Below are 112,742 nucleotides of genomic sequence, written 5' to 3'. Positions count from 1 at the left end.
GGTTGGTTGGTGTATTTACATTTACGCAGCTGGATGATTTTACTGGGGCAATTTAGAGTAAGCAGCCTGTTCAACTGTTGTGTAATGTAGCTGGAGCAGGATTCAAACCTGGGTACTTCGAGTATAAGATGGTGTCTGTAATCACTATGCTACCTGGCCTGCAGCATAGCTGGGATCTGGAGTCCATTTTGGGGAGTACATGGTTTATAAAGTGGAGTACAGCCTAGATGGGATTCCAGTCTGTTGCAGGTGTGTAATTGCAATTGTAATTAAAGTTAGGTGAAACAAGGAGGGGATATGACTCCCCCTCAAACTCAAGCAAGACTGTATAACTCCACTGAGTACTGTTGTTAATGCTTTTTGTTTCCCCCAAGACCTGTCCAGTTAACATCACATCAGAAAGGCTTCAGTTAAAGACTAGTTATACTTACACTCCAGTTATAGAGGGAAGATAAACCCTGGATTTGCCATGTGTGACATAGTTTTTGCCAAATGTCAATGCCTTCTTGTGATACAGGTAATTTGGAGCCAACTGTGGAGCTTCCTTATCTTCCCTGGCTGGCTTGCTGATGCAAATGGCCCTTGAGTAGTGTTCAGATATCACCCTGGATCCAACCACTTAACCCTTTGAGAGGAGCAGTGATGTGCCTTTCTAATCCCTGTCAGATGTCTGGGTTGATGAAAAAATATGCAAAGTCTTTTTTATGGCCCAAGCAACTTGCTTCTATGTTGTTTTTATTTTTTATTTTTATTGACTTTAACACAGGGGTTTATTAAAACTCCATTAATAAATCCAAGAAGGGGGCATATGGAGTGGTTATGGAGCAGAAGCAGATCAAGAAAGAGGAGGCAGAAAAACTGAAGATGTCCCATACCAAAACACACAGACTGCTATTTCTAAGTGACATTTATTTATGTATCATTGTTACTTTACTGGCAAAATACTTGTTTCATTTTTATACCTTAATCATTTAATGCAGTTCATACATCTTAAGTGCTATGAATTATAATACTCAGTATTAATGCTATGGTAGAAAAGAGGTAGATAGTGCTTAAGGATGTTTCCTTTTAACCAGATGGTTGCTTGTTCAAATTCTTTGTTAGGAGTGGGGGCAGTGCCCTTGAGTGAGACTCTTAACAGGAACTGCAGGAATTAAGATAATCCAGCTGAATAAAAATGTTAGAAAATGCTCAGCTGTAATAATTTCAAAGTTCTGTAGAGCTTGCAAAGTTAAAGATGTTTGCAGCCACTTGTCTCCTTATAACCATATTTCACAGTGATTATGCAGGGTAATGTGAACTAAATGCAAAGAAAACCCAACAGATCGTCCAAAACTCATGCTGACATTATCAATGCATATAGTGCCAAAAAAAGCCAGTGACCCTGAAAAAAACATCTTTTTTTCCATCTGTGGTAAAATTAAGCTTTAAGTCTTAGCCACACAACTCTCCCCATCCTTACTTGTAAGACTCTGGTGGGATTCACATGGCCTTGGCTTCACAGATGCACTTTCTTTTCCTTCAGCAATCTGTCACAAAAGATGCAACCTGTCAGCAGTATTAATTAAATAATTACACATTTAGCAAAGTGACCTACAGTGTTAAGCTACTTGCAATCAATTATCTATTTGTGTACCACTAGATTTTACTGTATCATTTCAAAGTAAGTACCTTGCTCACAGGTGCTACAGCAGCAGCAGGGAGTTGTACTGGAGTGCAAGGTGGTGGCTCTAATCATTATGCCACTTGCTGTCCCCTGATATCTTCTAATTACATTTCCACAAGATGGTGTATTGATTCTGGCATACAGCTTCAATGTTGCAATAATACTGGTGCAATTTACCCCACCACTGCTATGATTCTTCTTTGTGCAACTAATATATTGTTATGTATTAGTACACACACTCTGGCTGAAACCGCTTGTCCCAAACGGGGTCACGGCAAACCGGAGCCTAACCCAGCAACACAGGGCATAAGGCTGGAGGGGGAGGGGACACACCCAGGATGGGAAATCAGTCTGTCACAAGGCATCCCATGCAGGGCTTGAACCCCAGAGCTGCCAGAGAACAGGACCTGGCAAAACCCACTGCGCCACCGCACCCCCCCCATGTATTAGTATAGAACATATAATTTATCCTATAGCTTATGTTGTATTCTGTATTATATTGACAAATTTTAGTTACTGTACGTATAAGGAAATTGCTGGTTTGGGGATGTGAATCTGGAGTGAGGAGTGCATCTCCCTAAATCACTACATCCCCTCCTGAAGTGTGAGCAGGAAGCTGTGGTTTAAATGCGAGAACTGTACCTCCACGTTGTCTGAAATTGTCCAGTCAGCTTCAATAACCAAGGCTCAGAGAGGGACTTATTGTGAGTGGCTGACAAATCAAATTTTTCTCAAGTAAGTGTTACACCACATGGAGCATATTGTGGATGTAACTGAGGAGGAACTAGGGGGATGCATCCAAGACAGAAAATAGGAGATGACCACTATGGCTCCATCTGCAGGAATGGAAGGTCACAGCAGAATATCAGTTATTTTATTTCCAGGTGAACCTGCAAAAAGCAAGGCTTTCCATCCAATGAGAGAAAACTTCAGTAAAAAACAGAGATGCTGGGATGATAATAGACCAATTCAAGGTCAAGCATGCATAATAATAATAATAATAATAATAATAATAATAATAATAATACATTTACATTTATATAGCAACAATAATAATAATAATAACAGTACTACTAGTAGTATTAATAATTCTCTGGTGATACTGACCTCTTATTTCCCTAGTGCTACTAAGCTGTCAGTACTATTTGTGTTGGCACACAGTCTATGTGCATTCTTTTATACTTGTCTACAGGTCATGTGGGGGCAGGTTTGACTGGTACCTTGCTGTGTGGCGGGTCAGCGGTTCTAGTTCTGCTTGGGTTGTGCAGCAGCCATGTCTTTCTCCCTGTATTTGCCTGCCCCACCATGCAGAGGAAGGACCTGGCAACCCACCTCTGTTCCTCCCTTGACTTGCCTTGGACACCACGCGAGTGGTCGCTATGGGTCGGCTACGACTCGGCATCATGCATGTCATCTATCTATCTATCTATCTATCTATCTATCTATCTAATACCTGTGTGGTACACTACAGTATACTACAACCTTTTATATATGTAAAGAGACTGTTTGTGGATCCCAGTTCAGCTTTCCTGGACTCTTCTCCTGTCATGTTGGGACCCATCATGTAAAGCACAAAAAAACCCCTCAGAGCCTCTCACCCCCCCAGGCACTGCAGACATTGTGGACAATGTAAACCTGAAAGCCTATTTAACCACCCACTCCCTCTGGGTCTGTACACAAATAGTGTACACACACATACACAAATAGTAAAGTCGAGTATCTAAGCTGTGCGCCAGGTGCACAGACAACAACCTCTCGCTGTGCTCGAGCGGTTGGCGGACACACACACCTGTGTCTAAAATGCAACACTAAATAATGCAAACAGAGGCACAATGTCAATGAAGGACAATATGACTCATATTTATGAGCTGAACCTATTGAAAGGGTTGTGAAACCCATAACATAAGCACTTTCCATTGATTTGTAAATTCTTCATTCTTGCTTTATATTTTAAATTGAAAGCATGTAAGCAATTTTAAAATTCTATACGTTATAAATATGTTACATATTATAATGTTTAGAGAATGTTGCTGGGAACGATCCGTGTGACGTCCCTAGAACATGACGTCACACTCTTCGTTAGTAGAACTTCCGAGCGGGCAATAAGGCCCCTCCTACTTTGATAACCCGCTCATAGTAACTGGCATGCAAATAGGCCAGTCATAACAAAGAGCTTAAAAACGTCATTGAGATTGACATTTGTATTATCCAATGGTGTTCCTTCATTTTTGGACGCTGTAATTCCGGAAAGTAGTATAAACTAGTCCTGCCCATGTGAGCTGTAGTAGAGATACTGGGAGCTTGTTTGAATCGTCGCCGCAAGGTACCAGTGATAACGTTCAGTTATTTATTTTTTTTTCCTGCTGGGTTGGGACGAGTTTGTAATTTTTTAAAAATGGCAAAACAAGTACCAATCGCTTAGTAGAGTGGTCTGATTGTTCCTTTTCTTTTATAATTAGCGTTTTATGTAAGAAATTGGGCGTCCTCGGCGTTAGCTTCTGTTGCTAGCGATATGTGAACAATGCCTCATGTCATGATTAATATCTGCAGACCCACCGCGTGCGCTTAATTAACTCGCGCTTCTAGCCACTTTCCTGGGAATCCGTCTAAAAGTATGAAATTACCCTGATGTTCGACGCTTATGGCGGGATCATTTTGAATGCAAGTACACAAGCTATTTTGTTTCCTGTGTAGTTATCCGGCTGACGCGGCCGCGAAGGAACCGGCTGCTCGCGCGAGGGCAGGAAGTTCCGGTTTGTCGCCGCGCTGGCGAGTAGTTAGTGAGGCGGCGACGAAGACCAAGTGTCTTTGGTGAAGCTACTGTTACGGTTGCGTGTAAAAACTGTTTTGTGTCAAGGGACATTTAGTAAATTTATACTAATACTCAGTCAGTCGTCACGTATTTATCGTATTTGAGAAACTACGCCGAAAAGTGGGCTCTTCGGTATCTTAAGTAGTGGTGGGTGATTGGTTGTCATTACTACTACTTACGACCTGTGGCATCTCACAAACCTTATGTTTTCCTGTTCATTCTGCATCCTTTCTGAACCTGTTTCCTTGTACTCTTTCTTCTATCCCCCCCTTTTCACACATCTTCTTAGCTCTCTAGTATATCATGGAGCCATTTATGTCCTTGCACTTCAGATGTGTGGGATGTTATGAGATACTGTGCCAAAAAGTGCTTCCCAGAACTGGGTGGATTGCTGAAGGTTTGGCCCCACTGTGGCTGCAAGACCACTGGTGTGGGTCAGAGTGGAAGGTTAACATGTAGAAGTGCAGTAAACTTCTTAAACCAAAATCTCAACATTTCTTAATTGTCTGGGTCCCAAGAACCAGGATTCATAGTCACGAATGAATACCAAAAAATACTTTATGAACGTTTAACTGTCATAACTTAAGTGGAATCGGTTATAAATGTTCAACTTATACCTATTTGTTTAGCTGGGTGTTTTTATTGTGTCCATTCATGGTAAATACTGTAAATAGTACAGCAGGAGTGGGGTTCTATCCAGCATCTTTTCATTTTAAAGCCACCATTGGTAGTGGCTGTACAACCTTCTGACTTTTATTAGAAGCTCCAGTAACCTGTCAAGTAGTGGTGTGTAGTCAGAGCCTCCCTGTGTTCAGGGGTATTTGGCTGGTGTTAATCAGTGTCTGTCTCTCCCTCCAGCATGGCTGAGAATGATGTTGACAATGAGCTGCTGGACTACGAGGAGGATGAGGAGCCACAGGCAGCCCCAGAGAGTGCAGTCCCTGCGGGGAAGAAAGAGGTGAAGGGCTCCTACGTCTCCATCCACAGCTCTGGCTTCAGAGATTTCCTTCTCAAACCTGAGCTCCTCCGTGCCATTGTGGACTGTGGTTTTGAGCATCCATCTGAAGGTAAGGGAGGATATTGGCACTGCCATGTGGGTGGGGGCTGTATGTTTTATAATAAGATGTGGAGAATATTTTGATTGGAAGTTTTCCTGCAGGAAAATACCAATTTCAGTGTGCTTGGCGTTTGGAAATGCACATCTGTTACCCTTTGATTTTTGTGTGGTTTCTTCCAGTCCAACACGAGTGCATTCCCCAGGCCATCCTAGGAATGGATATCCTGTGTCAGGCTAAGTCTGGCATGGGTAAGACGGCTGTGTTTGTTTTGGCCACCCTGCAGCAGATTGAGCCAGTGGATGGCCAGGTGAGCACTTTGCACATATGTTTTACAATGAGCTCTTCTGTAAAATGTTGTATAGTATTTATTTTGGGGGTGTATGTTTTAATTGTGTGGCATGTTGTAGTTCTATAATTAATTACTGGTGACTTAACCAACTAAAACAGGTCTCTGTTTTGTACTTTGTAATGGACTGAGCAACAAACCTTTTGAATTGCTTATAAATCTTTCTTTTTTTTGGGAAATAGAAAAATGTAAATGCCATCTGCACGTTTTTAATATTCACTTGAAAACATTTGGTCCCACAAGCAAGAGGAATGTTTCAGGGTCCTAGCAATACTGCTGTAGTAGTTAAGCCAAGGCTAGTGATTCATATTCTAAGATTTATTTTAACCTTAAATCAGTTGTGCACTAATAGTGGAAGAAATTGTGGTTTAATGAAAATGGGAGCTGTTAGAGGAGTATCTTAATTTTAATTGTAGAAGTATTTAGAAACTGGGGACAGCTGGTCTTGTAGTGGATGGAACAGCTGCCTTTAGATCTGAAGGTCACAAGTTCAAATCTCACCTCTATCTGTAGTGCCCTTGAGGAAGGTACTGACCTTATTTTGCGTGAGTAAAATTACCCAGCTGTATAAATGGGTAAATAATTCTAGGTACATTAGTTGTAGTAGACCTGTAAGTTTCTTTGGAACAAAGTGTCAGCTCAGTGAATAGATGTCAATATTTACATTACATTTATTCATTTAGCAGATGCTTTTCTCCAAAGCGACATACATCTCGGAGAAGATGTAAATATGTACTTGATTGTCACTTGGCTCTATAATGGCATGGACGCCTAGTTTCAGAGACACACAGTGTGCTCTTTGTGACATACCACCTCTAAACTCTACAGAATATGGTGTTAAATTGCTTACTGGCTACAAATAAAATAAAGTAGCTGAAGGAAACATGTTCAAGAGATGTAATTCTCTGCCTCTGAGTTCTGATTTGGCTTCTCGCAGCATGCTGTTCATGTGACTTATCAGTATGTGCTGAATTAGAATAGTTTCTTATTTTTCTGGAAATTCTGCTTTGTTAATGAAAGGATACCATAATTTCCTGCAGGTTTCCGTGTTGGTGATGTGCCACACACGTGAGCTGGCCTTCCAGATCAGCAAGGAATATGAGCGCTTCTCAAAGTACATGCCCACAGTCAAGGTGGCTGTGTTCTTCGGTGGGCTCTCCATTAAGAAGGATGAGGAGGTTCTGAAGAAAAACTGCCCCCACATCGTGGTGGGAACGCCTGGGCGCATCCTTGCACTCATCCGCAACAAGACCCTTAACCTCAAGAATGTCAAGCACTTTGTCCTGGATGAGTGTGACAAGATGCTTGAACAGCTGGGTCAGTTTGTCCTCGAGGGCTGTTCTCAGTGTATGTGTGACGTTCTTTCCTACACTGCTGTGATATCTTCACCGGCTCCTCTTCACAGACATGAGGCGTGACGTACAGGACATCTTTCGACTGACACCCCATGAGAAGCAATGCATGATGTTCAGTGCCACTCTCAGCAAGGAGATCCGACCAGTGTGCCGCAAGTTCATGCAGGATGTAAGTCTCGTTTAACCACATCTTGCAGGTCTCTACACTGTGTATGTTGTGGGTTTCAGGTGAGAGAAATTTAACTTAAATATCGACTTTTCCTCAGCTGATGAGTAATCTCTCAGCTAATGGAAACTTTTGCTCCTTTGCTGGGCAGCAGGATACATAGCAGTCAGGGCTGTTGCCTTGCAGTCAGAAGGTCCCTGGTTCACGTCTCACTCCTGCTCCTGTACCTTGGTCGAGGTACTTCTGAATTGATGCAGTAATAACCATGCTGTGTAATTGAGGAATTCACTATAAAGTTGTTTTTCTTATATTTTAAGTTGCATTGAATGAAGGAGTCATCTAAATAAAGGCTTTTAATAACACAGTTCCACAAAGGTAATGCTTAATGCCAGTTGTTTTGGTGTTTTTTGTCCTTCAGCCCATGGAGGTCTTTGTGGATGATGAGACTAAGCTGACCCTTCATGGCCTGCAACAGTACTACTGCAAGCTCAAGGACAGTGAGAAGAATCGCAAGCTCTTTGACCTGCTGGATGTTCTGGAGTTCAATCAGGTACCCCGACTGCTGCCTTTGAACTTGCTCTTCGGGATCATAATTAGGTGCAAAATAAAGGCTTGAAAATAGGTTTGAACTTTCAGATTCCAGTGAACAGGTCTGGTTTGCTGTTATGAATTAATGGAGCAAATGAATGATTTTACATTTATTTATTTAGCAGAAAATTTTGTGCATAGCAATGTACATCTGAGAAATATTTGTGCATTACGTTAGGACAAAGCAGCTGTTTTAACCACAGTGCTACCACCTGTCCAGTATAATTAGAATCTTTCCCCATTATGTAGGTAATGTCCTGTTGTGGTTGTATTCAGAGATCCAGCTCAATTTCTGGGCAGCCATGTTTATTCAGGTTTTTGGTCATACCCTTCCCTTAATTGCATTATTGCAGTCTGTGTGATAATGAATTCTTTTGACCTGTTGGCACATAAGCATTACTCTAATGATAGAGAGAACTGGTGCAATATATCCAATTCATTAGGGAAATGAGTGCTCTGCTTAAAAGTAGGATGCATTGATGGCTGGTTTTGCTTGTATTCAGGTGGTCATTTTTGTGAAGTCGGTTCAGAGGTGTGTGGCGCTGTCTCAGTTGCTGGTTGAGCAGAACTTCCCAGCTATTGCCATCCATAGAGGCATGGCTCAGGAGGAGAGGTGAGTTCATGAGGGTCTCTTAATGGGAACATCTGTGGAAAAGGGGTGCTGTAATAGAGCACTTGACTCAATGGGGTTTTGCTTCTCAGGCTGTCCCGGTACCAACAGTTCAAGGATTTCCAACGGCGGATTCTGGTGGCTACCAACTTGTTTGGTCGTGGGATGGATATTGAGAGAGTCAACATAGTCTTCAATTATGACATGCCTGAGGATTCGGACACCTATCTGCATAGGGTGAGACAAGTTGCTTAGAGGGAGGTTTGTGACATGCATGAGAGGGCTGTGGAGGTGCAACTACAAGCCCTTTTGTGTCTGATGGGTATTCGTGACACTGTTCTTTCTGCCCTGGAACAGGTCGCCCGTGCTGGCAGGTTTGGAACGAAGGGCCTGGCCATAACCTTTGTATCAGATGAAACGGATGCCAAGACCTTAAATGACGTCCAAGATCGGTTTGAAGTCAATGTGGCTGAGCTTCCTGAGGAGATTGACATCTCAACCTACAGTAAGTACTATATTTTGGTAACTTTTAAAATCCGTCATGAACAGCATTTGCTTTGGTTCAACTAATTCATTTGACTTTAATTCTGAGGTACCCAAATATATGATCTTTAACAAGGAGTAACCTTTGGCTGAATTTGTCTTTGGCAGCACTTTAGTCAATAACACCAGACTTTGAAGTGATCAAATTATGTGCACTATATCCAGATGTTGTCCCAACAAAGCAATTGGAGGCATGCAGCTTTTACAGCTGGGTATTTACTGAATTAGTGTAAAATAAGTTGCTTGTGTTTTTTTGTGTAACTGATTGGCACTGAATTGTATTGCAGCCTTTTAGTCACAAGGGCGGTTTTGTAACCATGGCACTATTGTCTCTGTAGTTCAGTCATGGTCTTCATGCCTTTCAGTTGATTTTCAATAACTTGTGTGCTGCAAAATGTCGCTATTCTCACGGTGACAAAAATAAACTTGCCTTGATGTTCTACCTCTTAAAATGCAAAGGTGATTTAATTTGAGTGATTAGAATGAACACCTTTGGCCCGTTTGGTTTGTTATTCACTATTACTCATGAAATTGTTAATGAATTTTAATAAATGATAAAGCATTTACAGTGATGTGAAAAAGGACACGTTTCATTTCTGTGGTTTTACAGTTGCATAAATCTGATGTGAGACGATACATCTCATTCATTAAAAAGGTGAACATCCAGAAACAATGTGTGAATTCACCTTCACTGCTTCCGTATCAGTTAAGGTGGCAGTTTAACACAAAGTGATGCTATTCAAGTGCATAGCATCAGCTTATCAGGAAATGTGATCATGTATAACAGAAAAGGAGAAACTGACAGAACTTTGACATTTTGCCAAGGACAAACTATCTCTGATCTCCACAGGCAGTTGCTTCTGTTCATTAGTCTGGACAATTATAAAGCAATTTCCAAACAATATGGAGTCCTTAAATAAAAATTGAACAGGGCATGTGAAAATTGGCAAAAATCTAAAAGTGGAGTACATTCAAGGCAGTTAAAGATCAGTGTATATATTGAGCAATCTTGCATACAGTGTGCAGTGTTTTGCTTTTTGTGTGTGTGCATGCACGTTATATGTAATTTAGTTGTGGCTTGGCAAGACAACACTGAGCTGCTGACCATGTGAACATGTTGCAGCAACATGGTGTCATGACGGACAACTCAATTGTTATTTTTGACATGATCATTTACAATTTAGACTTGCATGTTTCAATGTAGTTTGAATATTTCCTTAGTTTAACAGATGTTATCCATGTTGCGGTTTCAAAAATAGACAATATGCAAGAAATTGTTTAACATGGACTTTTGATTTGTGCACATATCTAATGTATGTAATGACATGGTTTCTCAAGTCGCTTGGCTTTAATTTTACAGTGAATTGACAACTAGGGGCCATGTTTTTGTTTGCATCAGTGTAATTTGTCTTTAGGCTACAGCATGTGCATGTTAACCTGTTTCTTGTATAAAACACTAACATATATTAAACCTAATGAAAGTTTAAATCAATTATCACCAAGTACTTCAGGTATAATGCTTGTTTCAGTGCCACTGAGTCAAATTTAAGTGGAGATGAAAGTAAACATATGCATTATATAGATTAGATTTTTGTATTATGGCAAGACTCAAGACTGTAGGTGCTACATTCAGGGATCTATAGGCCTCTGTCAACATGGTAAATATCAGTGTTCCTGACTCTGCCGTTGGGAAAAATTAACGCATAGGGCTTTCATGGAAGTAAAACCAGTTGAAAACCATTTCTTTCCGAAATGAACCTAGCAGCACTAAGTTTTTCCAAATTGTGCCTGACTGAACTCCCAGACTCCTGGAATGTTGTTTTTTGAACAGCTGATGCCAAAATGGAGATGTTTAGAAACTAAACTCCACATATCAGCTCAACCTTACACCAACTGTCAAGCATGGTGAGGAGTTGATGATTTTTGGGCCGACTGCGAATGCCTCATTCTCTTTGAGTCCATCATGAATTCTCTGTACCATAGTATTCTAGAGGAAATGTTAAGGCTATCTATCTGACAAATCGTGTCATATGGATCATTCAACAGAGCAATGATCCTTAGCACACATGCAAATATGTGATGGAATGGCACGAACAGGAAAGAATCAAGGTTTTGGAACATAAGTCAACATCCACACTTTGAGATGCTGCAGTATAATGAGCTGAAGCAGTTTTCTGAGGAGCTCAGAGTCTAATGATAGTGGTGATAGTCTGAGTCCTTCACTGCTATATAAAAGACTGATGAGCTCATACAGAAAGCAGATTCTACAAACTCCTGAATCATGGGACTCCCTTACCATTTATCTCATGGCTTCTGAATGTGGATTAATTTTTGGTAAGCGGTGAAAAGCAAAGCATTGTCATGTTAGGTTAGTCACATACTCAAGTCTGAGTGACTGGATGAGTGTTAGTTCTGTCCACAGAAATAAAAATGTACAACACAGATTGGGTGCTTTTCACATCACTGTATTAGCATAAATGCACATGAACAGTTTTAATAAAGCAGTTTGTCATTCCTGTGCTTAAATAGGTTTTGTTGGCTTTTTTTTTTTTTGGCTGCTGCTGTATGACTACATGTAGTGTGAAAATAAAATCCTGAACAGTCTGCCAGCTAAGTAGACACCATTTCCTGTGATGAGCTGTCAGTGACTCCACTGTAGAGACCCCCCCCACATCTGAAGGGAAAGAATTTCTGCCACAGTCCTGTGACCTGATGCACTTTTCTCCTGTTTTCTGCAGTTGAACAGTCCAGATAAAGCTCTCCAGACCAGCAGACTGCCCCAGTGACCCCTTCCTTTTTTTTTCTTTTTTTAAAGATCAAGTGGTAATGGTAAAGACCTTAAACTTTATTTTTAAATACCCCACACCTGACATCCTGATCTGTAATTTGTTCATTTTATTGTATCTTACAGGGGTTCCCAGTTTTAATTTTCCTTGTTCATTGTGGATTTTTGGTTAATGGAATTAAAACTTTTTTATACATCAGTTCACTGTATTCTATTTATTGGTGCATGGGAAGTGTTTTACCGGATTTCACTGAATACTAAGACAGGGTTCTCTGACTTCTCTATTAAAACATTCCACATTGCTTGCTGCATGTGGTAGTGTACATGGCTAAGGTTTTGAATTGGGGAAAATCTAGGGTTCTCAGCATAAAGCTTTTCATGCTTTATAAAATTTAAAATCCTGGGATGAAATGTCTTGTTTGGAATCAAAAGGTGAGGGGAAAATCCAGTTCCTGGCAAATACCATAAATAGCCTGAGATCAGCAGTATTGTGAAGCAGTCTCCAGCAGGATTTGAAACATGTTCTAGTTAAACTTGTTGCTGTACAAGTGAGTAAAAATGGATGTCGCTTCAAATAATGTCAGGCAATATGACCAGATGAAGTAGACCAAATGGGGTATGACTTTTGTTGATGACTTTGTATCTTCTTTTTCAAAAATTTTAAAGGGCAAGTCACCGGAATAGTGGCCCAGCAGGAGGCAAAGGACATTTTTTCCCCACTTTGGTGTTCTTTATTAGACACTGCTCAAACTCAGGTTTTACACTTCGTTTGGTACAAGCTGAAACTGTTCAATAGGCTGGAATAAACCCTGATTAAATGTTCATATAAATTCTCTTATCCAATTACTGAACCGCTGTTCCCAGAAGCAGTTTGATGCATAAAGATGCGTAAAGATACAAATAATGCATAGCTGCCAAACCCAGTGCGGTGGAGTGCGAATCCTACTCAAGACTGTCCTAAACAACAGTGCACGGGCTGAACTACAAACCGCTGTGAAATAAGCACAGAGTAAATGGTTGAAAAGTGAACACAAACTTAGAACATTTGTTACAAATGTCAGCTGAATGTGATAAAAAAAAAGGTAGCTCCCAAAAAGAAGCCATAGAAGAAAGTTCATAACTTGCTGCTGCAGCACAGCAAATTTTAAAAGCATAAGACCTGTAAGACTCGTGCAAAAATTATGCATTTTCTAAAACTCGTGTTCCAGAAAAACCGACGGAAGGTAAATGCATAAAGAGGTGGCATTTTCTGCAATCAGCATTTTTCTAAATTGCCACTGTCTACAAGCCACTACAGGCAAATGTTAACACGAACAACCTTACAAAAACAGAACTGTGATGCAGAGCGATTCCAAAATGTCTGCTAAAGGAGGGACTGTGCCTTCATTCCTAGACTGCAGACAAGAACGGGGTGGGACAGGTTTCCCACATCTGCTCGATTTTTACACTGCAGAGGGCCCTTTGCCATTACCTTTGTTTCATGGCCTTCAGCCCCCACAAAAGGCACTAGCATGTCACTAGTGCATCACTACACCAGGCATTGTGTAAGAACCATGAAATGCACCATTCCAAGCTCTAACTCATTTGTCTCCCTGTTGAGGCCAATATTCCACCTCCTCTTAGTGTCCTGAACATCTCCACACCTCACAATACCAGTGGGCTTTTGTCCATATAGACGCTTGGTAGAGTCCCAGTTCACGGTCAGGCCTAAAGAGCGCAAGAGCAAACATGGCCCATCATCGATGGACGAGCGGTTCCTCTTAATCCAACCAGCCCACACGGGTGTGTCTCTTTACTTTTCCATGAGCTTTGTCACGCTCTCCCTTACACTTAGTCCTAATACAGACGAATCCCTTAACGTCTTACTGAGTCTTTAACCGACCACACTTAGTCCTTTGGGTCAGCACGTTGTCCGATTTCCCATGTTCCCGGCCTGCTTCGTATCAGTTTTTTTGCTGCTGTTCAAATCAAAATGACCCTGAGTTCTGAACAGTTCCCTAAAACAGACGTTCTGCTGTCCCATTAGGCTTTAGAACACATGTCCTGTGTACACTGCAGGACTGCAGGTCATTGTCCCGGATACATCGGTCGCTCCCGTCAAACGAAACGAATCCCCGTTTTCACTTTAGCCACATTAACTAAAATGATTCATCTAAGTCTACACAAAACCAGTTCTTTCTTCACGAGCTATGTCAGTTCTAAGGCGGAGGGATCGCTAGTCGATGAACTTGTGCGTGTCGCCGTAGAGCCAGCGCTGGGGCGTGAGGGCAGCCTCGTTGAGATGCCCGCACTCGTCGCCGCACTTGCAGGAGCGCACGAACATGACGGTCCGCTCAAAGCGATCTCCATCGGGGCACACGAAAAGCACCGCCAGGTTGCGCGTGCGCCACGGTGAGCAGCAGCGGCCGTCCACGCACAGTCCGCAGTAGTTGGGCCGGTAGAAGCGGGCGCTGCGACAACCGGCGTAGGACAGGCGCAGCGGCTCGGAGGGCTTGTGGGTGCGAGAGCACTTCTTCCCTTTCTAGAGAGCGAAAGAGAGAGAGAGAGAAGTAGGGGGTAAGATGGGATATTGAACAAGGATGATAAAACTAGGCAAGAGCTACTCAGGAGCCATACAGCGGTTAAGGACACAGACCTGCGACACGCCGATTTCCAGTTCAAGCAGCACTTTCTGCTCCTGCTGTAGTACCCTTGCGAAAGGTTATAGCGCCAAGAAAATACTTTGTAGCTGTATAAATGGATCAAATGCAAGTTTTTTTTGGGGGGGACAAAAGTGTCTGCTGGCCAACGAATCATTAGGACATGGAAACGTAACGTCAGCTCAATGACTAAGAAGCGTGCGGAGACGGTAGTCTTAAGACTGGCGCGCACATTTTACCCCCTGCGTTGCATCCGTTCAATTAGCTGACACCTTTGTCCATCATGACTTGCAATGTTAGGTTTTAATTCCAAGAAATGTACAGCAGGTTACCCCTTTAGAGAGCTGGGTAATTCTTACCATATCACACACACCATCTTAAACCGCTTGTCCCATGCGGAGATGGAGCCTAACCCAGCAACACAGGGCATAAGGCTGGAGGGGGAGGGGACACACCCAGGATGGGACGCCAGTCCACTGCAAGGCACCCCAAGCGGGACTCGAACCCCAGACCCGGTCGAACCCACCGTGCCACCGCACCCCCCCTTACCACATCAGTTCAGGGTAAATACATTGGTCACAGGTACTACAGGTTTGTCCCAAAGGTTTGAACCCCAGTCCTTCGACTCAAGACCCGCTACACCATCTGCTACTTTAAGACGGAAATGCTGATAATGCTGTTAATATCAGGGAAGCACTGGACACTATGGGAAAAATAACAGGGTCACCGGTGATTATAAGAGCCGGAATACTCAGTCCATTAATGATTCATCAAGTCAAGCAGATGAAAGTCAGTGGATCATTATCTGCTGCACATCATCTCTACATGGAGAGAAATTACATAACAAAAAAAAAAAAAAAAAAAAAAAAAAAAAAAAAAAAGACACTGGATTCTTCCTTAAAAAGTTCCCATCAGACACACGGATGTGACGTGGTTATGATTTCCACCTTTTCCCACTCCACCTGCCTGCTCAGTCACACGCTGGGGGGGTCCAGAGCTCATCCACTGTACCTACACTCTATACACCGTACTTAAACATACATCATCTACTCTGAGCACAGCATGGATTCGGGGCCGTTAGGGGTTACGCGCCATACCTCGAGCAGATCCGATAGCGTGGGGCGGGATGGAAGGATCTGTCTATCGCACATCGCGCTGAGCTGAGCTGAGTCCGTGGAAGCAGGGTTAGTTTGGGGTTTAAATGACCAACCTTGAGCGGAAAAGCCACAGAGCTGCAGGGTCGGATGTTGCACAGGCGCGTCTCCTTCACCAGTTTGCACCTGGCGTTGTCGTTGGTCACTCGGGTGGACACGCCCATGCCACAGGTGCGAGAGCACAAGGACCAGTCTGTAGTTTGGACAACGCATTCCCGAGAATCCTGCCTCAGCGCTGGGGGTAAACGGGAAGCAAAGCATTCGGTCAGGATTTACTACATGACAACATTAATAATAATAATAATAATAATAATAATAATAATAATAATAAAGCTGGAGCTTCTGTAAAAAAATGAGCTACATTTTTACCTATTTACAGGAGTTGGACAATTTACCGGAGCTATTCAGGTGAAGTACCTTACTCAAAGGTACCACATTAATGCTACTTGGTGGTGAGATTAACCTCTGTGCTTCCTGTTGACCGCTACCTGATATTATTTGCACGGTTCTAAATGTCAATTTATTCATTTCGCTTTAATCTGTTCCAAACAAACCCAGAGGGCAACTATGGACGGATGCAAAGTGCTCATTAACGCACGTGGCGGATAATCAAGGCACTTTACGGCGAAGGGACAGTGGGTAGCGTAGGGGTTGGAGCTCTTGCCTTCGGACCCCAAGGTTTCAGGTACGATCCCTACCTCCAGCCCTAGTAACCCTGATCAAGGTACTTACCGTAAATTGCTCCAGTAAAATTACCCAGCTGTATAAATGGGTAAATAACAGTAGGTAGACTAACGTTGTAAGTCGCTTTGGAGAAAAGCATCAGCTGAGCGAATCAACGTAAACGTCGTCTTCTTGATAAGGTCTTACCAGCCAAGTGTTTGTGCCCACGCTTCACGTTCCACTTCTTGCCCACTGCCACCAACTCATTGTCCGAGTTCTTATCTGGCTTGTATGGGTAAAGCTGAGGGCCCCAGGGTAATGGGGGCAGAGCCAGAGTCCCTTTGCGGCAGTCAAGTCTGGGGCAACACCGGCCCGGCACTTTGACGAGGCGCGGGACGGGGCACGAGGGGGAGGCAAGCGGGATGTCGGCGGGGCAAAGTGGCGAGCAGCCCACGGCCCCGTCGATGCAGGCGCACTGGTGCTGGCAGCCAGCCTGAAAGCTTTCCCCGTTCTGGTACACCCGCCCGCTGTACTCACACGTGCGACCCTCGAGCCTCGCTGCAAGGAGAGGGAGAGGGAGAGGAAGAGAAGATAAAAATCCCTCCATCTCCTAATCCCACGAACTGGAATTCTGAACCGGTCACCACTTCTGGCGAACACGAAAACAAGACAACAGGAACAACATCCGCGTGTCCTTCCTGAAGGCCAAATCCAGAAATGCCCCAAAATATCACGTGAATGGACTCGGGAATCGTTTCCGCGTCTTTCGAACTCACCAGAATCCAACATCCAGCTGCAGATACAAAGAGGACCAGTTCATGGGCTAGGGGAGGTGGCGTAGTAGTTAAGAACACAGATTTCTAACCTGAAGATGGACGGTTCAAGCCTCGTACTCTGCCACTGTTGCAGGAAGACATGCCCTGAACTCCCATGACAAAATACACAGCTGCACAAATAGGATAAAACACCATGTCCCTTTAATGAAAGCATAAGTTTGTCATCATTTTGTTGCCTATAAACGCCACATACTAGTGCACGGATATTATGATGGAGAGGCATCGGTTTGCGGGAGGAAGTAAGACGAAGGCCCGCTCCAGATCAGGTTTCACCAAGGATGCTCTATTCTGAGCCCCACGGAGGAGTCCTGACTTGCTAAAAATGTTTGTCCATTCCGCTCCTCTTCAAAACAACCCCCTCTTAATTTAGGAACGGTTTCCCGTACGCAAAACACCTTGAGAACACAGAAATGCTCGGCCAGCCATATTTAGTCTCAAGTTAGGCGATGGATGGGTGGGTGGGGGTGTCTTTAGCGTTCAGTAAAAGTACACAATTGGCAACCTATCCACCCGAGTATCCTGCGGTATGCTCTCCTGCAAAAACAACCTTTATTTCAATTCCACATCTCATATACCACCCCCCGCCACATCCCTCGGTCAACGCTCTGCTCCATACCTCTGCAGATGCCCCAGGAGCGAGTGACATCGTTGCCGTAGTTACACTCCAGGCCCTTGTGGTGGTCGCAGGGCCGCATGGCGTGGCAGTCCTGGTTCAGCTGCGCCGCGCAGACCTTGCAGCAGCCGCAGCCGTCCACGACCGCACTGACCCCAGGCGGGCAGGTGGGAGCCCCACCGGGGCACTCGCACACCACTGGGCAGACAGCACTCGCCTGCAGGGTCAAAGGGCATGGCAAAACAATTCTTAGTGGCGCTGAAAACGATCCAAATGACATTTTTAACCAATTGACCGGAAGAGAGTGTTCCGGCTCCGTCGTGGTGGAACGACGTCCCCCTGTCACTCAGAACTGCTGAATCTCTGTCCACATTTAGAAAGGGTTTGAAAAGTCACCTCTCCCAGACTCACTTCGCCCATGAGCTCTCAAGGTGTAAATGTTCATGCACCATAACTTTAAGACGATGCCCGGATAAGCCTTTACACAGCTACTCTTGTAATGTGACGCAAATGTTTACACGCATCTCACAAAAAGTTTTTAATTAATAGGAAGGTGATCAGAAATCGTCGATATCCTGAAAGTTTTATGCAGCTACTTGTGTGATGAACAGCAGCACATATGGTGGAAAGTAACAAACTAAATGCACTTAAGAAGCACACATCCGCAGACATCCGCAGCTATGTCTCTTTTTCCTAATGTAATGAACACACAGTATTTTCTATGAGATGTACATCACTTTGGAGAAAAGCACTTGCTAAATGCATAAATGTACACGCACATCATCTGAAACCGCTTGTCCCACACGGGGTCGCGGGGAGCCGGAGCCTAACCCGGCAACACAGGGCGCAAGGCTGGAGGGGGAGGGGACACATTCAGGATGGGACACCAGTCCATCGAAAGGCACCCCAAGCAGGACTTGAACCCCAGACCCACCGGAGACCAGGACCCGGTCAAGCCCGCTGTGCCACCGCACCCCCGCATAGGAATTACCTCCTGAATATTGTGTGCGCATATACATAGTGCGTACGTCCGTATGCAGGCCAACATTTAGAAGTGAAGCACTGATTAAACACATGGCGCAATACAAATGGGTAAAGCGGTAAGTTTCTTCGGATAAAAGCATCAGCTGAGAAATGATAGCATGTAACCGTCTGGCCTGGAAGACCGAAAGCTTTGGGATACACAGGCTTGTTGTTAAACTTGAGAAACCGGTGTAAACAGGCAGGATCCGGGCCATTCCTGCATTTAATCACATAACACAATTAAGGCCTTCTCCAAGGGTTCGGTCGCACCCCACCCTCTCCGTCTTGTGGTGAAAACTGCAGTGTGGTGTGCAGTGTTGTAATACCTGCAGCATTGCATCACTGCGAGCACACACTGCTCCCCTGTACCCACCCACCCACTCACACACACACACGGCTCAGGACTTTCCCCACAAATCCTAGGATAAAAGTGGGATTTTGCAGATTCGGTTTCAAAAACGCATTATGGCACTTTATTTACTTAATGCCTTTGTCCAAGAAAACTACTGCTATACATTTTATTTATTTATCCGATGCTTTTCTAAAAAGCAACTTACAATTATTTACCCAGCTGGGTAATTTTTACTGGAGCAATTTAGGATAAGTACCTTGCTCAAGGGTACTACCGCTGGAGGTGGGAATCAAACCTGCAACTTTTGGGTCCAAAGGCAGCAGCTCCGTCTTCCTCCATCTACACAGTACCGGTGCAGCCTAAGTACCTCGATCCAGGGTACTTGACCAGCTGAAGGATTCGAACCCAAACCCTTCAGTGCTGAACACACACAACCTGCATTGTTCCATGTTATGCTCCAATAAAATCTCAGACATTCATTTCTAAATTTAGAAATATCTTCCTGTTCATTTTCAGAAAAGCACCATTTATTTGCCAGCAACATCTTTGCCCCTTTTCCCATCATCACGTGGTTGTAAGGAAAACATTAACAGAAGATTATCAGGACATGATGATCATAATGATCATCATATATGATTCAGACAATAATAAAGCACTAAAGAGGCAGAAGGTCGGCACCTTCTGTTCTGATAAGACAGACCATCCCTGCGAACCCACAGCACAGGTATTAACTCTTTATTGCACGTAGTCGAACTTGTAAGGCTGCGCGCAGACAAGACGACCGCGGCGCGAGCGCACGGCTCCGAACGGGCTAGGAGCGCGCACCGCGCCGCCGCGTACCGCGTGAGCGCGCACGTTCACGGCACCGGAGGAGCGCCGCGAGACGAAGGGTCGAGGCGCTCTAAACTTACCAGACTGAATGTCGCTGCTGCGGAAAAAAGGAGCAACGACCACAATTTCTCCATGTTCCCCGCGGCTCCGACAAAATCACAGGAGACAGAGATTTAATCTTCTCTCGTATGTGTTCGGCTATTAGTGGCTGTCAAACTTGGACGCCATTTAACAATAGTCTTTAAACTAAACAAAACAAAAAAAAGACAATACAATTTATTTTAATTTCGGACAAACTACACCGAGTTCTCGCTCGTATCCAGACTAGCTGAGAAGGAATCATTGAACAAGTCGCTTTTCTGCTTGTATTTATACTGCCCTCGTGCTGCTCACTGTAGCTCCACCTCCCGCGCAGGCTCCAGCCAATGAGCAGTCGGGCAGCTGGCCAGGACATTCCACGGGAGCGCAGATGGGCGGGGCTTACAGCTGCTCAAGGAAAAACCTGGACCGTCGTATCGTGATCGAGTATGAATACAGTCATTCATAAAAATCCAGAATTATTGCATTTCCAGAAAGTCTGGCTTTGGTGTTTATTTATTTATGTAGGAATATAAATATTGCCAGTGCTTTAAAGTGGCACTAGCACGCATTCCTCTTTTCAACCGCTGCTCTATGAAGACCAAGATAAATATGCTCAGCTGGCTTGGTGGTGTGTGCCACATCAGTAGTGAAAAAAACGTTAAAAATATCCCCTTTCTTAATGAAAATGCTGAAGGAGTGAGCAATTAAATGCTTATATTCATAGCCGGGGTGGTTAAGACTTAATTGTGTAGACATCTATTGAAAATACCTACAATTGAACTGACTTCACACCCGCTGAACCTCTGAAGGTCTCTGGGCACTTTGCAGAAGGTATCTCTTCTTAAAACTCTATCCAACGTTATTTTGCCTCTCCTTCTTATAACGAGCTTTTCCTTCATCCCAGAGGCCCTCTGCCCGTCCCGCTTTCTCTCCCGTTTCCTGTGTCCACCACACCTCTGTCTGTGAGACAGACCTCCATTGATGGAGGAATGCGTGGAATGGGCACTGAGCGTGTAGGTGAGAACAGTGTGAGCTGCCAGCGTGCGCGCGCGCACACACACACACACATACACACACACACACACACACACACATAGACATAGTGTCCAGCTGCACACTTTCCCACACACTGATATGCATTGTCTGTCCTCCAGAACAAGCGCGGTTTTCAGCAGCAAGCTCTCTTTGATGCACAGATGCAATCCGATGCTGCAGCCGACCCTTTGATATCCAGGCTCTCGCAAGTTCTCCCGCTCGCTCACCTTCATATCTCCCTCCTAAATTCAAATGAAAATGCAGACTGTCTTTTTCTGGGACTGCTGCATCGGGGACGTGACATCAAATCCGATTTCTACAAATAATAATAAAGGCATTTATGCTATAGAATAATGAAAAAGCAATTACTCATAGATGACTATATGTGTGTGTATGTCTGAATGAGAATTACACACACTTGCCCCGAGCGGGGTCGCGCCAAGCTGGAGCCTAACCCGACAACACAGGACGTAAGGCTGGAGGGGGAGGGGACACACCCGGGACAGGACACCAGTCCATCACAAGGCACCCCCAGCGGGACTCAAACCCCAGACCCGTCAGAGAGCAGGACCCAGCCAAACCCGCTGCGCCACCACACCCCCTGAATGAGAGTTTTTTTTTTCTAAATCACCACACTTTCACCATAAAACACAGCACTCAGTCATGTTTCCTTCTTCTGTTTTTGTCCTAGTCTGGAGCGCTATGGAGCCTCTACCTGAAAATCACTGGGGACAACGCTGAAGGGTACACGCTTCACAGGATGTTGGGCCATTGAAAGGTAGTCACACACACTCACACAGTCACACACTAAAGGCAAGTTAGTGTCACCAATTCACCTGCACCGCATGCCTTGGGAATGAGGGAGGAAAAGAGAGCACCAAAATAAAACCCCATGCAGTCACTGGCAAAACATGCAAAGTCCACAGACTGAGCTGGATTCAAACCCAGAAAGTCCAGGTAACCACTGCACTACCTTCATGAATTACAGCATTGGTTGAAATGTGCTTAAACGGGCATATTTAAACAAGTGCAGTGATTTGAGATGAAAATATTATATTATTGTGCACTTATTGCTGAACAAAGGCGTCATCCCAATTATTGACAGCAAAGGTTCAGATACTTTTGCCCTTCACAGATATGTAACATTGGATCATTTTCCTGAATAAATACATTAACAAGTATATTACTTTTGTCTCATTTGTTTAATTGAGTTCTCTTTATCTAGTTTCAGGGCTTGCGTGAAAATCCGATCATGTTTTAGGCTGTATTTATGCAGAAATAAATAAAATTCAGCAAGTAGTGTTGTTGTCTCACAGCGCCTGGGTGGTGCGAGAGGACATGGGTTCAATTCCCGTCTGTGTGGAGTTTCTTCTGGGTGCTCTGGTTTCCTCCCAAAGATATGCTGTTTGCATTCATCCACAGTGTGTGAGTGGCAGTGACATAAGATGTGTGGGCTGGTAACACTACATAGAGTTCACTGGAAGTTGCTTTGGAGAAAAGTGTCTGCTAAGTAAATAAATGTATATTCTAAAGGGTTCACAAACTTTCGAGCACCACTGTACACACATACATGGGATGTAAGAGAGGTTTGCTTGTTTGACATCCTTCAGCATGTCACACAGTGCCTTAGGGTGAAGAAAACAGAGAAGTTTTTTTGAGAGCAATTGCTGTGATTTATGTTGATTTCAGCATTTTAGTTTGTGGACCTATGATTCATCGGTAGAAGCAAGGCCAAGCATGAACTTAGTCCAGTTAACCAGAACCAGCATAGAAAGAGACATGGTAGAAAGAAGAAACATGCACTCGCTCTCTCCCTCACACAAACACACACAAACACACATGCATGACTTAAGCACTGAAAATGGCTAGGACCGTTCTTAACGCCCTCAATTTCCTGTAACTTTCAACAGCAAACAAACTCATAATTATCCATGTCACTTGAGTTCATTTTTAGAAATGTAGCCACTTCAAAGAAGCCCATTTCCAGAGTCACGCAGACATAAACAGCGGAGCGAACATGAGCAGAGCCGGTGGGAGATGATGGGTTGTAGGACGAGCACGTACTGCAGATCAGGCGCTTCCGAACGCATGTTTGCAGCCATAGCGAGACACTGTCGAGAGAAAAGAAGCTGGTGAAAGGTCAAGGCATTAAGAGAAATCGGTTGGTAGAAAGGACGAGTGGAAGAGAAAGAAAGTGAGAGAGAGAGACTGTAATGTGTTTAAGTGTGCCTATGAGATGTGGGGTGTGTTAAAGAGAGACATTCCTTTTCATTTTTAAAGCTCTTTAATTATCAGAACAGTCTTAAAAACAATATTTTAATTAGTAAATGCATTCCTATATATTATGCGAGACATATCGGTTAACAATCGAGCTCTAAATTGGATCAAGCGTCTGCAAGGCGCCCAAAATTCGGACACTCCTCAGCAAGCGAAGTACTTTCTTTACGCACAGCAGGACACGTTCTGCGGAAGAATTTGTGCAGCGGCCACTTCTGATGCCCTGGCTGGCATAAAGCTTCAGTCTGCTGCAGAGCAATGGAAATCTTGCAAGTTACTTCTTCCAAAAAATGAAAACTTCTCCTTAAGTAAAATTAATTCCTTTCAAATCCTATTTCTCTTCTATTTTCATGCTTTTCGATGGCGCTTACTTTCTTCGGAAACTTTTTGGTATCTGACACACTGCTTCCATCTGCCCTAGGTCTTGCGTTGACTTGTTACAGTGAGGAACAAATACAACACTGATATATTTTACTTTCTTTATAATACACTACAGCCTGTTTCAAGTCAATAAGTCCTTGTAGTCACAGTAATACTTGGATTTTCAAAGAAAAAAGGGATTGTACTGGAAACCTTTCTATATATCATCATAGGACTGATATGGTTCCTGTAAAAAAATAAGAAAAAATACCTTTGCAGTATCTGTGTTGAATATTTCTCACAATATTATTTGTTCAAGAACAATTCTAAGCCGTGCCTGGAAATAAAACTTTCAGTTTTTCACAGATGTGAAAGTATCTGGTCTCTAGTGTCCTGGATCCCCCCAGTCCCCTTTCGTACAGATCAAAATTACAGAGCAATGACTCCAGCCTTTAGGGTTTTTACCTTTGGGGACTTTATGTCTCTATGAACTATAAAGACTGCTATTTAGTCTGCATTAATGATATCTCATAGTTTTTTATAGTCTTTGAATAGAGAAGTAAGAGCGAAAAAGGCTGAGGCGGGAACAGATGGCGAGCGGTTAATCGTTTGTTTGGTCAAGGGGAGGAGTGAATTGTTATTTGGTCTGCAGAAAGAAAGCATTAGGGCCGTTACTCACTTGTGTGTATTATATCACATTGTAATACGTACCACAGTATGCAAACACATGCAGAGCGTGGCGCCAGCCAGACCATTGTAACTGACTGGAGGATTGTGACCCGGGCATTACACTGCGCGCACGAACCAAGGGCGAGATCACCCACAAGTAGACTGACACCACAGGGGACCCCTTTACAAATTCAGAAATGTTCCCAAATCATCAGGTCAACAAATTGCCAGAATGAGAGGATGGTTGGGGGCTGAATGGGGGTGGCTGACTGGCAAGGAGAACGCCCTGTTCCTAAACACAGATGAAAAGCAAGAGGAAGCAGGCAGAGAGAGAGGGAATGATGGAGAGAACGGTAGGGGGGAAGGAATTTCAATCCGGTGGTTATTTTTAACTCGGAACAGAAAGTCCGGTGTTGACTTCCCAAACACCGACACATGCGGAGAGCGGTGGGTTCAGGGTTCGATGGGCATGTGCTTCACCGGGTGGCAAAATCCACAGGGTGTATTCTGTTGGGTGTTTAAGTGTATACCGTGTACCCTGCTGTACTGAACGATTAAAGTCTAATAGCGTATAGGGTGTATTCAAAGTCGGCGTGTAAATGTGTACCATCTACTGTACTGAGTGATCAAATGCATAGATTGAAAAGGGGAGCACGAGAGAAGAGAATCTGACACGTATTCAACACACAAATTGTGCCCTTTCCTGCAAGAGACCATTTGTGGCGGGACGACAATCGCATTGATGCGAAGGTGCGAATAAGGCACGGGAACTGTATGTGAGGAAAAGACACGTGTGCAGATATAAGAGCGAAACTGCACACTGAAAGAGGAAGACACACGCTTTTCCTCGTCGCACGTCTTTTCGTATCACACGACCACCTGATCGGTCCTTATCCACACAACGGGACATTTGCAGGAGATCTCTACCAGGATTTGGGATTAACCGTACTGTTTTCCGGCCCCATTCCCCAAACCTCGTCCTACATCTTCCCCCTGCACCTCTCCTGCTCCCCTAAAGCCATGAGGGCCTGTGTACCTTGGGACACAGAGACTCCTTGTTCTCTGTTACCACCACACCACCCCCCCCCCCCCCACCTCCTGGCCTCCAGGACCCCACAAAAATCCCAAATATCCTCACAATTTCTGGTGTTGTATTTTTTTTGCGGGGGGGAAGAGGGACGTTGAAGAGAAACACAAATTTGGTTGTATGATCAACAGAAACAGCGCATGTCAACATCTGGGATGAAAAGCAAAACAAGCCATCAGTCACACACACGGTACCTTATACACGGCGCTCACGCATAGTCCTGCAGGGTGTAGACCACACAACTCTTGCTCAGCTGTGGTAAACACCAGGGCTAATGCTTTCTCTTACTGGGGAGCTCTGAGCTTAAAACTCTGCCTTTAAAAAGAGTGAGTCACAGGATTTATTTCCCTTATTTCCACTGTTGCAATAAGGAAGTGTGTCTTTATCGATAAAAATCTGAACCACTTCCATACTAACACAAAATAATGCACAAAAAATTATGCAATTTGATGTTGTGATGAAAAGAATATGCATCCTAGTGGACCCACCATCCCATCCAGGGTGTTCCTGAAAGTGTTCTGAGTCTATTTTGTAAAAAATTAATAATGATATAATACACACACACTTTCTGAACTGCTTGTCCCATACGGGGTCGCGGGGAACCGGAGCCTAACCCGGCAACTCAGGGCGTAAGGCTGGAGGGGACACACCCAAGACGGGACACCAGTGTGTCGCAAGGCACCCCAAGTGGGACTTGAACCCCAGACCCACTGGAGAGCAGGACCCGGTCCAACCCACTGCGCCCCCCGAAATGATATAATAATATCATTAATATATAATAAATATTAATCATAAATATTCACAACTGATTTTTTTCATATTTTTAGAATCAGAAGAGGTGAAATATTCTGGAGTTAACCAGCAGCGTCCCGAGGATTCGTAGGACTCAAACATGCACCTTATGGTTCAAACCCCACTTTACTACACCAAGTATTTGCAAAAGGACAGAGAACAGTCTCAGTGGTCCCAGGACGTCATTTTCACGTACATAGTAAAGGATTGCACTTGCCATGGCTGGGGAGGGTGATGGTTACATTTTATCCACAGATTTTACCAGCATAGACACTATTGTTCGCTAATGGCATAACGTTCAAGACCAAGATGAGCCAAACTGGTATCCTCCTCCAGTCCATCTAACATCCCCTGCTTTTTTCTATACCTTTTTTTCTCCAACATGTTTCTGTTTGTTAAAACGATCGAGTGCAACAAACCAGTACTAATGTGATCATTTTTGAGTTGTCATCTATTTTTTTTTAGCAAAACGGGGAGGCGGTCAGGGAATCATACAAGCCGTAAGGGCGTAGGGAGGGAAACTAATGGGGAGATAAAGGTGGAGGATGAAGCAAGAAGGTAATTACTGGGGCTAAAGGAACGTCTGAGGTCACAAGAGATGTAAAACCTGTCTGCAACGTAAGAGAGACGTAAAAGAGAGACGTTCCAAGACAAAGAGAGACCGGCTGCTGCTGATGCGGAAGCCAGGGATGGAATGAGCTGCCACCTGCACAGTTTCACTGTACATAACTCGTAGAAACGTTCACATTGTCCTACTGATTGATGAAAAATAATTTTTTTCACCTGTGGCAAAGTACCCTTCATTAAACATATAATAAAACATTGATATATTAATCAAAATACAGTATAAATATATTTTTCTAATACTTCTGCTCAACGTCCAGACTATGGCGCCACGTAGTGCGTACACTTTTGCCAGGACCCGTTTCGAGCTATTCCTTCCTTACACATATCTATACACAGCGGGATTCGAACCCAGCTCAGCGTGTGTGAAGTTTGCGCGGTGTTAGTACCGCGCCAACGCGCACGGAAGAAGACAACGGTGAACCACTTCCGTTTCCTCCCCTCGCGCAGACACGCACATGCGCGGTCGCTATGAATCGGCTTCGTCGCGATAGCGCTTCCATCTATCCAAACATCCCGGCGCTCTTGCGGGAGCTCTGACCGGAAGTGCTCCACAGAATGTGCTCCGGGCGGAAGCACAGCGCGGCGAGTGACTCATAACGGGCAGCGCAGTGCGTTGTAAGAAGGGTAGTGGACGGGAGAGGGAGGAGCTTTGCGCTTTTATTTAATAAATTCACAATTAATTAATAAGTTCATGTTTCCCTTCCCCTCCCTGCAACAAGCCGTAAAGTCACGGAAAAGGCTATTTTTATCGGGTGCGCTGGAGAAATATAAAATGTTGTCTTGTTGTGTAGCCGGCAAAACTAGACTGGACACCGGCAGCCGTCACATTAACTTTCGACACAATAATCATGCAGTAGTTGTAAAATACTGATCTGTAAAAATCCCCTGCTGTGCATGGATTGATCACAGTCGGCTTCATTCTCTAGGATTGTAAATTGCCCTGGACAGAGGTTATAACTATCTAGCGCATCCAATGTGTGCAAATAAGACAGCAACTCTTGTTCTTGAGAAAGTTTTGCAGCCACTGGGGCCACTGCTGGCTAAATACCTTGATCAAGGGTGTTACAGTAGGAGGTGGGATTCAAACCTGGCTCCTTCAGGTGTAATGCAGCAGCTCTAACCACTAGCGCTACGCCTCCTTCTGGTCCAGCACTGCTCCGATGTTCCTCCTTCTCTGTGATGCTTTTCATCCAGACGGCTCCCAAACTGCTCACCTTCGGGGTTTGGGCTGTGACCAATGCGGAGATTTGCACGCCACCAGCGCTGGCGTTTCTGCCCAGCTGCACTGCCATCAACCACCCCCCAGCGCCACCAGCGCCACCCTCAGCTTTCTCGCTGCCACCCTCCCAGCACTTCTCCATCCAGCCAGTTGTTCTCTTGGCTACTGCCATTAGTAAGAAGCAAACACCATACATGTGTGCACACAGGAGAGGAGAGCCTGCAGGCTTCGCAATAATCCCATGTGATGGAGAAGGAAAGTGCACATACACACTGTCTGAAACCGCTTGTCCCATACAGGAGCCAGAGCCTAACCCAGGGTGTAAGGCTGGAGGGGGAGGGGACGCACCCAGGACGGGACGCCAGTCCATCGCAAGGCACCCCAAGTGGGACTCGAACCCCAGACCTACCAGAGAGCAGGACCCGGTCCAACCCATTTCACCATTGCACCACCATGCCCTCCATGGAGAAAAGAAAGTATTATTGATGTATTTGTTATTGAAGCGAAATGTGTGTCATAATATGGTCAGCTGTGAACGTACTTGTGACCCCTTCCAGTTTGCCCTTTGGAAGGTTGTGCGATCCATGCAAACTCCTCAGTTCCAGACTGGAGAAGGCTGTTGCTAAGCAGCAGGGTCGTGTTGACGCTGATGATCACACACTGATCTGGTCTTTGAGTATGTGCTGAGCAAGAGTCAAAGATGACAATGCAGATGTCATTGCTGATGCTGTTTATATCTTTGACATTAAGGTTTATTTGTGGGGTGCGGTGGCACAGTGGGTTGGCCCGGGTCCTGCTCTCCAGTGGGTCTGGGGTTCGAGTCCCGCTTGGGGTGCCTTGCGATGGCCTGGCGTCCCGTCCTGGGTGCGTCCCCTCCCCCTCCAGCCTTTTGCCCTGTGTTGCCGGGTTAGGCTCTGACTCCCCGTGACCCTGAATGGGACAAGCGGTTCATTTGTGTTCATTTTCCATGAATCTCTAGATGTCTGCAGTGATTTCCATGAAGGGAGGTAATGGCTGGATTCCTTCACCGACCAGCTTATTGGACAAGAGTATCAGTAATGTCCTCCACCCGTTTACGCCTCTCGTTTTGACCGAGCCCTGACTTTAGTGCCAGCTGAAGCTTGCGTACCCCTTTCCAACTCGACCTTCTCGTCAGCTGTTTGATCCGCCTTCCTGTGTCCAAGAACATGTACGGCTGTACATTTGTGAGTCTTTCCTGTTTCTTCCAACATACGCTGAGGTTCACGAAACGAAAGCTGTTTAAAGAGCAGTGCACCGTCCCACTGAACTGTATTAAGTGTCTATAAATTGCTGTGGAATTTCACACTCTAGTTTTTTGGGTGTAGACATGTCCTAGTCTACTGTAACACACCGCAGCTGTGTACCGTGTTATGCTGTGCTTTCAAATTGTCTGTCGGTCAGTTCTGTAAAAGGGCTGAAGTCGGGAGGTGTAGAAGCGACCTCCAGTTTGTGGTTCTGTCCACCAGGGGGAGCGCTGGGAAAGTAGAGGGAAACCCCGCTATTCGGACTCCCATTTACAGGACGCACTTTCGGCACAGCGGCCCGAGAGAAGTTGTACCCCTGTTTGGTATACGGACCGACTGTTCTCTGTGTTACAGACTTTTCCCAGATGAAGTAGAAGTCAGGAGCCGACGAGGCACATACTTTCCGACAATGTGTGATTACACACACACGTTGGGTGAAGCCACTTGTCCTGAGTGGGGTCGCGGCAAACCGGATCCTAACCCGGCAACACAGGGCATGGGGGTGGGGACACACCCAGGATGGGACGCCAGTCCATTGCAGGGCACCCCGAGTGGGACTCGAACCCCAGACCCACCAAGACCCGGCCAAACCCGCTGCACCACCGCACCCCCCCACGTGTGATTACCTCTTCTCAATTTTACATTGCTTTTGCAGTTATTTTATCTCCGTTTTCAGAAATGTTGTTTTGTTTTTGGATTTTTCTTTTTTTTTTTTGTTTACGTAGCTCTCTACATTAAAGAGCGGCCTCAAAACTCTCCTCTTTCAAACTCAGTTCTCCCCTGATCTCAGAAGCGCTCAATAAACATGTACATGTTTATGTTTAATAATTTCTAATAACAATTTGTTTAATAATGGAAAAGCATAGGTGCAGCTACTGGTGTAATTTACTTTGGTTTGAGTGGTGCAATGTGACCAATTGACTACTCTAAAATAACGTGTCTGTATCCAGATCTCCTTGTGTTGATATAATGCACTTTTTCTATCGTTCTCTGAGATGTACATCCATTCGGAAAAAAGCACCTGCTAAATGAGTACATGTAAATACATTGTATGTGTCTTTGGTATGTGTATGTGTACTTAGTGCACACTAGTAAACAAAGAAATCTAATAATTTTGTCTCTGTTCATTTCCTTCTTGATTATTTTCAATATCTAATGTTTTAATTACTATTTATTAAGACTGTTTTTCATTGTTTGCAGGGTATTTCGAAATATTTGGGCATGTCTGTAAAGTCCAGGAATGCTTCGTTTTTTTCCCCTTTTAAAATAATGGGGAAATGACCTCCCAATTTACAGACTCTTTGTATCGGGACCATTTTCTGGAACAAATTAGGTCTGTATTTTTTTCCTGTTTGTCTACAGTCGGTTGTATTGCATTTAGTATACTCTTTCTCTGCTACTAGCGAAAATGTATGTTATGCATTGGAAAATTACAGTTTAAGAATTTCTTTTAATAAAACTAATAAAATTAATTAGTTAATTAATTAACTAATTAATTAATATTGATAATTAAGAGGTTTTGCAGTGTCACATTTTTGGTCCCTCAGTTGATGTGGCTGAGGAAATATTTATTGTATAAATTGACTTTATTTAATGCTTATTAAGGCTTTGTTCACCTCTACAATAAACTAGGGCAGTAAAGTGGCACAGCATATAGCACCGGTACTGCGTGCAGTTTGTACATTTCTGTACGTGGGTTTCCTCTGGGTGCTCCGATTTACTCCCACAGTCCAAAGACGTGTTTCGGGTGAACTGGTTACTTATATTGCATTTCGTGTGTGGCTGTTCAGTTAAATGGGTGGGTGCGTGTGTGTGCATGTGTCTCGAGATGGACTGGCGTCCCCTCCATGGTGTTCCCTGCCTTATCCCCTGTGCATCTGGGAAAGATTCTGGACGACTGGGACTGTGAACTGCAGCTGCTGATAAAGGAATAATGGATGGAATAATTCTACGTTTATTTACAGAAAATCAGCTCCCACACAAATCAGGGTAAACGTGCACAACTTGGTTCAGAACACACCTGGGATGGGGAGGTGTTAACTACACAGATGGGTGGATAGAAAAGAGGAAAAAAAGAAGTCTTCTTTCAGAAAAGGGCTGCGTGGTGATGCTGCTGAGACACGTATGGGCTGACGGGGGGGGGGTTACATATCAAGCAGCAGTTTACATTCCAGACAGCGTTTCCTGCCACGCTCCAAATGGATTCATAAAGACTAATCTTCTGGAGTCGTTCGCCTTCTCCTAGCCAGTCGAGAAGCCCCGGTGTTGCGGAAGTGTTCGGAATCTCACTGCTCCATCGTCGACGCTGCCGACCGGGCCTGCTGGAACGCGCTCACGGCCTGCAGCTGACATCCAAACGTTTGCCTGGGCGGTTTTACGGAGGTCTCTTTATCTGTCACCGATGCCATTCGCTCATCTTTCCTAACGCGCAAAGCTAAGCGCCGCTGACCTCCGCAGTTTTCCGTTTCCGTAACCTGCCCAGAAGCTCCATCTGCTTCTGCGAGAGAGGGAGGCAATCGCTTGTGCAACCGAGCAGGCAGCCACTTGCCTGCACGCATTTTCACGAAAGCGTGCGCCGCTCACGCCTTGGCTCACGTTAGGTATCATCTGAAACTAACGTGGCCCCGACTCCTCGTTCTCAGATTACAGACATCCACGTATTTGCTGCGGCGTTTCAGAATGAGTACTTTAGCGAAGGGCACGGGAGCAACAGGTACGTGAGTTAATATCCCCCAAACAGCTGTCTTCCCCAACCGCTTTAATCTACTCATCCTTTCTGTGCGATAAACAAGGAGGTGGGGTAGATGGGTGATGCTGTGGCAGGAAGCCTGGCAGGGAAACGACACCTTTACTGCCAACACAATAGACCACACCCATCCTGTGTCTGTCTCTCTCTCCCCCCCATCCACACACACAATTTTCCCTCGTTTACACTTTGCTACCATATATGGAAGAAATGGCAGGGAAAGACAGTCATGGCACAGAGAACCACGAAAGTTGCAGAATCCCTCATTCCGTGCTGCCCATCCTCTGACTCATTACGCTGGTGTGAGCAGAGCAATCATTGATATCATCATCATTTCAGCGGATTTCACATGAACCCTTCTGCAGTCATGTAGTCTTTACAAGGATCAAATTTTTACGGGGACCGGTTTTCCTTTGTGGGGGTGCGGCGGGTTTGGCCGGGTCTGCTCTCTGGTTGGTCTGAGGTTCGAGTCCTATTTGAGGCGCCTTGTGATGGACTGGCGTCCCGTCCTGGGTGTGTCTCCTCCCCCTCAGCCTTATGCCCTGTGTTGCCGGGTTAGCCTCCGGCTCCCTGCGACCCCACATGGGACAAGCGGCTTCAGGCAGTGTGTGTGTGTGTGTGTGTGAGTTTTCCTTTGTGTAAAGTCTTGAGCTGTCCATGTCGCTCGGGTACTCAGCAGAAATTCACAGCGATCGAGGCTGGAAAGGGCAGAAATTTCTTTAATTCCGGGCTGCATCATACTATTAAATGCATATGTTTGTCGTTCCCTGTATTCAGTCCCTGTTTCATCTGATATCAGTGACGCTCAAATCCAACTAAGGACATGCAACACCAGTTAAGGATGTTTACACAACAAATTAGTCCTCCGTTGGACAAGAGACATTAATACACTCTAAATGGCAGCGCGTGGGGCAAACATATGTGCCGAACCTAAAAAACAGACTCTACGAAGAATTTATATCTGCAAGGCATGAGAATTTGTGTACTTACATCACATCATTGTACAGCAACACGGAGCAGAATTCCATACTAGTGAGAAAGTGGCCTGAAACCCTTTCTGTTCTAATCAGGTACGCTCATCTTTAAGCGCTTTAAAGAGATGCATGTAAGTCAGGGCGTTATTTATTTGTAGATCATACTGTCTCCGTTTCTACTACTGTTGTGCCATAATCGGTGGAAGAGAGTCGAAGACATCGGTGCGTTTATCCAGCCAGTCCGAATCATATCGACATTGCGCAATCCTTCCGACGAGAAAGAAAGAGGTGGAGGGAGGCTGATGCTTATTCCTTCATATTTACCAACCAACTTGGAGAAGGATACTTTCTCACTGCAGTTTTTAACACAGCGCTGGGACAAGGTTTTTATGCAGATTCCCTGCTAAGCGATGAGCATGGAGTAAAAAAATGCCTCTGTGTACCAGTTATGAGTTTCGATGACATATGCGGTATTCATCGGTTATATGCGGGCATGGCTATAAGGAATCTTGGCACACCGTCTGTTTTGAGATTTCGAGGGCAAGAGATGAAAAACTGAGAGCAGCACACTTCGAGAGAGGTATGAGAACTGACCACGATAGCTCCTGGAGATCAGTGGATGGGCTATACCTCTGTAACTATAACTCATCGTAGATTTTTTTCTCCGTTTTCCTGCTCCCACTTCTGCATCTCTTTCCTTTTCTGCCCTATAGATCCACATTCCGCTGAGGATCCTCTCAGGCGTGGAGTCTCCTCTTCATGGGCCCAGCCTCTCTGTTCATGCATGTTCTCTCCCCCATCAACCCTCTACCCTGCCCTGAGCCCCATCCCCCACCTGCCTTCTGTGGAAAAACACTGCTTCCACAGGTACAGACACAGTCCTGCATTCCTCTGCACTTTGAGCTCCTTGCCACCCATCTGCATTCACTCCCTTGCTCTCGCACTCCTTATACCTGCCTGCCCCACCAGTGCTGTTCAATAGCCCCTGTCCTCACAAGGAAACCAACATCAGCCATCACAACATTTATCAGCTCTCATGTAAATAAATAACAAGCTGTTCCCTTTCTCCTGAGAGACTTCCATCCATCCTGGTGCAGAGCCTATCCTGGAAAAGTAGGCATGAGCCATGGTGCATCTTGCATGGGATCGCAGCCAAGGTGACTTACAAAAAAAGAACTCACCAGTGTAGTTTTTGAGAGAAAGAGGCTTGTTTCTTGAATTAGAAGTGAATATAAAGCACATGAACTACAAACATATAACATTGTTATTGCTATATAACACTGAATTAAGTTATTTCTTAAATAAAATTATGTTTATTGCTTTCAGTTTTGTATTTTTGTAGCAATACTCCTTGTGTCTGTGTAGGTTTCCTCCGGGTGCTCTGGTTTCCTCCCACAGTGCAAAGACATGCTGATCAAGTTCCCCCATAGTGTGTGAGTGACAGAGAGAATGTGTTCCAATGATGTATGGATGAGTGAGCCAGTGTAAGTAGTGTATCTAGCAGTGTAAATCACCTTGGTGAATAAGGTGTGTGGGCTGATAACACTACATAGAGTTCATTGGAAGTCGCTTTGGAGAAAAGCGTCTGCTATAATATAAATGTAAATCCAATTGTCATTTTGCCAATTGTCCAAAATGTATTTTCCTCAGTGATTAATGAGCTGCATACGCGTTACAGATACTGGTATTATATTCGTTACTTATTCTTACCGACAGTCTGCTACAGAACACACGTTAGTGACCTGTATGACGTAACGCCTTTCGTCTAGTTATCTTAACCGCGCTCACTCATCATCTCGGACCTCACTCATCATTTCATTGGTGGTGAAGACGCTTCACCGAATCTCCCATTGGCCAGTACCTAAGGGACACCGGTCTCTCAATGGCTGTAATTAAGTGAGACCCCGCCTCCTTGACCGCACCCGGACCTACAGGAGCGCAGCGAGACAATTTATCAACCGAGAGGTAGAGGCACGAAGAGAGAGGAGTCAGTGGGCGCGCGTTCTGTCAGTTCCTAGTTCGCCCACGACAGACCTCAGCTGGTTGGCAGCGCCACGGAGAAGTTTTTCGTTTCGCCACCACGTCCGCAGGTGAGTTTGTACCTGTCCGTGTTTTCCCGCGGAACACCCGGCGTCTTTCGGTGCGCGCCGGCCGGCTGGACCGGCGCCGGACCGCCGGGTTCCAGCTCGGGGGGGGGCATATACTAGTTCGGAGTCCCCGGGGCCGCGGAAAAAGTAAACTTAGTTTAAACTTGCTGGCGGGGAGGTGAGAAAGTTACTTAGTGGTTACTTGTAACCACTTGAATTGGTACACCGAGTCCTAGGTACCAGACGACCAGGCATGGTCACGGTGGTGGCAGGAGGCAAATCTGACCACACCGTTCTCGCCTGGCCATAGTGAGCTGCCCCTACTCTCCAGTGCGGCTGGGATGAGCAGAAGGATTTCAACAGAACAAGGCATCACTGCATTCAGCTGCCTTGCACAGTCATCCAGTTACTATCATGATAACAGTAATAAAAAATGATGAGGACAATGGCCTTGGACTGTGCTGTCTCTGTATCATCATGTCCCACTTACATACCTGTGCTGTTCTGAATCTGCACCCACAACTGTGCTCTACTGGGTAGTGAACACCTCACTGACAAAAAGGCTGTCAGTGGAGGAAACCCTTTAGATGCTTCTGTTAAATCCATGTACTCCTTCCTTTCATCTCCATGTGAGAAAGTTTCAGCTGTGAAGTGAAACATGATGGCTGTACAGTATCTGTAAGTGTAGTGCTGTTCTGTTGTATTTGCATATGTTGTTGAGATGCTCTTTGGGTGCATAGCTCCTGTGGATTTTGTTTTGTGCTGTGCTTTGGTCGTGTTGGGTGTCTGTGTGTGTGTGGGCTGTCTAAACAGCTTCAGCTGTGGCAATGCACTCAGAAATGAATGTATCCTCACTTTATTTTGTAAGGGTCTGTTTGGCTTTTGTACTGCAGTATAACACAAGCCCACTAAAAGATGGGTGTGTCGAATATGTGCTGTTCTGTTTAACTCATCTAATGATGGCTGGTGTGTAGATCTTGCCTCAGTTCCAGGTGTTCTTGGGTTTGGAGCCCTGCATTACACCTTCTATGCAGATGAGCATGTAAAATCTGGTCTCTTATGGAAAAACACCGCTGGGGGTTATAAATTGTAGAGCAGTTACACCCAGCAGAAGCATGTTGGCAGTAATCCTTTAAAGTATATTCTGCCTTTCTGTAGCTCCCAAAAAAATGCAAAGGACTACCTCTAGGTGGTTTTCTTGATCTTCGGGCAGGTTGTTCAACTGGCTCTTAAAACAGATACTGCCCGGGCAGTGTGAGGTTTTAGGTATTTGTCAGTACGCTTGAATTGGCTATGTGACATTCCAGGCTGAGCGAGAACAAAAAATGCCAATATGTGTAGATTTCAGCTGTAGAAACTAACGATGAAAGATGAAGCCTCTGACCAAATCTTGAAGAGGAGCTGATGCTCTTACTGGCATTGTGGTAGGTGACCTATTGCCCCATTTGGCAGCCACCTGCCAACTTTCACCATTAGCAGAACACCCATAGGTGAACTCTATCCAGGGTTACCCATGCATGATTGGTCACAGGGTGTGTTCTGGGGTGTTTTTAGTACTGGTTGTGACTGAACAGGTAGGTATTTATCCAGCAGTATAACATGTCAGGTATTGGGGTGCCAAAAAATATTATCATTAGCACTTCTTAGTGGCCTTATGACCAAGTCCTCTAAATTGTGGTTCTGACTGTGCTTGTAATAGTTTATCCTGCGCAAGATGTTTCCTAGGAGGTACTGACAAGGAAATGGTTTCATGCACTGTTGCTGAAATATACAGGAAATTGGCACACATGATGCTGCCACCACCACCCCTTGATTATTTGGTGGCTTTGTTTTATAGTTACCTTTTGTTTCGAGTTTAAGTAAAGCAAGCTATAAGCCAAACCCTGATTTTTGTGGTGTGAGCTGCTTTTCAGATGGGTTTTCTGAAATGGCTAATTTTACAAAGAATGCATACTTTTTTTTTTTCCCCCCCCCAAGCCATTTTTAAATCAAACTTGGTTTACCGTCCACACACACACACACACACACACACACACACACACCCCCCCCCCCCCACTTTGAAGTGGCTTGAAAGTGACTGTGCTTTACCTTTTATTGCCCTGATTTGCCACCAGCACAAACTTAAGTTGAGGGTTTTCCTCCCAAAGTGTAATTCAGCAGAAAGAGGCAAAAAAAAAGCAAACTTGGCTTACTGTCCACATAACACCCCCCCCCCCCCCCCCCCCCCCCCTCGCCTGTCCTTTAATCAGAGCAACTGTGTCTGAGCCCATAATGAACTTACTGGGGGAAGACAGATGACACCTCTGCCTTTTATCACTTCATCCCCAGCCCCCTCCTGCCCCCAGATGCTATCCACACACCAGACGTGGCCATGGAGAGCGACAGGCTGCCCTTACCCTGAATTGCTCCAGTAAAATTACCTAGCTATATAAATGGCTAAATAATTAGCTTGACATTGTGACTTACTTTGGAGAAAAGCATCAGCTAAATGAATCTAAATGCAAAGATTAAGCAACTCTTAGTATTAAATTTGGAATGCAAATCAATTGTTTGGAGCCATCTGAAACCAACTCTGCTCAAGTCGAAGTGTGTGTGTTCTGACTTGTTCTGACATTCCTCCCTATCTATTGGGTGTCTGCAGAAAAGGGGCTTCTGCAATGCTGTCGGCTCTGAGATCACCAACTGTAAGCTTGATGGAGCCTGAAACTTTTTTTTTTTTTTTTTTTTTTTTTTTTTTGGAACGTGTTGGTTTTACTCCTTTGGGCTATGACTTCTGCTGACATGCAGGTATGAGGGGCAGAGATGGTGGTTTTTGGGTCTGGGGGCTAATGGTTGCAACTGGAGTGGGCTTGGGAAGATTGAGAGGATTGTGGAATTCCTAATAATGAGCAGGAATGGGAAGAATGTGACCCTTTGGGATTGTAAAATGCAGGCAGGGCAAGAATGGGGAGATGGCACAAAAAAGGCTAAGACTCAGATGATGGACTGACTGCTTGCGGGAGCTGACAGTAGTGCATTGGCATATGCCATAATTGGCACGAGGCCTTATCCAGGATCTGAATCCGGTCCGTCAATGGACTCCATAGTCTCTGACTTAATGGCGATATTTGGCTAAGTGCATTGTCTTCAGTAGTTATCCTCCCGAATTTTTAGAGGTATTTTCAAAGCGGCACAAAAGGAAAGGCTGAGAGAGGCCTTTCAAACGGTCAAATTGAGAACTGAGCTGTTGCACAATGTATGGGTGAAGAAAGACTTTTTTTGCCTAACCTCTGGGTTGTTTTGTGGTCACTTGAGTTCCTTTGACTTAAAGGTTGCATTCTGGAATATTAAATATTAATGCATGTCAAGATATTTCAAAAGTACTCTAAATCAGCCTTGTGTGAGACCTTAACACATGTTCATTAGGAACATCTGTGAGGTTGTGGCATGATCAGACCTGCTCGTGCTGCAGGTACACATGGCATTGAGACAACACTGCACAGCAGAGTGGCTGACCCAACCAATGACTTCCCCCAAGACGCGTGCGCACACATGGAGTACCCTGTCACAAGTCAGTTTTGGGGCAGAAGGTGGCAGTGGTTAGTGCTGCCAGCTTGGACTTGAAGGGCCTAGGTTCAAATTCCTTCCCTTGCTGTAACACCCTTGAGGAAGGTACTTGTCCTGAATTGCTTGAAATTTTTTTTTAAATATAAATTGGATACATAAGCAGCAGATTAACATGGCAAGTTGCTTTGGAAATATGCATCAATGAGTTTTGGAGCACTTGCTTTGTGCAGAGCTGCTGTAGTCTTGCAACATTCAAGAAATTGAACAGCTAATATGTACATTAACAAAGGCATGTGTATTGCTTTTCATGTTGGGATGGTCCCTGTAGCTTTGTATTTGCTTGTTCTTGTAGTCTGAATACATGAATGCTGATGAACTTTTTTTTCCCCTCCCTCCCCACCATGCAGCAACCATGTCGGACGCAGACAAATTCTTATACGTGGACCGCGACCTGGTCAATAACCCTCTGGCACAGGCTGATTGGGCCAGCAAGAAGCTGGTATGGGTCCCATCGGAGCGGTCTGGGTTCGAGGCAGGTTCCCTCAAAGAGGAGAGCGGTGACGAGTGCCTAGTGGAGCTTGTAGACTCTGGCAAAAAGATCAAGGTCAACAAAGATGACATCCAGAAGATGAATCCACCCAAGTTCAGCAAGGTGGAGGACATGGCAGAGCTCACATGCCTGAATGAGGCATCTGTGCTGCACAACCTGAAAGAGCGATATTACTCAGGCCTCATCTATGTGAGTACATTATTGTTCTGAATGAAATGATGCATAACATAACACCAGAGTTTTTGGTGTAGTACTTAAACCATGGGTCTCAAGCCTTGAATGACAAGGCCATGTGTAGATGGGTTTTTGCTACAATTCTGTTGTGAGGTTGGCTCTGGTATTTTAATGTTCTTTTGTTTCAGGGAAGATTGTTTGGATCACAGCACTAGTTCCTCATAGCTCTTGAGCTGGGTTTAGGCATGGGTTCAAATCCAGCTCAATCTGTGTAAAGCTTGAGTATGCTTCCTACCTTCCTTTGAATTTCCTCTACTAGGTGTAGTATCCTCTGGTCCAAAGACATGGTTCAGGTCAATTGACTCTAAATTGCCTGTAATGTGTGTTTACAAGTGAATGAGTGTGGCATTGGACCACTGAGACCCTGCACTGAAAAGGATACTGATAAAGGATGTATTAATTTGAACATTCAACTTAGTAGTTGAAATGAAGATTCTTTGTTTACCTTGTATGTTTTTGAAGGAAATAGTTGGAATAAATGGCACCAATCCTGAACTTTTAATTTGGCAAATGAGGCTGGGTCAGTGGGCTAACATGAGAGCACATGCATAGCCTACAGGGTGGATATGGAGTCCTTTGACATGTATTAAGTTACTTCAGTCCTTTGGGCTTTAAAATCACTTGATATGTAACTAAAGTTTTTCTGAATGGCTGTGAAGTAGAGGTGATTGGAAATTATTCACTTCCCCCCCCCCCCGGGGAGTGCCTTGGAAGGTGCAGTGAGAGTGGTAGAGACCTAAAATCTTGCAAGACCAAATGGGGCTGGCTACCCACATGAGGATGGAGGAACTAGTTCTGAATGTAAATTACACTTTATCATTACTGTCATCTGGGGACCAACTTTACTGGAAATGATTAACCACATCGTGACTGATCAGGTCTCACGGTCACAACTTGGCTCAGCATGACCGAGTCAGTGTTGGTACACAAATACTCGAATGCATTCGGTGATTATTTATGGGAGAGTTACAGGGATAATGAGAAGCACAATGGGAGGAAAAGGGGACTATTTGAGGGGAAAAGGTTCAGAAGAGGCACAAGATCCTGTTTTATCAGTCATAGTTCCTGTCCTGATTAGAGCAGGAAACCTAAACAGCCCTTAAGTTGAAATGGCTCATGCCACCAATTGTCTTCCTCCCCCCCCCCCCCAGTGTGCTGTTGGTGTTTAAAACTAGTGTTATTACGTTGTGTCTGTTTTTAATAACAGGCACACACAAAATATAGAAAAAAAGGAATATAATTCTAATCAAAGTAATCCTTGTGATGAGCGCACAACTTGTTCAATAAGCCATCTTATCAAATCATTCCTTTTGTGATCAGCAGCATGTTCATATTTCTTTACTGGCCAGAATAGTGAGGGAGGTGCTAAATTTGTGAAGAGTAGTTTTGAACCTTGGTGGGAGGTTGGCCATGACCTGCATTATGTCTTGAAGTTGCATGCACTGTCATTCTTCTCCTTGTCAGACATACTCTGGGCTCTTCTGTGTGGTGATCAACCCCTACAAGAACCTGCCCATCTACTCAGAAGAGATCGTGGAGATGTACAAGGGCAAAAAGAGACATGAAATGCCGCCGCACATTTATGCCATCACTGACACAGCTTACCGGAGTATGATGCAAGGTGAGGTTGGAGTGATGTCTGACCACTCAGTGTGCACATTACTACTGAGGCTGGTTACAAAACCTCTTTACTTCCCTGTGGAAATGCAAGTGTGGCAGTGGTGTATAGATCATCTTGATGGCATCAGTGTTAGGGGTGCCTTTGTGATGCTACAGGGCTAAGCAAACTTGCTGCTGGCTAGTGATAAGGTGCAAAATACACTTAATGTTGGGTTCTAATATAAATTTTTTTGACTTGCCACCAAAAGTGGCAAAGTCAAATTATAGTTATACTCCTTTCTTCCCCACCCCCCTACATATTGACTTGTACAGGTTTGGGGACAGCTGATAACATAGCGGTTAGAGCTGCTGGCTTTGGCTATAAAGGTTGCAGGTTCAATCCTGACCTTTGGCTGTAGTACTGCTGAGCAAACTACTTAGCCTAAATTGTTCCAGTAAACTTACCCAGCTGTCTAAATGGGTAAATAATTGTAACCTTAATGCTAAGTTGCTTTGGAGAAAAGCGTCAGCCAAATGAAGAAATTAGAAACGTCATGAAACATTCTACAGCTTCAGTTGTGAGGTGCACTGAGCATGCTACAAACATTCAGAATAGAATCAGACCACAGACTGTACTTTAGTCTGGACTAATACTGCCTGTGCTCACAGCTGGCTGCAGTGTTGTAATCCTTTTTTCTCTTCTCCTCCCCCTGCCAGATCGTGAGGACCAGTCCATTCTTTGCACGTGAGATTTCTACAGTGAAATGGACCTAGAATTTATACCTATCCCAAGTCTGATCTCAGTTAAGTCCCCCTGTTGTGTCATCCTGTCATTTGCAGAGGGGAATCTGGCGCCGGGAAGACGGAAAACACCAAGAAGGTGATTCAGTACTTGGCTCATGTGGCGTCAGCCTTCAAGACAAAGAAAGACCAGGTTAGCTCCTCCACTCTCCTTATTGCACTTCCCTTTGTCTTCCTTCAGTCCCTTTCACTATACCCATCTATGTCCTGTTTAAAGTGTTTGTACACTTTCCTGATGTGGTCTGCCTCTCCCTGTCATTCCTTCTCATATTAGCAGTGAGTGTATAATATGTATATGTTGGATTTTTTTTCCCTGTACTACAGCATTTTACTACATAATTGCACAGCAGGTTTTTAATGCAGTGTTACTGATATATACTCCGTAGTTAACTTCCAAAAAGTGAGGTGTGGTGTTTTTGGATCCAGCATGTCTGTGCCCCTTAAGGTTTATTCTGTCTTTCTCCTCACCTCCAGAGCAGCACAGTCCTGTCACATGTGAGTGATTATGCCCCAGTGACCTTCCTTGCCTCTATCTGCCCCTTTCCTCATCTGTCACTGCCTGCCTGTTGTTGGAGTGTGCTTGGTGTGGCAGGGTTGGGACCAGGGATAACCACATGTGATACTGGTGATGAGACCAGGCAATGTGGCTATGACTTTTGAAATGAGGAGATGCCATCATATTTCATATGGACAAGAATGGACAGTTATCTTTCAGTTTCTATATGAACATTTGAACTGGTTTCCTTAACTTTCAGTCATTTGGGTTTCCATGGTCATTGAGATGCATAACTTTCTGTGACAGACAAAATTGCACAAGATCTATATGAAAGCTGCATTATCTTCAGGTTGCTTTGGTTTTGTTGCTGCCTGCTTGGGGAGCCAGGTTGGCCTTGAATTGGCTTTTACATCTCCTGTCTACCAACTCCTTTGTGCGTCTCATTTTTGTGTACCTGCACTTAACATTTCCAGACTTCTGCTGCAGGTATTCTTCCCTCTAATTTTTTTTGCTTTTCTGTTGGATTTGTTCCTAAGTCTTTAGGCCATTGTAATGTGGCTCATGATGTGTTGTCTGCAGGGTGAGGGCAGCATTACCTGAGTACCATGCCGCCTGTGGTACAATGCTGAGGGGATGAGCAGTTTTTCTTAAAATGTATTTGCAAACTGCTCATTCTCTGAGGTAACCTTTTATATTAAGGCTTTCTCATGTGTAGCATCACAAGCAGGCTCTTCTGGCTATATAACTATAAATGCACAAAGATAAAGGTCCATTATAACAGCCTTACAGAAGCACAGTGGTTTACTGTAAATTGTCAGACTATCCTGTAACATAATTGCAGATCTGAACAATCAAGTCTGAAACATTTGAAAACCTGCTTCCTGACAAACACTTGGGCAGTTGGTTTCTTTCCTTGATTGGGGGGGAATGCAATACCTGGGACCAGCAGCTGCCCATAGATGGTCATTCCAGATATGTCCTCTTAAGTACATTTGCTACTTTTCATGTGTCAGGGTGAGCTGGAGAAGCAGCTGCTGCAGGCTAATCCCATGCTGGAGGCTTTCGGCAATGCCAAGACAGTCAAGAACGACAACTCGTCACGCTTTGTAAGGATGGTTCACTGCTTCTAATTGCCATCAAGTGCTGTTTGTAAATCTTCACATGACAGTGTATCCCTCTTGTGTTTTAGGGGAAATTCATAAGAATCAACTTTGATGTCAACGGATACATCGTGGGCGCAAACATTGAAACCTGTATCCTTAATGCTGCTTGGAAGTGGCACTATGAAGTTCAGTTTCACTGGGCAACCTTTTAAGCAGTAACATAACTGAGTCACAGAAACATGTTTCTCCATAATTGCACAGCAGTATTTATTTTCAGTGTACTACTTCAGAGGATCTAGCGCAATAATCCATACAATAAATCCTCTGACCTTTGTGGATGTTTCCCAGTGCAAATGAACTGAAGACTTAATTTGGCACACTTCATATTACTGAAGTAGTGGCTCAATGTTCAGTTTCTGAACACCATGAGCAATGTGGGATGTTGAAAAGGCAATACAATCTCGTATAATATCAAAAACTAATCTTGGAAGACTAATACACCAGCCTTCAAGTATACTAGTTCTGCCTTTTAAGCTATCAACTTGCAGTGTTAAAATATCAATCTTTTGTCATTGACATTGTTTGTATTAAAATCATTACTGTTATTGAGAAACCGTTGAGTGTTTGTCTCAACAGGATTTTGACTACTTGGGAAGCTCTTTTTAGTTTATTTGTCCTTGACAGCTCTTGGCAGATCTGCTGGAGAAATCACGTGCCATTCGTCAGGCAAAAAATGAACGGACATTCCACATTTTCTACTACATGTTGACTGGAGCTGGGGATAAGATGCGCTGTAAGCTTCTATTTAACTATGTGCAGAAGTGACTGGAGCTTTAACTATATGGCATGTCATTTGTACATCTAATCATTAACTTCCTCACTTGCCAGCTGAGCTGTGCCTGGAGAATTACAGTAACTACCGCTTCCTCTCCAATGGCAACTTGACTATCCCTGGCCAGCAGGATAAGGACCTCTTTATTGAAACCATGGAAGCTATGAAGATCATGAGCATTCCAGAGGAAGAGCAGATAGGTAATGACATTCTTGTAAACTCAGTGCTGCTGTAGAGTATGGAGCTGAACCTAAGTTCTCTAGTCCCAGCTATAGCTTCTATAAAGTGACATTTTAGAGCTCTTTCTTCTACAGGACTTCTGAAAGTAGTGTCTGCTGTGCTCCAGCTGGGGAACATGATCTTCAAGAGGGAGCGCCAGTCTGACCAGGCTAGTCTGCCTGATGACACAGGTAGGTCAAACTGAGATGGTGTTCTGTGAACCTTTGTTGTGAGCACCTCTTTAACATATGACTGTCGCTGCTACCTTTTTGTTACAGCTGCTCAGAAGGTGTGCCATTTAATGGGCATGAATGTGACAGACTTCACCCGTGCCATCTTGACCCCCCGCATCAAAGTGGGCCGTGACTATGTACAGAAGGCACAGACGCAAGAACAGGCTGAGTTTGCAGTGGAAGCCCTGGCTAAGGCCACCTATGAGCGCATGTTCCGCTGGTTGGTCATGCGCATCAACAAGGCCCTAGATAAGACCAAGCGTCAGGGGGCATCCTTCATCGGCATCTTAGACATTGCTGGCTTTGAGATCTTTGAGGTAAAGGAAAACATAAGTGACTGGAGGCAAAATCAAGAAATCCAATATTTGTCTTAACTAAATGATGTGTTCAGACTCATACATACCTTATGAAATGCTATGCAAGTCTAGAGAACAAATGATCTCTTCTCTTCCCTGCAGCTAAACTCCTTTGAGCAGCTCTGTATCAACTATACCAATGAGAAGCTGCAGCAGCTTTTCAACCACACAATGTTCGTCCTGGAGCAGGAGGAGTACCAGCGAGAGAGCATTGAATGGAGCTTCATTGACTTTGGCCTTGACCTGCAGCCCTGCATAGACCTCATTGAGAAGCCTGTGAGTTTTAAGTCACCTTATTCTTGTCTATGTAATATTACCCACCTAACTAATCCTGTTTTCCATCTCCTAAAAGGCAAATCCTCCAGGAATCTTGGCTCTTCTGGATGAGGAATGCTGGTTCCCCAAGGCCACTGACAAGAGCTTTGTAGAGAAGGTGGTGCAGGAGCAAGGTTCCCACCCAAAGTTCCAGAAGCCAAAGAAACTTAAAGATGATGCTGATTTTTGCATCATTCACTATGCTGGGAAGGTGACCAAATGTCAAGCTCTCTGCTTAAACTAATGTTCCACTTTCATGTATGAAAGTGGAAGAATGTGGTGGACACAAGCTTTTTTCTCCCCCCCCCCCCCCCAGGTGGACTATAAGGCTGATGAGTGGCTGATGAAGAACATGGACCCGCTGAATGACAATGTCACTACACTTCTCAACCAGTCTTCTGACAAGTTTGTTTGTGAGCTGTGGAAAGATGGTAAGATGGTGAAACTGGACATAATTGTATTATGCCCTGCAGTGGGGGCATTCAATCGTGTGCTTGCATTTAAGTTTCAGCATGTCTTCACTGGGGTGCATGATTTGTTTTCCTTCCCAGAACTCTTTACTCATAGAATAAATTCTTAAGCAATTACATACTAATGATTTAATGATATTCTGAGCAGTCACTGTGACCATGCATTAGAATAAACAGTTGGAGATGACAAATTTTGAGTGGTAACTCATGGCAAAATGGGGGGCCTTCTAACACAATTTGTCTAGGTCTCACTATATAGTCTGCCTTTACCTCAGGCAAGGAGGTATGAGAATTTACAGAAATGTCCAAAGAACATTAGTGGTCAGATTCAATGCTGATTTACTGAATGGTTTTCTTGCTTTTTTCAATTTCCTGTTTTTTCTTTCTACATTAGTTGCCTGCCTTGTTTCTCTCACTATATCCTTGTTCTGTCTGCTTTTATCTTGCTCCAATCTGTCAGAGGTAGTTTTCAGAGGGGCTGTTATGTTCCCATCTTCCACCTACATTCAGGTGATTTGTTCTTTCTGTGCATCATCTCTCTGGGTTGTGACCATCTTTTGTCTGTCTCCTTTCCTTTGTCTCTTTGGTTATGTTGCTCTGCCCCTATTTTGCTTACATTGTCACATACAGTAAGTGTTAACTTCAATTTTTCCTCTGGTCATTGGTGTTGTGATTTGCTTCCACCTCCTGTTATCACTGGGACTGCAGTGATGGGTATTGTTGCATGGGTGTGATAGCTGTGCACACTCCAACTAATGGCTATATGTACCATGTTGCATACAATGATGCATAAGAATTTCAGTTACTGTCCTCCAAGTGCTCATTTTTTCTAGACACTTTCAGATTATGAATCTTAAACAGTTTTTTAGCTATTTCATTTGAAAATCAGCAGCACCTAAATTAACCTTTGTTTACATTTCACTAACGGTAAGCTCAAATAGTTACATGTGAACTACCCTTGCAGTCAGTATCCTTTCTCACTGCATGGATTTGAAAATTTACTATAGTGCTCACTGAACATTTTGACTTTTTCTCTCTCCTCTCTTCACCCCAACTACATCCTGTTGTTGGATCAAAGTTGCAACTGACCCCCTGTGAGATGCATCACTAGCAGAGAAGAATGCATTTTCAACAATGTTTCAGCAATTTGATTTTTCTCTCTCTCAGTGGATCGAATTGTAGGCCTGGACAAGGTGGCTGGGATGTCTGATTCTACACCAGGAGCCTTAAAGACTCGTAAGGGCATGTTCCGCACAGTAGGCCAACTGTATAAGGAGTCTCTTGCCAAGCTCATGACAACGCTGAGGAACACCAACCCCAACTTTGTCCGCTGCATCATTCCCAATCATGAGAAGAAGGTGTGGAATTAGAAGTTGTGGTAAATGTATTGTGTTGCTGCTCTCTACACCTGCATTTCCCTTACATGGCTCTCACTCCTGCAGGCAGGTAAACTGGACCCCCACTTGGTTCTGGACCAGCTAAGGTGCAATGGTGTCCTGGAGGGAATCAGAATTTGTCGACAGGGTTTCCCCAACCGGGTTGTCTTCCAGGAGTTTAGACAGAGGTACCTAGACTATGCCTGTTCCATACAATAAATGCTCTCTACTCTAGATGTTTCTCTTCATAATTTCCTCCAACTGTTTATCAGTCTTATCCAGAGCAACTTGTACAGCTTAGAATATAACTGAAATAGTTTAATATGTTTTGGAAAGGCTACAATGTGTTACTTCGGCTACTTAAATAGGTAGCCTTAAAGAATCACTGTACAACCTGTTGACATCTTTCAAGTACATATGCTTTACATTCTAAATGAGTAACATCTCTGCCTCCTTCACAGGTATGAGATCCTCACTCCCAATGCCATTCCCAAGGGGTTCATGGATGGCAAGCAGGCCTGTGTGCTTATGGTAAGACCCAACACCTTCAAACACAATTACTGCCCAAAGCCTTTTGAAGCTCACCTGCCTCCTAAACATTAAAGAACCATTTTTGTCATGTTGACTTGCCATGGGCTTTTGGTCTAGTCATTTTGCTTTCAATTACTTCAAATCTTCACTTGTACCACATTCCTCCTCAGGTCAAAGCTTTGGAACTAGACCCCAATTTGTACCGCATTGGTCAGAGCAAGGTCTTCTTCCGTGCTGGAGTGCTAGCTCATTTAGAGGAAGAAAGGGACATGAAAATCACCGACGTAATCATTGGCTTCCAGGCCTGGTGCCGAGGCTACGTTGCCCGCAAGTAAGATGTCTGGCTCCCAAAGTTGTTCCAGATTTGAGTTGGTTTTTTTTTTTTGGTATGTTTCTTTCAAGAAACATCTGCTAAATGAATAAATGTTTTGCCTCTTCTAAATGCCTCAATCATATTGCTGGATCTTTTCCAGAGCATTTGCCAAGAGGCAACAGCAACTGACTGCCATGCGTGTAATCCAGAGAAACTGTGCTGCATACTTGAAACTCAGGAACTGGCAGTGGTGGAGGCTGTTCACAAAGGTAGATGAACATTTGATTCAACAAATGTGACTTATGTGAATTTTTTTTGAATGTTTCCATCTGTATGAATACATGGAAGGTGCAAATACTGTATCGGTATATTCTGCCTTCCCTGCAACTCCGTAGGTGAAGCCGCTACTGCAGGTGAGCCGGCAGGAAGAGGAGATGCAGGCCAAGGATGAAGAGTTGACCAAGGTCAAGGAGAAGCAGGAACAGGTTGAGCAGCAGCTACTAGAGTTTAAGACCAAACATGAGCAGGTAAGGAAACAGATCCTGATTATATTAGGGGTTTCTGTTGCATAGAACTTGGATGCAGCAGAAACAAGACTGGGATGAGTGCACCCTAATTGTTTGTCTTTTTGCCACTTCAACTTATTGTGACTCCCTGTACAGCTGAGTGCAGAGAAGCAGACACTGCAAGAGCAACTACAGGCAGAAACAGAGCTGTTTGCAGAGACAGAAGAGATGCGTGCACGCTTGGCAGCCAAGAAACAGGAGCTGGAGGAGATCCTGCATGACCTTGAGGCCCGTGTGGAGGAAGAGGAAGAACGAGTTGTCCAGCTACAGAATGAAAAGAAGAAAATGCAGCAAAATATCACGGTATGGAGGCAAGGGTCAGGGCCTTATGTAAGGTGTGACAAGAAATAGTAGCCTGTTACCCTTAGATGTTTTCTTGCATATTACTCTGTTCAGTAGTACTGAACAGTTTATAATAAGGATGGAAATCTCCTTTCTGCAGGACCTGGAGCAGCAGCTTGATGAGGAGGAGGCTGCCAGACAAAAGCTTCAGCTAGAGAAAGTCACTATGGAGGCAAAGGTCAAAAAGATAGAAGAGGATGTCATGGTGCTGGATGATCAGAATAGCAAACTTGGAAAGGTTTGTTAATCATGACTGGGTACTCTGAATATCTTTCAACAGCTGTGTGGACTAGGACAGATTCTTTTGATAGACTTTAGGTACTTAAGGGATTTCCAGTTGGGCTGTGTGACCAGTAGTGAGTGGGGAAAATATGGTTGATGGCTGGATTGCCATTTCTCTGCAGGAAAAGAAGCTTCTGGAGGAAAGGATTGCTGAATTCACCACCAACCTAACTGAAGAGGAAGAGAAGTCCAAAAGCCTGCAAAAGCTCAAGAACAAACACGAGGCCATGATCACAGACCTGGAAGGTAGGTAAACTTCTCTTGCAGCGATGTCATCAGTCTTTACTACTTCACTCTGCGCACATTCTTCTTGTTTTTAACTTAACCTCTCACAGAACGCCTGCGCAAGGAAGAAAAGCTACGACAGGAACTGGAGAAGAATCGCCGTAAGCTGGAAGGTGACTCCACTGAGCTGCATGATCAAATCGCTGAGCTTCAGGCTCAGATAGCAGAGCTGCGGGCCCAGCTGGCCAAAAAGGAAGAGGAACTACAAATTGCATTGGCCAGGTGAAATTAACATGCTCATCTTCAAGTCTATGTAGTCATACCCTTGCATTTTCTATAAATAACCCAACTTGCATAAAAGTGTTGTCAGCTGATAACCAAATGTTGCTTCACCTGCCCTTGACCTGTCTACCGCAGGATTGAGGAGGAAGCAGCCCAGAAAAACCTTGCACAGAAAAAGATCCGTGAACTGGAGGCACAACTCTCGGAGCTCCAGGAGGACCTGGAACTGGAGAGAGCAGCACGTGCTAAGGCTGAGAAGCACCGCAGGGACCTAGGGGAGGAGCTGGAGGCACTGAAGACAGAGTTGGAGGACACACTGGATTCCACTGCTGCTCAGCAGGAACTTAGGTGCCCAAAGACACTGAATGTGCTTTGCTCAAAAAGCATTTGTAACTACTAGTTAGCTATAGGAAAACACCCTTTTAAAATCTTACTTTTTCCAATTTTAACACTGGTAGTTGTATAGTAGCAAACTAATCCCATTTGCTTGTGTCTTGCATCTAGAGCCAAACGTGAGACAGAGGTAACACAACTGAAGAAGACCTTGGAAGAAGAAGCCAAACTCCATGAGCAGCAGGTGGCCGAGATGCGACAGAAACAGAGTCAGGCTTTTGATGAGCTCAACGAGCAGCTGGAACAGGCCAAGAGGGTAACTGCCATTCTGTGGACTCATTTGAAGAAGCTTGATATAGTTGGCTGCTGGTTTTCATGTGTACTAAAACTCTGGAGTAAATATGAAGCTTTGAAGGCTTCTCATTTTGAGACTCCAGTAAGGAGTGAAGGCCAATGCTCATAAATACAAATTCCCTCAAAGCAATGTGCTTATTTACAAAGATCATGATAATACTTCTGGTTGTGTAGCAGTCTGGTTAGTTCTCATGCTCCTGGTCCACTGCTTATTCACAGAACAAGGCATCGATGGAGAAGGCAAAACAAGCTCTGGAGAGTGAACGTAATGAACTGGCTATTGAAGTGAAGACTCTAGTACAGGGCAAGACTGAATCAGAGCATCGCAGGAAGAAGGTTGAAGCCCAGCTACAAGAGGTGCAGGTTAAGCATGCAGAAAGCGAGCGAACACGAGCAGAGGTCACAGACAAGGTGGCCAAGTTACAGGTATGTTAACTTGGCACTAGGGAATATGGGGGGGGAATGAGTGTGCCCATGGGGAGGTGTCACTGTTATAACTTCTGGTAGAAATGTTTTTTGTTTCTGTGTTCTCATTGGACAGTCAGAGCTGGAAAACGTGAACAGCCTACTCGGCACAGTTGAGAGCAAGTCCATCAAAGCTTCCAAGGACTGTTCTGCTGTTGAGTCTCAACTTCAGGACATGAAGGTATGAGACACTCAATCCTTTTGTATGCATGTACATCTGCTTTAACAAAACCTTGTCATTACTGCAGAACATGCTCTTGTCATTTCTCTATTAGTGTTTAATGCAGACTACCTTACTGAGTCTTGCTGTTTCTCCTCTACTTGTATCACAGGAACTACTTCAGGAAGAGACACGGCAGAAACTTGCTCTTTCCACCCGGCTGCGTCAAATGGAAGATGAGCAGAACGGCCTAAAGGAGCAGCTGGAAGAAGAGGAGGAGAGCAAAAAGAATATGGAAAAGCAGCTCCTCTCCTTCCAGTCTCAGGTATACCTTCTAGAATATTTTGTGGAACAGCCACCTGTATAGTGTGCTCTCCTGGTCCAGCAGCGTTAGATGCAGTGTATGCATTCCTATTGCATCTGACTGTTCACTGCAGGTTCTGGTATTTTTGCTTTACTGCATGTGCCCCATTGCATTTCACATGTTCTTTGAATAATCTTGGGTCATGTGGTTTTCATGAAAACATAGAACTTCCTTTGATTTATTGCAGGTTATATCTCTGGGCATGTATAAGGTTTTTCTCTTAAATAAAACTTATATGTATAGGTCCAACTTTTTATTCCCTCCCAATATCCCAAAGCTGGCAGAGATGAAAAAGAAGATGGATCATGAGAGCTCTTCCCTGGAAAGTGCTGAGGAAGGGAAGAGGAAGGTCCAGAGGGAACTGGAAAGGGTGACTCAACAGCTAGAGGAGAAGTGTGCTGGTTATGACAAGTTGGATAAAACCAAGAACCGACTGCAGCAAGAGCTTGATGACCTACTGCTGAACCAAGATAGCCTGAGGCAGGTAGTCCTGAACCTAGAGAAGAAGCAGAAGAAGTTTGACCAGGTAAATATGGAGGCACATATGTTCTGCTGTGCACCTGGTCTGGTCATATGTTACCTGTAATGACAAGTGGTGCAAGAAATGACTTTTGCCATTGTTCATGTTTCCACAGTAATGATGCTAGGGGGGAAAATTTAAGTTAGCACTGAAACATTAAGTGAAAAAAAATCAGAACTTAAATGTATAAAGCTGTGCAAGCAAGATTCCAAGTTGTGAAACTGTTTTGCTTTCGACATGTAGATGCTGGCTGAGGAGAAGTCGGTCTCGAGCCGTTATGCAGAGGAACGAGACTCTGCTGAAGCTGAAGCCAGGGAAAAGGAGACCAGAGCTCTGGCTCTAATTCGAGAGCTGGAGACCATCAAGGAGCAGAAGGATGAGCTGGAGCGAGCCAACAAGCTGCTGCGTGCTGAGATGGAAGACCTGGTGTCTTCTAAAGATGATGTTGGCAAGAGTGTAAGAAGGCTCATTTGAAGACTTGATTAGGAAATTGTGTATTAAAATGCATGGCGCAAGATTTAATTCTTGATGCTGTATAAACACAACACCTCCATAGGGTTGGCTTTTAAACAATGCAGTTGGGATTTAAATCTAAGCTTTCCCCTTGTCACTACTCTACTCTATCTTGTCCTTTCTGAGCAGGTCCATGACCTGGAGAAGTCCAAGCGAATGATGGAGCAGCAGATGGAGGAAATGAAGACCCAGTTGGAGGAGCTGGAAGATGAGCTGCAGACCACAGAGGATGCCAAGCTGCGGCTGGAGGTCAACATGCAGGCTATGAAGGCTCAATACGATAGAGACCTGCAAGGCAGGGATGAGATGGGTGAAGAGAAGAAGAGACAGCTTCTCAAACAGGTATGCTTGGCTTTAACAAATAACTATGGCCCAGCTTCTATAGTAGGTGGATCAAATTGTTTGGGCATCTGTTTGCAACTTTAAATTCCTGAACTCAGGTGAGGGAGATGGAGATGGAGCTGGAAGATGAGCGGAAGCAGCGTGCCACAGCTGTGGCTGCCCGCAAGAAGCTGGAACTGGACCTGAGAGATTTGGAAGCACAGGTTGACATGGCCAGTAAGGGCCGGGATGATGCCCTCAAACAACTGAAGAAACTGCAGGTAAAGATCCCATATGATTCTTTGTCTATGGAGACTATCGGCAAGTGTGTTGGCTATCAAATAGCTGTACAAAGGTTTAGAAAAATCCTCCTTCATCCAGGCTCAGATGAAAGATGTGATGCGGGAGCTAGAGGAAGCCCGTCTGTCTCGTGAGGAGATTCTTGCCCAAGCTAAAGAGAATGAGGGCAAGATGAAGTCCATGGAGGCTAATGCAGCTCAACTGCAGGAGGTTGGTATTGTCTACCCCCAAGTTGTGGCTTCCACTGTCGTTTCCAGCTCCTGTAGCTGGTGTCTTTTCTTCTTCAGGAACTGGCAACAGCAGAAAGGTTGAGGAAACATTCGCAGCAGGAAAAGGATGAGCTGCAGGATGAGCTCAACAGCCATGCTTCTAAAGCGTAAGCCATTCCCAACAGAACATGCATTTTTAACTGGTTTTGTGGTGGTGTGCAGCTGAACCCATCTTTCCCTCAGTGCTCTTTTTGCTGATGAGAAACGGAGGCTGGAGGCTCGCATCTCTCAGCTTGAGGAGGAGTTGGAAGAGGAGCAGAGTAACATGGAGCTCCTTAATGACCGCCTCAAGAGAGCCTCACTGCAGGTACTCTGAAGATCCATATGATTTGGATCTGTGGAGTCTATTTTGTTTGTAATATGCAGAGTACTGCTTGGCTGATATGGCTGCTTGTTGTGAATTGTAACTGATCTCATTGCACACTCAGGCTGATCAGCTCACTGCAGATCTGACTGCTGAGCGCAATACAAACCAGCAGCTGGAGGGCCTGCGCTCGCAGCTGGAGCGTCAGAACAAGGACCTGAAGCAGAAGCTCCAGGAGCTGGAAGGGTCTGTCAAGAGCAAGTTCAAGGCCACCATCACCTCCTTGGAGGCAAAGATCACACAGTTGGAGGAACAGCTTGATACAGAAACCCGGTATGCCTCAGATTCTCAAAGCAATCTTCTGAATTTCTCTTCTTATGCCACCTTGAACTTGATGCACATACTGAAGCTTATAGTTGGGCATTTGGTTGATCTCTCCTGCAGAGAGAGGCAGCAGGCCTCCAAGATGGTGCGACGTGTGGAGAAGAAGATGAAGGAGGTGGCCCTACAGATTGAGGATGAGAGACGCAACACTGAGCAGTACAAGGATCAGGTCATTTGCAGTCTTCTGCTCACAACTAGAGGCTGTTGTAGCTGTATACAGCACACGACTACAAAACTGCATGTGCTTAATGTAGTGGCCTAAAATGGGTTGCAGGTATACTTGCTTGCTGTTACTTCCTGATTAGGGACATACAAATCTTTCCTTTTTAAAAAAGGAAAACATGCTTCACTTCAAATCCTTAAGCCATTTCTTTAAATATAAAATGGCAATTTGAGTTTACAATGATGCTTACAGGGAAGAATTTATAAAAAATGTAATCTTGGAAATATTCTGAAGCCAGCAAGTCATACCAGTGTATCGCCCTATAATTTGTCAAAATGGAAGGCTTTTGAAGCACTAAATTCTGCTATAATGGTAAAATGTTTAGTGAAGGGGAGACTTTTTTTTTTTTTTTTTTTTCCCTCCAGTCACCTTAATTTCTTCACTTAAATGATCAGCTGTACTTTTTCCCATTCTATTTTTGTCCCCTTTAATGCCTCCCATGCTATTTATTAGCCTTCCTGTGCTTAACACTGTTTAGTCCCCAGTCTTATCTCATTTGATTCAGCAACTTGAATAAAGGTATTGGGTCAATTTGAATAGTCTTGTTTTGCAAAAATAAACTTACTTCATGCTTAAGTGTTTGCCCAACAAATGAATTCAAATGTATAAAGCCTTGAATATTTGGAATGGCTTAGCTGGTAGGTTTTGTAAAGTGCTACAGCAATGGTGGTACTCAACTGTTCTGCAGGCTGTTTAACAGCTGAATTTGTCTAGTTTTTGCTTGTATTTTCCAAGTGGTGTAGCTCTTGATCTCTACAGGCAGATAAACTGAACGTTCGGATGAAGCAGCTGAAGAGACAGCTCGAGGAGGCTGAGGAAGAGGCCACGCGTGCCAATGCCTACCGCAGAAAACTGCAGCGGGAGCTGGAGGATGCCACTGAGTCTGCTGATGCCATGAACCGTGAGGTCAGCACCCTGAAGAGCAAGCTCAGGTACGTCCACACCCATGGTCTTGCAAACATAAACATTGGGTTGTGTTGGAAAGAATGTTAAATATGAGGGTGGGGTGCCTGGTGGCACAGTGGGTTGGACCAGGTCCTGCTCTCCGGTGGGTCTGGGGTTCAAGTCCTGCGTGAGGTGCCTTATGCCCTGTGTTGCCGGGTTAGGCTCCGGCTCCCCGTGACCCTGAATGGGACAGCGGTTCAGACAATGTTAAATATGCAATGTGATACAATTTCTGTGTATTATCACACAATCTGCAGACGCGGTGATGCCCCTTTCACAATGCGGCGTGTCAACCGTTCGGGAGTGGATAGTGACGATGATGGTGACGGGAAAACCGACGTCTCCGACCTGAAGTCTGAGTGACCACGTGTCCACAGCGTGCCATTTTAGCACCATGGGTGACTCTGTATTGTAAACGCACACTGCCACTTCACATGTATGTGCATAAGTGCACCTTAATGGGCAACAGATCTGGAAAAACCATAAACACGTGTTGCCATGGCCAACCCCCCCCCTCCACATTTAAATATGGGAAATATTTTTGTAAAGCAAAACATTTTTGTAAGGTTCATGGTGTATTCCATCTTTTCTACTTGTGAATTTAAAAAAGCACAGTAAGAGGACCAATGCAGTCAAGATTTTATAATGTATGTATGAAAGTGCCACTTAATCGGTTTTTTTTTTTTTTTTGTTTAGAAAATGAACTGTTATGCACTTGCACAGCCTCTTGGCTTAATGTTTTGATACAAATACTCTAAAGGGTCAATATTCCTCACATTTGTATTTACATGATGCTCCACTAGAATATTCCCCTTTCAGTGCCAGTTTGTTCCAGCTACAGCATCATTAAAGGTTTGGTACTCCGGTACCAAATAACTTCTGGGCACATTCTAGCATATCTTGTTCCACAAAACTTATGCGCACCTGCTAAAGTGTTTAGATGGGAGAAATTTGTCTGCCTGCTCTTAAGGTAATGGCAGGACACTTCAATGTAACATGCTGATGCACAAGTATGTGTTTTGTACTATGAAGCCATTTTCAGATGTAAGGTTTTGGGGTCTTAAGTTCTAATTGGAAACATTTGTCTGAAATGCTGTACTTCCATCCAGCTGAAGCTCTTAGAGTGGTGGGGCAGTAGTATTTTCTAGCCTGTACTTTCCAGATGCCTGTTGGATAACATGGAACTTGCTAAACTGCAGATTTGGCACATTTCCTTTGCCTTTCAGCCAATTATACCTGCCTATAGGGAAAATGGATCTGCTACTTTGGGAATGATACTCTGCAGTTGTAATCTAGCTGTGGGAAAGTGTTCATTAAACTGCTGGTATTTTTGCTGTTTTATATTGATGCATGATTTGATATATTTACAATAAAGGCATTTCTCCATTGCATCTTTGTTCCATTTACTTTGGACCTGTCAAATTTTGCTCTGGTTACACTAAACATGTTGCAGAGAAGACCCCAGCTCCCTCCCATCTTCAATATAAAGCCTCATGGCATCTCTGGTTTCTTCATTGGTATCACTGTACACTTCATAGTAGGGGAAACTGGAATTCAAGTGGCTTCAGGGTCATGTCAAAAAGCACTTTCATATCTACCAATAACTATTCTGTTAAAAAAAAAAAAAAACCTGTTCGTGAATAAAATGGCTATAGTAGACAACTTGGTCATTTTACTTTTCTATCAGCTTTTATCAAACGAGTTTCCAATCCTCTTGTGTAGCTATGCATCTGGCCTGCCTTTTTCTATCCATTTTGCTGCCTTCTCAAGAGAGTGGTGGACCCCAGTGTATGAAACTCAGTTCCTGGGCAATCTGACACATGGAATAACTTAGTTTGCAAAACTTTTTTTTTTTTTTTTTTGGGGCAATTTTGAGTTCAGAAATGATCTTAAGGAATGCCAGTACCTTGCAATTTTCTTGCTTTAACAAAGTAACAGGTTTCAGCTGTAGTGACACAACTAATGTTTCTTTGCAATTAGGCCTGTTTATCATTTTGACCCTATAGAAATGGCTGTTGGAAATAGGACTTTGCTGTCACATGTGAAAAATTATAAATCAGTCAGTCCAAGCAATACAAGCTATCTACACTAAGCATGTCTGGGCTATATTTTTAAATCTGTTTACTTTTGAATGCTGGAGCACATATATGTAAAGAATTTAAGGATGAAATTACACTGAAATTTATCACTAAATTGTAAAAAATACTTAGGTGTACTTCGGAAACAGGAAATGAACGCAGCATTCGACGCTGACGAACAAGAAGGGGCCGAGACGCCCCTCGGGACGTTGCTATGACGCTCTTTTATTTCCTTAGCAACGCGGAACACGGAGGAACGTGCAGCGACAGACAAGCGCCGCAGAAGTAAAAATGAAAAACCATTCCTTTCCGTGCATAAATGACGACGACGCACGTTTTAGGCTGAAAGTTGAAAGCAAAACGAAAAACATCTTTGTGACGCAGAATGAGGAGGAAAGGTATGATTTTTTTTTTTTCCGAGTGTTACGACTAAATATTCACACCTGCGAATCCATGAATCATCATCACGCGCCTGCTGGACTTCTTCAGCCAAATAATCATCATCATGCACATAATTCCAAGTAGAGGACTGTGACATCATTATGTCCTTGCTTAAAATTTAAAAATATATATATTTTATATTACTTCCACTTTTAATTTCTTATAACGTGTTGTTACTCCTGCAACAGAGATGAAGAAGATGAAAACGTTAATCGAATTCCAGTCATAACAGAGGTGAGGTCAGAGGGGTGAGCAGTGGAAGGAGGCACTGTGTGACTGTTCATTTAGCCTGGCAGCTAACTGCATTTTTATCAGTTTCAGTAACCATTGATCTGGTTATCTGGTTTATTCCTATAAAACACGAATTTAAGATGGCACAGTGGGGGTGCAAATGGAAGCATCGGCGCCTCGCCCCTCCTGGGTTGTGGGTTTGAACCTGGCTCAGTATGTGTGGCGTTTGTGTTCTCCCTGTATTCATCCGTGTCCCCCGGTCCAGAGCCATGTGTCTCGGGCGACTCCGAAATGCCCTTAGTGTGTGTGAGCGAATGACTTTATGTGTTGTTGCCCTGTGATGGACCGACGTGCCGTCCGTGTTGTACCCTGCTTCACAACCCGTCTTTGTTTGGGGACACTGTGAACTCAGGACTCTGGCAGACTCCTAGAAATGGGAGTGAACACTCTTCAGAGGACCCTTGTCCTCAGGAGGAAGATGGCTGTGGACCGGGTTGAAATGCAGCTGGCCCTCAAACGGCAGGAGTTCCAGGAACGTATGAAGGCTGTGGCTCATCGGAAAGCTGAACTTCACCGCAAGCAAGAGGAGGTCAGTCTCCGGGCCGGTCTAAGACCTCTGCTGTGACTCTGGGCCTGTGGCCTCTTGCACGTCTTGGTCTTCACCTCGACGTTGACTGAACTGGGATGTATTTGTCATGCCCTGTCACAGCTTAATACCTGTAACTCCCAAGGTGTTTATTTGCTGGCTCCGAATGTCCTTGTGCAGAAAGAAGATCTGGTGATGAAATTTGAGAAGCTCGTGCAGGAAAACAAGGCAAAGCAGCAGCAGGAGCTGAAGAAGCATCGGCTGGAGAGGAAGCAGAATGAACTGGAGAAGGAGTTGGAGGAACTCAGGCAGCAGCTGGAGACCCTGGAACTTAGGTGCGCAAACCACAGAGCATTTCTCACACACTCCCTGTATGACAAAAGTGGGTTTCCCAGTGGGACTGGAAGTATACTTGTAGCTCAGTGTGTTCTTAAATCACTTTTAAGTCACTTTCGCCACTATTTCGCAAACAAATGAAAGATTAATACAGACATCGCTCAGTTTATTCACAGGTTACGTTCTGTAAATGTAAAATGAATTCAAGTATTTCTATCCTTGAAAGAAGTCAGGGTACACCGTGGGCGGAACACCAGTCCACTGCAGGTGTTCTCTTTTATTAACTTAAAACAGCATTAAGTCGACCTCTAAATTACTGGAAATAAAATGTCATCTCCGTAGGTGCCGCTATTGATTGTCAACCAGTTCATCGCATAAAAATCTGTAACATTTATCAGCACTGGGCTCGTCTCATTTTGCTATGTTATCCATACGCATTGCTTTGCATTATGTCGCATTACATTTATTCATTTAGCAAACACTTCTCTCCAACATACATCTCAGAGAACAGTGCAACGAGTGCAATTACATCCACAGAAGGGGAGATTTGGATGTAAAAACGTGATTCTAACGTACTGTCAATTTATCACAATTCATCATGTGAACAAGTATACATCACATGAGTGGAGTCCAATCCACTGCACCACCACGCCCCCTGTAAGAGTGTAAGCGTCCCTAAAATTAGAACTATTTTAAAATGCCTGAAAATAAAAATATGATGTTTCTTAAAGTTATGTTCAATATTGACTATTGACTGATTTATCCTTTATACATGTGCAACGTATGTTCTATTATTGATCAAAAACCATCTGAAGCACTGCAGTGTATTTTGCTCGGTTGATTTAATCCTGTTCCACATTTCTGCTCCGTTATAAATGAACTAAATAAATAAACTGAAACTGAGTATACCGCTGTCATTTTCTGTAAAAATCCGAATAGCCTCAACGCATTCATTACTTTCAAAATTGCAATCGCAAGTGGCTATCGCATACTGTTTGTCTCTTTTTATACGCGTCTCATCATTTTCTGAACTCACGCAGGAAGAAGTACCTAAGAGAGAAGGCGAACAGATATAGAATTTATGAAGACTATTTACTCAAAGTTTTAGATCTGCTTCCTGAGAGTAAGTAGGATGAAATCTCACTTTACGTTAATGCGTTCTTGGTCCTTTTGCTATTAGAATGGTCAGGGTGCGAACTGGTAAAAGAAGCAGTATTGCTGCATCATGATTCTTTCGTAGGTATCTCTTTAACAGCATAAACGCAGAAACGTGTGACTTTCGAGGAAAGTGCTGTAAGCTCGTAAAGCCTAATTTGTTTGTTTTTTAATGACTTAATGGGATATCCTCTACCTTCTGGGTGCAGACTACATGGAACATGGAACAGACACACCAGTCATGCCCATCATCCAACGGCATGAGACTCTGTCTATCACACATGGGGACCTGCAGGAAAGGCTGGAGGGCCTGATGGAGGAACTTAAGAGGCGCAAGCATGATCTAGAAGCCATGAGGCAGGAGCTTGACACTAGGAAGCTGGTGAGACAACTGCAAGCATACTCCAGGCATCCCCCTGTGTGCTCTTTCTGCAGATCTCTCTTGTTCTCTTCTGCTCATAAATATGAATTCATAATGCCATATGAGAGATCTGACAAAATGATTCTGATAAAATCTGGCTTTAAAATTACTCTAAATTGCTGCAGGAAAAATTACCCAGCTATATAAATGGGTAAATATTTGTAAAAAGTAGTTTAACACTTCAAGTTGCTTTGAGGAAAAGCATCAGATAAATTAATCAAATGTAAATGTAAGTGTAAAATGAGCCTGAAATATCTTACTCAGTGTGATTTACCTATAAATCCTAAGAAACCTTGAATATTTGGATTTTTCCGTCCTACTATTTCCCTTTATTATGTGAGTGATTTTAAGAAATATTAAGTGCTAATATAATAATTAGATGTTATTGTGCATCTTCACCTAATTCTATGCTTCTAGCATTGCTGTCTTACAGCAGCTGGGTGGTGCGAGAGGATGTGGGTTCGATTCCTGCTCAGTCTGTGCGGAGTTTGCATGTTCTCGCTGTGTCTGCATGGGTTTCCTCCCACAGTCCAAAGACATGCTGTTCAGGTTCCCCCATAGTGTTCGACACAGAGAGAGTGTGTTCCAGTGATGTATGGATGAGTGACCCAGTGTAAGTTGTGTATCTAGCAGTGTAAGTCACCGCGGTGAATAAGGTGTGTGGGCTGTGCCCTTTAACAGGTCAAAAAAAGGTGAAGAATCACCACTGAAGTAATGATGATATGATTGGAGAATGCCATATTCCAAAGGAGTGACTACTTGCACATTACTATCTTTTGCAGATCACAAAAAGGAAGCTCTCTGAGCTGCAGACCCAATGGGACACGGAGAAAGAGAAGAATATACGCCTGGAGATGAACCTGCAGATGAAACAGGGCCAATCCAGAGAGCGGGTCAGAACTCAGCTGATGCCATCTATCCTGTTGCAATGGTGTAGTGACATATGACATATTGTTTCACAAATATTACATTCCACTCCTCAATTAATGTGTGTTGTGTGTATGTCTACCTTCAGAATAAGGGGATGGGGAGTCTGTTCACAGCAATTAGAAATCTGGGCGAGCAGTGTCACCTACAGCATTATGGATCACTAGAAGACATGGACCTTTTAAGCATGATGGATATGATTAAGGTAGAAAGCTTGATGATATCATGGTAAAGCATTCATCCGTAGACCACAGATTGTGTAAATACAGCTGTTTTGAACACATTACTTCATTACACTCAGAAGCATGTTGACATTCACCCACAGGAATTCATTGTGGAGAAATCAGAAGTGGAAAAAATGGCAAAGGACCCTCGTGCGTGTTTGCCGGGTGCAGGGGGGCTTCCTGACATTAGAAGGGCCAAAGTTTCACCAGCAAAGTCTGACAGTAAGACAGCACTAAAGACAAGCAGCAAGACCAGCAGTAAGAACAGCCTGACAAGTGGCTCATGGGTATAAATACAGAGCCCTGAGGAACACCCACTGATTCCTATCACGTGCAGCTAGTGAATACTGGCAATATATAGTAAAGTCACGCTAATAAAATGGATAAATCTGTTTTTATTTAACTTTGTGTTTGTATTGTGTTTTCAGAGTCATTTTTGTTCATTTTAATTGAATAAGTCTTAGCCGATCGTGTCAGCTGAATGAAGAATAAAGTTATTTCAAAATGTGAAAAAAGTGAAATGCAGTTAAGACTTTTATATGATGTAAGTGTGCAAGATATGAGTAAATGTTTCATACACAGTGTGTGGAAAGGTTTTATTTATAGGCCTACTGGAAATCGTAGGTTCACATGAGGGAACCAGATGAAATACGTTTTTCTTTTTTTTCAGACTTTTGTCAATGTGAAAATGAAGTTAAATCCAGAAATAAAAACATGCTATCTATATTCCTATGAAATACAACAACACTGTGTTACATCCTGTCTCGGAGTCAGTTATTCAGTGACAATCCTGACTCGATATTGTAGCGCTTTTGCACCAGCGCAGTATTACATATCCGCGTTTGCATTTTTCTACTATAGGGCCTACTGCTTCCATTGTGACCCACTTCTGTTCTGCTGTTAAAGAAATTCTTAAAAAAGTCATTGCTGTACTTCGCAAAACATAGAGGTTAGCGGTAAAAGATTACATTACAGCACATTTAAAGAATACTGCCAAAACCAGGTAGGCTGTTTGGACACAATATATAACTGTTAAAGTTAAGAGCATTTTTTTTAAACAGGACACATTCACACTAGCCGAAAGAGGAGGACATGGACACACACACATTTTCTGAACTGCTTGTCCCATACGGGGTCGCGGGGAACCGGAACCCAACCCGGCAACTCAGGGCGTAAGGCCGGAGGGGGAGGGGACACACCCAGGACGGGACCCCAGTCTGCCGCAAGGCACCCCAAGCGGGATTCGAACCCCGGACCCACCAGAGAGGAGGACTCGGTCCAACCCAACGCGCCACCGCGCCCCCTAGAGGAGGACACAATCATTTTTAATTTTTTTTTTTTTTTTTTTTTTTAATTGGATCAGAATGGATTACCAGCCCACCAAAGGTGTCTGGTTCCACACACTGTCCAACTCAAGAGGTAGAAATTTCTCGATTCATCATTTCTGATAATTAAAATCTTTATTCAATAAATAGAGCCTAAAAACTGTCATGTCAATAGTAAAATCGAAAATAAAACAATAAATAAAACCAACTAGGGGTCACAGGGAGCTGGAGCCTAACCCAGCAACACAGGGCATAAGGCTGGAGGGGGAGGGGACACACCAAGGACGGGACGCCAGTCCGTCACAAGGCACCCCAAGCGGGACTCGAACCCCAGACCCACCGGAGAGCAGGACCCCGTCCAACCCACTGTGCCACCGTGCCCCCGTAAACCAGAAATAATTAAAAGGAATTTAGCCGGTAACTCCAGTACTGCTGAAGAAGGCCGGTCTCCTGGCCTGTTCCCAGGTGTTACCATACACACACACGCACACACGCACACACACACACACACACACACACATTTTCAGAACCGCTTGTCCCATACAGGGTCACGGGGAACCGGAGCCTACCCAGTAACACAGGGCGTAAGGCCGGAGGGGGAGGGGACACACCCAGGACGGGACGCCAGTCCGTCGCAAGGCACCCCAAGCGGGACTTGAACCCCAGACCCACCGGAGAGCAGGACTGCGGTCCAACCCACTGCGCCACCGCGCCCCTACAAATGCATATACACACACACATTATCAGAACCGCTTGTCCCTTACAGGGTCACGGGGAACCGGAGCCTACCCGGCAACACAGGGCGTAAGGCCGGAGGGGGAGGGGACACACCCAGGACGGGACGCCAGTCCGTCGCAAGGCACCCCAAGCGGGACTTGAACCCCAGACCCACCGGAGAGCAGGACTGCGGTCCAACCCACTGCGCCACCGCGCCCCTACAAATGCATATAGAAAATTAAAAATTTTGGACCAGTAGTTTTTAAGGAAAAACGTGAAGGAGCCCGAGCCAGTTCCGCTTTGAACGTGGGCGGCTATCATGGCAAAGCTAGAACGGTTGAGAAGTGCACACTGTTAATTTAGTGTGTTTCTTGGCAAAATTATGTTGTTTTGACATGACCTTCGCACACATTCCTCTGGGGAAGTGCGCCCCCTCACCCCCCCGCGCGCGCGCGCTTCCTTCATGGATGCCTGAATTTAAAGCAAAAATAGACAAGACAACAGATAACCCACAAACTCAAATCGGAAAATCCCAGAAGCATTGCAGAATTGTTTTAATAACTCCATTTCACGTGTCAATTCAATGCAAATGAAATAATTTTTCGCTTTGAATCACGTAGCAGTCAGTCAGTGGCCTCAAGCTTCGGAAGCAGAAGCGGAAAGTTAAAAAAAAAAAAAAAAAAAAAAGAAGCTGGAGTGAAGACAAGTGAGAAACACTTTGGGAGACGTGGTAAGAAGCGCACCGACGCGCTTTCAGGTGCTTTCAGGACAGGTAACCGCGCACGAGCAAGCGCAAGACAGGCACCGTGCACGCGCCTCGCTCCTTATACGGTCCGCGCATGCGCAGCTCTCTCCAACTGACCGCAGGTCAGTCCGCTGAAGTGAGGGAAGTATTTCGTGAGAACTTTGTACGTTGTGCTTACGGTTATTCTTTGTCCGTCTTTCTGTCTGTACCTGTTCAGGTAACTGCAGCCAGATACTTACTGAATAATTAGCTCAGTAACTGTGCGGACTGGAGTGTGAGCTGTTAACGCCGGTTAGCTGGGTTAAAATGAACTCGTCGTGAGACCCAACTTAATTTCTGGCAACTTAAGTTTTGGCAACTTTAAATTCTTATGAAGCTGAAGAAATATCCAGACTCATGTCACATATTTTTACACTCACTGTCTGTGTGTTCACCTTCTACCTCATGTGTGATCATTATATTCATGAATATTTTCCCTCCATAATTAATTTGAGGTAAGGTCACCGTCTGATAACTGCCCTGTGTGTTTATTATAGCAACAGCAACATTGGTTTTTTTCAGATAGTGACAATGTGAGGAAAATGTATTATTTTTTCCTCGTATGATTATTTCTGAGGCGAATGAAATGACAGTGTTTGTCACAAACGAAAATATGTTCTTGAGCTGGAGCTGAACTAACACAGAAAATTGTTTGTTATTCTCACAGGGCAAAGAAGGAAGAGGCTTCTTTAAAGTAGTTTTTGTCCATGCAGTCGTTTTTGTACAAGTTATTGCTAAAAAAAAGCTGTACCATTTAGTCCGACTGGGTCCTGGAATATATTGCACTCCACTTCGAGTCAGAAGACACTTTTTATTAAGAATCTCTCTATCCCTGTATTAAAGTCATTTTCTATTTCTAGACTTCTATATCAAGACAGAATGATTCGCTTATGTTAGCAAGTTCTTTATGTTATACAAATAAATCTTTGTCTTGGAAATGCGTGTTTAGAACCCATCCTTTTGATGCAACGTGACGTTTTGACGTTTTAAGTACTGCCGATTAACTGGAGTTTTGTTGCAGTAGCCGCCTGTCACCAGTAGATGGCGACAGGCTGCTACTTTTTATTAAAGCGGCGCTCTGCAGTTGCTCCCCGTCCACTTTCCGCAGAAGGAGAGCAGGTTGAAACCGGTTTGTGAGCGACCGGTGTGTCCGGGGAAGGAAAGCGGCTTGGCAGCTTTCGGAAATACAGCGGGGTGTCGTGGAACTCGTCTCACGGCGACAAATACAGGAGAAGCAACGAAAGCCTGAACCTGATCTAGTGCTCCCCTATTTCAGCCAGTCAGCAAGGGCAAGTGAAGTGGGAAGTGCTGCATACCATAAGTTGTTTTATTTACAAAAGTGTTTTCCCCCTCGAGGCGCAACTTGATGACGTAATTTCTCTGAGCCCAGCATCGTCATGGTGGAAAGTAACGCTGAAGTGTCACTTAATGACACTACTTTTTCTTTCGAGAGGGAAGCCACTGAAGTTTCTACGGCTAAGAACGTTTTTATCCAATTATAATAGTAGGTTGTTAGTTATTAAGCCTGGTTACCTTCCTGTCGCTGTTGGACGAAAAGGAGAACAATTTTGGACTTTGATATTCACGTGCAAAATAAAAAAAAAAAAAAAAAATAGAAATTAAAACCAAAGTGATTGATTGGATATTTGTAGGATGTGAGTTTGTGGACACTTGGCTGAAAACTGAATTTATCGGGTGGCAGTGCTGTGAGTCTCTCCGCTGGTGATCGGTGGCCGGAGGCTGATGACTGTCGACCACTGGCAGTGGTAGGTACGTACGGAAAGTAATTTAAATAAATTTAATTTAATTTTATTTCATGTGCGTAATGCAGTGACATGTGTGACATAATAAGCTAGTTTATTCGTGCGACTTTATGCACACAGAATTTCCTTGAGATGCACGTTGGGTGTGGAAGTGTGGATTTTGTTGATATGTTACTGGGGTTAGGTTAGGGTTAGAGATAGTGTGAGGGTTAGGGTGTAGTTTAGTGTTGGGCTTAGTGTAAGTGCTGGGGTTAGGGATCTTAGGGTTAGGGTTTGGGTGAGGTTTAGGGTTAGTGTTAGGGTTAATGTTAGGGATAGGGTAAGTGTTAGTGTTGGGGTTAGGGTTACTGTTAGGGTTAGTGACAGGGTTAGGGTTACTGATAGTGTTAGGGTTAGTGTTAAGGTTAGGGTTAGCGATAGTGTTAGAGATAGTGTGAGGGTTAGGGTGCAGATTAGTGTTAGGCTTAGTGTTGGGGTTAGGGTTAGTGTTAAGGTTAGTGTTAGGGATCTTACGGTGAGTTTGTATTAGGGTTAATGTTAGGGATAGGGTTAGTATTAGGGTAAGGGTTACTGTTATAGGGTTAGTGTTGGGGTTGATGTTAGGGTAAGGGATAGTGTTAGTGTTAGTGTTAGGGTTGTGTTGAATGTACTTTGTCATTGATTTTGCCTGGTGGAAAATCAGTTTTTTTTGTTTATAGATGTTTATATAAATAGCTAGCAAATATATGTGTGCCTGTGTTGAACTCTTAAGCAGTATGGGACTTGTTATTCTTGAAAGGAAAACAAATGGAAATTGAGGAGTGCTCAATTCCTGCAGAATTTATGAAGTTGAAGTATTCTGTAAGCTTGTAAGTTCACTAGTAGTAATTGTAATTGTAACATTATAAGTTGCTTATAACTGTTGAACAATGAATAAACCTTCACGCATCTACTCGTGTAATGTAATGTAAATGTTTTAAAAAATATATTAGGAGTTTGATTAGGAATTGTTCATATTCGGATAAATGTCTGTGCAGCAACTTGTGTGATGAACTTTGGTTCATAATGGTGGAAAGTAAGTAACTGCATTTAAGAATCACATGTCTGCATCTGTTTCTTTTTCTGCTAATGTAATGTACGCATTGTATTTTTTATGAGATGTACGTTGCTTTGGAGAAAAGCGTCTGCTAAATGAATAAATGCAAACATAAGTAATAATGCAGTTAGTACGAACTAGTTGTAGAGTTACTTAAATTTATAGTTTAATTTAAAAGCTGTAACTATAATGGGGAAAAAAAAGAAAATACATGTGTGATTTAAAATTTTATTTGACCCTTTAACTATATTTCTAGAAGAGAAAGGAATTGATCCTGTCCAAGATAAAGGCAGAAGTACAGCCTGCAGGAAGGGCACTGGAGACTGACCCCATGATACACCAGAGCCCGGCGGTCCTGCAGGATTCTGGAGAACCCCTCAGGAACAAAATGGAGCTGGCACTAGTGAGTGTGCTCAGTGCTTTGCCTGCAGTATGTTATTGTGTTTGCAAATATGCAGTAATATCCTGTTATGTGAAGGAGCTTCTTGACATGAGTGAAATAAGCCTGAAGTCATTAATTAATATGTCATAACTGGTAATACTTTAGTACAAATAAAGTATGCTATTCCCTTAGAATATCAATTTGAATATTTTTGAGGCAGCAGGTAGTGTAGTGGTTTAGGACTGTCGCCTTAGACTGAGGGTACCAGCTTCGAACCTCACTCCTGTTGTAGGACCCTTGAACAGAATACTTGGTCCAAACTGATACAGTAGGAATACTCTGCTGTATAAAATTGGTAAATCATTGGAAAAAGCCATCAGTGATGTAAATGCACATAATATTAATCAATACATTGGCTAAAGTGCATTCATACACTACTGTGTATATGACAACCGCTCAACTGAACACATCAAGGTGCAAATTCATGTTGATGTTGAGCCAGGCTCTTGTCAGTAGCTGACTTGACGAACCCAGTGTATTTCTGCAAGGGGTCTGTCATCTGAGGTCATGATAGAGGACTTGAGTGCATTGTGGGTTAATAATGGTGAGTCTTTATGACCCACTTCTCATAATGATAATGTATTTTGACAAGTCTGGTTCAGCATGAGCCGCAGTGCTCATGCCCTGTGTTTGAAAGTCCCTGAGCATGGCCAAAGATGTCAGTGGGTTTCTAAGGCAGCTGCTTCCTCAAGCATCTGTTCAGAATTCTTTGATACATGTAAATGGTGTTTGTAATTCCTCTCAATTCTGGCTTTTGCCAGAAATGGGTCACACTCCTCCATACAAGCTGCCCTTTTTTTTTTTTTTTTTAATAAACTGTCTGGCTTAGTGCGGAAGGCCAATTTTCCCGAGTCGCTGGTTTAACATTGGTTGCTGGAGTCTGCGAACGAGTGGCTATTGGCTGTTGCCATGGAATCACTCTGAAGGGAGGGGCGTGATGGAGGGGAGAAAGGGGAAGAGGGATGGATTGAGAAAGGCAGAGGTTCTTGAGCGGTGTGAAGAGTCATCCACATTTTACAGGTCCTGATGATGGGCTCTTGACGGTTTATAAGACGTTACAGTGCACGTTTTGCTTCTGCATTGTTTTCGTGTAAATGTATGGCTTCATGCTTATTTTCCAATTGAACTCTAATTGGGAATTTCTGTTTAATAATTACTAGCAGCAAATTGCCCTCACACATTAGCTAGTGAAATAGATGTATTAGTAAATAAACTCCTCCTCTATACATTTACATTTATGGTAGAAATATACCATATGAAATTACACTGTGACATCTATATAAAATACAATTAAAAACAACTGTCAAAGCAGCTGTTGTATAATGTAAAGAAGGTATCTGTGTGGCCTATTGAAAACACAAAGGAATATTTAAGTTTGATGTATTGCACAGTTTTCTATGGTAGTGTAAGTGGTGAAGAACTAAGCTGTCACTTCAGAGGTTTTTATTAAAATGTATGTATCATGGTTTTGAAAGAAAATGTTGAACTTGAATGTTCAAATGTTAATTTCTGATTTTTAATTACATGAGGTCTGTATACAGTAGTTATGTTGTATGTATATGGTGATGTATACAATGGCTTACACTAAATTACACACAGTGACATATGCAAACACAGAGCTGTACAGCCACTGTATGACTCATGGCATTTTAAAAAGGCTAAAGCTTGCAGGGTGAAATCCAGAGGGGGGGGGGGGCTGTTACAGAGTGGTGCATGTGTGTGTATGAAGGAGAGAAAACCATAGAAGCCTCTGGATTAAGCTTCTATTGGTAGGAGGATACTGACTGGCATTGTATGCGAGAGAGAGAGGCAGGAATACACACACACACTGTCTGAAACTACTTGTCCCATACGGGGTCGCACGGAGCTGGAGCCTAACCCAGCGACACAGGGTGCAAGGCTGGAGGGGGAGGGGACACATTCAGGATGGGACACCAGTCCATCGCAAGGCACCCCAAGCAGGACTTGAACCCCACACCCCCCCCCCCAGAGAGCAGAACCTGGTCCAACCCACGGTGCTACCGTGCCTGAGGGAGGAATAGAGAATGGAGTATTATAGCCTAATTACGGGGGTTTTCAAACTTTTAAATCCCAAGGACCCCCAGATATGATAGTTCCACCACATTCACTGATTCAACAAGTCCTAATGGGATGGATGATCCCGGTGGCTTGGCCACAGTTTGTCAAAGCATGGTTTCATTTTAGTGAGAGCCATGCAGGCGCACGTCACTTCGGATCTCGAGGGGCCTGGCGCTTGGACTGAAGTGCTTTCGGTGCTGAAAATCTAGCTTCACAAAAGTTGTTTGTGGCAAAAGGTAAAAGATACGTTATTGCCTTCTCAGACAAAACAGGGAAGTCCTTTCTCACAGACATCCAAAACTCTTATAGGCAGAGGAACTCTGTTTTCCATCTTTCCCTCATCAGTTGTTCTTGGGCTGCTAGACCTAGATGAGTGCCAACCCCTGGTGCAAAAGGGTTTCTAGCAAAGTCCAGGTGGGTGTTGTTCAAATCAGTGAAATATTGTTTAAAAAAGCTCCGAAGATGTGACCGGCAAGACTGGATTATGGGTGTGATCTTGTCAGCAGTGGAGGAGATCAGTGGCACTTCTGGTTATAGAGAGGAAACATTCCTGTAACTCCCTCTTTCGCTTTACTTTCCCACATGCATGTGAATTTTTGTGCACACCTTATCTTGTGTACTCAGTATGTGAACATTGTGCCCTTGCATGCTCTGATCGAGAACTTCGAGACAGTTGGCAAGCTCCGACTTTTCACCACAGAGAAACTCTGAGCTCTTTGCGCAGCGCCTACACCCCTCCCCGAGCGGAGCAGCGAGCCCTCATAATCAGCATCTATTTCTTTGCAGAATAAACCAACCAAACAGTCTGTGTCTCAAGGGCTGTGATTTTGCGTAGTTCACAGTTTTAGCTACATCCTTCGGCATGTGATGGAAATCATCATCAATGCGTTTGGCCACAGGAAAGAACCTCACGGTGAAGCATAAAGTATGTGGCCACAGCATCTCGGGGGGGGCTTTCTCTTTGATCAGAGTCACAACACCGCTGCGCTTGGCATCAGTACTGTACACTGCAACACACCGAGACCAGTCTATTGAACTGACCGTCATCAATTGATCCATCATATTAAATATGTCCTGCCCTGTGGTTCTGCCTTCAAGGGCTCTACAAAAAAGAAGTCCCTTGATAAATTTGTCCTGAGCGAGGAACGGATTGATTTAGACCATAAGCTGTGCTTGATTTGCAGCAACATCAGTACTTTGATGCAAATTGCAGCGCTTGTTTAAAATGTTCGCTATAATATTATTGATATATATATTATAAATATTCACATAATGATAATGCACGTATTCTAAAAGCTGTGAAGCCATATCATTGTCCATATTTATTACCTTTGCGCCTGCTCACCGTGTTGTTGTCCGACAAAAGCACACGATCTACTTTTCGCGCCGCTTCCTCTCCAAATAACTCCCTGACAATGTCTTTAGTAACTGCTAATAATAATGCTTTGCCAAATTGGCAATCGTCCGGCTTCTTAGCACGTACCATGTGCGCAAAAGTGCAAAATGTAAAGAGTGCAAAGCATTTTGGGATAAACACGTTACAAGGAACCACTCTTATAAATGGCGAAACTATATGTAGATTTGGTTAACATCTTTAGGTGAACAAATAAATTATGTAAAAAAAAAAATGATCTTGAAATTGTAAATTATTTTGTTTGTCAAGTTTTCCGCGGACCCCCTGGCTCCCTCTTGCGGCCTCCAGTTTGAAACCCCTACATTCATTGTTGTAAGAGCGCAGGCAGCGAGAGCGTAAAAGCGGAGAAAGGGGAGAAATGCGAGACGCGCAGGACGCGAAAGGCAAGTCGCCGAGCGGCGTTGGAAAGGTAGGGCTGTTTGCGTGCGACATCGCCAGATATTATCCCTTGAAATTGCTTCTTAAGACGACGTGAACGTGAGTATGAGTGCAGCAAGTGAAGTGCGCTTATCACGCTTGTATTAAAGCAGTTTCTAAATTCAGATGGTTATATGGTTAGGTGTACATGATCCAGTGTGTTTGCTTACATTATTAGCGGTTTAGTTATTGAGTGTTTATTTTCAACAAAACAATGATAATGGAACACCAGGCTTAAAGTGATTAACAGTGACACTCGCTGTGTGTGTGTGTGTGTGTTCTGTCTCGGCGCATCTACATCACGTCGGTCCTTTTTGTCGTGTGTGTGTGCAGACAATCGCGTCTGATCCTCGTTTTTGCCATCCGTCTTGACGTGTGTGTGGATTTTTTGGGAAATATCTTAGTGCTTTTCCCGACCAGTTTCGTCGTGTCTCTTCTTTCACATACATGATGATACTAACCCTCTTGTCTTGGTTTTTCCTTGGCGACCTTTTCTATTTTGTACACCATGGGTGCATTGAGCACACATGGATGGAAGCCATAGGTGTTGGTCTTCAGTTTACTCATCTGTGATCTTAAGCAGCCCTTCTCCATTATTGTCATTTTTATGCTGATTGCATTGTTTCGTTCCCCCGCTCTTACAGGCGCACCCAGCCCTTAAAGCCTTCATGTGTGGCTCCCTCAGCGGCACGTGCTCGACCCTGCTCTTTCAGCCCCTGGACCTGGTCAAGACCCGTCTGCAGACCATCCAGAATAACATGCTTCCAGGGTGAGGTGCTGATCTGCGACAGCCCTAAGGCACGGGCGAACGCCAGCGTGGCCGTTACCATGATGCTAGCGAAGACCACTGTACGGTCCGGCACAGCACGCTGTTCTATTGTCAGGCAACGGAAAACTGACTCTACCCTTGATGGCTCCGCAGCTGACATAACCTTCGCGTCACGTAGCTTCCACAGTGAAATGCATCTCATATTACAGACTGCATGATTTGTCTGCTTACCTTCCATGTTGTGTGCATCTTGTGTGCTTCCAGATGTGCATCTTCATGTATGTTTACATTTCTGCGTGTACTGAAACTTTTTTCTCTCTCTCTCTCACAGTTCGCCAAGGGTAGGGATGGTGAAGGTGTTCATCAATGTCATCCGTACAGAGAAAGTGTTTGGACTGTGGAAAGGAGTGTCGCCGGTGTGTGTTGCGTGTTTGTTGTTTGCCTGTTGTTTTTCTTTTTCTTTTCCTATATGCAACGACAGGTTCTTGAAGTATAAAACCCCTTGGTGTTTAGTGAGGGGGTCATGTGGATGTGAATTACCCTCAACTCTTAATACAGCGCATGCCTTCGCAATTTATGCATTGAATAATGCTACAAATTTCAACATGTTGTAGGTCAGTACAGATATGTTTAGCAAAGGGTATCAAATCTGTTAGTGTGTGTGTGAGACAGTGTGTGTATGTCTTGGTTTAGTTTGGTTAGTATTTCTTAATGTCAAAATCTGAACTTAAAACTTAAGGGAAAAACGGTGGCAATTAATTTAAAATGAGGAAAGCGTTTATGTGTTTTGGGTAGTCATTGTAATGATTGTGATTAGAAAATTACATATAAGACATAGCCAGTGAAAGGTATCTTAGTATTAATAATGCAGTGATCTCATTCAGATAGTGAACAGATTACTGCGCGGCTAAGAAATCTCCAGCCCAAGAAGTTCGCTTGTGTAAGCTGTGTGACACAAAGAGTCACTGTCAGACATGAGCTGTTAGAAATAGAACCCCCCCCCCCAGTTCTCTTGACCTGACAACTGGAAATTTAGATGTCCCATTATTCTCTCATTCTCAGTAGGTGAGATTTTCTTTTACTGAGCACCAGCTTCTTGGGTTGAGGTTATACTGGGATACCTTAAAGTGCAAATACTGTCTAGACCAGGGCTAACCAACCAGTTTTTCCTCCTGCCTGTTTCTGTGGCCGGTCAACCACGGAAATAGCCACACTATTATTTAAGACATTTCATTTGAGAACTGCAGTGACATTCAAAGCCAAACATATATACACAGTGCCTTTATTTATTTATATTTTGTCATAAATTTGTATTGCATAATTATTAGTGATACTGAATATACAAAGATATTTCACCTCACAAAAAGCGATTTTTTTTTTTTGTATTTTTTGTTACAAATGTACTTTTTTATGGATCATTTTGTAATACTCTAGCACTAATGACGTACCCAATAAAAAGCAAAAAGGGATCCTTCAAAAAAGATCTTTTTTTTTTTTTTTTTGTAACATTGTGGGTAAATATTACAATGTCACAGACACTCATACAGCAACTCAAACATTTTTGTGAATGTTTATAACATAATTTGGTTCATCTAAATCGAATTGGCCACGTTCTTTGCTGAAATGGCCATTGGAGCTAATTGATTCCCCATCGCTGGTCTAGACAGTGGAAGTGGAAGGTGTACTTCCTTCAGGACAGCCTGTTTGACAAATTTGTGAATTTTTTGGTCATACGCTGCCAACGGAGTCTAAAACGACATGTGAAGTTAGTCTTAAGGAGTGAGACAGGACAGGAGCAAGAGCATCATTGGACGTGGGAAGCGGGAGTACCATGGCATTCTCTAACAGTCCCCCACTTTTTCTCCCTCCCCTAGTCATTTGTGCGGTGCATCCCAGGTGTGGGCATCTACTTCAGCACCTTCTACTCTCTGAAGCAACACTTCTTCCCAGAACATGCCCCCAACGCTGGCCAGGCTGTGTTACTGGGTGCAGGAGCACGGGCTGTGGCTGGGGTCTGCATGCTGCCTGTCACAGTCATCAAGACTCGCTTTGAGGTGAAGGCCTCTTGGGGGAGGGTTGTGGTGTGCAAAAGCCCCCAGTTAACGTAGCAGTGTGCAGGAGAAGTGTCCAGTGAGAACTTTTTTTGTATGCTTCACTGAAATGATAGTTCACTTATGCTCTTGTGACTGGAGTTTGATTTAAGTCACACTAGTGGCCCTGTGCTAATACCCACATGGAAAGTATTTAACCTAAGTCGCTTCAGCTGGGTGTAAAAACTAACTTGATTTTAAAACTGTTTAGATAATATAATAAGAATATTGACAGATGTTGCAAACATCAGAAGCTGTTATGAATACAGGTAGTCCTCGAATTGTGAAGGGGTTCCGCTCCGACAACCCCATCGTAAGTCGACTTCGTCGTAAACCGCAAATCCCCTCATACAGTTTTCTATGAACCGTAACAACATAGAAACAATCAACATACATGAATGTTAGTTACATTGTATAATAAGGCTTTGACATGTTTTTAACTAATCTCGCACATTATTCGTGTAAAACTGTACAAATATAGAATGATAATGCAAATACAGTAGCGCGTTATATTTTTATGCCATTGATTTTTGCCTTTTCTTTTCAGCACCACCAGTATGGTTTGGTTGCTAGCCATTTTATATAACAAGTAACTTGAAGGGTATTACAAATGAAACGTTTTGTAAACAAAACACAGACACTGCTAGATACCCAAGCAATGATTGAGAATTAAACAAAAACAGATCTTGGCGCCTTAGTGCGTCCATCTGATGTTATCGTACAGCACGTGGAAAAGTCATTGTTAGATGTTATTACTTAAGTCCTGACATTTGGTCATAAGGTTAATGGGATGGCTGTCGTAAGTCCATGTCGTTATAGGTCGTTACTTAGGGACTATCTGGATTTACATGCAAATTACAGGACGCTCCGGTCAAACTGAAATGGTTAGTTGATGTTTTGTTTCATCTTCTCATGTTCCAGAGCGGCCAATACGACTACAGGAGCGTGTTTGGAGCACTGCGTAGCGTATATAAATTGGAGGGACCCAGGGCCCTCTTCTCTGGGCTGACTGCCACCTTGCTCAGAGATGCCCCTTTCTCTGGAATTTACGTAATGTTCTATAGCCAGACCAAGAAGTCTCTACCCCAGGGTCAGTATCTCTACTCCAAGCCATGCTGTGTCAAATATGTGTATGTATTTGCATGTCTGTCAGAATGACTAACGGGAAACAAAGCAAACAGACTCTTCTCCCACCAGGCACGATTTTAATGTGTATCCATGCTCTCTATTTGGACGAAATTATGAAATATCCCGCTTTAGCCTCTGTCTCTCTCATCGCCCTCAGAAGTGACCTCATCTGCTTACGCACCCCTGGTGAATTTCAGCTGTGGGGTGCTGGCGGGAGTGATGGCTTCCCTAGTGACGCAGCCTGCTGACGTGGTCAAGACACACATTCAAGTGAGCCCTCACCTGTACAGGAGAACCAGGGATGCCATACACTTCATTTACACAGTAAGGGCCTTTGTTTACCTCATTACGTGCAGCTGCCATTGCTGATGTGGTGCTCAGCTGCGGTGTCATTTAAAATGATGTGCCAGCTCAACGATAATGTGGCCAGTTTAGTTTTAGCCCTGCCAACATGCAGTGCAAGGGCTTACGCATGTGCACTGTGGACAGTTTCATACTTTCTAAGGAGGTGTTAATCCATAATCCTCTTCTCTGTACTTTTTATTCCTGCCCCATCCCTTTTCCTGACATCTTTCTTTATCACACATTCTCTCTCTCTCTCCTTCTCAGGAGCAAGGTCTCAGAGGCTTCTTCCGAGGGGCAGTGCCTCGGTCTCTGCGGAGGACACTGATGGCTGCCATGGCCTGGACCGTTTATGAGCAACTGATGGCCAGGATGGGGCTGAAATCCTGAAGGAGAAATGAATGGACAGATGGGAAGATGAAGGCAAGGAGGGATGATGGTGATTTGAGCAGTCAGAGGAGCAAGAGTGTGGAAGAGGAGAGGAGACATTCTCTAAGCGAAGACATGTGGTGTAGGACAAGAAAAGTAGTATGCTATGGTAAAGAAAATACTTGAAAGTGAGGTCAGGGTAGTAAAAGGATATTTAGAGTACACTGAGGTGTGTTTATGTGTGTTATGCCATGTAACTAATGCCCTTTGAACCTTTGCCTACATTCCCATTCCTCAACTGTTAAGAAGTACTCCATTTCTGACTGGCAGACTGCAGAGCTGAGCCATGAGAGGTCCTGCAGGTGAAATGATCATATCGACATGGCGCCACTGTCTAGGCGGCAATTGGTGACAGCAACGCACTTTCTGATGCACTCCAAAGAGAGATTAGAGAGCCATGGCTACCTAAGTGAGCGAGTGCCGGCGAACCAGCTGAGTAACGTGGTGGCATTACCATGTAACCAGCGTGAGTGAGTGAATGAATGCATTAACAGGTACTCTTAGACTAATTTTGTTGACCTGGCAGAGCCGCACTGAAACACAGACAATCAGTTGAGCGCTACAGGCTGGACAAGGTGAGGTTTACAGGACTGTGTAGCGGCTGCCCGTGAGGTCCGCCTGTACGCTGTGCTGCACACACTATTTTTTTCTTTACGTGGAGACAGGACTGTTGTCTTCTCTATTGCACTATAACTAAAGACAGGACTTATGGAGACCCGTGTGTTGATTCCTACTGACTTGTGTTGTCACTGTCTGTCCGTGCCACTCCAGGTTTCAATTAAGAGCGTGCAGTACAGTTAAATAGCCTTCTCTGTAGTCCACAGTAGATTCTGTAGCTGCCCAGGTCTTTCAGATCACAGATGCCTACGATGTGTAGAAGAGGGAAGTATGACACCAATGGGGAGGCACTGACTTGTCTGAAAACGCACTTTAAATACGGGGGACAGACGTTGACTAGGCATTGCTGTCAGTTTCCTTTGACACTGCGGTGGAACAGAAGGCTGCCTTTTCCTGCCTGTGCCCAGCTAAGACGGACTAGACCACAAGTTCTTTTTTGTAGCTTGGAACAGTCCCTTTGCCTCGTTGTTGAAGGGTGATGTAATCCTCATTACTGTCTTGGCATATACTGTTGTTATTGTGCATATGTGTTCTGTACATGTGCAGTTTTTGCTCAGATGGACAGTGTGCCTGAGTAAAATTCCCTTTGTATAAAATTGTATTTTCATAGTGGGTTTTTTGCTTCTTTTGTCTGTAATCTTACAATAAAGCATCAGCTTTTCCGAAATGAATGCAGTGGTGTTTGCTCACGCCATTCCGGTTACTAATTGGCTTTTTGTGTGTTTTTACCATTCTTGTATTAACATAGTTCTGACTTTGTGTTCTCTTATGTCTGGTAATATTTTGTCAAGGTGTGTTTTTACAATGGTGTGTGACACTCCCTGCTGAGAGCTCCTACGGTTTTCGGAGATCTTGATGTTCCAGGGAATGTAGGCACCACGTTAACTCGCAGTGGGCCTTGATGTTGCCTCCCCGGGGAGGCCATGAGTGACAGCTGTCATTCTCGCAGTCACACAAGATGATCAGCGGTCATTAAACTTGCAGTTCCCAGTAGTGTGTCATTTAGTGGAACTTCTCAGTGGTTTTGGATCCTGAGTATCCTGTAAAGCATGTCAGATTTGTACCTATTGGGGTAAACTTTAAAAGTAATGTTATTTAGAGTTTTGCCATATATTTTTCTTTCAGTTTGACAACAAACTAAAGAGAACTGTCAATTTTTCTACTACTAACACACATTTCTCCTGAGGTGCTGTGATAAAGACAACTGCTTATGTATGGACCAAAGCTGTGTGGTAGAGATAAGGTTTTTCTCTGAGTGGGGGAGGGGTGGGGAAGGGGTGGATAATCAGTGGTAAATGAGAACACTGAAAAGGGATAAAGATGAAATTAATTTTTTTTTTTTTTTTTTAAACACACAGATCATTTAAAATTGTTAGGACTGTGACACCACGAGACTCTACGAATGTCACTGCACCATTCATTCGGCAAAAATACGGGGTCTTCCTGGTGGAAATACAGTTAAAATGTGAACATGCGAGAAATGCCTTAGCTATATAAATGGTGCTCTTTTATGTTTGTAAGTACTGATTCAGTGATTATATTTGGCAAAAAAAAGCATCTTTTGCTTTTTACTGGGGTTTCGTATAATCCCAGTAATAGGTTCACAGAGTGTTGCTGCAATCAAGGACTAATTCCATGGACTGGAGCCTCAGTAACTAGAAACAGTGTGGTGTTGGCAGGAAAAATAAAGGTAATGGTGACAGATACAGCTGTTTTGTCATGTGGGGCAAAAAAATGTAAACAAATTGCCTTTTGTTCTCCTGAACCTCTGTCATGCCGTTGATTCCTTTTTTAAGATTCTGTGATCAGACTGCAGATTCAACCGATTTCAAAACACTGGTATTATTAACATACAGTTTCCATTTATAAATATGCACTGGTGGTTATATATAGGATTTTCGTGTGTGGTGTGCTGTCGTGCGCTGTGTTTACCGCATCGGAGCGGTGTTTTTTTTCAGAGCTTCTACAGCGACACCTGGTGGTAGAACTGGGAATCGCCCTGACTCCGTGGTCAAGTACATAAGAGAGCATTTTCCTTCTAGTTTCCTTTTTGTAAATGATTTTCTCCACAAGATCATCTAAACTGAACTTTATTACAACGTAATTTTAAGATATTTCTAATTATCACTATTGTTAGCTTTGAGTTCAGTATACTAAAAAAATAGAAACTCGGACACAATACAGTTGATACTACTTGTCGTTCGCAGGCGCGCTGAAATAGTGGGAGTTTCCTTCTATGTAAATCTAAGATGCTGATTGGTGCTGGAGTATAAAAAGTAACTTCCGGTTTCAGCTTTCAATTCTCAGTTGCGATTGGTGGAAATTTTGATATAAAAATGCGTCACTTCCTGTCTTCGGCCTCTTTTTCTTCCCGTGTGGTACAAGTCTCCATACGGCGTTGTCTCGTGGTGAGTGCAATAAAGCATTTTTTGACGTTTTAAAACTTAAAACTGTCGGAAGTTCACACTCCACCGATACAGCGTAACGTTCTCACGATGTTTATTGGCCAGAACTTAGTCCTGTACCTTTCATATTAGCTGGCTTTAACGATATTTGCTGACGGAACACGAGGCCTTCAAGCCTGCACTGTCACTGTCAGAGAACACGCGGCGCGCGCCGTTAGATATCTCGGTGAAGTGGCAGCGGTTAAAACGCTGCTGAAAAAAAACTCAATAATACAGACTTGGGCTGTCAGTTGAGCAACCCGTCGACAAATATAGAACGTGTAACTTTTAAAGTGTACATTTAAGCTCCCCTATTCGCGGTAATTCTGTAAAAGCCCCGTGGCCAACTTGCTAACCCCGGGACCGGCGTGTCCCGAACCGGCGAACGTACATGAGTCATGATGATTATTTGACCCCTCAATGGGGCCAGTGCAAGGTTGCAAAGCGTTTTAATGCTCATCACATTGAGCTCGTGGTTCTTTGAAGCACGCCATTCAGCCTGGCCCCTGGTGCCTTGTTGATCGTGGTGCTCTGGGGTGCGAGGTGTGCAACAGAAAAAAACAGGCCAGGTTTCGCTGACACCATGAGGGCTGAGGCCCCGGGACTGGGGTTTGATAGTGACCTGAGCCACAAAACACTTTGTGACCTTCTCTTCCTAGACTAAAGGACTAAGCACTTGGAGCGCTGAGTTTTTGTTAACAATCAGTGAGTCTCAAGTTGTGGTGGTGGTGTGTTTTATTTGCTTGTCTGCAGTCATGTTTGACTACCTGCACATAGTAGCTGTTACTTGTCTTGTCCTTTTATTGTCCTTCATCTACATGCTGCTGTTTGGTGTTGAGCTCCAACCAATTCTGGTATGCAGTATACTTACCGATGGAGTTCTGAGTTCAGCAATAATATTCTGTGGTAACATGTGGTGGATGGTGCTTACGGCTCCGGTTTTCCTTTCCCCATCCTACAGCTCTCCCGTATTACCCGTTGCGCAGGGAAAGTGGTCACGATGTCCGGAGGTCTAGATGTGCTGCAGATGCGGGAGGAGGATGTGCTGAAGTTCCTGGCGGCAGGAACCCACCTGGGAAGTACCAACCTGGACTTCCAGATGGAGCAATATGTCTACAAGAGGAAGAGTGATGGTAAGTGTAACACCTTTTGTGTCTCTTCAGATCTCCTAGCATCGAAATTGACTACAAAGGGACTGATTGTCACTTCATAATTTTCCACATTTGACCGATGCGAAATTTCAAGGGAAAGGGTGAAAGGTGAGAAGTAACATCTAATGTTGTGCCTACCTGCCTCCAGGTGTGTACATAATCAACCTGAAGAAAACGTGGGAGAAGCTGCTTCTGGCAGCACGTGCCATTGTTGCTATTGAGAACCCAGCCGACGTGTGCGTTATCTCCTCCAGGAATACTGGACAGGTAAGTATCTACTGCAGATACTGATAGATGACACTATATAATGGACCCTTAAAAGTAGAATGGTAACGTGTGATGGTAGACTGCTGTATAGCTTGTGTAGCAGCTACCCTTATCCATTTATCAGATGCCCTTTTTTTGAGGTGTATGTCACTATGGGGGGAAAAGCATTTCACCAACAGAAGCAAATGTGTATCTCCAAATTATCATCACTGTTTAAACCAGTAATGTTGCTGTGTGCAGAACTGGTAGAGTCCCAATTTAATGAATAACATTAACAGTAACGTGAGTAGTGTGGTATTGGCAGGAAATATAAAGGTAATAGTGACAGATGCTGAGCGTGAAGTGACTGCACTACAGGTATGCCATTGTTGTACAGAAATGGCAGCAGTGTTTTGTACTTGTAGAATTTCATAATTTGACCTGTATCCTTTGCACACTATTAAACCCTGGCACTGATGTTGGTGTGCAGGGGTCGGAAGTGTGCTAAAGCAAGCAGGCCGGGTTTTCGCTAACACCATGAGGGCTGAGTCCCTTTGACTGGGGTTTGATAGTGACCTGAGCCACACCAACCACAGTCATGTCTGTCAAAGAAGTGCTTAGCCTTTTACATCTATGTTTATTCCTCTTGAATAAACTGTTAGATGGCTTTTCTTTACTGCACTGGAAAATCAGTGATGTGGGTTTCTTCACTTTGCTGCTGAAGAATGGAGCACTTGATGTACATTTTACTGAGAGTTGCCTTTATGGTTGTTAAACTGAACTGTTCTTCCTAGAGAGCAGTGCTGAAGTTTGCCTCTGCCACCGGTGCCACCACCTTTGCTGGTCGTTTCACCCCTGGGACATTCACCAACCAGATCCAGGCAGCGTTCAGGGAGCCCCGTCTTCTGATTGTCACAGACCCCCGCGCTGACCACCAGCCCCTGACAGAGGCGTCCTACGTCAACATTCCCACCATTGCCTTGTGCAACACAGACTCTCCTCTGAGATACGTGGATATTGCTATCCCCTGCAACAACAAGGTACACATCTAATACTGTTTAGGCTGCAGTAAAGCAAAGTGAATGTTCATCTTAGCATGAGCCAGCATCAGTTACCTTAGCTATTTTGGGGAACAGATCCTTTTCATTAGCTTGCCTTCAAATGGCATAACCATTTTTCCTAGTTAAATCTTGAAATTCAGTCTGTGATAGTGACTGCACACTGTTAGAGCCCGGCACTTGCTTTTCAGTGGAGTGAGGGGTGTAGGAAGTGTGCTAAAGAAATGCTAGGTCTCTTTCCCCTTGTCTCTGTATGGGCTTAGGGGAAGTTCCTATATACCCTGCTACACATTTCCAAGTGGTCATATGCTAACTGTAATAGTCTTTCTGCTCTGTGTGGCTGAATGGATGTTGTAGGGTCACCACTCCGTTGGACTGATGTGGTGGATGCTGGCCAGGGAGGTGCTGAGGATGAGGGGGACAATCTCCAGGGAACATCCGTGGGAAGTCATGCCTGATCTCTACTTCTATAGAGATCCTGAGGAGGTATGTTAATGCAATTGCTTGATCAACAAGATACAGGAAAAAAGACTTGGCACCCACAATGCTTCTCATGTCTCTCAGATTGAGAAAGAAGAACAGGCTGCAGCAGAAAAGGCGGTGGGGAAAGAGGATTTCCAAGGAGAGTGGACTGCCCCCGTGGCTGATTTTGCTCAGCCTGAGGTTGCTGATTGGTCTGAGGGTGTGCAGGTGCCCTCTGTTCCCATCCAGCAGTTCTCTGCAAGTAAGTTGCTTCCCACGTCTTCTCAGTAGTCCTTCAGAATTCAGAAAACGGCAGATAAAAAGGTACCATTGCTACATATAGATGGTGGAATTCTAAAACTGGGATTTGGACCGCCGTTAACATGGATGCTGTCAGAACTGCAAACTCTTCAATCATTGATTACTCCTTTTTCTTCAGCTGCTGCCCCTGCCAAGGCCAACCCAACCACCACTGAAGTGTTCCAAGGTAAGATTTGGGAAATAAAGTCAAAACTACCTCCAGTCTGTTTCACAGTAAGACCTAACTTAAAGGCAGTGCCAAACAAATTGCACTCATGCTCTGTTCTCGCATGTTATTACAGAAGATTGGAGTGCCCAGCCTGCTACAGAGGATTGGTCAGCTGCCCCCACTGCCCAGGCATCTGACTGGGGTGGTGCCACTGCTGATTGGTCCTAGGTCATCTCTGCAAAACCTGGATTGAAAACGCTTTGGAAAGTCAATAAATGTGACTTTGTTTAAATATGGCTTTTTGTGATTGTTGGATAAATGCCTTGCTCTAATAGAAATTACTTTTTTTTTTTTTTTTTTTTTTTTTTTTAAAAATACAAATTCCCCAACGCAACACGCTACCTGTCCACGTATTTGCTTATGTGAATGGAAGCCAAGGCAGAGTGAGGCCTTCATGAAATGAACATGCCAGGGTATAAAAAGGGGTAAAAGTGTCCTTCAGCACTCCTCCCTATAGAAATTAATTTTATTTTTATATGCAGATTTTGACTGGTGAAAGGTTATCTTTAAATTAGATTCAGTGGCCAGTTTATATGTGGGTAAGGTATGCAATGCTTAGAAATTAGTCACTAGACATAAAACTGAGTCTGCAGTTTTCTCATTGTTCAAATACTTGTACCAGCTCTTTAGTGGGACTCAGCCAATAAACTCTGGTATAAAACAGTAAGCAATGGTCACTGTCAGTCACATTTGGAAAAGTCTGAATTTCTATGCCCTAGAAGTAGGAACATCAAATAAGCATGTAAAGGTGTTGCTAGTGTGTCTGGAAAAAATTGAAATGAATTTGCAATTAGTAAATATTTTGGCTGCTTTTCTTCTAGAATGATCCTCATTTTCTGATGTTTGAGATTTATGGTTAAGAACAGTAAAAATTACACTCCATAGTGATCCAAAGGGTAGTATAATAAATATGGGTAGTAAAGGCCCAACACTTATGTAATCCTACTGAGACACAACAAAGTTAAAAATGCTTAACTCTTATACAATGCATTAAAAACTAGTACTTGTTAAGACCACAGAACTGTGTTCTGCTCACCCTTTTCAAGGAATCGTTAGTACAGGCTGGACATCGACTTTCTCTGCTTTTATAAGCGGGGTGGCAGGTCATGAACCAGAGTATGGTATTTCGATCCTTTAACGGAATAGGAACAAAACACCAACACCCACCCCAGATGGGACTCGAACCCACAATCCCTGGCTTAGGAGGCCAGTGCCTTATCCATTAGGCCACTGGGGCACAACGAGAAACCATTTGCAATATTTAGACCTTTGGATGAAAGGAATCGGAAAGCTGTTAAATAAACGCGGAACCAAGTTCACATTCTTCCTAGTTTCCCCTACGGTAATGAAAGCACTTCCTGTGCCGCGTGCGGACTCGTTGCCTGGCGACCGGAGAGCGAGAGAGGCGGCTGCACGCCCGTCGGCTGCGCGTGCTGGACGTCATTAGCGACGTTTTTAGCGAAGACGCGTTAATTGCAGCTCCGCTTTCTTCGCGCGTCTCCTTGGATGGAACCGCTCGGGTCCTTCGTGTTTCCTGCCTTGAGCCGCTCGCTGCTGCTGACGGTTTAGCTACCAACAGGCGCGCGCGCCCACACGGGCCATGGTGAGTGTGTCTCTGTGTAGTACGTCATCATCATCATCATCAGCAGCAGCAGCAGCCTAGGCTAATGTATCTCTAAATCGCTGAGTTCTACTTTGTTTAGTAAACATTAACACAATAATTGGACTGGAAAATAATTTCTTCATCATGATTTTGTCAGTCAGAGTTAACTTGGGGGTCTTAGATCCAGCTTTAACCTCCATATATATCTATATATCTATCTATCTATACTTTACTATACTACACTAGTATACTATACCATACTACAGTGGTATACTATACTATGCTACTATAACTATACTACACTAGTATGCGATACTGTACTGCTTTACCATACTATACTACACTTGTATACTATACCATGCTGCTTTGCCATACTATACTATAGTATACTACACTAGTATACTATACTAAACTACTTAACTATGCAATACTACACTAGTATACTATAGTATACTACTTTACCATACCATACCATACTATGGTACACAACACTAGTATACTATGCAATACTACACTGGTATACTATGATATACTACTTTACTATACTATACTACACTAGTATACTATGCTATGCTATACTTTACTATACTGTACTATACTACTTTCAGAAACCAGAAAGAAAACACACATGACTTGACACTGCAAGACAAATCCGCCAGGATGTGTCAAGTCACGTGTGTTTTCTTTCTCGTTTCTGAAAGTCGCCTTTTTTTTTCCGCAAATGCTCGGAGTCCTGGCAGAAATAGGTTAGACGGTGGCGTTGGCCGTGTTCGCGGAAGCCCCGGACGCCGCTCTCCGGGTGTTTATCGCTGTACTGCGGCGCGTCGTAGATTCTGTCCAGGGTGAAGCCTGCTGTCGGAGGGGAGGCTCCTTCCAGCGACAAGAAGAAGAAGAACAAGGGCAAGAAGACCCCTCGGCTGGAGGACTACCTGGCTCAGAGGGACTACCTTGGGGCCATAACGCTGCTGGAGGTACACGTGCGCGGCGTGCGCGGCTCTAACCTCGGCCCTTGTGTACCGTAGGGGTTCGCGTCATTACCTTGCAGCGTGAAGCTCCCTGGTTCAAATCTCTGCTCCCGCTGTCGTTCCCATTTCCAGTGTACTTACCCAGAATTGATGCGCTATGAATCCTCTGCTGCAGAAATGGGAATATTATGTTCACATTTATTTATTTAGCTGACACTTCCAGCAAACTCTATGTAGTGTTATCATCCCACACACCTTATTCATCAAGGTGACTTACACTACTTATAACGTGTCACTCGTCCATACATCGGTGGAACACACTCTCTTTGTCACTCACACACTATGGGGGAACCCGAACACCATGTTGTTGGACTGTGGGAGGAAACCAGAGCGCCCGGAGGAAACCAACATAGACACGGGGAGAACATGCAAGCTCCGCCGAGCGGGGATCGAACCCACATCCTCTCGCACCACGACAGTAGCGCTACTCACTATGCCACTGTCCCAAATATTAGTGTAAAGGTAATTAACGTGGTAAGTTGCCTTGGACAAAGGCATAAATGAAATAATGTTTACTTGCACTTATTTGATTTTATTTTTTTACCCCCCCAAAGCAGCTTCAGATGTTTTACCTGTTTATGCAGCTGGGTAATTATTACTGGAGCAATTCAGCTAAAGTGCCTCGCTCAGGGGGTGCTACCGCTGGAGGTGGGATTTGAACTTGGGGTTTCCAAGTCCGAAAGCAGATGCTTTCACAATTACCTGGTTGCTTCACTAACAGCACTAACAATAACGATGTTAGACCAGGAGGACATCATGTGTTCACACTGCATGGTCGGAGCATAAAATCTTACTGGAATTGCTGGTTACACACACATTTTCTGAACCGCTTGTCCCATATGGGGTCACGGTGCCCAACCCGGCAACACAGGGCGTAAGGCCGGAGGGGGAGGGGACACACCCAGGATGGGACGCCAGTCCATTGCAAGGCACCCCAAGCGGGATTTGAACCCCAGACCCACCGGAGAGCAGGACCCGGTCCAACCCACTGCGCCACCGTGCCCCCTTGTTGGTTACAATTGGAGTAAAATACTCAATACAATGGCTATAACTGGGATCAGTGCTTTTGAATTATTGTTTAAAGATTGTAGGATTTTTTTTTTTTTTTTTTCTTTTTTTTTTAAATAGTTCGCAAGAGGTTTAAAGGTTGGGGGGGGAGTGGTGATGATACCGTGTCTAGATCACTGAGAATGTGTGCGGATGAACGCGCGTTAAATGGCGTTAACCGTTTTCTGCAGGTGCTGAGATAATACACCACAAGCGTGTGATGTAATATCGGCTAATGTTGCGTATCAGTTCCAGCGCAGCGCTGGTGAGCGACAAGAGGATGCAGACTTGTGGCTTGGTTACTGTGCCTTCCATCTGGGGGACTACAAGAGAGCCATGGAGGTCAAGAATATTTCATTAAAATTTCTTTAACACCTCAATCCCGTTTGGCCTTCTGATGACATGTATATTTATTATTATTATTATTATTATTAATATAATGTGTAGTGCTGTTGACCCTCAGGTGTACAAAAGTCTGATCTTGAAGCCGGGCTGCCCCGTTGAGGTGTGGGTGTACCTGGCTTGTACGCTCTTCTTCCTGGGGATGTACAAGGAGGCTGAGGAGGCCGCGCTCAAAGGTAGCGCAGTTACCGAGTTCCAAACCTACTTGTGTCACGGAGAAAACTTCCGAAAGATTATTTGTAAAGGCAGAACGCGGTCCAGTTAATAAGTCGTAAGAGTGGCCGCCGCGCGATGCTGCTGAACGACTCGTAACCTCTCGGCTGTGCCGCGTATAATTGTGCCGTTCTTCGCAGCGCCATTGCGAGATGCATGTCGCTTTGGAAGAAAGCGTCTGCTAGATGAATAAATGTAATATAAACGTTTTTTTTTTTTTTTTCTCTCTTTTCTCAAAGCTCCAAAGAGTCAGCTGCAGAATCGGCTGCTCTTCCACCTGGCTCACAAGGTGAGATGAACCCCTCTCTCCCATATATATATTCACACACACGGAATATATATTTGTAAGTATATATACGTATATTTGTATGTCTGTATTCCTTTCATATACAGAGAATATCTATATATAAATATGTCTATAGTGTATACAGTCATGCGCCGCTTACCGATCGCATATGCGACTGTGGTCCCGTAAGATTACACACACACACACACACACACACACACATTTTCTGAACCACTTGTCCCATACGGGGTCGCGGGGAACCGGAGCCTACCCGGCAACACAGGGCGTAAGGCCGGAGGGGGAGGGGACACACCCAGGACGGGACGCCAGTCCATCGCAAGGCACCCCAAGCGGGACTCGAACCTCAGACCCACCGGAAAGCAGGACCGTGGTCCAACCCACTGCGCCACCGCAGCCCCAGTGCTGTAAGATTATAATGGAATGAAAACGTATCGACCAGCAACGTCGTGGCACGACGTGTTACGTGTTCGTGGTGGTGCTGCTGTGAACAAACCAACTGCGCTCCCAGTTGTATAAAAGTATAGCACATACAGTTATGTACAGTACGTAATACTTGATAACGATGATAAACACCTGCTGCATGTTACTGATTTATGTATTTATTATACTGTACTTTTTATCATTATTTTAGAGCGTGCTCTTTCTACTTATAAAAAAGTTTACTGTAAAACACTTCGCTGTAAAAACCTTGTGTTTGCCGCGTCTCTCGCATCGAGGCTATACCATTTAGGTTTGTGTGCTGCGAGCGCGCTCTGTGATGTTCTCACGACGACGAAATCGCCTAACGACGCATTTCTCGGAACGCGTCCCCGTTGTCAAGCGACGCCGGAGTGTTTTTGGGTCCGCACATTGTTCGCATAACCAGCGCTTCTTTACAGAGGAGTCGATGTGGCGCCCGTTGTGACTGCAGTGACATCGAAATAAAAATCTCCGTAAATGCAACAGCATTTCTTCGCTCCTTAGAAGATTCTTTTGTGAAAAGCTCGCAAAGTTTACAGCATTTACGCTTTTCCGTTTAAATTTAAATTCCAGATTTAAATTTGTGCTTTTATCAGACGCTTTTCCTCCGAAGTGATGTACAACTTGGAGTGAACAAAAGTATGTTATGCCAGCAGGTTTAGTCCAAAACCACAATTTTCGGCAAGCGGACTTTTACTTTGTCTAGTGTGGCAGCAGGGCCCTGGTGTGCTTGTCCTGTACTTGATCTAATGGGTTTGTAATCCACACAAACCTACCTGAGCTGTTGACTACAAGTGACAGAAGTGCTTAAGACTGCAAATTGTTCTATATACATCCATTCACTTAGCAGATGCTTTTCTCCAAAGCGACTTCCAATGAACTCTATGTAGTGTTATGAGCCCGCACACCTTATTCACCGCGGTGACTTACACTGCTAGATACACTACTTACACTGGGTCACTCATCCATACATCATTGGAACACACTCTCACTGTCACTCACACACAATGGGTGAACCTGAACAGCATGTCTTTGGAGTGTGGGAGGAAACCAGAGCACCCGGAGGAAACCCACACAGACACGGGGAGAACGTGCGAACTCCACACAGACCGAGCGGCGATCGAACCCCTGTCCTCTCGCAGGCGCTGCGAAACAGCAGCGCTACCCGCTGTGCCACCGTGCCGCCCGTTTATATCGTTAGTAAAAAGTTCCAGCGCCGTTTGTGACTCAGATGTTGGCGAACCGGTGTTCGATTGTTAACGTTTCACGTTTTGTGCCATATTTTATTACCGGCATCGACTGCACTGTCACTCTTCCCTCCTTCGCTGCAACCCTCCTGTCCAGTTTAACGACGAGAAGAAGTTGATGGGCTTTCACCAGAACTTGGAGGATGTGACCGAAGACCAGCTCAGCTTGGCCTCCATCCATTACATGCGCTCCCACTACCAGGAGGCTATTGACATCTACAAGCGCATCCTGCTGCAGAACAGGTTTCGAAAACCCAGCCACGCTTCCGCTGTCATGCGATACGCTTGCTGAGATTTACCCCCAAAAGGGCAGTGTCGGTGATACTCGCTCGGGAGCGAATGTGCTTTATGTTACATTACTTAGCATGTAAACTAAGTGAGCGTATTGTGTGGCATTTTGAAATGCGGTAGGGTGCTGTTATTCAGGCTATCATACATATATATTTGTTCATTTAGCTTGTGCTTTTCTCCAAAGCAGCTTATACTGTTAAGCTATTCCTTATTGTTTACCCATTTATACCGTTGGGTCATTTTTTACTGGAGCAATTTAGGGTAAGTTCCTGGCTCAAGGGCTTTACCGCAGTAGGTGGGATTCAAACTTGCAGCCTTTGGATCCAAAGGCAGTAGCTGTAACCGCTACGCTGCCTGCTGTCCCTTCTATGGCAAGTGAGGAAACCAGGATCTTATGGTCCATTGGTGCCTCAAGCACCGAGAAACGGAGCAGGGACGGTACTCTTTACTTCCCCGTCGTACGTGGAAAGGGATCAGCGAGCAGCGCGTCTGAGAAATCCGCTTCGCGGCACCGCGTACGCGCCGACGCGCTGCTCTTGGGCACGGCGTCTGCTGCTCTTCTGGCTCGGGTGATGCCGTAGCGGGAGCCGGGAAGCCGCGACGTGCCGAAACGGAGAAGATGCGACGGGAAAGAGGGGACGAGCGGCTGCGTTCGCAGGGGAGGAAGAGAGATGGGGAGAAATATCCAGCAAGCCAAAGAAATGGGCTAAGAGCGGAGCTGTGGAAAAGGATGAGACGCAGCACTTTGCTAAGTTTCTTGTGGGTTATGTGACCGTCTGCAGGGACTTTCTGGCCCTCAATGTGTACGTGGCTCTGTGCTACTACAAGCTTGATTACTACGACGTGTCCCAAGAGGTGCTGGCCGTCTATCTGCAGAGCGTCCCCGACTCGACCATCGCCCTCAACCTCAAGGCCTGCAACCACTTCAGGTTGTACAATGGCAAGGCCGCGGAGGTAAAGAGATGCTGCCGCCGCGCCCTCTGTGACTCATCATACGGCTAGCGCGTCTATATAACGTGCTCTGCTTGTTGGAGAATCTCACACACATTTTCAGAACCGCTTGTCCCATACGGAGTCGCGGGGAACCGGAGCCAACCCGGTAACACAGGGCATAAGGCCAGAGGGGGAGGGGAGGCACCCAGGACGGGACGCCAGTCCATCGCAAGGCACCCCAAGCGGGACTCGAACCCCAGACCCACCGGAGAGCAGGACTGTGGTCCAACCCACTGTGCCACCGCACCCCCTCTGTTGGAGAATCCTCATTTATATTTATTTATGTAGCTGAGAAAAGCAGTTTGCAGTCAAACCGTTTATACAGCTGGGTTATTTGTACTGCAGTAGTTTGGGGTAAGTACCTCGCTCAAGGGTGCTACAGCAGGAGGTGGGGTTCAACCCCTGGGCCCTTGAGTTGTGACCCCCACTCTACCTGGTGCCCCGCCCTCATTACGTTTTTAAATCATAATGAGACTTTCCATCCAAGTTACACCTGTGCTTAATGTGCTGTACCTTATTCTCTCGGCAGCGTTGTAATTTTGCGCAGGAGTGCTCTGTTTTAGCGATGACAGATGTACCCCCCCCCCCCCCCTTGCTCTGTCCCTTCACATTCCGTGTCTCTTCCAGGCAGAGTTAAAGAACCTGATCGATATATCCTCCAGTTCCTTTGAGTTTGCCAAGGAGCTTATTCGTCACAACTTGGTGAGCATCCTGAAAGACGAGCGCGTCCCTGGGCTTTGCCGCCGTGCGCCGGTGGCTTCCGCATCCTGCGCCGCTATGTGACGCGCACGCTCTCCGTCATCCCAGGTGGTGTTTCGGGGCGGCGAGGGAGCCCTGCAGGTGCTTCCCCCGCTGATCGACGTCATCTCCGAGGCCCGACTCAACCTGGTCATCTACTACCTGAGACAGGGTGAGTTTCGATTGCGCTGCTCTCCCGTCTGCTGCGGGAACTCGGGATTAATCTCTTACTTAGAAGGGCCGTAGTTTGAACATTTACGGCGTCGTCGCCGGTCCCTCCTCACGACGCTTACTTCGGTTCCGCAGTACAAAGAGCTCGATGGAATTCATTACTCACAGAGCTTATGCAATGGCATGTCTTTTAAATTCCGAAGGTTCTTGCTGGAAACCTTTATCTCTGCATATTAAGCCGTTTCCTAGTGTAGTCTGCTGTTGCTCGCTCTATTTATTCAAAGGCGATACCAGATGTTCCCCTTTCTTCCCGCCTCCGATAAGGATCGGGAAGTGTGCTCCCGGCGAAATATTACGCAAATGAGTGCCCGTTTTGATACTTACGGCGCCAGAGTGTTTTTGGTTTGTACCATTGAAGCTTTTTAGCATGACGGGTAAAACGGATCGGAAATTTTTTGAAATGTGATTAATGAGACAGTAATGTTATGTTGAGTTATACTTGACATGAGAAACAGCCACCTTTTAAGTCCCCCCCCCCCAGTTATGCAAGCAAACAATCTGTGAATCAAGTATTCTTTCCTGGGATAAAGGACCTACACAGTTTGCAAAATCATGGGCACAAATGAATAGAGAGAACGTAACCACACAACTGTCACCTTGTCTTTTTTTTTCATCCAAGATGATGTTCAGGAAGCTTACAGTCTCATCAAAGACCTGGAACCCACCACGCCACAGGTAAATCTTTTTATGCTTTGCTTTTTCAGTTTTCCTCCGAAATATTTCCGTAATTAATTTCTGCTGCTTTTTGTCTTTCCGTTTTTCTTCATTACCCATTTCATGTACCGTGTTCACTGTTGTACTTCGATTGTGGATTGAGTGTGGGAGAAAGGAGAGCGTTAAGCAGGATCCCTCGGGCTCAGGGCAACGTTAGGCTTACAGCGCATCGGCGTACCCTACGTACGTGTGTCACGTTGACGCTTGTTAGGGGTAGCACAGTTAGCGTGAGTGAGTGGGTAGTATGTTCTGATGTCGCCTTTCTTTGCTCTCTCAGGAATACATTTTGAAAGGAGTTGTGAACGCTGCGTTGGGACAGGAAGTCGGATCGGTGAGTTAAAGTCGCGCGCTGTCGCTTCGGCAGGTAAACGTACGAACGGCAGGACGTTGGGATCGTTAGATGGTGGATGGAAATGTGGAGAAACCAAAAAAGGGGGAAAACGAACGAACGGACGAATGCGTGAATTAACGAAACCGTATTAATCCCCGAAGGAGATTCTGTTTAGTCGCAGCAACGTGAATATGCAATGTATATGCAGAAAAACATGCATAGAGACATACGTTGAAGACGGGGATAAATGGGTGGATGTTGTTTAAATGAATAGCGTAGGTAAATAACTAAGCAGGTGTATTTATGCAAGAGAGGTAAGAGTGAGTGATGGCATAACGTGTTTTGAGATGGTACACCCAGCACTCGGTGCCACTTGATCATTATGAGGTTGTTCCCTGGTGGTGTGAGGACTTGTAAATGTTTATGCCTGCTGGTAGAAACAACCTCCGCTAGCGCTCCTTGGAGCACCGCGGTCGGACCAGCCTGTTGTCGGAAGTGCACCCTCTGACATGTGACACGGCAGCGACAGCGGTTGAGACCTCCTCCTTTTCCTCTCTTTGTGTCTCTATTCCACCTCTTTACCGCAGAGGGATCACCTGAAAATCGCTCAGCAGTTCTTTCAGCTGGTGGGAGGCTCCGCTAGCGAATGCGGTGAGCGCACACGGGCATAAACTTATAAAGTATTCCAACGATTCCCGCCGCGTGCATAGCGTCCCCTAAACGGGCTATCCTTAGGAATTCTTTCTGTCGCAGCTGTGTAACCGAGCAGCGTCGCTTCACATTCAACGTAACTTTGGCTGTCGCCTCTCGTCTTCCGTAGACACCATCCCTGGCCGCCAATGCATGGCCTCTTGTTTCTTCCTGCTGAGGCAATTTGAAGATGTGCTCATCTACCTCAACTCAGTCAAGGTCAATAGACACACACACAATTCATCATTATGTGCTTGTGACCAAGGGTATGTCTTTTGGGGTGCTGAAGGTCAACGCATATCGATTTGTTTCTCTTTCAGAGTTACTTCTACAATGATGACACGTTTAATTTTAACTATGCTCAGGCCAAGGCGGCTGTGGGCAGCTACAGAGAGGCAGAGGAGGTATTGCACCTGTCATCCTTTACCACAACGTGATCTGTACGGTACATGCTGATATTCAGAAAAAACAACGGCACAGATATTTCCTTTACTTTCAGGAATTTTAGCAAAATCTGGGGTTGTCTTTATAGCTTGGGATCAGAAATTGGGAATATGCGGAAGGAGGGATGACAATTTCCTTGGAGGATGACTAACATTGCTATGACTTGTTACAGTAATGCATGACATTGCATTGACTTAAAATGTTTTTTTTTTTTTTTTTTTTAACTTGATAATATGTAGTATTTTAGTGTGGCTTTATGTGTCAATGTGTTATGTGAATAGGTGTTCCTGTTGATCCAGAGTGAGAAGATCAAGAATGATTATGTGTATCTGAGCTGGCTAGCGCGCTGCTGTATGTATTTCCATCGTTTTCATTATGGTTATTACTGTTGTTTGATGATGTGTTGATTTTTGTCATGTATCTTCTTCGTTTAGACATCATGAACAAGAAAGCGCAACTGGCCTGGGAGCTGTACCTGAAAATGGAGACGTCGGCAGAGTCCTTCAGCCTGCTGCAGCTCATTGCAAATGACTGCTATAAGGTTGTCCCCTCTTTTCTGAGTGCTGTACGAATCCTGAGCTTGGCTGGCCGTTGCGTTTTTTGTTGAACTAACCTTTTTGCTCCATTTTCCAGATGGGGCAATTTTATTACTCCGCAAAGGCATTTGATGCTCTAGAGAGGCTTGACCCAAGCCCAGAGTACTGGGAAGGCAAGCGGGGAGCCTGCGTGGGGGTCTTTCAGCTCATTCTTGCTGGCCGAGAGCCCAGGTATACTCGCAAGCAACAGCGTCGTCTCTCCTCTTTACCTTTATGCAGTGTTCTGTACTGAAGTTTGTGTTCTGCCGCTATCCGGTTCTCCGCATCACACTAATTCTGTGGAACAAATGTTGAACTGATTGATTATAGCATCTCTTTATTACGTGCACTTTTTGGTCGTTTCTTACAATTCTTTTCCAGGGGGTGTACATCTTCTTTACTGTTTAATTTTTTTTTGAAGTATGTTATTCCTGAAAACGTAACTCTAACAAATTGTATAGCGCTGTTACTGCGCGAGGAGTTCGTCCTCCTGTGTTAAGGGAGGTGTTGCGATAACCTGGGCTTCGATGTTTCACGTCACAGAGAGTCGCTGAGGGAGATCTTGCCCCTGTTGAGGAACACCGGGAACCCACAGGTCGAGTACATTGTGAGAACGTTGAAGAAATGGGCCAAGGACAACAGAGTGTCTGTTTAATAAGACAAGTGCTCCAGTCTGTGGGTCACCTCATTCGCAGAATGGAACGTGACGAAACAACCTGTTATAATAATGGGCTTTAGAAAGAAAAGGTCAATCACGCTTAATGTTTCCATTGAGAAAGAATCAAAGTTCACATTGAGATGTTTTTAAAGAAAAGAAAGGCAAAAAACAAATATGGATACACAAATCTTTTAATAGTTTATGCTGGTATAGTATGAGAGTGCATTATTACTGCATTATGCTGTACATAGTTATTGTTTATACTGAAGTGTGTACTCTTTGCATTGCTGAGTTTAAGATTTAAAAAAAAATGTAGCTGGTGTTACATTCTGTTGCAGTCTTCTTTATAATTAAAAGTATATTTAGTCACACAGCCAATTCTGTGTTTTCTCTCATTCTGCCGTTCCCCCTTTTCAAACCATTACAAGAGACCACCAGATGTTCGGCATGCATATATTAATAATTAACCAAATAAAACACCTCTTTCCGAGATTTAAAACAGTTTTTGGTACTTCCATGCTATACTACACAGATGATAGCAAAGAGAGTTTGCTAACACGTTCACACAATTGGAAAGCGCACTCAACGCTAACAGCCCATCAGCATTTCGGCTGCGCTGCGCACGACTTCCCCAGGAAACCGCTGCCCCTGCGCTCGCCATGTTGGTTCTCCCGCACTGCCCGGCGTGACCTGACACTCGGACCTTTGCCTTGAGCCAAAATGGCATTTGATTCACCAGGTTCTCGCGCTGGCTTGAGGGGGAGGGTCCAGGGCACGACGGATGTGCCTGTGATTGGTCCGCGCTGCCCGCTCAGTTTCCGTTCCCGCGGAGCGCGCAGGCCCAGCGACTTCTCTCTGGCTGATTTTATTTACCCCCGATGTGGAAGATGGCTTCCCTCCGCGTCTCCGTGTCTTAGCAGTCGAGGATGCGAGTGTTGAAAAAAACAACTTTTCCCCGACACTCTCACCCCCCGGAACTCGTTTAACGCGGTGCGGAGGATTTCCTCGCCTCTTTTTTGGGACGCAACGTCTCTCTCGTCCACGCGCGGCCCCGACGCACCGTTTTAAAGTAGTTCCTCGGAGTAGTAGCTAGTCGGAGCGCAGGAGCGCGAGGTCCGGCCGCCTGCATCCAAATGGCCGAACCGAGGAAAGTGCCGTTCGTCACCTTGTCGGCCTTCGCCGGCGCCCCGTCGTTGGAACTCAAGAAGCGGCGGAGAGAGGAAGAGGCTCAGGCGGCGTCCGCCGCCGGCGGCGGCGAGGAGCCGGGGGCGGCGGGCTGCGGCGTACTGGGCAAGGCGAAGGCGAGCGGCCAGGCGGACGTCGTCGACGGCGAGCAGAGGGCGGGCGTCACGGTGCGCCTCAACCTGAGCCTGGCGGAGCCCAGCGACCACGCGTCGGCCGAGTTCAACTACAGCGAGCTGCTGCAGTGCGCGCAGGTGGGGCGCCGAGCGGCACTGAGCGGCACTGACTAGGCTCCAGCGGACCCCGCCGGGTGGGTTCTATCCGCTCCGGAAGTTTTCACAAGAGATGAAATTCACTTCAGACGCTCCTCCGGCAGCTGGGAACGAGCCGAAAGTTGAGCGACTCGAGCCTGAGGCAACGAACGGAGTGTTAATGATGGCCGCCGCCGCGCGCTGGCAGCAGCCCGGCTCGTCGCGTTTAGTCAGTCAGTCAGTTTCCTCTCTCTCTCTCTCTGCCTCTTCTTCTCGTCATCATGGCTCGTGTGGCACTTCGTACAGAGTTAGGCGCTCGAGTCGTGCAGCAGCTGGGTCAGGCAGGGTGTACCAACCAACCAACCAGCCAGCCAGTGCCTGAGCGGGGTTTCGAACCGGCAACCGTCAGGGCCAAGTTCTGTCACGCCTTTTCCGTGGTGGTGTGACCAGGATGGATGGGTTTTCAGTCGTCAGTGAGTCGGGACTCTCAGAAACGTGAGAGAAGACTTTTACCAACACCGGAGCTTCCAAGCTGATGAGTTGAAGCTGCTGGTTTTATGAGCCAGAAGGTGCAACAGACGAGTTGTGCTGTTTTGGGCTTTGTTTTGCTCTGTTTAGCTTTTTCATGATGATCTTGTATTGGACACTTTAAAGTCTTTTTTTCTTTTTTTTTTTTCCCCACTCAGTGATGCTGGTGCCTTCGCGCTTGTCGTTTTACCCTTCCGGTTGCGGACATGCCGGAGTTCCGGTCTCGTGCATCTCTGGCAGCTGTGTCCTTTGCCAGGCTCACGTCTGTATGTTGTTTGGCTCAGGTGAAGAAAAGCCCCGGGGGGCCGACTCCGGGCTCCGACCCCAATGACCCCTTTGGCGATGAGGAGCGCGAGAGGCACGAGGTGGAGGCTTTGGCCAAGAAGTTCGAAAGCAAATACGTGAGTCCCCCACCCAGCCAGCTCAGCACAGGGCCCTGCATCACCATGGATACTGAACTGGGGATGCAAACATTCTCATTTACACAAAGGTTTTCAAGTCGGGGGAGGTGGCCTTGCATCTGCATGTTTATTGAAAAATAGTATGTCCGATTAGTGCTGGGAACATGTTTTTGACCACACTGTGCTGGCATGCGCTCAGTAAAATTGTAAATCTTGACCATAAGATTATTCTTGCCCTGCAGATTTGCAAATTTACAGCCGACCCCCCCCCCCGGTACAATTTGATTTAGTTGACTTTGTTAAATTAATTCCGCTATACTGACAAAATATTAAGCTTTAAAATACTTTAATCAAATTCATAGTTTGAATTGAATTCTTTTTTTTTTTCTCCCTCCCAATAATGTCCAAAGTATCAGTGTGGTTTGCAGTGCTGAATGTGGCTCTTGCTCCTGTCGCAGGGGAGTGCAGGGAAGAAGAGGAGGAAAGACAGAATGCAGGACCTGATTGACATTGGCTTTGGCTACGATGAGAGCGATCCGTTCATAGACAACTCGGAGGCTGTGAGTACCAGTGCACCTCTGTACGGTCACTGTCTTATTACAGCCTCTTATATTTGAATTTAAGCATGCTGCTAGCCTTGCGACAGAAACTACAGTACTGTCCAGTATGTATCTGTCCCCTTCTGCTTTGCTTTGTTGCTTCTTTTGACAAGTAGATGCAGGAAGGGTGTTGGGGATACTCTGTGCTCTGGCTTCATGGTTCTTTACTGATTACCAATTGTCTGCTGTGTTCTGTTGCAGTACGATGAGCTGGTTCCAGCATCTCTTACCACCAAACTGGGAGGCTTCTACATCAACACAGGTACCCTGCAGTTCCGAGCCGCCTCCGAGTCTGAAGGGGAGGACGGCAACAAAGACGGGAAACCCCACAAGGTGAGCACGTCATCCTGTCACTGGAGCTGTTTACCACACGGCTAAGGCAGGGGTGCTCACTGGAATGCGGCCTTGGACGCTGCGTTCAGTAACTGTCGAGTGGTTGATAGATGGCCTCACTGCCTTTAAACTTGCCCACAGAAGTTGAAGGATGGTGATGAACAGGTGATCAAGAAACGAAAGAAAAAAGAAGGGAGCAGCATGGAGGAGAAGAAACCCAGGAAGAACAGAGTGTCTAAACAGGGGTGAGATGATTTTACTGATTCTCCCATTGCTATGATTACTATTCTGTTCCAGTTATCATTAGGAGGGTGCGGTGGCGCAGCGGGTTGGCCGGGTTCTGCTGTGTGGCAGGTCTGGGGTTCGAGTCCCGCTTAGAGTGACTTGCAGCGGACTGGCGTCCCATCCGGGCTGTGTCCCCTCCAGCGTTGCGCCCTGCATTGCCGGGTTAGGATCATCGCGACCCCGCTCGGGACAAGCGGTTTCAGACAGTGTGTGTGTTTGTGTAGTTATCATTAACTACTTGTTCAATGCAGGAACCCTGTCCTGGAAACCCAAGGTGTGGGGTAGAGCAGAGATTTTCAAACTTTTAAATCCCAAGGACCCTCAAATATGATACTTCCTTGCCTAAAATACAAAGGCAACTATATATTTTTATGTGTAAAGACTTCTGAAATCTAAAGACATACTGCAATTCCTATTACAATAAACGTACATCTGAAATGCTTTTTCAGTAACAATTTTCTTTTATCTGGCAGCACTATAGCCAAAAATCTCACAATTAATTTTCTGTAGCTTCTGTAGTGTTTTTTTGCATTTTTGAAAAATTGGAAGATATTTACATTAACTGAACAGGGTACCTTTTTCACAGTATTAAGGCACTGGTAGATGAAAAGTTATACCTGGAGGGCAGCATTTGCATTACAAACACGTGAATGAAACCAAACGCCACCACATTCACCGATTCAACAAGTCCTAATGGGATGGATGATCCCGGTGGCTTGGCCACAGTTTGTCAAAGCATGGTTTCATTTTAGTGAGAGCCATGCAGGCGCACGTCACTTCGGATCTCCAGCGGGGCCTGGCGCTTGGACTGAAGTACTTTCGGTGCTGAAAATCTAGCTTCACAAAAGTAGTTTGTGGCAAAAGGTAAAAGATACATTATTGCCTTCTCAGACAAAACAGGGAAGTCCTTTCTCACAGACATCCAAAACTCCTATAGACAGAGGAAGGCAGGGGAACCTTGTTTTCCATCTCTCCCTCATCAGTTGCTCTTGGGCTGCTAGACCTAGATGAGTGCCAACCCCTGGTGCAAAAGGGTTTCTAGCAAAGTCCAGGTGGGTGTTGTTCAAATCAGTGAAATATTGTTTAAAAAAGCTCCGAAGATGTGACCGGCAAGACTGGATTATGGGTGTGATCTTGTCAGCAGTGGAGGAGATCAGTGGCACTTCTGGTTATAGAGAGGAAACATTCCTGTAACTCCCTCTTTCGCTTTACTTTCCCACATGCATGTGAATTTTTGCGCACACCTTATCTTGTGTACTCAGTATGTGAACATTGTGCCCTTGCATGCTCTGATCGAGGACTTCGAGACAGTTGGCAAGCTCCGACTTTTCACCACAGAGAAACTCTGAGCTCTTTGCGCAGCGCCTACACCCCTCCCTGAGCGGAGCAGCGAGCCCTCATAATCAGCATCTATTTCTTTGCAGAATAAACCAACCAAACAGTCTGTGTCTCAAGGGCTGTGATTTTGCGTAGTTCACAGTTTTAGCTACATCCTTCGGCATGTGATGGAAATCATCATCAATGCGTTTGGCCACAGGAAAGAACCTCACGGTGAAGCATAAAGTATGTGGCCACAGCATCTCGGGGGGGGGGGGGGGGGGGGACTTTCTCTTTGATCAGAGTCACAGCACCGCTGCGCTTGGCATCAGTACTGTACACTGCAACACACCGAGACCAGTCTATTGAACTGACCGTCATCAATTGATCCATCATATTAAATATGTCCTGCCCTGTGGTTCTGCCTTCAAGGGCTCTACAAAAAAGAAGTCCCTTGATAAATTTGTCCTGAGCGAGGAATGGATTGATTTAGACCATAAGCTGTGCTTGATTTGCAGCAACATCAGTACTTTGATGCAAATTGCAGCGCTTGTTTAAAATGTTCGCTATAATATTATTGATATATATATTATAAATATTCACATAATGCACGTATTCTAAAAGCTGTGAAGCCATATCATTGTCCATATTTATTACCTTTGCGCCTGCTCACCGTGTTGTTGTCCGACAAAAGCACACGATCTACTTTTCGCGCCGCTTCCTCTCCAAATAACTCCCTGACAATGTCTTTATTAACTGCTAATAATAATGCTTTGCCAAATTGGCAATCGTGCGGCTTCTTAGCACGTACCATGTGCGCAAAAGTGCAAAATGTAAAGAGTGCAAAGCATTTTGGGATAAACACGTTATAAGGAACCACTCTTATAAATGGCGAAACTATATGTAGATTTGGTTAACATCTTTAGGTGAACAAATAAATTATGTAAAAAATGATCTTGTAAATTATTTTGTCAAGTTTTCCGCGGACCCCCTGGCTCCCTCTTGCAGCCCCCCTAGGGTCCATGGACCCCAGTTTGAAAAGCCCTAAGGTAGAGTACACCCTTGATGAAACACCAGTGCATTTCAGGGCAATCAGTTCCTTATTTACTGTTCACCTATTTGCGCACTGTGGGCAATAGAATCATCGTTTGACCTGAAACGTGTGTCTTTGGACTGTGAGAGGAAACCAGAGGACCTGGAGGAAACCCATGCAAACAGGGAGAAAATTCCAACAGTGCAGATTGAGCTGGATTGAACCCACAGTACTGCAGCTGAGATTCTCATCTGAAAATTGACTGTATGATTGTTTGATGGTAGATTCCTTTGTGTACTGTAACTTTTCATTGACAGATTTTGAATGTGAATTTTGTGGAAGTCTACTTTTGAACTTAAATTAACCTTACTTTTTAAATGAGCTGACATGATGTCCCTTCTCCCTGGTTCTAGAGTGACTGCTCTGAATTCTCACCGACCGGAGAAGAAGAAGAGGAAGCTTATGAAGGACTCTCTCTGTCTGGCTGCTATGCTGCGGCGCTTTAATCGTGAGAAGGAGGAGATGCGCAAGAAGAATGCAAGCAATGTGGCCAACACTTCTCAACCCAGTGCCAGTGCCCAAGTGGCCAATGCTGGTGTGTCTGCTGCCACGCTTCACAACTCCCACGTGCACTCCAACTCCAACAATGACCTCTCCATCGCTGATCTGGCGACTGACCCAACCATGATGTCGCTACTGAGCTCGACCAATGAGAATGAGCTGCAGGACCTCCTCGGTGACCTTGACTTTGGGCTTTTAGACTCTCCCCAGTCTTCCAGCCCGGCTCAGCGGGAGAATGGCTTGCCTGGAACGGGCATGTTGGCAGGGCAGAAAGTGGGAGCTGGGGCATTAGGGAAAGGACAGGGACAGATGGGAACAGGCAGTGGAATCTTGACACCCCCGCCGCTCCCAGATGATCTCCCGCCTCCCCTCATGAAACGTATTGAAGACCTACGGGTGGTGAGTGTTTGCACACGTGCCAGCCGTCTATTTGTGTTTGCTAATTTGTGATGCAGAATGACACACAGAATGCATGAACGGAGGAAATCTTACACTTCTAAGCCTGCAGAGTTCTTGCACAAAGGTCTGAAGAAAATGCTGAAAAACTAATCCTGGATGAAAGAGTGCCCCATAATACATATTGCACAGCCTCAAACTGTAGCTGTCGATCAGCTGTCTCAGTATAACGTTCTCTGACAGGAGGGCTTTTAGTGTCAAAAGAAAGCAAGTGAGGGTGGGGGAAGGACACTGGCAGAAGAGGGCAGTTCAGGGGGAGAAGGGTAGGGTGTTGGAGGGAAAAGGGGGAAAGACGAGGGCCCGTATTATATCTGCATGCTAACACAGGGTAGGCTCTTGCTTTCTTGAATGGTGGTATAGCATGTAAGCTTGCAGCACCCTGATATTTAGTGCATGGCTGACTTCAGAGTCATTTTCTGCAGACTTCTCATGGTCTTCCTTCCTTTCAGGCATCTCGTCAGTTTGACCAGGAGGGTAGGAAAAAGTTCTTCACCTTGGACATGAATAACATCCTCCTGGAGTGAGTGTTTGTATCCATTCTTTTTATGTAAGGCCCAGAATAGTGGGTCTGTTTTATCTCACTTTTTTTTTTTTTCCCCAATAATTTGCTTATGGCATTCCCATCAATAATAAATTTAAAAAAAAATAAAATCTGATGGGTTGCAGTTGGAAGCATACAATCCCTTAGGCAGTATCGGGCAATGCAAGCACAAACAGCACCTCGATTCTCTTCACAAACATAGCTCCTTTGCAGTTTTCATCATGTTCATTCATGTTGTGACTAATTTATACAATTATGGTTATAGCTCCTCTTAAATGGCCAATTGTAATTGATGCTTCGTTGGACAGTGGAAACCTGTTGATCTTGAATACAGAAAGTAATGTCTCTGATCACACAGGTACAGATAGTACTCTACTGGTAGCTAGACATGTTATCTGGCCTGATTTTAGGATTATGTGGTCAGGGTGGATCCTCTGTACTCATTGGAGCCAATTTTCGAGCATGCCTTTTGGTTTCCTTGTGCTGGGGACCTGCTGGCTGCAGGAACGGTGTGTCTGTTCTAGTACTGTGCTACTACTGGTTGATGGGTAATATTTCTGCTGTAATCCAGAACTGCAAAGGTTTACATAACTTATCACTTTTCATCTACTCTGAGCTCTGTTTGTTGTATGTAATCTCTCTCTTGCAGCATCGAGCTGCAGGTGCAAGAGCAGCCTGCAGTGGTGCGTGCAGCTGTCTACTCCCACCTGGAGGCCTTCGTCCCATGCAACAAGGAGGTGCTGCTGAAACGTCTCAAGAAGCTCAGCCTCAACATACAGGTAGGTGTTTTTTTTTGGAGTTGTGTTCAGTGATTCATAGACACTATGTACTTTACACTAGATGCTTTCTCCCCATTGTCCGAATCTTCAGGCAGCTAATAAGAACTGTAGCTCTGTAACTTCACAGTGGCATTGTGTACAGAAACAGAACACACCAGACCTATTTTCTCACATAGGCTTTCAGTTTGTGCCTTGCAGAATCATGCGATCCAATTAGGTGCACGTTTTTGCCCGACAGCATGTAGTTGTGTTGTTGGTTGTGGCGGTGTGCTGTCACACTACTTGTTTTTCTTTGCCCACCTGCCCAGGATGATCGGCTACGTGCCCCCCTGCTGAAGCTGAAACTGGCAGTGTGCAGCGTGATGCCAGAACAGATTGCTCAGTACAACATGGACTGCATGGCCAAGGCTGCCAAGTACTAAACTCCTCCTCCTCCTCTTGTTTGTCCTCTCCTCTCTGTTCTACCTCTGTCACTTCATGTTGGTATTATGGCACTCTGTGTGACTTACTCATTGTTTGCATTGTGCTAAGCTGCAACATTTTGCCCCAGTATTCATGCATACGCACCTTGACTATGTGGTAATATTACTCTTTCTACAGCTTAATTTTTACTGAATCGTTTTAAAGATTTACTAGGCTAGCAACATACTCGTGACCATAGCCGGGGATTCAAGCCCAATAGTGATGTCTGTTGCTTTGTACAGACAGCAGTCTGAGGAAGGGGAGAAGAATGGCTCAGAGGAGGATGACGAGGAGAAGCCGGGCAAGAGGGTGATGGGACCACGCAAGAAATTTGTCTGGGATGACAAACTCAGGTACTTTTTCCACTTCTGGTACGCAGTGTGAAACCCGGTTGCACACAGGTGACACATAGCTGGGAATGCGTTATTTATCTTTATATAGGCAGTCCTCGAGTTACAAGCGTCTGACTTACTTACAATTCATAGTTACGAACCACCACCCCCCTGAAAGTATTTTTTTTTTTTTTTGTAGTCATCCAGAAGTAAAAAATCATAATTTATTCATAGTTAAGCCTATTATATTAAAAAATTGAGTTACTGTATATACAATTGTTAATAATAAACGGGCACTATGCCAAGCTCATAAAAACATTGTGCGTCTACAGCACTTTGTCGGCTCGTGGGCGGGGTGCGTGAGCCCGAGGTAGGACAGACTTCCTTCTTTTCCCGTTAAGTGTTTTATGTCTTAATGTTATTTGGCTTTCTTTTTGGTGAAATATCTAATTTCATTTATCTTAAATGGCTGCACCCAGGGTAGTTTTATGGCAATTGTTTATCTAATGTTAAAACAAATATTTGCGATACTAATTCTGTGAGGGGGGCGCAGCGGGTTTGGTTGGGTCCTGCTCTCTGGTGGGTCTGGGGTTCGAGTCCTGCTTGGGGTGCCTTGCGGCGGACTGGCGTCCCGTCCCGGGTGCATCCCCCTCCAGCCCTACGCCCTGTGTTGCCGGGTTAGGCTCCGGTTTGTCGCGACCCTGCTTGGAACAAGCGGTTTCAGCCTGTGTGTAATTCTGTGAATTGGCATTTATTTTCATCTTGAGTAAAGCTTTTGGATAACGAGAACACGTTTCCCTAATTTTACAGCAAAGCTGACAGTATACAATCATACCCCAAGATTTGCCCTTTCAGTTGCATTTAGTACCCCTACTTCAGATTGAGGCACTCTTCGCGTTTATGGTGACCGATGCTGGATTTTGTGCATGTCTTAATAGTTGAATGGCCCGAGACATTTACATTTATTTAGCAGAAGCTTTTTTCTCCAACATGAGGTACAGTTGTTATGTAGTATTTAACTGCTGCCTTTATCTAAGGAGACTTGCACTTAACTCTCTCCACTCTCCTTCTGTCTGTGCAGCAGAACATGGCACATGTTACACGCAGTTTGCATGTCTTTGAGGGGGAAGCCATAGAAACATGGGAAGAACATTTAAACTTCACACACACTGAGCACTGACTGAACCCACATCCAGTTACACAGCCTGTGGCACCACTACAATATTACCTTTGAGAGAGGCTTCTGTTCTGAAGTCTTCAAGATTAAATAGCCCACTGTTTAAATTGGTTAACAAGTGTAAATTGTTTTGCATAATGGCTTTAGCTAAATGGAAAATGAATGCTAGAACTTAATTTGTGCCAGCAGGTGGTATAGTGGTTAGAGGTGTCATCTTGGAGTCAGTGGACGGAAGCTTTAATGCATTTCAATGTACTTATATTGAATCGCTCTATTAGTTACTCTGCTGTATAAATGGGTAAGTAACTTATATAACCTAAGATTGTAAGCTGAATTGGACAAAGGGGTCAAGTTCAATCATGGTTGATAATATTCAGCCGATGGCATTTGTGTTAGACTAGTTTAATTGCTTTAATTATTGATTAGTCTGAATGTTAGTTTAAATTTAAAATAGCAGCACACTTACTTGAATACTGTTTGGCTATTTCCGTCTACCTCTTGTGATGCAAGTCAGCGTTTTAGTGCTCTGTGCCGACAAACAGCTCAAATCCCTGTACCACCCTCCCCCGTGTTTTCTCCGCAGGGGACTACTTTGCAGCCTGGTCCGTGTGAAGCTCAGCTGCTACGAGCTAGAGGGCCAGTCCTCGCTCTCTGTGGAGGACTACCTAAAGGCTTTTCTGGAAAATGAGGTCAAACCACTGTGGCCCAAAGGCTGGATGCAGGCCAGGTATGAGCTCTGTGGCCACTGTGGTCTCTATCAAGTCATCTTTGGTGGTGCCCCTCTCCATCACCTGGCTGCAGGTGTAACCCTATTCTGTCAGGATTTCTATCATGCTTTGTACTGCTTTCTCAGAAAAAAGAAAAAAAAACATTTTACCTTTTGCCTACCGATGTGAAAGCAGCAGTGTTTTTATCTCTTTCCCAGGATGCTGTTCAAAGAAAGCCGGGCTGTGCACAGTCACCTTACGGGCAGTTTGTGAGTTTTTGACCATCTTGTCATGTTTATGGGAGGGAGTTTTCATGTAGCCATCACATGTACTGTAGGAATCTTTATAAGCACACAGTTTGAATCTTGACCACACAGCTAGCGCCAAAATGGTTAGCGAAGCAGTTCAGGTAGCTCTGTGGTAAAGCAGCATTTTCTCCCAGCAGCTGTGGAATTTCATTCTGAAACCTTCTGACCATCCCCTTAACCACTGCTTGGTAATTCACGTCAGCTGCGTATATTTGTAGTGCCGCGTCTTGCCGTTCACGGTAAAAGAATTCCTAGAAACTCCGATGCAAAATCAGCTGTACTTTGTAGACCTTTTTGGTGCAGGAGTGGATGATGTGCTTTCATTAGTTTGTGTGCATTTAGACTTGTGTCCATGTATGTTTGGGCCGCAGTCTGTTGCTGAGGATTTTATTTTTGGCGGTTTTGTGGATGATGAAGGTTAACACAATATGCAGTGCGTTTCCATACATGGACATTATTTCATGGGTATTCATGGTTTTGTTATATTTACAAAGAATAGTAGTAATGAAATGCTCACACCTGGTCTCTCTTCCTCCTGTCCAGTGCCAAGAAGAAGATTGTTCCAACTCCTAAAGCTAAAACCAAGGTGAGGAGACACTTTGGTCCTCTGTTGGTTGCCCTTTTGTCTCTGAAAGCCATGTATGTAGTTTCTGTAAGTGTGTGCAGTGCCCTTGTGTATTGATCTCTTGGAAAACCCAAGGGTGGTTAAGCCAAGGCTTTTGTCCACTTGACGCTAGTCATATTTGCCTCTCCCTCTTGCAACAGAATGATGCGTCTTGTTCTTTGTGACCGGTTTCTCTGCTGTTGATTTTGCAACTCTTTTAATTTTGTCCTCTGTTATTTGTGCAGGAGGGGTCCTGGGTCCAGCGAACACCTCCTTCAACAGTAGCCACCCCTTCCTTGGCTCCTCCGGCTCGCCGCCCGCCCTCTTCCCCCTCAGAGACCATATGTCTGTCTGACTCACTGGACGAGGACCTCACCGTCCCCTCACTGGACTCCATCTCTCATGCGCTGGCCCTACTCAGTAGTGCTGCTAAAGGGCTGGCGCAGGGTGACAGTGTCCCCTCCCCCCCAGGGTCTCAGAATGCCCCCAAAATGATTACTTCCACCCCTACACCCACACCCTCCTTACCCCAGTATTCTTCCCCTCTAACACATTCCTCTTTGTCTGTAAAAAAGGAGGCCACTACAGTGCCTGCAGGTAACATGAACACTCTGACTACCTCTACTCCTTCTTCTTCCTCCTCCTCCTGTCTTCCTCGGCCGCCCTCTGTTTCTTCTGCCTCCTCGCCCTCAGTGGCTGCTCGCAGCGATGGCTTTGGCATGATGAAGGCAGCCGTAGGGTCATTGCCTCAGACCCAGAGACCCTCAATACCCTCTACTCACAGGCCTGGAATGGCAGGGCTGAACAAACTCAACCCAGCCAACTCCCCGTCACCCCCTAAGCCACGGCCGCCACCCACTGCTTCTCCGCTGCTGCCGCCCCAGCAGAAGTCTTTCTGCCCCCCGGGAGTCAAAACTGGGGTAGCTCCAGCCCCCTCTGGACTGGTCAAAAGCAGCCCCAAATCCAGCAGTAATAATGGCAGCAGCAATAGTAGCATGACCGTGTCTCCTCAGTCTCGCTTAAACTCGCACCCGCCCCAGGTGAACCCCAAAAGTCCCCAAACGCCACGACTGTCCCACTGTCTCTCTCCTGCCACGTCCCCATCGCACCCCCAGCCCAAAGCCCATCCGCATCACCAGTCGAATTTCATCACTCCCATGCAAGCCACTCTCACAAAGTCGTCACACAGTAGCAGCTCGCCCATCATCAAACTGACCCCCCGACCCCCTGCCCCACCCCCTTCCTCATCCCCATCCTCGTCTCCCTCTGTCCCGCCTCATTCACGACCTCAGGCGATGCCCGCTGCGCACCAGTATTCCCCCAAGAATGCCGGTTTCCGCCCGCCTTTTTCTGTTCCGGGGGGCTCTGTGAAACCAGCGCAGGACAACTACAGCCCAGTGGGAGGTCAGAAGGCCCCCCCCCACAGCAGCAACAGCAGCAGCGGCGGCGGCGTCACTATTCCATCAAGCTCCTCCTCCATCGCAGGCAGACCTGCCTCAAGCCCCTCCCCTACTGTCTCGGCCAATCATGGACAGCGACCAAGGAGTATGGCGGTGTCCAGTCAGGTGTCCAAGGTGGTGACGAGTCGAGCGCCCGTTCCTCCGCTGCCCACAACGCCGGCTACCTCTCAGCTGTCGCAAGTGAGTACTGGCATCTTATTGCCTTGGAGAAAACGGCGTTCCTCTGACTGAGAGCTGCAGTGGGGGCAAGTGTGAGGAATGCTGTCATGTGAGGAATGCTGTCATGTTGGTTCTTTGCTCCTGACCCAGAGAGAGAGCATCTGCGATTTTGAAAATGAGATGGGGACACTTTTACTGCTTTTAAAGCATTTTTCCTGGTGCCCTTTTTCAGGTTTTTATCGTGTAAAGGGTTCACATGGTGGTAAAAGTTCTCAAGACTTCAAGTCTACACAAATGTTCTCTTTTTATTTACATTAATGGCCCTTTCTTTTGCTGCCTTATGTTGAACTCTGAAGGCTTCCTGACATGGTCCAGTATGAACTCCTGCAGCTCCACCGATTTGCCTGCAGAATCAAAAACCTGTCCTGATCTTTTTCCTCTCCCCCTGCCCTAGGTGTCCTCGGCCAGCAGCAGTCTCCTTGGAACCCCCACTCCTCCAGCCCCCCCCTCCCTCCCGCTTGGTTTTGGCATGCTGGGAGGACTCGTTCCCGTGTCACTTCCCTTCCAGTTCCCATCGCTGCTGAACTTCAGTACACCTGGGGCGGCAGGGACCAGCGGAGTCGGGGCCTCTGCGGGCAACAGCTCAGGATACACCCTGGCACAGAGTGAGTTAGTGGTTGGGCTTCCTGGGATCTGTCCTCTGACGGCACAGGGGTTGCTGGGAATATCCATGCTCTTCACTTCCATTGTGTTAAATAACTTTGCTTATCGTTTCACACAAAAATGCCTCACTTTGTCTCTCTTCTCCAATACAATACAGAGTATAGGTTGTCCAGCAAAAGGCCCAGGAGTGGCAGAAGCAGGCAGTTTGCTGCCTTTTGTGTGTATTACATGTAAAATTGAAACAATGTGTACGCTGCTGACTCGTACTCATCTTCAGTGTTGCACCTGATCAGTTACTGTATGGTTTTAAACTGTACTGTTAATGGAAATCCACATGTGGCAGTGGGTGAGACTCATCTGAGCCCTATGCTGGTAAATACTGTGGTTAAAGGTACAACAGCAGAGGCCCACTCTGGTGCTCTCACAGCAAGCGTCCCTATCAGCAGTGCTTAATCGAGAATAAAATGCCACTTAGACATGTAGTGTGGGGCTCCAGCAGCTCCGAGATGGGCTGATGGGAGTGTATGTGGGGCAGGGTGTTCTTGGCATAACTAGGGTGCAACACACAGGTGAAGAATAGTTTGGAGCCCAGAGTTGTCAGCTTGTGTGCGTGCGCGCACCCGCATTGTGTTCATCAGGTGTCTGGTCCAAACACCATGCTGTCCTGTTGTTGAAGTCTTTGTGTCTGGTCTTTCTCTGTACTGGTCTTACGCTCACATTTTGTTCATCACTTCATTTCCTCTCCCCACCCCCTTTGCCATCTTCCTCCCTTTATTGCCTTTCTGTCCCCCCCCCCCCTCTTAACCAATCTTATCCTTCACATCTTTGCTCTCACTTTTATTTTCCATCCTCTTTCCTGCTCCTCGCCTCCTTTGCACCTCCTCTGTGGGTCCCTCCCTCCCTCTGTTTTTCCTCAGATCTGTTAAAGAGCCTCCAGTCAGGGTCTCAGGCTGCGCTACCTCCTCACTTGCAGCTTGCCTTCTCAGGTAATCTCTGTCCCTCCCCAAGCTCTGCCCCTTCGCCGTGATTCTTGTTCTTATTGGTTTGCTTGTCTGTCTGTGTGGGCTTCTTGGGTGACACCCCCACTCCCTCTGCGTGTGCCTGTCCACCAGCAGTGGTAGCATGTGCCATATCTTCAGGTAGAATAGAAAGCATGTTCATCCCCCTCTTGTCTCCTACCCCCATTCCCCCCCCCAAATTGAGGAATGCAGGCGGTGCTGCGTCGCTCACTGATGTGTCTTCTTCTCCCCAGATGCAAACCAAAGCCAGGGTGGAGACATGACGAGGAAGTCTCACTAAGCTGTAGGATATGGAATGTTGTAGATTTGAATCTATGAAATGACTAAAGCTGGGATTGTTCTGATTTGATGAATAAACCAACAGTGGGAGCTTTCTCAAGATGCTCCCAGGACTGATCCTCATGAATTATTTTACCATGATTAATATTGTAATTATTAATGATGCTGTTGGAATGGATGGATGAATGGATTTGTTTTCCCCATTTTTGTCAACATGTTTACATGACAGACCTTTATCACTGTGGAAAGAGAGGGAGTGCAGCAGAGTGCTACGTAATTTAATTTGTATTTAACTACTCATCCCACTTGTTTCTATTGATTTGTGTGAAACTTATTTAACTATGAAATCTGAATCATGACATAGGTTGCGTGCTGTTTTACGACTCCCTCTCAGTGGTAGTCCTGTCCTGCAGGGGGTGATGTGCTCCTGCCCACCACAGACTGTTAAAGACGTAGCTATTAATACAGATAAATTATTTGTAACCAGTTTACACACAGATGAGTTTAGAAGATGTGTGACTGTGTGTACCTGTCTTTTGGGGTCAGTCTGTACAGAATTTGTGTGCGAGAGAACATCCCCTTCGGTGTAGCTCAGTGTGTTTCCTTTTGGTGCCGAAATTCACACTGGACCTTTTTTTATATACATATATATGAACTCGAAAACCGCAACTCCTTTTATTTGTGAAAGGAAGAGAGGGGTGATGACCAGATTGTAGCCTACTTGAACTTTGTTTTTGGATTATTTATAGTCAAACTCAATATAAAATAAGCCTTAGGTTGTAAGTGAAACTATGCAGGTTGATAAATGTGTAAAACAAGTGATTTGTATTGCTCTTCTCCAGCTGTTTTGTCTGTTCTTCTGTTCACTTAAGCTTAGCAGAGCTTATTCCTGCCCTCCTGTTCCTTGAAACCCCACCCATCTGGTCTCAAACCTCTTACCCACCTGGGGATTGACAGAACTGCAGCCAAAGACAAGTCATTAGGGAAGACTGGACACCAGGTGCAGTGTGTGTGTGTATGGTCCTTAAACTACTTAATGTATCTTTGTTCTGTGTGTGTCTGCGTGTGGTCTGGATGTGTTTGTAAACAAACAGGGCAGGAGTTTTGGGGGGGGAAGCAATCTTGGTTACCTTATTTCTCTATTGTAGATTATTTTTGTGTGTCAAATAAATGCTGTTGGTTTTCAGTAACTATTGTGCTTGAGTGCAACATTTTGCCAATTTGTCATATTGCTCCTCCATACAATTCTCCAGGACTTAATTTTGAGCCCCATTATAGTGAATACAAAAATGTCTGGACATGAAAAAGGGCTCTGCAACATGGACACCTTCCATCTGTGTGCACCTGTACAGTGTGGCTCTTGGAATAGAAAGGAAGCCCCTAGCATTTGTCAGGCAGCAGTAGATGTGCTGTTACTACACACTATCACTTCATTGCAGAAGAATCATTGTCCCAAAGTCTACCAGGGAGCGCTGGCTCAGAACTCTTTTTAAACCCCCTGCTAAAATGCACCTCGGCTTTTGCCAGATCCAACTACAGTTAAAGCTCTGAACTCACTGCAGTCAAATTACTAGCATGATATCTGTGCAGTTTGACTTTGCCATGTTGCCTTTTTTTTTTTTTTTTAAGTGCCAGTTCAAGGTGTACTGTGTGCATATTGACATATCCATTTCTATAATGAATGTTTTATTTTCTTTTACAAAAATCATTGTCTAGAAATACAGGTATACAAGAAATAAAAGGAGTTTGCAGTTGTATGCCTGGTTGTCAACAGCCAGTCCAATAATAACTAATTTGTGGATGTTAAAGCTTTTAACCCAGTGAAACCACATCACTTCCTGCACAGAGGCAGAAGGCCCAACATTTCATAGTTAACACTGATTCATATTCATACTATCTGATCCATAGAAAGGGAGAGGTACATAGTGTGTATATATGATATGAAGCACAGCAAAATTAAAAGTTACCAGTTCTGCTTTGTTAGCTTGGACATGTGTGTAGGCATATATTAGTATAGACTAATAAATGCACAAACATACATATGCCTTTTCCCCCACCAATGCTTTATGTAGTGTCTAAGGCACTTCTTAAAGAAATGTTACATACTAATGAGTTCAGCATTTTGTACATTACTCTAATACGGAGAAAAGGAGATGAATAGTAACTAGTGCTCACGGATAAGCAGGGTCTATGTGACGCAGCTCCTCGCTGAGCCCTGAGACACACAACTCCTTCAAAGTAAGATTCTGTCAAAACAATGTTCTGGTAACAG

At 44.8% G+C, this 112,742-nt stretch overlaps 8 protein-coding genes and 2 non-coding genes across 22 annotated transcripts; 8 read left to right on the top strand and 2 right to left on the bottom strand.

Annotated features, from left to right (window-relative positions):
• The first annotated feature begins 3,912 nt into the window (after positions 1–3,912).
• Positions 3,913–12,036, top strand: LOC108940131 (ATP-dependent RNA helicase DDX39A-like). Its single transcript, XM_018762063.2, has 10 exons — positions 3,913–3,989; positions 5,337–5,545; positions 5,716–5,843; positions 6,923–7,199; positions 7,288–7,406; positions 7,822–7,953; positions 8,495–8,604; positions 8,694–8,838; positions 8,959–9,106; positions 11,883–12,036. The coding sequence occupies exons 2-10, from the start codon at positions 5,338–5,340 to the stop codon at positions 11,897–11,899; spliced, it is 1,284 nt and encodes a 427-aa protein (XP_018617579.1). The 5' UTR covers positions 3,913–3,989; position 5,337; the 3' UTR covers positions 11,900–12,036.
• A 595-nt stretch (positions 12,037–12,631) lies between these two features.
• On the bottom strand, positions 12,632–20,364 carry LOC108940132 (protein CYR61-like). 2 transcript variants are annotated; one of them, XM_018762064.2, is made up of 5 exons: positions 20,121–20,364; positions 17,838–18,051; positions 16,593–16,943; positions 15,666–15,957; positions 12,632–14,450 (listed from the first exon to the last, which is right to left on the bottom strand). In XM_018762064.2, exons 1-5 carry the CDS (start codon positions 20,172–20,174, stop codon positions 14,117–14,119), a joined length of 1,245 nt encoding a protein of 414 aa, XP_018617580.2. In that variant the 5' UTR covers positions 20,175–20,364; the 3' UTR covers positions 12,632–14,116. The 2 variants fall into 2 exon arrangements, with proteins under 2 accessions (XP_018617580.2, XP_018617581.2); XM_018762065.2 differs by having other exon boundaries at positions 15,779–15,957.
• A 14,757-nt stretch (positions 20,365–35,121) lies between these two features.
• Positions 35,122–56,769, top strand: LOC108940044 (myosin-9-like). Of its 2 annotated transcripts, XM_018761844.2 has the most exons (41): positions 35,122–35,262; positions 39,213–39,544; positions 41,054–41,210; positions 41,906–41,933; positions 42,029–42,122; positions 42,464–42,484; positions 43,499–43,591; positions 43,675–43,738; positions 44,283–44,381; positions 44,477–44,620; positions 44,735–44,830; positions 44,918–45,189; positions 45,331–45,504; positions 45,581–45,754; positions 45,860–45,974; positions 47,181–47,371; positions 47,456–47,577; positions 47,851–47,920; positions 48,091–48,251; positions 48,394–48,502; positions 48,629–48,760; positions 48,896–49,102; positions 49,242–49,379; positions 49,546–49,669; positions 49,759–49,930; positions 50,066–50,278; positions 50,435–50,579; positions 50,837–51,043; positions 51,159–51,263; positions 51,415–51,567; positions 51,884–52,132; positions 52,370–52,582; positions 52,769–52,981; positions 53,080–53,241; positions 53,342–53,470; positions 53,548–53,636; positions 53,713–53,836; positions 53,958–54,166; positions 54,278–54,386; positions 55,200–55,372; positions 55,643–56,769. In XM_018761844.2, exons 2-41 carry the CDS (start codon positions 39,218–39,220, stop codon positions 55,746–55,748), a joined length of 5,883 nt encoding a protein of 1,960 aa, XP_018617360.1. In that variant the 5' UTR covers positions 35,122–35,262; positions 39,213–39,217; the 3' UTR covers positions 55,749–56,769. The 2 variants fall into 2 exon arrangements, with proteins under 2 accessions (XP_018617360.1, XP_018617361.1); XM_018761845.2 differs by lacking the exon at positions 42,464–42,484.
• A 941-nt stretch (positions 56,770–57,710) lies between these two features.
• On the top strand, positions 57,711–62,150 carry ccdc197 (coiled-coil domain containing 197). The gene is made up of 9 exons (XM_018761730.2): positions 57,711–57,861; positions 58,093–58,138; positions 58,548–58,724; positions 58,902–59,056; positions 60,098–60,180; positions 60,422–60,594; positions 61,416–61,526; positions 61,649–61,765; positions 61,886–62,150. The coding sequence occupies exons 1-9, from the start codon at positions 57,755–57,757 to the stop codon at positions 62,075–62,077; spliced, it is 1,161 nt and encodes a 386-aa protein (XP_018617246.2). The 5' UTR covers positions 57,711–57,754; the 3' UTR covers positions 62,078–62,150.
• A 3,580-nt stretch (positions 62,151–65,730) lies between these two features.
• On the top strand, positions 65,731–77,775 carry slc25a38b (solute carrier family 25 member 38b). Of its 6 annotated transcripts, none has more exons than XM_018761402.2 (8): positions 65,731–66,376; positions 67,708–67,851; positions 72,445–72,569; positions 72,901–72,985; positions 74,444–74,623; positions 75,581–75,749; positions 75,945–76,111; positions 76,397–77,774. In XM_018761402.2, the coding sequence occupies exons 2-8, from the start codon at positions 67,780–67,782 to the stop codon at positions 76,517–76,519; spliced, it is 921 nt and encodes a 306-aa protein (XP_018616918.1). In that variant the 5' UTR covers positions 65,731–66,376; positions 67,708–67,779; the 3' UTR covers positions 76,520–77,774. The 6 variants fall into 6 exon arrangements, with proteins under 6 accessions (XP_018616918.1, XP_018616917.1, XP_018616916.1 ...); XM_018761401.2 differs by having other exon boundaries at positions 67,705–67,851; XM_018761400.2 differs by having other exon boundaries at positions 65,731–66,380; positions 67,705–67,851.
• A 1,765-nt stretch (positions 77,776–79,540) lies between these two features.
• On the top strand, positions 79,541–83,300 carry rpsa (ribosomal protein SA). 2 transcript variants are annotated; one of them, XM_018761430.2, is made up of 8 exons: positions 79,541–79,584; positions 80,582–80,753; positions 80,920–81,038; positions 81,812–82,057; positions 82,433–82,561; positions 82,640–82,799; positions 82,977–83,024; positions 83,140–83,300. In XM_018761430.2, exons 2-8 carry the CDS (start codon positions 80,621–80,623, stop codon positions 83,232–83,234), a joined length of 930 nt encoding a protein of 309 aa, XP_018616946.1. In that variant the 5' UTR covers positions 79,541–79,584; positions 80,582–80,620; the 3' UTR covers positions 83,235–83,300. The 2 variants fall into 2 exon arrangements, with proteins under 2 accessions (XP_018616946.1, XP_018616947.1); XM_018761431.2 differs by having other exon boundaries at positions 79,545–79,584; positions 80,607–80,753; positions 83,140–83,275.
• On the top strand, positions 81,467–81,606 carry LOC114909244 (small nucleolar RNA SNORA62/SNORA6 family). The gene has a single exon (XR_003797185.1). It is a non-coding gene; the product is annotated as a small nucleolar RNA SNORA62/SNORA6 family (small nucleolar RNA).
• Positions 83,301–84,230: 930 nt separating the features above from the next.
• On the bottom strand, positions 84,231–84,303 carry trnar-ccu (transfer RNA arginine (anticodon CCU)). Its single transcript has one exon. It is a non-coding gene; the product is annotated as a tRNA-Arg (tRNA).
• A 140-nt stretch (positions 84,304–84,443) lies between these two features.
• Positions 84,444–95,787, top strand: ift56 (intraflagellar transport 56). Of its 2 annotated transcripts, XM_029246677.1 has the most exons (18): positions 84,444–84,669; positions 85,500–85,640; positions 86,991–87,083; positions 87,205–87,319; positions 87,596–87,645; positions 89,467–89,612; positions 90,443–90,614; positions 91,281–91,355; positions 91,461–91,563; positions 92,242–92,297; positions 92,614–92,667; positions 93,255–93,318; positions 93,488–93,576; positions 93,678–93,761; positions 94,083–94,152; positions 94,236–94,342; positions 94,435–94,568; positions 94,920–95,787. In XM_029246677.1, exons 1-18 carry the CDS (start codon positions 84,667–84,669, stop codon positions 95,029–95,031), a joined length of 1,668 nt encoding a protein of 555 aa, XP_029102510.1. In that variant the 5' UTR covers positions 84,444–84,666; the 3' UTR covers positions 95,032–95,787. The 2 variants fall into 2 exon arrangements, with proteins under 2 accessions (XP_029102510.1, XP_018617420.1); XM_018761904.2 differs by lacking the exon at positions 84,444–84,669 and having other exon boundaries at positions 85,595–85,640; positions 86,933–87,083.
• ubn2a (ubinuclein 2a) lies at positions 95,786–111,910 on the top strand. Of its 4 annotated transcripts, none has more exons than XM_029246673.1 (17): positions 95,786–96,470; positions 97,280–97,396; positions 97,855–97,956; positions 98,197–98,328; positions 98,470–98,573; positions 101,377–101,923; positions 102,430–102,500; positions 103,171–103,300; positions 103,609–103,715; positions 104,005–104,115; positions 105,855–105,998; positions 106,197–106,247; positions 106,830–106,872; positions 107,136–108,530; positions 108,964–109,174; positions 110,090–110,158; positions 110,425–111,910. In XM_029246673.1, the coding sequence occupies exons 1-17, from the start codon at positions 96,168–96,170 to the stop codon at positions 110,469–110,471; spliced, it is 3,684 nt and encodes a 1,227-aa protein (XP_029102506.1). In that variant the 5' UTR covers positions 95,786–96,167; the 3' UTR covers positions 110,472–111,910. The 4 variants fall into 4 exon arrangements, with proteins under 4 accessions (XP_029102506.1, XP_029102507.1, XP_029102508.1 ...); XM_029246674.1 differs by having other exon boundaries at positions 98,473–98,573; positions 110,425–110,471; XM_029246675.1 differs by lacking the exon at positions 110,090–110,158.
• The last annotated feature ends 832 nt before the right edge of the window (positions 111,911–112,742 follow it).

Source organism: Scleropages formosus, chromosome 20, assembly GCF_900964775.1.
Source record: "Scleropages formosus chromosome 20, fSclFor1.1, whole genome shotgun sequence".
In the NCBI taxonomy this organism is placed as follows: Eukaryota; Metazoa; Chordata; class Actinopteri; order Osteoglossiformes; family Osteoglossidae; genus Scleropages; species Scleropages formosus.
The sequence above is the reverse complement of the archived record's forward strand: the minus strand, read 5'-3'. Positions and strand labels throughout refer to the sequence as shown.

What these genes read in the sequence shown, in the direction of transcription:
- ift56 (XM_029246677.1), top strand. An exon ending in ACTACAAGAGAGCCATGGAG is followed by an intron (nt 87,084 to 87,204) that starts GTCAAGAATATT and finishes GTTGACCCTCAG; the next exon opens with GTGTACAAAAGTCTGATCTT. An exon ending in CTTGCTGGCCGAGAGCCCAG is followed by an intron (nt 94,569 to 94,919) that starts GTATACTCGCAA and finishes TTCACGTCACAG; the next exon opens with AGAGTCGCTGAGGGAGATCT.
- slc25a38b (XM_018761402.2), top strand. Translation starts at nt 67,780, where the DNA reads ATGATACACCAGAGCCCGGCGGTCCTGCAGGATTCTGGAGAACCCCTC. An exon ending in CAGAATAACATGCTTCCAGG is followed by an intron (nt 72,570 to 72,900) that starts GTGAGGTGCTGA and finishes TCTCTCTCACAG; the next exon opens with TTCGCCAAGGGTAGGGATGG. An exon ending in TCATCAAGACTCGCTTTGAG is followed by an intron (nt 74,624 to 75,580) that starts GTGAAGGCCTCT and finishes CTCATGTTCCAG; the next exon opens with AGCGGCCAATACGACTACAG.
- rpsa (XM_018761430.2), top strand. Translation starts at nt 80,621, where the DNA reads ATGTCCGGAGGTCTAGATGTGCTGCAGATGCGGGAGGAGGATGTGCTG. An exon ending in CTATCCCCTGCAACAACAAG is followed by an intron (nt 82,058 to 82,432) that starts GTACACATCTAA and finishes TGGATGTTGTAG; the next exon opens with GGTCACCACTCCGTTGGACT. An exon ending in CACCACTGAAGTGTTCCAAG is followed by an intron (nt 83,025 to 83,139) that starts GTAAGATTTGGG and finishes ATGTTATTACAG; the next exon opens with AAGATTGGAGTGCCCAGCCT.
- ubn2a (XM_029246673.1), top strand. Translation starts at nt 96,168, where the DNA reads ATGGCCGAACCGAGGAAAGTGCCGTTCGTCACCTTGTCGGCCTTCGCC. An exon ending in TGCATGGCCAAGGCTGCCAA is followed by an intron (nt 103,716 to 104,004) that starts GTACTAAACTCC and finishes TGCTTTGTACAG; the next exon opens with ACAGCAGTCTGAGGAAGGGG. An exon ending in CTCCTAAAGCTAAAACCAAG is followed by an intron (nt 106,873 to 107,135) that starts GTGAGGAGACAC and finishes TTATTTGTGCAG; the next exon opens with GAGGGGTCCTGGGTCCAGCG.
- ccdc197 (XM_018761730.2), top strand. Translation starts at nt 57,755, where the DNA reads ATGAAAAACCATTCCTTTCCGTGCATAAATGACGACGACGCACGTTTT. An exon ending in TTCACCGCAAGCAAGAGGAG is followed by an intron (nt 58,725 to 58,901) that starts GTCAGTCTCCGG and finishes GTCCTTGTGCAG; the next exon opens with AAAGAAGATCTGGTGATGAA. An exon ending in CTGGAGACCCTGGAACTTAG is followed by an intron (nt 59,057 to 60,097) that starts GTGCGCAAACCA and finishes GAACTCACGCAG; the next exon opens with GAAGAAGTACCTAAGAGAGA.
- LOC108940132 (XM_018762064.2), bottom strand. Translation starts at nt 20,174, where the DNA reads ATGGAGAAATTGTGGTCGTTGCTCCTTTTTTCCGCAGCAGCGACATTC. An exon ending in TGGGCACAAACACTTGGCTG is followed by an intron (nt 15,958 to 16,592) that starts GTAAGACCTTAT and finishes GTTTACCCCCAG; the next exon opens with CGCTGAGGCAGGATTCTCGG. An exon ending in CGCTATCGGATCTGCTCGAG is followed by an intron (nt 14,451 to 15,665) that starts GTATGGCGCGTA and finishes TTCGCTCTCTAG; the next exon opens with AAAGGGAAGAAGTGCTCTCG.
- LOC108940044 (XM_018761844.2), top strand. Translation starts at nt 39,218, where the DNA reads ATGTCGGACGCAGACAAATTCTTATACGTGGACCGCGACCTGGTCAAT. An exon ending in TTAAGACCAAACATGAGCAG is followed by an intron (nt 48,761 to 48,895) that starts GTAAGGAAACAG and finishes CTCCCTGTACAG; the next exon opens with CTGAGTGCAGAGAAGCAGAC. An exon ending in CTACAAATTGCATTGGCCAG is followed by an intron (nt 49,931 to 50,065) that starts GTGAAATTAACA and finishes TGTCTACCGCAG; the next exon opens with GATTGAGGAGGAAGCAGCCC.
- LOC108940131 (XM_018762063.2), top strand. Translation starts at nt 5,338, where the DNA reads ATGGCTGAGAATGATGTTGACAATGAGCTGCTGGACTACGAGGAGGAT. An exon ending in TTTTGAGCATCCATCTGAAG is followed by an intron (nt 5,546 to 5,715) that starts GTAAGGGAGGAT and finishes GGTTTCTTCCAG; the next exon opens with TCCAACACGAGTGCATTCCC. An exon ending in CGGACACCTATCTGCATAGG is followed by an intron (nt 8,839 to 8,958) that starts GTGAGACAAGTT and finishes GCCCTGGAACAG; the next exon opens with GTCGCCCGTGCTGGCAGGTT.